At 51.5% G+C, this 136864-nt stretch overlaps 4 protein-coding genes across 6 annotated transcripts; 2 read left to right on the forward strand and 2 right to left on the reverse strand.

Annotated features, from left to right (window-relative positions):
• The first annotated feature begins 2487 nt into the window (after nucleotides 1-2487).
• BCAS4 (breast carcinoma amplified sequence 4) lies at nucleotides 2488-51021 on the forward strand. Of its 2 annotated transcripts, XM_036009966.1 has the most exons (6): nucleotides 2488-2756; nucleotides 16063-16134; nucleotides 23851-23952; nucleotides 27493-27633; nucleotides 50520-50638; nucleotides 50767-51021. In XM_036009966.1, exons 1-6 carry the CDS (start codon nucleotides 2577-2579, stop codon nucleotides 50843-50845), a joined length of 693 nt encoding a protein of 230 aa, XP_035865859.1. In that variant the 5' UTR covers nucleotides 2488-2576; the 3' UTR covers nucleotides 50846-51021. The 2 variants fall into 2 exon arrangements, with proteins under 2 accessions (XP_035865859.1, XP_028380848.1); XM_028525047.2 differs by having other exon boundaries at nucleotides 2490-2756; nucleotides 50520-51021.
• A 9005-nt stretch (nucleotides 51022-60026) lies between these two features.
• Nucleotides 60027-93771, reverse strand: LOC114506966 (activity dependent neuroprotector homeobox). Of its 2 annotated transcripts, XM_028524930.2 has the most exons (5): nucleotides 93645-93714; nucleotides 91458-91548; nucleotides 72154-72266; nucleotides 70259-70351; nucleotides 60027-65387 (listed from the first exon to the last, which is right to left on the reverse strand). In XM_028524930.2, exons 3-5 carry the CDS (start codon nucleotides 72259-72261, stop codon nucleotides 62277-62279), a joined length of 3312 nt encoding a protein of 1103 aa, XP_028380731.1. In that variant the 5' UTR covers nucleotides 72262-72266; nucleotides 91458-91548; nucleotides 93645-93714; the 3' UTR covers nucleotides 60027-62276. The 2 variants fall into 2 exon arrangements, with proteins under 2 accessions (XP_028380731.1, XP_028380730.1); XM_028524929.2 differs by lacking the exon at nucleotides 91458-91548 and having other exon boundaries at nucleotides 93645-93771.
• Nucleotides 93772-96970: 3199 nt separating this feature from the next.
• DPM1 (dolichyl-phosphate mannosyltransferase subunit 1, catalytic) lies at nucleotides 96971-115704 on the reverse strand. Its single transcript, XM_028524025.2, has 9 exons — nucleotides 115443-115704; nucleotides 112616-112715; nucleotides 109137-109170; nucleotides 107632-107708; nucleotides 107522-107547; nucleotides 104927-105022; nucleotides 102152-102220; nucleotides 99086-99200; nucleotides 96971-98010 (listed from the first exon to the last, which is right to left on the reverse strand). The coding sequence occupies exons 1-9, from the start codon at nucleotides 115601-115603 to the stop codon at nucleotides 97906-97908; spliced, it is 783 nt and encodes a 260-aa protein (XP_028379826.1). The 5' UTR covers nucleotides 115604-115704; the 3' UTR covers nucleotides 96971-97905.
• A 101-nt stretch (nucleotides 115705-115805) lies between these two features.
• Nucleotides 115806-118293, forward strand: MOCS3 (molybdenum cofactor synthesis 3). The gene has a single exon (XM_028524067.2). It carries the CDS (start codon nucleotides 115911-115913, stop codon nucleotides 117285-117287), a length of 1377 nt encoding a protein of 458 aa, XP_028379868.1. The 5' UTR covers nucleotides 115806-115910; the 3' UTR covers nucleotides 117288-118293.
• The last annotated feature ends 18571 nt before the right edge of the window (nucleotides 118294-136864 follow it).

Consider the following 136864-nt stretch of genomic DNA (forward strand, 5'->3'; position numbering starts at 1 on the left):
GGTCACTGGCACCCCCACCCCAGGCTGGGATGGAGGCCGCCGCCCCGCAGTCATCATCACTCGGGCGACTCCAGGAGCAGGAGGCCAGAGCAGCAGCTCTGAGCTGGGCTTGGGCGCCAGGGGGAGCTCGCGGGGACCGCCACGGCTCCATCCCCGCAGCTGGTTCAAACTGGTTTGGGCAGGGTGCGGCCTAGGCTGGCTGCATTCCGGGCCTCGGGCTTGCTGCCTGCCCCACGGTCTCCCCAGGATCTGGGGACCCAAGGCAGGGCGCTGGGGCATGGGCCAACATGCTGAGGGACCGGGAGATTAAAAAAAAAAATTCACCCCTGTGTTTCAAATCATTCATTTCGCCTCCCACGGGGGGTCCCTGGTTAATGGCGGCAGCAGGAGGGAGCCCCCCAGGTGGGGGTCCCTCTCGACCTTGGTGGGCATGGGACTCAGCTGCGGACCTTTAAAAACGCGAGTGCCCAGCTCCCCAAAGATGCTGGTGCAGACAAAGTTGGGGCAGGGCTCTGGGCATCTGTATTCTTAGCAAACTCTTCCTAAGGCATTTGGGGCGGGGAGGAAGACTAGAAAGAAAATGACTGTTCGCTGGCCAACTTGGCCCAGGGAGGGCATCACTGAGATGCTTGGGAAGAGCCCAGATCCGTTCCCCAGACGCCCCTTCTCCAGGGCCAGGGGGTCTGGGCAGTCTGCGCCTCCAGTTCACATCCCAGGCTTTTTGTTTTATTTTTTAATGAGTCGTTTTGGGCATTTAAAAAGTTTCAATAGTATAACCAGTATCAGCAGAAGAAATAAAACACTGCAATTATAATTGAGCCCCCCTCTCATACCCTACCCCAACCCCCGCTCCCACCACCGGTACCCGCTTTCCTAACTGTGGCACAGCTTTACGCTCACTCCATATGTCTGTGTCCATAAACAATGTACAGTGTGCTTTCGCATGTTTTTCAAACTTTATGTTAATGGCAGCGCGCCCTACGGAGCCTTCTGTAACTTCGCCTCGTTTTTGAGCTTCATCCATCGGGGGACATTTGCTGTGCTCAAGGCTGATGGGAGGCCACCGCTGGGCTCTTCCGAGGGAGGGCCCCCGCCAGCCTGCAGGGCTGAGCTCCACCCCCGGGCGTGTGTGATGATGCGTGGAAGGGCTTCGCATCGGGAAGGTCAGGACGGTAATGAACGGCCAAGTGCAGGTTCAGTGAGTTCCTATCAAATCCTTTGCCCGAGCACCTGAGGCCCAAGTCTTTGCCAAGAATTTTCTGGAAAATGACTCTGGCCTGAAGGCCTGAGTGAATGTTCAGGGGGAGAAGTGGAGAAATGAGCAGTGGGCAGCTGTGCAAGTGGAAATTGTGCAGTGAGGGATTACCCACAAGGCAGACCAAGCCTGGGCCGACGCCCCCTCCCTAGGGTCATGAGATAAAATATAAATTCAGATTTAACTTGAGGGGGTAAGCCACGTCCCATATTTTAAAAATTTTTTTTCTGTTTGCAACCGCTAAGCCCAGCCCAATTTTTAAAAACGAATTTAATATTTTAAGAGAAAAGTCATCATAGAAAAAAACGAGAACTCTAGACTCCCCACCTTTTTACCTTATTCAGTATGCTTCATTAGCATTGCTTTGGGGGGGTGCACCCCACTCTGCAGCCTCTAAAGGGTTGGGACAAGCCTCCTATGGGAGGTGAAGGGGTCCAATTTAGTGAGCTTAAGAATTCTCTGCGGAGCTTATTTTGAAAGCTGCCCCAGCGAGAAGAGGAGCGCCACACCCGCATTCCCGAATTTCCAGGACTCCCCGCCTGGCGCCAACCAGAGGCTGGAGGGAGGAGGGCCTCGGGGCGGGGACTTCGGTCCTTAAACGAAAGGATCCTTTCGGAGAGCGGCTCTCTATCCTGAGGACTCGCTGGATCACCCGCGGAGCTTTAAAAACAACCCGCGCCCAAGCCCCACCCCCAAGGATCCTCGCTGCAGAGGTCTGGGAGCCGGCCTGGCCTCCAGACTTCTAAGAGCTCCCCCGGACGTTAGAGTGTTGCGGGGGCTGGGAACCATTGCTCCGCTGGATTCCAGCAAAAAGGGGCTGTTTGCACGCATCAAATTCAGATGTACAGGGTTTGGCAGAAGTAAGGCTTGCTTGAGTGTGGTTGGTAGGGCAATAATATGGGTGTAATAATTTATAGTTTTAATTCGAACATTTCGCCCAAAATGTCACAGGGCGTGCTTGAGTGTGATGTTGTGTTCCAGATTGCATGCTTATGATTTTGTAATAAAAAAAAAGAGGCGTTATTTGTGCCAGACCCTGTATGTTGAAATCACCTGGCGAACTTCAAAAATACCTACGCCCAGGTTTCCACCCGAGACTGTGTGTGGCCCGAATTTTTTGGAAATTTTATAAGAGCCCCAGGAGGTTGCGATCCGCGGGCGAGTTTGAGGATCTCTTGTTTACCAGGTGGTGCGAGGGCCGGGCGCAGTGAGCAACGCACGCCACTGGGTGGCGCTGCCCACTCGGCCGGCGCTTGGGAAGGCGTGGGCCGCAACCTCCGCAGGCGCACCTGACCTGCCTCCGCCAGGCGGGCCACGGGGCATGCAGTCGGCCGGGGGCGGGGCTCTGAGGCCGGGGTACGCTGACAGGCTCCCCGACAGCCTCCGCCAGCTTGACCCCACCGCGCTCCTGATGCTGCTTTTGGACGGCGACCGGCCGGAGCCTGTGCGCAGCGGGGCGCACGAGCTCGCGCTCTTCCTGACCCCCGAGCCTGGGGCCGAGGTAGAGGACAGGGGCCGGGAAGGGCGGGAGGCGTGTCTCGGGGGTTGAGGGGTTCGGGGCCCACGCGTCCTGGGCGAGAAGTGGATGGGTGCAGGCCCCCAGCGCGCTGGTACCCCGACCCAAACCGTCAGCTTCCCGGTAGCATCCTCTCGCACCCCGGAGGAAGCGCTCTGGGCCGAGAGAAGGGGCGCGAGGGTCCCCCTTTTCGAGGATCAGTGACTCCTTGGCGCTACCCAAATAGGCGCGTCAGGTCGCGCCGGCTTCCCCTTCCAGCTGACACCGCCCCCGGGGACCCAGACTGGGCTCCCATCCCCACCCGAGGCCCGCCAGCTTCGGCCCGGAGCTGCTGCCCTTTGCCTGGCTGGGCCCGGAGCTGCCCTTTGCCCTTTGCCCGGAGCTGCTGCCCTTTGCCCGGCTGGGGCAGGCCGACCCCCTGCCGGGTGCACGGAGCCGTTCGGCTCGGAGCTGTTTGTCGGGCGCCTGCGAGGCGGCGGACGGGCTGTGTCTGTGCAGGGACTCGCCCGGCCTCGGTCCCGTCTGTTGCTAGGAGGGAAAATACCTCGTCTCTGTCCTATTTTAAACGCACAGAATAAAAAGTAGATCTAAAACTAGACCCTTCTTCCAGCGGAAGCCAATCTGTTGACAGTGCCGTGAAAAAGTTACCCAAGTCCACAAGGAGTTATTTAGGTAGAACTAGAAATTCAGCTCATCCTCTTTTTAAGTCTCAAAAGCAGTGCAGAAGTATAGAAAATAAAGGATGAGCGCCCACTCCCTTTTGACTCCCGCCTGGACCCTAGTTCCCTGAGATAACTAACCATCAGGAAGAGTTTGCAAACATGTTTTAAAAAATGCATTTACAAAGGTGGGCATGCATATTAATAATAGTAAATGATTACTTTTTATAAAACCCCACCTGATACTGTAATACCGCTCTACAGCTTGCTTTTCTTTACTCAAAACAGTGCGGACAAATGGAGGGTGACCGCTAAGGATAAGGAACGGAAAGCTTCTTTGCAGGGTGATGGAAATATCCTGGAATTAGGGGTTATGGTTACACAACTTTGCGAATGTACCGAAAACCACTGAATTGCACATTCTTAAAAGGGTGAATTTTATGGTATCTGAATGCTATCTCAGGTTTTTAGAATAGCACGTCCAGCCCTGGTTGGCTTAGCTCAGTGGATTGAGCGCGGGCTGCAAACCAAAGTGTCACAGGTTCGATTCCCAGTCAGGGTACATGCCTGGGTTGCAGGCCACGACCCCCAGCAACCGCACATTGATGTTTCTCTCTCTCTCTTTCTCCCTCCCTTCCTTCTCTAAAAATAAATAAATAAAATCTTTTAAAAAATCCTTTTAGAATAGCATGTCCAATGGAAGTCTAGTCTGAGCCACAAATACACAAATATGAACCATCCACGTAATTTTCAATGTTCTAAGAGCCACATAATAAAGGAAAAAGAAACAGGTGCCATTACTTTTAATCATGTAAAATAACAGTATCATGCATCCAGTATATCATTTCAGCATGCCATCGATGTAAAAAACATTGAATGAGGTTGTTACATTCATTGTACTAAGTTTTTGAAACCAGGCTTTTAATCTAGAACTTACAACACATCTCAGTTGGGACCGGCCACATTGTAAGTGGTTCATAGTCATCTGCGGCCGGTGGCTTCCCCGGGAGCATGTGGGTCTGCGTCATTCTTCGGCTTCCTAGTATCCCGTGGTTAAATAACAGTCACTCCTGTTCCGTGGGCACGTGCCGTGCAGTGCTGTGCTGAACTCTGTTCGTGGCCCATGCGCTGCATGCTGGCCGGGACCCAGTGGCGAGCAGGTGGTTATGGTGATCACGGAATAAGGGACATCCTATGGGTGTACTGTGACTGATGATGACCCTTGCCCCCAGGGATGGGCATTTAGGGTGCCTACAGATTTTTACTGGTTTAAGTAACCTGAGTGTCTTTTCTGTCCCTTTTCTCCCTTGCTCTCAGCAGCAAGAGGTGCCCAGTGGCCAAACCCAAGCTCCATTTAGTTTCTAGTAGGGACAGCCTTCCAGAGGAACTATAAGAACTAACTGCATTTTCTCACGCAGGGCTCTCTCTGATGCCGACGCGGGCTGGCTCGCGCTCACTGGTGAGGGCCGTGACGGAGAGCCCAGCTCCCCGTAGCTCCGTGCAGCAGTAAACCCGCTTCCAGCGCCTGCTAAAGTTTATTTACCCCAAGCAGCAGACACTGTCGGAGGCATCGTGTGCAGCCTCTACTTAAAGCTGAATTCACGGGCAGGGCGCTGAGCTGAGGCTGTGTGCAGGTGGGCAGATGGGTGGGGCGAGGGAGGCCTGGTTTCGGAACAGGCCTGGGCAGCAGGTCCTCCCTGCCGCCTTCCCTCCGGCCCTTCTCCTGAGACTGCTCCTGGCTGTACATGGAGCTGCAGCAGTCTCAGAGCAGCCTGCTCCAGGCCTTGGGGTGTCCTGCAGTCCCTGGCGGTTCCTGGTGAACACCTTGAACCCCTCCCATGTGGCAGGCGCTGGGGATAGCACAGCAGTGAAACGCACAAGGGCCCTGCCCTTGTGGGACAGTAGAAACCTCTACATGTGACAGATGCCGTGGAGCATGTGACATGGGTGGTGGGGTAGTGGGTATCCGTGTTTCTGGGAGACAGGGGGTGGGGTCGGCCTCTCCGAGAAGGGCAGGACCTAGTGGTGACCGTGGAGGAAGGTGCAGGCAAGAGGAAGACCGGAGTTCCAGGACCCAGGAGAGTGAGGAGCAGAGGGACCCCGACGTTGACTGGGTGAGGTCAGGGAGGGCTCCCCGGAGGAAGCGTCATTTTAGGCTGAGCCCTGAAGCATGAATAGGAGTTGGCGGTGAGGGACTAGAACTTGTAGAGGCCCTGGGTGGGACAGAGCAGTGTCCGCTGGGACAGAGGGCAGCAGCTGGAAGGGAGCAGAGGGAGGTATGGCTACACAGAGGGAGGAGGGCAGGAGCAGGGCCTGGGACTCTGTCCTCTCTCACGGGACAGGACGCAGAGGCTTAGGGGGGACAGTGGGCTGAGACTGGTTGGCAGGGGAGCATTTTACTATTTCTGGGGTCCTGGGGCTTTTCTGTCCAACCAGCTCTTTTGTGTTGGACTTTGTCTCTTTTTCTGGTTTGAACTTCCTCTTTTGCGGGGAGTTTCGGGGGGTAGTGTCTTCGGAAAGCTGCTTCAAGGTGACCGGGAGAGATGTTCACCTCTTGGATGCCCTGTGACTTACAACAATGGATGGGGAGCTCAGGCTGCCCTCCCCCCGCAAATGGCCGAGTATGGACACCCCCACCCACGGGTGCATTTCTGAGCAGGCTCGTGCAGAATTCTGTTTGGCCCTCTGCTGGGACACAGGGCAGGCGTGGCCCCCAGGTGCGGTGAACGGCCCAGATGGAAGGTGGCGGAGGAAGCCAGTGCTTCCCCCCACGAGGGGGGCTTTACTCGGGTGAGCAGAGGATGAGGGCGGAGAGGCACCTGGGACCTTGGACCACATCTGGATTAGGTCAGGGACGGCAACTGGGGGCCCAGAGGCTGGGACTCCAGCACCTGCGTGTGATTGGTTCAGCCCAGAGAGGGTGTTTTCAACGGGGAATTTTCATTCAAACTGAAAAAAAAAATCAGAGTTTCAGGTTTATTTAACATCATGAACACTCTGATAATCCCAGGTCCATGTGTCCTCGTTGCAGCCCCCTGTGTGTTTGCCACAGTCCCCACTTTTCCCTATTGTCTCTCCCGTGCACCAAAGCTGGTATCAGTCACCATTTGGCCCTTACGCTTGAACTGTTGAATTTTTTTTGTTGTTGTCCTAAGAAGAAAGGGAACTATTTTACCAAAACATGTGTCTGGACTAAAGTAGGAAGACATGAACTAGCCAAAGATGCCCTTGAGTTTTAAGAAAAGTGTAGAAGAAGCTGCTTCTCTGTGGAAGCAAAGAATATTCTATTGAGTCCAACCTGCAAATGCCCATGGGACCCCCCCCCCCACACACACACACACGTGTCCTGTCCTGGTGACTTGCAGGTCCTCTCCGGGCATGCACACTTCACATGTTCAGATGAGAAAAGCCTGCGGGTAGAGCCGGACACAGTCACCTCCGTCTCAAGCTGTGGTTCTGTGCTAACGTGTTCCTGGGACCTTGATGGCAGAGGTGCTGTGTGCCAGGTGCACTCTGGGTACTCGGAGAGGCCGGTGAGACAGGTGCGGCGCCTGCTCGCAGATGGGCAGACTCGTGGTGATCAGAGCGACTACATGGTGGTAAATGCCACGAAGGAGACAGGTGAGGGCTGGGATGGAGATGCAGCGAGGACGGGAAGGGACTCCAGGGCAAAGGTCCGGCAGCATGTGCATGACCCGCAGCGGGGAGAAATGAGGAGGTGCTGAGCGGGGGGACCTCCGTGCTCCAGGGGAAGAGGGGGCAGGGCCGAGCCAGGGGCCACGGGTGTGGAGACTGGACCTGATTCTGGAGTCAAGGGCGGAGGCCCTGGTCGGGTGGGGCAGGGCGGCGGGAGGACAGGAGCCCGGGTGCAGATCTGGGCCCTGCAGTCAGTGCGTCTGGGCGCCCTGTCCCGTCTGGCGCAGCCGTGGTCGGGCTGGGTGAGAGAATCCACGGGGAATGCTCAGCACGCGGTCTGGCCCTCAGTGAGCAGTCTGGGAGCACGGGCCACGCTTGTCCATGTGTTCACCCTGCGGATGTGCGTTGAGCAGGTGCAGACACAGTGCCAGGCGTGCGTGGGGGGCACTTTCATCCTTAGGGGCTCTCAGGTGGAGCAGGTGGGAGGGTGCGGGCGGGCGCCTGGCGCACGCTGACGGCTCTGTGCAGTGTTTGGCGGTGGGCCATGTCAGCCCGTCCCCGGCGCCCAGTGCCACACATTTGCACCCACGAGCACGCACCCCCTGCAGGCCTGGACGTCCAGCGGCGACTTTCTGACCCACGCATCCAGGGCCAGCCGTAGATCCCAGTGTTCGGTTCACAGCTGCCAGGCACACGGTCCACGTGGAGCCACTGGCTGCCTCCAGCTGCCCCGGGGTCTGCAGGCGGAACCTTGGCCTGAGGGGTTCTAAACAAACACGTAAATGGGAGTTGTTTTGCTTTTGAAATAAGTTTTGTTTTGCAAAGAAAGAATGTGTGCAGGTGCCACAACATCCCAAGGCCCCAGCAGCCAGAGGGTGATGAGTGAGCCCCCGCCAGCTGGGGTCCGCACCCCCCGGCTGCTCTCTGCAGGGGCCACGCTGCTGTTCGGGTCTGCGTCCCCTTCCAAGGGGGCACGGCAGGCTCTCCCCTCCCCACTTCCCTGCCCCCCCCCCCCCCCCCCCCCCGCCCCGCATGGTGCTTTCTCACTCGGTATGTCACGGAGATCTCCCCAGGTGAGCACACAGAGAGCGGCCGATCATTTCGGCTGCTACACGGGGTGTCTTGGCCTGTCCAAATTACGATTTCGGTAACCGTTCCTCTACTAACGGGCCTTTAGGTGACGTGGAGTCTTTTGCTGTCACGAAGTCCGTCACAGTGAGTATCTCCACATACATCATCTTGCATTTCTGCAAATAAGTCTGTAGGATGCACACCAACGGGGGGAGTGATGGGTCCCAGGACACGTGCATTTCAAATTTTGGCCACTGCTGCCAAAGTAACCTTCTTAAGAAGTCGGGGGTCAGGGCAAGTGTCTGGTAGAGCAGTCAGCCCTGTCTGGACTCTCAGCCCTCAAGGTCAAGGGCTCTTCTGGGGCCCGGGTGGGAACTCTAGGTTGCCCTGCTTTGGGGGCCAGGGAGGAGGGAGTTTCATGTCCCCCGGTTCTAACCCAGGGCCCTGTGGGGAATCCCTTCATTCTGGCTCACCCCAGCCCAGCCCCGGGGGTCTTTCTGCCGCCACTTCAGCCCTTCCATCCCGTGCGCAGGGATGAGGCGGCTCTTCCTGCCGCCCGTCAGGCCGGCGCAGGGCGGGTACTGACCTCTGACGAACGACCTTTACTTTTGCTGCCATCGGAAGGGGCCACCATGTGCGCTTTGGGGGAAGCAGGGGTGACACGCCTAATTACGTGCCCTGGGTGTGGGCAGGTGCCTCGGCCACGGGGCTTGGTTCGTCTCCACCCGTCGTGAACGCCTGGCCCGGCCTGGCTGGAGGAAGCCCGGGGTGGCTGCAGAGCTCGCTGCCGAGCAAAAGCCGAAAACCCACCTGGAACTCCACGTGGCTGCAAGTGGGAGCCCTTGGGGGCTGGTACAGTGATGTGATTTTAAAAATTCTAAGTAGGTGCCAACTTCCCCAAAGTGGGAGTTTCACATAGAAATCCAAGTGTCTGGCCTCCCCCAAACCATTGTAGCAGAAGGTGCAGGACTCCGGTTGCGTGGCGGTCCTGTGCCCGGTCGGGCTGAGTGGACCTTGTGGTTGCCAGGAGGGGCCTCGAGCGCATGTGTGTGTGTGTGTGTGTGTGTGTGTGTGAGAGATAGAGAGTGTGTGAGTGTTTACAGCATTCCTGCCGTATAATTCACATACCATACAGTCCACACGCTGGAGGTGTACAATTCAGCAGCTTTTCGTGTATTCCAAGAGTTGCACAACCATCGACCACAATCGATGGACATTTTCTTTTTTTTTTTAAAGATTTTATTTATTTATTTTTAGAGAGGGAAGGGAGAGAGAGAGAGAAACATCAATGTGCAGTTGCTGGGGGTCATGGCCTGCAACCCAGGCATGTGCCCTGACTGGGAATCGAACCTGCGACACTTTGGTTCACAGCCCGAGCTCAATCCACTGAGCTATGCCAGCCAGGGCTAGAACATTTTCATTACCCCCCAAAGAAACCCTCGTTCCCCCCAGCTCTCACTCCCCCCAGCTCCCAGCAATCCACTCTCTGTCTCTACAGATTTGTCTTTTCTGGACGTTTCTTACGTGACTGTGTTTTACAGACACCAGTAGACCAGGGGTTGGGAGGCCCCGTGTAGCCTGTAGACGGGTGGGTTTGGCCGTCGGTGTTTTCAGACGTTTAGGTTGGTTTTGAACATTGTTGAGTTGGGAGAGTTTGCATGAACGTCCGGGCCACCGTTGGTCTGGGACAGAACAGGTTCGGCACCTCCCCCCCTGGAGCAGTCTGCTGGGGCCAAGGAGTGGCCACCCTCTTTAGATGCCACCGTCCCCACCCCTCCCCGGTGTCCCCCTGCCTGGGGTGTCACCTGCCCCTTGTCCCGCTGGTGCTGCGGGGTTTCGCAGAGAAAAGTGGAATGTCCCTGTACAAAGCAGGACGTGGGAATCAAGCGGTGTGCTGACAATGATCCTCCAGCACAGCCCACTTGCCTTGCCTTCTTTCCTGCCCGGTTTCCAGGGCCCTCTGAGTTGGGGCACCCTCATCTCGTCCCAGTGCCCGTCATCTCTTCCATGGGAGAGCATCGCGCTGAGAGTGACCCGGAGAAAGGTGTTCGTTGACCCTCTTCAGCTTCCATGTCGAGACGATAGAGTCTGAGGGTGGTTTTCCTGCCATTTCCAGATGAGGAAACTGGGGGCATGGAGATAGTCAGAGATGATAAGACCAGGCAGCAGTCTCGGCTGCTGTCCTCGGGCGGGGACCCCACCAGCAGAATGCGCTCCTTCCCCCCGCCCTTGCTCATTTTTCCTCCCTCCTCCCTCCTCCCTTTCCTCCTGGCAGCGCCTACTCGTGGAGCCCTGTACGGGCGGCCAGCGCCAGGTAATGGTTCAGAAGAACCACCTGAGCGGTTCTGCTCCCGCAGTGTTGGCTGAGCCTGCTCACGGGGCCGCATCCAGTGGCAGCCTGGCCACACACCAGGAGGGCCAGCGGGGCCTCACTTCCATGTGAGCACGGGTGGTCTCAGCTGGGACATCCCAGTCCCCACCCCCCTGCCCCCCCCCATGTAGCCTCCCCAGCAGAGTGCCTGGGCTTCCTCATGGGGCCGTTGTCCTCCAAGAGGGAGACTCAGATACTGCAGAGTCCCCTGAGGCCCAGACCCAGAAGTCACAGAGCATCGCTTCTGCCACCTCCCACCCGTCCAAGCAAGCCGCGGGCCGGGCCAGCTGCAGGGCTGGGCAGGGGCTGATCCCGCCTCTTCCTGGGCGAAGTCGTCCTGCACGAAGGCACGTAGGGTGGGGGGCAGGTGGAGGGCCAGCTTTAGAAACGCAAGCACCTACTGTGTGCCAGGCATTGACCTAGGCTCTGGGAATACAAAGGGGAGTGAAAGAGACCAGCACGCTGCCCGCCAGGACCTTTCACTCCAGGGAGGGGAAATGGCGAGAAACCAGTGAAATCTAGAGCGCGGTGGTGGTAACACTGACGAGGAGGAGTCGGCTGCGGCAGGACAGGAAGTGGTCGGGAGTGGCAAGGTCAGAAGAGGCCTCACTGAGGGGCGACGTCTGAGCCGAGGAAGCTCGGAACGAGCTTTGCCAGTAAAGGGAACAGCAGGTGCAGAGGCCCTGGGGTGAGGACGTGGCCGGTGGGGTGGGCTTGGAGAGGAGGCAGAGGGAAAGGGGGCTGCTGTATCTGGCATGACTAAGTGAGGTGGAGAACAGGAGAGAATTTTAAAAAGTTAAAACATAATTCACATAACCTAAAATTGACCCTTGTAAAGTGCATAATTCAGTGTTTTTTAGCATTTTCACTATGTTGTACAAACACCAGCGGGACCTGATCCCAGAACATTTCTGTCCCCCAGAAAAAAAGCCCCAGAACCAGCAGCAGCCCTTCCCTGCACCCCCGCCCTCTCGTTTCCCCGGGGGCGGCCAGCGCCGCTGTCCTCACTGTCTCTGTGGGCCTGTCGCTGCTGGGCACTCCCATCGAAGGGGTCACGTACCACGTGACTTCGGGGTCCGGCTGCCTCCACTCAGCGCGTCTCCAGGGGCCACCCCCCCGGCGTGGCGTGGGTTGGAACATCACTCCTCTCTGTGGCTGGAGAGTGTTCCCCTGGGCAGACGGGCCACATTCTGTCCATTCCAGCACGGACGGGAGTCACTTCTGTCTCTTGGCCACGATGAACTGTGGACAGGTCTTTGTCACGGCGTACGTCTTGGATGCGTGTGCGTATCCTTCCGTGTGTGTTGCCGGGTACTCTACGTGTACCCGTTGGGAGAGCTGCCAGGCCGGTTTCCAAAGCCACTGCACAGTTTCACGTCCCCACCGGCCGTAGGTGACAGTTTCAGTTGCCCCACATCCTCACCAGCACTGTCACTTTCCATTCTCGTGGGTGTGGCCGTGCTGGTGGCTGCGAAGCGCCGCAGGGGGAGATCTGGAGCCGTGGAGGGCGTCGGTTTGAACAGGGTCTCGCAGGGGAGCGGACTGGGAGGGAGCAGAGGAGGAAGCGGGGGGTGGTGAGCAGGGTCCCGCACTCCTCCCAGCGAGAGAGGACAGTACCAGGTGCCGGGGCGGTGGTGCAGGAGCGGGGAGAAGTGGATGCATCTGGGGTGCATTTTTCAGGCAGAACCGAGAGGATGTGCGTGCAGGTTGGATGGGATGAGGGGTGAGAAGATGCCCCAGGTGTCCGGCTGGAGCAACTGGACAGTGGCCACGTGTTGGGTTGGAGAAGGCAGTGCGTTGAGGGTCTCTCCATGTTTTCTTGTGCCGCTCCCTTGGTGGGCAGCGGCAAACCCCCTTTCTTCCTTTTCTTTCTTCTTCTTTTTTTTTTTACCAGCTGGGAAGTTTTGATTGACACTTTGGTAGAGGAGAGGGATGTGGAAGAAGAAAGCACATGCCATAATTCACATGTGTTAAAAAAAAAAAAGTGTCCCTGGCCGTGCCCTGAGTGTTACTGGAAGCCAGCCATTTGCGCCCCTCCCCTCGGAGCGGGACGGCTCGTGCCCGGAGAGTTGCAGAGGACGGCGGGGGCATTTGTCCTGGTTGCGGGCTGGTTGGAAGGGTGTGTGGGCTGCAGCCTGCAGGGCTCTGGTGTCTGAGGAGACCGAGGGGATTGTCTGGAGAGAACATTGTCCCGTGAATGATTCGTGGGCATGGCGGGGTGGCCACGCCTGAGCCCCTTCGTGTGGGCTGGGGATGTCTTGGGGCTTGTCCCTCCCTCGGATCCCACCCTCTGGGCTCACTCCTACCGCAGGCATGGCCCTGAGACCACAGCTGATGGGGAGCAATGGGGGGTCGCACTTTCCCCTGCCCCGGGAGCACTTGGGTGGTTACAGACTTCAGCTCCGCCGTCAGAGCGCTCAGGGTCAGATCTGGCTGCCGTATGTAGGAGCTGTGTGACCTTGAGCTTTGGGGTCCTTTGTTTCTCAGTCTGTAGTGGCGTTTCCAGCACCTGCTGCATGGAGTCCTCCTGAGGCTCAGGTGCAGGCGTCCGTGTGGCCACTGGCTCTTGTGTTTGTGAGAGAGCTGCAGAAGGCACCTGCTGCTTGGCGGCACTCCCGTTAGAGGGTTTAGCCGCCTTTATTCTTGCAGGTGAACCTCCCAACAGCCCTGCCTGGTGGCAGTTCCTGTCCCTGGGGGAGCCACCAAAATGCAGACATTGTGCCCTTGGGGTAGGGTCACATGTCTGGCAAGAGAGGAGACAGGATTTGAACCCAGGACCCACTCACTTCCTTTCTGCACATGCGGGGATAGGTTGCAATGTGCTTCCTGTGAGCAAAGAGCCTCAGGCCGCTGGTCCAGCTGGGGCGGGTCCACGCCTGTGCTCCGAGGAGGGGGGGTCTCCCGCCCGGCCCCCATCTCATCCCATCTCGCTTGCCTCCCTCCCCATCAGAAGGAACCGTCAAACCCTCTCCCATCTGCTTTCTCCCTCCGTGCCTTAAAGCTTTATTTTTTTTAACCATGATTTTGGGGGAGAACTTCCTGTGTGTTTCCCCCCTCCGCCGAGGTTGCCTCCCCCCGTAGAGCCTCCTCCCCCGTTCAGGCACAGAAATAGTCCCAGCTGTGAGATGAAGGTTCCAGAGCTTAAAATTGCAACTGGGGGCTATTTATACTGCAGCCGGAAAGATGCCTCTTCGCACGGCCGTTGTACTTTGTTGTGGTGGCGACAGCCCCAGCCCTCGCTGCAAGCCGCTGGCTCTGGCACTGTGTAAACAGTTCTCCGGGGACAAGTGGGCGGTGAGGGAGCCTTCAGGTGGGGAGGGGGCGGGGGGGCGGAGCCAGGCCTGCCCAGAAACGCCTGGGGTCGCCTCCCAGGGGCAGAATGATGTGACCTGGGAAGCCAGAGAAAGAGGTTTGCATTCTAGGTGAAGGTTCTTTCTAGATGCCTGGTGATTAAAACAATGAACAAAGAAAAAAACCCCAGGTATTTTATAAGTCGTGAAGGTTGTACGTACTAAGTGGGGGAAGGTTCAAACGGATCCTTACACAGGTGGTGAAAGCAGGGGTTACGAACGCGCAGACCCTTTCCCCACTCGTGTTTGGGTTGGCACACGGAGCGTTAAAAAAATTATTTATTTTGAATTTGTGCCACTGTTTAAAAATTGGGACATGTACCATACAATGAGGATGGCTGGTCTCTTGGAAACTGGGGGGCTCTGGCACCCCCGGGCCTGTTTCCTGACGGCGGCTGGTGGCCGGCCGCTCGGGCACCTTGGAGTCACCACCACACCCAGCGGCCGCTCCTCGCTCTCGCGTCCTGATGGCTCGAGTCCGGGACCCTTCAAAAACCGTGAAACCTTCCCGTCGCCCTGGCAGCCCCTCCAGTCCCCACTCTGCAGGGACAAGGGAACACGATGAACAGGGCTTCCGAAGAAACGACAGGATTCCCAGAGAAATTTGGTTTTCTGGTCAACAATGAGTAGCACTTTAGTGCACGTGCATCCCCTGACTAGTCTCGGGTCAGCACGCACGGGTCAGCACGCACCGCAGGCCTCCGTCTGCTGGCCACACGCGTGTCTCGGTGCTCATACAGGGTTAGGCTCGCGTCCTGCGTCTTCTGCAACTCCTGTTTCCTCTCCGGGGTGTTTCCTTCTTGCCTTCTTTTTAAAATTTTATTTATTTTTAAAGATTTTACTTATTTATTTATTTTAGAGAGGGGGGAGGGAGGGAGAAAGAGAGGGAGAGAAACATCAATGTGTGCTTGCCTCTCCTGCACCTCCCACCAGGGACCTGGCCCACAACCCAGGCATGTGCCCTGACTGGGAATCGAACCAGCGACCCTTTAGTTCACAGGCCCATGCTCAATCCACTGAGCTGCACCAGCCAGGGCTCAAGTTTTACTTATTGATTTGAGAGAGACAGAGAAATGGGAAGGGAGAAAATGACAGAGACATATCAGTTTGTTGTTCCACTTATTTATGCACTCATTGGTTGCTTCTTGTATGCACCCTGACTGGGGATTGAACCCACAACCTTGGTGAATCAGAATGATGCTCTAATCTAACCAAATGAGCTACCCGGCCAGGGCTCTCCAGGGTGTTTCTCAGAGGGCCTTTCTTGAGGTTCATAAGAGCAGACTTTGAGGCTGTGGACTCAAACATCCGGGGGAATCCTGGCCCCACCACAGGCTAGCTGGGCAACCTCCAGCAGGCTGCCTCGCCTCTCTGAGCCTCGGTTTGCCCATCTGAACAATGGGGATGATAAGGGTAGAGTTGTTTCCTGTTGGTGTTCCCTCCCTCCCTCCCTCCCTCCCCCTTTTTTTTTTTTTTTGCCACTATACCCCATCATTAAAGTGTCTATAATGAAAAAGAAGGAAAATACCAAGTATTGCAAAGTCTCATCATTGCTCACAAGAGTCTAAACTGGTACCATCTCTTTGGAAAACTGATGGTACTAGTATGATCCAGCAATTCAGTCTCCAGGTATGTACGTCAAAATGTGTGTGCATTCACCAAAAGACATGCTTGAGAATATTTATAGTAATCCTTATTCATACTGACCCTAAAGAGGAAAATATCCAAATGTATCAAAAGTGGAACGGATAAAAAATGTGGGATGTTCATGACACGTGTAACTGTATTACAGTGACAATGAATAAGCAACTATATACAACACGGTGGGCGAATCTCACAAATCCGATTTTGAGCAGAACACATGAGGTGTCACTGTGATCTTATATAACGTGAAGTTCAAAAACAAGCAACAGTGACTTCTGGGATAGAACTGGTGGTCACCTGTTGGTGTTCCTGTCATGTCTTTGGAAAGCCGCATAGAGGGGCTGGTCGCGGGCTTGAACCGGTCCCCGGGTGTCAAGGTCGTTGCCCGCTTGTCGCCGTTTCAGAGCGAGGCTACGAGAGGCTTTGCAAAGGGAAGGGAGGCCTGGAGGGAACTCGGCAGATATTCTAAGATTTAGTTGCTTTTTTTATTTTTTTTAATTGAAGGGCGTTTGTCTCCCTGGAAACCACTCGCTAATCCCCAGGATATGGTCTCCTTGCAGGCGAAGGAGGTGGAGGAGTCCATCGAGGGGCTGCTCCTGAGGCTGGAGGAGTTCTGCGCTCTGGCCGACATGGTGAGCTTCTCCCCGGAGGGGTGGGTTGAGACCCAGGCCCAGCGCCCGCCCTTCCTGGGAAGGGGGGGCATGATCCGGGGAACCCTCTCTGGGTGGGGATCTAGCCACCCGAAGGAGAGGGATGGGGCGGCGGGAGCACTTCGCCTGCCACTGTCTCCCACTCCCAAGCCCAAGGCGTCCTCGGGCAGCCATCTTGGCCACAGCCTTCCCCCCAGATGGCTCTCACTCCACGGAGGAGCCAGGCGCGGGCCACCAGGTGGCACTCTCGGGCGCCGCTGCGGGGAGCCGTGCGGCGGGATGCTAGGACTATATTTAACTTCCCTCGGCTCTGCTCTGCGCAGTCGGCCTGGCCGGGCGAACATGGAGCCGGCCAGGAAATGGCTCCAGGCCTGGGAGGCCTGGGAGGCCTGGGAGGGGCCGGCTGCCCAGGCTGCAGCCTGTGGCGGGGTGGGCATCGTCGGGTTCTTCCCCGAATCCTGTTGCTCTCTCCACTGTAGCCTCCTACCCTGTTCTTGTTTTTGATTTTTGGTTACTTGGGTCTTTCTGGATCCAGTCCCCTTGGCTGGGTGGGGCAGAACACGGACGTGGTAACTCAGGCCCAGAGAAAAGCTTGCCCCTCCACGTGGTGTAGAAATCTCTAGATCCTAGTGTCCCCAGGGCTGTAGCTGCCGGCAGGGGGGAGGCCCCAAGCAGCAGTGATAGAACCTTCTGGAAGTTCCCAAGCTTATTAAAGGCAAAGCAGCACCCGGAGATGGAGGCTTCTGCCAGGAAGCTGAGAGGCTGGAGTTCTGAGTTCCCTGCCCGTCTCTGGAGCTGGGGCAACCCGCTGGGCCTGGTTGGGCCAATTTGTGCCCCCAAGAAGCCAGGTCTGTGGGAGCCCAAGGCAGCGACAGGGACAGCAGCCCTGACCTTGACTCAGCATGTACTTTGTGCCTGGCACCCGTGTCATCTCACATCCCCTAGAAGCAGCCCAGCGTGACGGGCGCCACGCCGTCCCCTTCACGCAACAGGCCCGCCTGGCGCCAGGCCGGGGGCACTGCAGCGAACGGACAGCGGAGTTCCCATAAGGACCTGTGTGTGCTTCTCCTGAGAGCCAATGTCTTAGTTCGGGCGGGGGCTCGGCTGGGGGCTGGGCAGCGAGACGGTCTGTGAACGGCCGGACAGTTCCTTCTTCCTCACCAGACACTGCACACCTTCTGGGCCTGGGTCCCGTGGGAGTCTGAGGGTGCAGAGTCCAGCCGGGTTGTGTCCCCCGTGAGCCCCCAGTCTATCCGTGGAGCCGAATTTCTGCTGAGGCCACTGCCACTGAGGACAGAAATGTTGTCACAGCAGCGTGCTCAGGGGCAGAGGGAGGCTGCAGAGGTTTTGAAAGGAGAAGGAGGGTCTAGGAGGAACTGGGCACGTAATCCTAAGACTTAGTTTGCTTTAAAAAAAAAAAAAAAGAAGAAGAGCAGAGGCGTTAATTCTGCCTGGGAAATTGGAAAGGCTTCGCAGGACAGGCGGTGACTAATTTGGGGGCTTGAAGGAGCAACAGAAGGAATTCGGCCACTGGGGACAGTGGGCGTCGGCAGAAGGACTGACCTGTGGGCGCTGTGTACGTGGGCAGGGAGGGGGCGAATTTGGAAGGTGCTGTGGGTGTGGACTGGTGACCCAGAGACATTTTTGTGGACAAGGCCTAGCCCATCCCCCTCCTGTGAAAGGGGGCCCGCTGACCATTCCAGAGGACAGTTGTGGGTGGGGGTCAGCTTGGGCAGGTGGGCAGGGACCCAGGCCACGCTTGCCTGGAAAACCGTGCAGGCTCCTTGTGCTGTGAAGTCCGTGTCTGGGGTGCAGGGCACCCCAAGACCGCAGGCTACCCGGGGGAGCTCCTCTCCAGACTCAGAGCCCGGAGACGCACGTACGCAGAGATTCTCAAACAAGGTCACCCAGGTGACCTCCAGGCCCCACCCTGCCTGTGGAGATATCAGAGATGTGTCTGGGTGGGGGGAAGGAACGCGCTGCTGACATTTATGGAATGTCATACAAAAAATCCGGATTTCTGGCTTTTCTTAGGAAAACGAAGGTTGGCTGCCCCTCCCACCTGGCCAGCATCAGCTAGAGCCACGTAGTGGCTCTCCCTGTGACAGCTCGCCGCTGTCCCCACCGCCCCCCGTGGGAGCCTCCCTGACTCCACAGCCCCCTGCCAGGCACGACCATCAGTTGCTGGTGTGTTTCAAGGTCAAGGACGTTTCTCTGCTTGGGCCCTACTGAAAGCGAGCGAATAAAACCTGGGCCAGCAGGGCCCCGTGTTTCAAGAAATGGGAGAGCATGCACTTCCCGTGGACGTGAAAATGATTTCAGTGTGTTTACGTGCAAACAAGCGTGTCTGCACTGATAGGATATGCCTAGCGTGCACGCCTGTGGCACCTGGAGGCGCTTGGAGTTCGTACCCCCACGTCAATGCTCTGTGCTGACGCGGTTTAGATCAGGGGTCCGCTGGGCCCCAGCAGCTGGTGCCTCGTGGGTCTCCATCCAGTGTCTTGAACTTCATGGCCCTGGGGGAGGTGTCCAGCTCTCAGCTCTGGCCCAGACCCCATTTCTCTCTTGATCTAAGCTACAGGTGAGTGGGGACTTCTGGGGGCAGGCGACGTCATCCCGTGGACCGCTGTCTGGATCCCCACCTTGGCGTTTGGAAACACTGATTGAGTTAGAGGCCTGAGAGACGCCAGGCTCCTGGGTACCTGGTCCAGAGAGCAGCCGCGCCATTTCTGATAAAAATCAGGCTTTTTGAAGTGAGAGGCCGGCTTCCTGTCTGACGCATTGACTCCTCTGCTGGCTTGTCCTTGGTCACTCGCTGAGACTGGACTTCGCCACCCTGTGCCCGTGACCCGTTTTGACCTTAGATATAGTGCCAGTTGCTGCCACTTCAAGCTCTGAGTCTTCTCACGGTGGGGCGTGGGGCACAGCGCGTCACCTCTCCGTACCTTTATTTCCTCCTCTGTAAAATCAAGATAATGGTCCTGATGATCTGTTGCTACGTTGAACTATCCCGGAACTTAGTGGTGTAAGGCAACAACCCGTTTAGGGTGTGGGTCTGAGCCCCGTGGCACCTGCTGGGCCGGGGATGCCCAAGGTGGCGCCTTCCCTCGCTGGTCAGATGTCGGGGCTGGGAGGGTGGCGTCGCTGGGGGCTGGGCGGCCCAGCTGTTCTCCGTCAGCCCTGCACGTGGCTCGCCTGGACGGCCTCCCCGCACGGCGGCCTGGCCCCCAGACCCCCAGAGCGGGCGTTCCGACCGACAGGAAGCAGAAGATGCCAGTCTCTGGAGGCCTGTGTGTGGAAATGGACACAGCGTCACTTCTGTTGTATTTCTTTCTTTCTTTTTTCTTTGGTCAAAGCAGCCACATACCTCACCCCTATCCAAGGGGAAAGGACGCAGGCCCGCCCCCTTCCTGGAGGGAATGTCAGGAACTCGTGGGCACCTTGAACCCTCTCCGAGTGGCGTCCGTGTCCAGAGGGTACCACGAGGAACACCCGAGGCGGGACGTACGCTCTCCCTCCACCCGAGCGGCCGGAGCGAGGAGCACAGGCAGCAGCGCGTGCAGACAGGGATGCGGTCCAGCGGGAGCTCTGGTTCGTCTGCTGGTGGAAACACAGACGGCTCAGCCCCCCTGGGAAATCGTCCGGGGGGTCTTACAGAGTCCAACATACACTCGCCCTGTATCCCAGCAGTTCTCACCCTAGACAGTCGCCCAAGAGAAGCAAAGACAGGTGTCCACAAAGACGCGAACACAAGGGTCCCTAGCAGCTTGGTCCGTGGCACCCTTCACCAGGAACAGCCCCCATGCGCCTCGGCGTAGCAGTGGGAGAGGCGGTGGTCATGCGTTCCCACGCAGCCACGGGAGGGAGTGAACGGCGGCGGGATGACTCTCAGACGCGGTGCCGAGCGAAGGAAGCCGCCCACGAGAACCCATTCTACAAGGTTCCTTTAACGTGAAGTTCAAAAACACGCAAGTCTGTCCTGGCCGGGTGGCTCAGTTAATTGGAGCGTCGTGCTGTACACCAGGAGGTCGCAGGTTCAATCCCCAGTCGGGGCATGTGGGAGAGGCAACTGATCGATGTTCCTCTCACTCTTGTCCTTCCTCTCCCTCTAAAATCAATAACCATTGCTCGGGTGAGGATTTAAACAATAAAAGGCAAAGCTCAGTAACAGTGACGGGAGTCAGAGAGTGGTGAGCGCTGGGAGGGTGCCATGCCCGGGGGGTGGCCCGGCGGAGCCTCCTGGGGTGACGGGGCGTGGCATGTGCGCTGCCGCAGGGGGAGGCCACACAGGCACACACACGCGTGTGCAGATCGATGGAGCTGTCCAGTCGGGCTTGGGCACGGTAGCGTGATTTGCACTCAGTTAAAAATAATTGCTTAGCACGCTGCCTGCCGTGTACTAAGTGACCCTGACCCGGCTGCTACCAAGGCTGTCGCCGCCCCTGTCAGAGCCCCAGAGGGCGGTGAGCACCGGGGAGGTTATATACAGACTGGGGTTGGTACGGTCTCCCGGCTCAGCGCCCGCGGGGGTGTGGGCGGCACGGCCAGGCCCCCTGAAACCGCGGCGGCCTCGGGCCCACCTCCTGGCAGGCAGCAGGCTCTTCCTTCGCTCGCATAAATGGAGAAAATTTCCTGTTGGCCTCCGCCCAGCAGTTGCATTTGGCATTGGTGTGTGTTCCTGGGTCAAGTGCATTTGGCTTTCCTTCCTGGGGGCCCTGAATCATCCAGGACAGCCGTCTCTGCTCTGTGATAACCCCACCTCCGCTGCCCAGACTTCGGGGCTCTGGGGGCCAGCCGTGGGGGAGGGGGGAACAGGCTGGGGAGGGGGCGGCGAGGGCCTGCCAGGCCCCCAGCCCAATAAACCTGGCTGGGGGGGCGGGGCTTGTCCTGGCAGGGGCTCCAAAAGTCTTGAGTTCTCACCGACACCTCTTCGCTCTTCGCAGCAACGTGCAAAACACGCAAACGCAGACATGTGTGACGACGTGATGATGTGCCAGGGGGTGGGCGTGCGACCAGAAATGGGTCTCTTTCCTTGGACTCCCCTGGAAGAAGAAAAGTGCACAGTGTGCCCATGGACACCATGCCAGGGAGACACTAGGGAGTGGTGGGGACTGCAGTTAACCAAAGGGGGCAGCTGCCACCCAGCTCTAGCTGCTTGTTGCCGTGTGGCACTTGGCCTCTGTGTGGCCTGGTGTTCGGCAGCCAGAAGTCTGGGTTTCTAGGGGAAAAGTCTTCATTGTACCTCTTGGCACCTAACTTGGTTGTGCTTTCCTTCTTGTTATTTGCTTTTTTGGAGGCATGATGCGGGCTGGCTCTGCAGGGATACTGTGTGGGTAGGACATGTGGGTGGGTCTCCTGTGTTGGGGGTGGCTGCAGACCTGCCGGGACTGGAGTCTCCCGTCGCCCACTTAGTAGCGCTGTGGCCCTGGGCCGGCTCCTTGAACTTCCCCTTTGTCTCAGCTCCATCCCCTATAAAGTAACATTGAAGGTCAAACAGTTCCCCTTCTGGAGGTCTGTTTCCCCTGAAGACCACCCTCTACTTTCCCCTGAGGACGCAGCCTGCCCCCGGGGCAGGTATGGATCTTCCCTATCACCTGCAGTTTCCTAGGGAAGTGCCCTCAGGGAGGGGCCTTGGGCGTGGCCACAGACCCCCCTGCTCCCTGGTTCCCCGGCATTCAGAGCAGGCAGGGGTGCTCCCTGACTCTCCATCCACAGTGGTCCCCTCGCCCCTGTAGGTTGCCGCGACCCATTCCTCCTGATTCTCACATGCGGCCCCAGTAAGTTTCTTTAGGAATAAATGAAAAGAGCAGGTTGCGTTCTGACCTTGCCGTGAGCTATGTGCTCTGGGCTTCCGTCTGCAGATCCGGCCTTGGGGAGAGAAGGGCGTATCTAGGACTTGCCCCCGTCTCGGCCTGCAGGAGCCAGGCCGCCTGTGGACTGGAGCGCAGGGGATGAGACAGGCATCAGGGAGGGCCGGCGACTGTGGCAGCCAGAGCTGATGGCCCGCCTCGGGGGAGCAGCCTCCCATGCCGGGGGGGGGGGGGGGGGGGGTGAGGTGACACATAGGCCCCGTGTGGCTACAGCTGCTGATTCTCAAGAGAGCGTGCGCATCCAAACTTAACCACTTCAGTAGTTTTTAAGTCGTCTGTATGTGCTTTGTTGTGGAATAGTTTCAGATTTACAGAGAAGTTGCAGAGGTAATACATAGAGTTCCCCCCCACCCTTTGTTAACATCTCCCATCACCACGTACCTTTGTTGAAACTAAAAAACCAACCCTTGTCCTGCCCTGACCAGTGTGGCTCCGTGGATGGGGCATCATCCTGCAAAGTGAAAGGTCGCTGGTTCGATTCCTGGTCAGGGCACATGCCTGGGTTGCAGGGTCTCTCCCTGGTCAGGGTGTGCAGGAGAGGCAACCGATGGACGTTTCTCCCTCACATCAGTGTTTCTCTCCCTGTCTCCACCTCTCTCTAAAAATAAATAAATCTTAAAAAAAAAGATGAAAAACCATTTAGTGATCTGTTGCTACCCACAAAACGCCACACTTGATTTCGATTTCACCAGTTTCCCTTGGCGTCCCACTCCTGTCCCAGGCCCTGTCCCCACCCCCCAGAGACCCCATCCCCTCCTGTTCTTGCGTCTCCTGAGTCCCCGGCTGGCTGTCTCTGAGGAGCGGGGACCCGCGAGGACCGTGTCAGAAGCTGCCTGCACACTCCATGCCAGACCCTCTGCTAAACGTGCTCACAGCACTCCAAGGAGCAAGGGCCGTCATCATCGCTGCAGGGAAGCAGAGGAGGGCTCAGAGAGGCACAGTGACTTCCCCAGGGTCACACAGCTCACGCTGGGTGGAGCTGAGTTTGAACTCCAATCCGAGTCCCCAGTCCAGCTCCCAGAGTGCCCGCCGGTGTTTCTCCGACTGTCCCCAGACACCCACTCCAGCAGAGCCTTGGAGCCTGGCCGAAAACACAGACGAACCAGACCAGACTCGGAGGGGCCTGGGAACCAGCATTTGGCCGGCTTCCCTCCGGGGATTTGGACGTCTCGTAGCACCCGAGAGCCAGGCACGTCCGGCCCGTCTGCGTGCCGAGGACACGGCGATGTGGACACGGGGTTTCTCTCTCACACACCGAAGGGCTGGGCTCGGTCCTCGCCTCCTGAGGAAGACGGGGGCCTGAGTGTGCAATGTCAGTGAGCGAGGGAGGGCAGGGGCTTCGTGAGGTTCACAGTCACCTTGGGGGTCCTTCTAAGCGAAGGAATCGAACATGAAATGAGGTGCATGGTGCACGGGAAACAGCACCGGCTCTGCCCATACGAGGCACCTGGCCTAAGCTGTGTGTTCCGTTAACATCATTACTGTTAATGATTAACTCGTTAGCGTTGTTAATTCCAGGGCAGTGAGAACTCAGCTCACCTCGACTGCAGTTTAGGGATCTGGTGATGGGTGAGGAAATGAAAGAATTTTGTTTGGGGCTGGTGGTGGTGGTGGTTTGGCGGGGAAAACGATTCATCTGCAGTCCGGTGAATAATCCCTGGCTGGGTCTGGGTCCCGGGAGGTGGCCGGGTTGGTCCCCACCCGGGACACTGGGCAGGTGCCACTCAGCGTCTCGGCCACCACCAGCTCGGGCCCAGCTGATCCCAGAGGCTGGCGGGAGGACGCAGTGACAGGGCGGGGGGCCTGAGGAGCTGTTTTGTCCTTGCAGATCAGGAGCGACACTTCACAGATCTTGGAGGAAGACATCCCTCTCCTGAAGGCCAAGGTGACGGAAGTCCGTGGCATCTACACCAAAGTGGACCGGCTGGAGGTGTGTCCAGGACAATGAGCTGCTCGGTGGGATCCGGGGGCTTGTTCTGGCTCTTCCGTCCTGTCTTCCGAGATACCGGCCTGGCCTCGAGGCAGGGCGTGGGGGCCTGCACTCACCTGGTGCTTAAAAAACGTGACACAGCCAATTTAGAGACAGTGTCCTAGTTAAAAAACGTGGGTACTTTATATAAAAATCTGCACATTAGGCTGTCAACTCCCACGTGATCCAAATTGAGAAATGGAACATTTCCAACGCCCGGGCTGTCTTGTAGAGCCAGTAGCAGCTACCCCCAAGACGAGGCACGTATTCGCTAGTTCACCGCAGTCCCCACCATGCCCTGTTGCCTCGCCGCTGCTGCTCTCCCCCGTCTGCTGTGCAGCATCTCATTTTCCTCCTCACTGCCCTGGCAAGTTGGTTCCCTCCCCGTCCCATCTCCCGGAGGAGGGGCCTACGCTCTGAGAGGTAAGCCACTGACCCCGAGTCACACGGCTAATTCTGTGAAGCTGGCACTCCACTTCTGTCCACTGGAGCCCAAGCTCTGCATTGCACTGCGGCCCCCAGCTCGGGCTCTTGGCTCCTCGCACAGAGAAGGACCGGGAGGCTGGGAAGGAGCGTGCAGGCGAGTAGTGGCCACCTGGGCGGAGGGGACGTGGGCCCCTCCGAGCTGCAGAGGGAGGGAGCGAGGCAGTCAGCACTGGAGCTGGTGGAGAATTAACATTCTTGTCAGCAGAGAAGGCAAGAATATAATTAAAACTTTGCCCTTGGAATAGCTGATTCATTTGAATTTTATTCCTCATGTTGGAGAAAGGGGGGGAAAAAAAACGAAGGTTTGCAGCCCCGGTTCTTGCCTTGCCCGGGTTGGCCCAGCTGTCAAGCCCGATTCTTCCCTTAGCATCTGGTTCACTGATGTTCCTTGCGGGCCTACTGTGCACCACTTGGAGGGAGAAAGGCAGGCATAGTAGTCCCGGCCATATTCTAGCAGGAGAGGCAGGGCGACATGGCGTTACCTTAGCAGTTTCCTGTTGCCACCACCACAAATTGGTGGCTTAAAATGTGGGTTCATTGTCTTATAACTCCAGGAGCCCAGCATGCATCTCACGGGCTACAGTGGGGGTGTCAACAGGCTTCCTTTGGAGGCCCCGGGGGCGAATCCACGTCGTCTTTGCCACGTTCAGCCTCTAGGAGCCGCCTGCATTTCTTGGCTCACGGCCCCGCCCTCGGTGTGCGGAGCCCACCGCCTAGCGTCTCCAGTCTCTGCCTTATTCAGGCCCCCCACTTCCCTCTCTGCAGGCCCCTGGGCTCACCCCAACCCACCTGGGTCAGCCAGATCATTGCCCCCGTGCGGGAGCCCTCGTCACACCTGCAAAGTCCCTTTTGTCATGTCAGGTAGCATGTTTCCAGGTCCAGGCATCAGGCCGTGGACATGTTTTGGGGGCCACGGTTCTGCTGACCCCAATTACCGAGGGTGACTCAGAGGTACCGCCTGGGCCGCAGCTCTCTCCTCCTCTGTGAATCGGGACTGTGCCATTTGTCCCTCCAGGGTCCTTGTCAGGCCAGCGCCTGGCACGTCTAGGTGCTCGGTGAGGACAAGCTGTCACGGTGGCCGTCACCCACAGGCTGAGAGAGGCCGAATCCGTGAGGGCTGCACACTCACCACTCTGCCCAGCCGGCCACGGGCCCCCGGGGCTGCCAGGAGCCCAAGACCACCCAGTTCTCAGATCAGTGTGACCCACCGGGCTGGGTCGGGGGGAGCTTGGGAAGCGTGAGGTGACCTCTCAGGCCAGAACTTGGCCCTTTAACAGTTTTAATCATAAAAACTAATGTTTATTGAGCCCCTGCTCTGAGCCAGGGACTCATGGCGCTTTCTCAGTAAGAACTCGGCAGCCCCGGGAGGAAGGTCCTGTTGTCAGTCCCGTTTTATAGAAAAGCAGCTGCGGCACAGAGAGGGGACGTGCTTTGGCCAAGGTCACACAGCTAGGGAGTGGTGGAGCTGGTACCGCAAAGGTCTGAGCTCCCGACTGCTGCTCGGGGCTGAGTGGTGGCACTTGTTGGGCAGGGACTTGCTCTGAAGCTGGGGCCTTTGCCAGAAACGCTGGAAGTCACAAGTATACTTTAAAACAATGGGGCTTTCTCTCCCCTCCCTTCCTCCCTCTCTCCTTCCCTTCCTCCCTCCCCCCCTTCTTCCCTTCCTTCCTTCCTTCCCTCCCTCCCTCCCTCCTTCTCTCTCTCTCTTTCCTTCCCTCCTTCCCTGCCTTCCTCCCTCCCTCTTGATAATAAAAGTTACACATTTTCAATGTATAGAAAAAAACACAGAGAAGTTGAGTCACCCATACTCCATAACCAGCCGCCAAGGTGGCTGTGATCAGCTGTCACGCTTTCTCTGTCCCCCAGCCCCCGACCACATGGGTGCTTGCGTGTCCCCCTCGGTCGGCTGCAGGCTGGGGTGGCCCAGGTTCGGCCTCTCCCTGGCAGGCGCTCGGGAGGCGGGTCCGACCTCACGAGCCCACATTCCTCGGCATGGCCTCCCTCCCCGCCAGCCTGGTATTAGGGCAAGGAGCGTAAAATTGGAATCGGCTGGAGGAAGGGCCCGCGGGACTTTCTTCTGTTTCACAACCAGATGTGCTGTCCAGGCGAGGCCTCCAAGCTCGAGGGCTGGAGCCCTGGCCGGGCAGCTTCCGGCCTGTGGCCCCTGGTCCCTCGCACTGCACCTGCACATACATGCACACGTATGCACGCACACGCACATCCCATGTGGCTTGTTCAGCTGTTCAGCGCTGCCCCTGCCAGAAGCCCAGGGCGGGCAGCAGCACCATCCTGGGCTCACCCCGTGTGTTTCTGCTGAGGACGCATCGGCGCATTCATTCACACACACGTGCCTCCATGCCTTTGCCATGCAGCGGAGCCCCTTCCGGCTGGCCAGGCGCGGCCTTGGCCTGTGCGCAACACCGACTCAGCACCTGCTCTTTCAGGACTCGCGTTCTGGAGGAAGCTGGTCTGTGAGTGGACAAGGAGTCCAGGGGGCGAGGCGGGCTCAGAACATGGGTGGCTCCCCAGTGGCTCGGGGGCTGTGTTACCGCAGGGACGGTCAGGGGAGGTCTCTCTGGGGAGGGGACAGTCGGTCCAGGGCTAGATAGATGAGCAGCACGTGTCCCACCCAGAACGGAGGGAAGGGTCCTGTGGCACGGAGGGAGCTGGTGCAAAGGCCCTGGGGAAGGAGAGTGAGGCCTGGGGACAGCTGTGTGACTCTGGGCAGGTGACCCAACCTCTCTGAGCCTTGGTGCCCCTCCCCGGTAAAACAGAGGCTAAAAACAGGGCCCCTGTGGGGAGAGCATGGGGGGACACACCGAGGGCTTGGCCACCCCTGGCTAGCAGTGGGAGCTGTCACTGTCCTCATCTGCGTCCCCAGCGGCGGGCCTGACCTCTCCAGGAGCCTGCCTGCTGGTGGCCGTGATCGAGGGTCCGGCCTCTCCGGGGCCCAGGGAGAGCCGTCAGGCATGGACCGGGCAGGTGTGGCATCCCCGCTCTCCCCTCCCCCCGCAGGCCTTTGTCAAGATGGTGGCACACCACGTCTCCTTCCTGGAAGACCACGTGCTCCGGGCCGAGCGGGACCACGGGGCCTTCCCCCAGGCCCTGCCGGGGTGGAGGTGGCTGGGCTCCAGGGGGCTCCCCTCCTTCAGGAACGTGAGTATCTCCCCACCGCCCTCCTCCTCCCAGACCCCGAAGTGGGAGAGGGGCTCAGGAAGTGGGAGGTCAGAGGGCATGTCTCATTTCTGCAGACAGGAAACCGTGTCTGGCTGGCCCCGGGGAGGGCCGGCCCAGGTGGCTGGGGGTCTCAGTTGCTCCCTGAGGTCCCTCTTCTTGCTCTGAGCTTGGAGCTTCGTTGCTGTGACCTCTTGCTTATTCATCCACCATTGATTGAGCGCCTGCTGTTTGCTGAGCAGGGTGGTCCTGTGGGTGGGGTGCTAATGGGTAGAACTCACGGATGCTATTAAATGCTCGGCTGCGCTCCGCACCGCGGAGGGTTCTCAATGCGCGCGGTGCCGAGAGTGAGAAGCCCCGCCCTTGGCTGGCTCTGATCGTTATAACCGCGGTCCCTGTTGGGTCTGTTCTGGGTGCTTCACGTGCTGTGCTGCATGGGGTCCAGTTCACACGCCAGTGGAAGGAGGTGCCTTTATCATCACCCCCCCTTTTGGACGAGGAGACTGAAGCTCAGGGACGTGGAGGGACTCCCCTGAGGCCACACGGCCTGGTGTGACAAGGACAAGGTGTCTAGCCAGCCAGCTGCCCCGCCCTGCCCCGGTGGTGGGGTCTCTCACTGTTCTTTGAGGCCCGTGTGGGTCTCCCTCCGCGCCTTGGTTCCCCCGTCCCACCTGCCTGACCCCGCATCTCTGCTGTGTGTTACCACGAAGGTTCGAGTGTTGAGTGTGTGCAGTGTCCCGGGCACGGCGTCGGGCACTTCATGTGCGTCACTCGTTTACCTTTGCGGGTCCTGGTGCGCGCTGGGCGTTACTGATTAACGCTACCCTCCTCTGACAGGTGAGGAAACTCGAGTGTGCAAAGTGTCAGGGGCTGCAGCCTTGCAGCCCGGGGACAGAGTTTGGCTCACGTGGACTCCTTCTGTCTGGCCAGGCAATGTTACCTAAACCACGTGACTTGGGACGCCTGATGAGGCATTCGCTCTCCAGTCCCTGGCAGGCCCCCACTGCCCCGTCTTGTCTCCCACCTGCCCGACACCCGGGCTGCTCACCTGCCCCCTCCAGGTGAATGACTTGCCCAAGGCCAGTGACAGCTAGGCATGGCCTCACAGATCTCCCAGTCAGGAACTCCTATTAATCCTTTAAAATCCAAGTTAATGCCACCTCTTCTGAGAAGCTCTTGGGGATTTCCCCCTCTCGAGACAGCCGCCGTCTTTTTCTGCCTTCCAGTGACAATGAACTCATAAGCTGCTCCGTTTTTCCCCTTCTGGAGTTACAGTAACTCCCTGGGTGACCAGGAATGCCCAGACACATAGTGCTTTGCCCCTCAGTGGCTCCAGTCCCTCGACTGCCCATGGCTCGCTGGGCCCTCAGTCTCTGCACTTCGCGTTCTGTTTCTGTCATCTGCACAGTTGTCCCTGAGTGGTTGGCACTGGTGACCCCATTTAGAGGCAGAGGCCAAAGCCTGGAGAAGGAAAGGCATGTGGTCTGTGGTGGGGTTTGAACTCAGGCCCCTGTGGCTCGGAAATGTGTGTGGGGGGGGAGGGGGGGTTTCCTCGCACGCTCCTGCAGCAGGATCCCACCGGGGTGTGGCTGAGCATGCTGGGACCTGCACCTCCTCATCTGTGCCAGACTCAGGGCCCCCCAGGCCTACCTGTGGTGACTTGTTCCAGGAAACTTGTCGCAGCCCGGGGGTGGTGAGTCATTCTGCACCCCCAGCATGTTGATCTTGGCCCCAGGAGGGCTGTGTCTGGGGCAGGCAGTGCCAGTGAGCAGCGCGCGGGCGCACACACACACACACACACACACACGTGCGGGCCCAAGGGTTTCTAGGGTGCAGGTTGAGGGGCCTTCTAGAATGATGGTCGTCACAACTTGTGTTGGGCGCCCGGACTCTGCAGGGACCTCACACCCCACCTCGGGAGGCGGGTCTGGTCATCGTCCCTAGTTCACAGATGGGAAAACCGAGGCACGAAGGGTCGGGTGGCTTGCGCACCCAGAAGTGGTGGAGCTGGGAGCCTGCGGGACCTGGACCCGGGCCAGCGCTCTGCACTGCTTGGCTCTGCCAGGCCTTTCTGGACCTGGTTCTGACCACCAGAACCAGTCAGGGGGGTGGCGTCCTCACAGGGTGCCCCCCGGATGACCTCCCTTTCTCCCATCGGGATCCCCTCAGGCCAGGACCCCACGCTGTCCGGAGTCAGGCCCCCCCAGTGTGTGCTCATGGTGTGCACTGCCCTTCCGTGACCGCTGCCGGCCCCCCGGAGCCCACACCGGCCCCTCACCCTGCGGTAGGTAGTGAGAGCTGCTCCTCGCAGCCCAGACTCCGCCTCCCGCCCCGTCCGCCCTCCAGGGTCCCGAGGAGCAGAGGCTGGTGAGGGGCAGGGACTCTTGAGCCTTGTCTGGACCGTGGGCATGCCGGCGAGGGGTCCTGTCCCCGTGGGGCGATACTCGTTGCTGTTTCCCATGGCCTTTCCCGTGGGGCCCAGGAGGGAGGGCGCTCAGCCTGGACCCTGGAGCTGGGCAGGGGTCTTTTGGAGGGGACAGGGAGAAAATGGTCCTCGCTTTTTCTAACTTTCCTGGCCCCACCTCCTCTCCTTGTCTCCTTCCTCCATCTTCTTCCTCACTCTGCAGAGAGGGTGCGGGGGCAGCTGGGCTGGGCAGCTGGGCTGGGCAGCTGTGTCCCTACCCCTCTGCCCCAGCCCCAGGGGCCCATGTGACTGGGTGCTGGCTGTAACCTGGGCTGGCCTGGCCCCAGGTACCTTGACGGGGGAGGCCCAGGAAGGCAGGAATACCACCTCCCAGCAAGCCCCCCTGAAGCCCAGGCCTTGGACCTTGAGTCGAGCTGCCCAAGAGGCTGCAGTCCGTCCACAGGCCTAGGGCCGGCCTGGCATCCCTGGACTTTGACATCCAGGCACAGAAATGCACGTGTTTTCCTGCTACAGTGTGTGTTCATGGTGTAAAAGTCCCAATTTCCATGCACTACAGAAAGCGAAAGGTTTTTTTTGTTTGTTTTTTTAAAGATTTTATTTTTAGAGAGGGAAGGAAGGAAGGGGGGGAGAGAGAGAGAGAGAGAGAGAGAGGGAGAGAAACATCAATGTGCAGTTGCTGGGGGCCGTGGCCTGCAACCCAGGCATGTGCCCTGACTGGGAATCGAACCTGTGATGCTTTGGTTCACAGCCCACACTCAATCCACTGAGCTACGCCAGCCAGGACACTCCAAGGTTTTCACTAAGAATTGTACCTCTCGTTCTCTGCGGCATTTTTTAGCTGTGTGGCCGGGGGCCGGGGGCAGAGCCACTGTCAGCCTCGCGGAGCTAACCTGTCGGTTAGCTGACAGGGACACCGCCCTGTGACGTGGTTTGGATTCAGCGCAAAGTGACAGACTCTGCCTCCAGCAAAGCAGCAGGAATAAGAAGGAAGAAGAGGACCCCAGGAGTCTCCAAGGAGGGCTCTGAGCGCTGGCAGGGCTGAAAAGCCAGCTGCGCTCAGAAATAAGGTCCCCGTGCCAGGCAGACCCCTTTGTCACCGGGCGGGAGCAGGGGTCATGGTGTGGGGACGCAGAGCCAGCCCTGCAGGGCCAGGCACCATTCTCAACTCAGCCCCCACTGGGCAGGGGCTGCTACGCTCCCCATTTTCCAGGCGAGGACAGGGAGGCTGCCCGAGGTCACGCAGCTGGGCCTGAGCTCATGAACCCCCATTCTTCACAGCACCCCAGACTTTCTGGGGCGTGAGCTGTGAACTCTGCCCTCAGGGAGCTTGTGTTTAGTGGGTGAATACAGACAAGGGCTGAGTCCTAAGCAAACTCAGAAGGTCATTGTTTCTAAAGGGGGCCGTGGCGTGCTGTGGAGGGGGGTGGTCAGTGGTGGCCTTGGAGGAAGGGCCCTGTCGGCTGAGACCTACATCATGAGAGAAGTCAGTCCGAGGCCGGAATAGAGGGCACTCCCAGCCGAGAGGACCCCAGCACAAGGCTCTAAAGTGGGACCCCCCCCAATGCATGCGGCTTGAGGAGGAGCAAGAAGTCGGGGTGCGTGGTGGAGTGAGCAGGGCCTCAGGCCACACAGAGGAGTTTAGAACTATTCTAAGGGCGATGGGAAGCCACGGAAGGGGTGGTAGGAGGGGAGTGACTCGGTCAAATTCGACTCGCCTGCAGAAATTTCCAGGCCGAGTTCTCTGCCCTGAGCTCTGGCATTCGGGGTCGCGATGTCTGGCTGAGACTGGAGCGCGGGTTGGAGCAGGGCCCGGGCACTCTCCAGGTTCCAGAGTTCAGCTCCTCAGCCGGGAAACGCACCCTGCACCCTGCGCCCTGAGCTCTCGGGGCCCTTGTCCGAGAGGAAGAGAGGAATGAGGCTCCAGGTGAGGGCCCCAGGTCTCCTGGACTTGGGGGGCTGGTGCTGGGTCCCGAGACCCTGTACGTAGAGGAGGCGCCTGCCCACAGAGGGCCCAGGGCGTCTGGAGGTCGTTTGCAGACGTGCAAGCGTGAGATGCAGCTACAGTCACGGGAGCCCGGACCTCGGAAAGGCAGGGGAGACCATGTCTGGTGTCACTGTGTCCTGTCCCCTGAGCCCAGGCCCAGTGCTGGCCCGTGGCCGCCACAGGTGTGCTGCTAACGGCGCCTGGCCTTCCCCTGGCCGCGCGTGCCCCCGGGGGCTCGGCGCAGCCTCCGTAATGTGTTGTAAAGCACTGTTTGTTTTCTGCTGAGCCAAAACATCTTGTTCACAAGAGGTGTCATTTTGATTAATTTTCCGATGGATGAGAGCGTGGTGCTTTCCAAGGAAGGCTCTTTGGGTAACAGCAAACCGCTCAGGGCCAGATCCCGACACCCTTGTGGGGCCAGGCTGCCTGGGGGCTGGTGGCCCACCCCGACTTGGGCCTGCCCAGGGCCCCCCCGATCCCCGCACAGGGAAACCCGATAACGAAAATGAGTGTGCCTGCCAGGTGTGAACAGTCAGGAGTGGTGGGGACTGGGGCGAATTGCAGAGCCCAGGCTTCCTCTAAAGGGCCGGACGTGGCCCCCAGCAGCCTTAGAGAAATGGGGGAAGAGCCACATTTTCCTCTTTGGGGGAAGAAGCTGTGCATCTGTTTTGCTTTGCCTGCATGTTGAACACGGGGAGACATCTGTTGCACCTGTGCGTCACCCCCAGCCCAGTGCCCTCCCCGGCTCTGGATTTTAGGCTAATGGTCCGCACCCCCTGGGCCCCCCACCCCCTTCAGGGGCATCTGGGGCCAGGCGAGGGCGGAGAGACATCCCCTTCCTCTCTCTGCACAGCATGACTGGCAGCCCGCAGGTTTATTGAGCATCTACTGTTGCCTGCGCCTGTGTCAGCTTCCCATGCCAACCCCGGAGAGAGGTGTGGTTCTTCCAGGCCCCCAGGAAGCCACCAGAGGCTCAGAGCCGGCTGGTCACTGGCCCAGGGTCACACAGCCTAAGTGGCGGATCCGGGCTTTGACCCAGCTGGGGCTGTCTTTGGAGTGTCTCTCCCCTCCCTCTGCCATCTTCTCAGAGGCAGGAGCGAGTCACCGACTGGAAATCCTTGAGCCCAGTCTGCCCCGTGAACATGTATCCGTGGGCCAGCTTGGAATATGTGTGCATTTAATTGGAATTCGTTTCCAGCGGCTAAAAGAAGTGTTTTGTAAGAATCCGTACATCTGGCATCTCCCGAAAAAGCAGAGGTCTGGGGCCCGAACAGCACCCCTTCCCAGCCGCCCGCCATCTGGCCCGAGTTACCCGCTCTCGGTTCCTCCCTGTGGGCATTTGTTTCCTGCCCAGGGTGAGCACATAGTAGGTGTGCAGTAGATCGGAATCGGGAGACGCTCTTACAGCTTCCCGGGCCCTGGATGGCCTCCCCAGATTTCTCCCCAGGCCACTTCCAGCCGGTGGAGGGCTGGGATGGAGTGTCCACGCCTTCCTCTCTCCCTGCGGCTTGGGGCTGCCTCTTGGGCTTAGAGGTAATGGAGGCTGTGGGCGGAGCTGCCATGCCCCGGGCGGCCTGCAGGAGTCCTCAGCGCCAGGTTTGGCGTCTCCTCCCCTCCCCCTCAGTGCCTCCCCCCAGCTCGCTCCCCCCCGGGAGGGGAGGGAAGGAGGCAGGCTCAGCCCCGCTGGGCCGCCGCCCCCTCCCTCTGCCCAGTCCCCCCTGGGGGGAGAGTCCCGGGAGGAGCCAGGCTCGGCCGGGGCTTTAGCTGGTGGTGGAGGCCTGCGAGGCACCAACGCGAAGAAGGCCGCCGAGGTTCCACGGCGCCTTCTCCCGGCCCCGAACCGGCCTCTCCTTCTCCTTCTGCCCCCGTCATCCCTTGCGGCAAAAATGCAACATAAGCAGATGGCAAATATTAAGGCGACAGCGGAGGGCCGAGAGTGGCGCTGGTGCCCAGCCCCTCCTCAGCAGCTCCCCACCCCCCAGCTGGCTCCCAGGGAGTCACTCCGCACTCACACCTGAACGGTGCTGTTCGGCTGGGCCTTCCATGTTCCCCGGGCAGGGAGGGACCGAGGGCTCCCCGGCCGGCCGGTTTGGGAACCAGATTTCCCTTTTCAAACATTGCATTCTTGTTGAGGGTTGGAGGGTGTGTGCAGAGGAAGCTCCTTTCGACAGGGGAGCATTTTTATTTGGGGGCGCTGTTTGTTGAGGCCCGCGTGGAAGCTTGCCAGCCTCTCCCTGGTTGGTGGGACACGGTCAATGGACCCTTTTCAAACACTGTCGCCATTGGGGGCGTCACTGTGACACCAGCGTCCTCAGTCCACGCTCTTGCCTTCCCTGGGGCTGGTGGACACTGTCTGTGGCCTTTGCATAGGCTGGTCCCCTGCCTAGAATACCCTTCCTGCTCCCTTCCTGGTAGAGTTTATTCATTGTTCAAGGCCAAGGCATGGTACCACCTCCAGGAAGGCACCTGGATTCACCAGGCACCCATCCCTCTGGCCTCCCAATGCCCGTTCATCCCCCTGTTGACACAGCACCCCTGGGAGCCACTTGTTTTCACCCATGTTTCCCCCAGAGGAGACTTTCTCAGGAGCAGGTACAGGGTTCTTTCATCTTTGACTCGCTGGTTATAGCGACACAGGCAGCCTGATTTTCTGGCACTTTCCCTGCCCTAGGTTGGTTTGTTTTCATGCCCACCAGTTACACAGATGCTCGCTGTCCCCTCCCCCCTCTGCAGATGGGAAACTGAGGCACACAGAAGTCAGACACTTTACCTGAGCCGGCCAGGCATTGCCATACCTGGTCCCACAGCCCCACATGCATCATGTCCCCGGGGTCAAAATCCAAGTGCTCACCACGGGTGCACAGGGCCCCAAGAGGCAGAGGGGCTGGGTGGGGACTGCGGCCAACGTAAGTGGCAGGTGCCCTCCACTCCAGCCAGGAATAAAGGTTCAGAAAGGCCTGTGCTTGCCTTTCTTTATAAAAGAGGTTGCGGGCGTAGATTTTTATGTGAAATCAGTAGATTTTGAAGACAAATCGGAGAGGCTCCTGGAGATCTCAGGGGGCCTCTTGGCTCACAGCATCCGTCTCTGTCTCAGCGAAGATCTGGGGTGAGTCAGTGCCTAGCGGGGTACCTGGCCTGGGCGTGGGCCCAGTGCCTATTTGCCGAGGGTGGGGGAGGAGGAGGGGAGGGAGGGAGCGGATCGCATAGCGGTGGGCACCGGCCTGTATGACTCAAGTGGGGGCCGTGCTGGGCAGGCAGGGCTGGACTCCGAACTGCGGACCTGGGCCGCCCAGGCCTGCTCGTGGCTGTGCGCCTGGGTACCTGTGCAGGCTGCACCCCGGCCCTCCGCATCCCCGCAGCTGCTCTGGGCACACTGGGGGAGTTGGGAAGCAGGGCCTCTGACCCCAAGTGGCTCAGTGAGCTCACTCTGGCCAGATGGGTCGCAGTGCAGGTGGGTCCCCGTGCAGGCCTGGTGGGCACGGGTGTGACCTCTGTCCTCACTGACTCAGCAGTGGGGTTCTGCCGTCCCTGCCCCCATCCTACACGGGCAACCTGAGGCAGACAGAGCGGGAGTCACTTGCCCGCAGTCGGGGGAGGGGGAAGAGGAGCAGCTCGATGCCCCGGCAGGTGCTCAGCGAGTATCGGCGGGCATCGCTCCGTAGAAAGCTCCCTTTGGAGAAGCTGGTGGTCCACCCCTGCCCCCGTGGGCTTGTGCGGCACTCCTGCCAGTGGGAGCCGGATGGGACAGGCAGCCTGCTCCTCCCTGAGCCTGCACTGCCGCTCACGCAGGACCGAGGCCAGCCTGGTGGAGGTGGTCGCTCATGGGGGACCCCTCGGCAGAGGCCCTGCCCGAGGACACATCCCGGGTGATGCCGGGCCTTCAGGGGCAGGTCCCAGGGGCACCGAGGTCCCTCTCCAAGTGTCCCTTTTCCACGTCCTCCCCATCACGTGGACCATGTGTCACCTGACACACTGGGGGCCACTCAGGGCTGCGGCCACTTCCCATCTCTGTCTGTGCCTCTCTGTCATGGTGTGTCTGTCTGGGTCCCCGTTCCTGAGTCCTTCGTCTGCCTGTCTCTGTTTCCGTCCCTGTGTCTCTGGGTCTCTCTCTGTGCCTCTCTGTGCCTCCCTGTGTCTCTCCTTGGGTCACACACCGTCACAAAGCCTCATGGTCCCCCTGCCCCGCACTCCCTCCTGTCCTTCCCCCTGTATCTCTTACATCCCCCTCAGGGGTCTCACCAGGCCTCTTCCCTCCTCAGGGGGGAAGAGAACGGCTGTGGGCCCAAGTGGGCCACCCACCTGTGTGACATGGCGGGATGATCCTGTCTGAGTCCGCTCTGTGTCCACTGGCCGGGGGCTCCATCCTTCTCAGTGCCCTGGTGTCCTTGATGGACATAGCGCGTCCGGAAGGGGGTCCCGCAGTGACACACCTAGTGCGCAGTGAGTGTTGATGTGTGGGAGCCGCGAATCCGCACCAAAGGATGAAGAAATGATGACGCCGGGCCCCTGCCTGTGGCTCGCAGGAGGTAACTCAGCAGGCAGGTGAGGTTGGCAGGTGTGCGCTGCCGACTCCTGCACGTGCCGGAACAGGAGAGAGGTCAGGGAAGTGGCGGACACAGGCGAGGAGCGGACTGTGGGAGGTCGCAGCGCGGCCCAATGTGCAGCACCCGCTGGACACGGGGTCACACGGCGGAGGACGGGCAGTCTCCATCCGCCACGCAGGCTCCGCGGCGACGCGATGCACTGCGAGGCGATGCACGGAGGCGGGCCCTTGGTTACTGCAGACGCCTGCGCGAGGCCTGCAGCTGCGCTGGGGGCGCCCGGAGCCGGTGGGATCCTCTTGATGCCCACGGAGCCCGGAGAGCCCTTGGTGCCATCCACGGTCAACCTTCTGCTGGGAAAATAAACCACGTCTCATTAAGCAGTAAATTCATCCAGGTGCCTTGTCACATCGCCAGACCTGAAGTCAGGGCCAAAGTTCCCGTTACTCGGAGAGTCCTAATAATTAACCCGGGAAGGCGGCCGCAGCGGGGCACTGCGGGGGCTCCTCCTCCGGGCAGTGAGGGGCGGGGGCGGGCCTCTTCGGGGCCGGACACCGCTGAGCGCCGGTCCACAGGCGCCCACGGTGGTCCGGGTGGGGGTGCCTCAGCACTGTGGCCCTGGGCCTGCCTCGTCCTTTCCCGAGTCCGGCAGCTCTTCCTTGGTCTGGGCCTGGCTCCAGAGGCCTCGGGCAGTGGCCCACCTGTGTGTGTGTGTGTGTGTGTGTGTGTGAGGGGGGGGGGTGTCCTCGAGGGGCCCAGGTGACCGCGGTCATCACGGGGAGGGAAAGGGGAGGCCACAGGCTGCCCGAGGGGCAGGCTGCCCAGGCCGGCTTGCTGCCCAGGCTGGCAGGCGCTTACTGAGCACCTACTGTGAGCCACGCACCCTCATTGGTAGAGGAGCTCCCCCCCCTCGGTGGCTGGGAAACGTCCTGGCACTTAATTTTTGAGGCTCCTTGTAATTAAAAATTAGAGCACTGTTTAGAATTGGCTCCCGCAATTGGGATTTGGTTTAAACGTTCCTGGTTTGGAACTGAATGCATTTAATACTAAATACGCAGTGTCATGAAATTGTACACTTGGGCTGTTTGCAGGCTAATGATGGCATTTAAAACGAATATGAATTCAGGGGGCTGTAATAATCATGAAATCAGCCAGCACTCCCTCGGCACTTACTGTGTTCTAAGCACGCTGCCACTCGCTCCGTGGGCTTAACACCCAGGCCTGCTCCCACATGGCAAAGTCAAGGCCCCGAGGGGTGAAGCTGGCCAAGGTCAAATGGCCAGAGCGGGGTTCTGCTGCCATCTGAGGGATTTGGAAATTGGACACAATTTACTGTGCGGGGTGAAGGGACCCTGCTCTCTGTGCTGGTAGCTCCATGTGGGCCCTTGAGCGGGGGGCGTCACAAGTTCAAATCTGAGGGCCTCTGCCACTCCCACTGCGACTCCTACCCTCATTCCCCGAAGCTGCGTGAGCCCCGTGTAGGGAGGGGTGTGTGGATGGGCAGATGCGGGGAAGCCCCTAAGGCTTGGCCCCTGGTCCCCGGGGAGACCCCAGGAGGTGAGCTCAGCCTCCATCCCACCCCATGTGCGTCCGGTTCTTTTGGGAGCATGGCAGGGGCAGGGGGCGGTGGGAAGCATGGCTTGGCCTGTAGGGCACCATCCTGGGCTTCTGCTTCCCCTTCGTGCCTTGGGGTTTTGCTCCTGGAAACCTTGGGGTCTTGAGTCTGCAGACAGCCCTGCCCATCCCCCTTGTGCACACCGCCTCCCTCATCTCCTCTTTCCCCACCGCCCCCCACACACACTCTCCTTCATGTTCTCCTTGGCTGTTCCAGGAGCTGCCACTTGTGTGACCCTGGCCCTTTACCTCTTTCTCCCCCCACCCCTGGGCTGGTTTAACTCCTGGGATGCCACAGAGCCATCCACCTGGCTTTTCCCGTTCATTCCTGCAAGCCTTCCCTCAGTCGGCACATAGCCCCTCCTGTGTGTGAGCCGGGAGCTGCTTATCTGGAAACCCAGGAAGGAAGGAGACCGTCCCTGCCCTCTGGCAGCAGAGACAGCCCGGCCCCGGGCCGGTGGAATTCGCAGTGTGCCCCGGGGAGGGAGACAAGCAAAGCCGGGCGGGGCGGGGCGGGGCGGGGAGAGCGGTTTAGGGAAGGCTGGAAGCTCCAGCACGTGGTGGCTGGCGCCAGGGAGGGAGGAAGGTATGCAGGTGCCTGGGGCCCTGACCAGGTGGTGGGAGGGAGGAAGGTATGCAGGTGCCTGGGGCCCTGACCAGGTGGTGTGCTGGGGCCTGAGGTCCGGGGCGGGCGGGGGAGCAAAGGGAGCTGGTGTGGGCCGGCGCCTGGATTTGGCCTTGGCAGGTGTGGAGAGAGGGGGGAGGTGCTGCGAGTGTGAGGGTGGAGGTTGGGAGGTTCGAACTGCTGGGATGGCCCGGGCCAGGGTGGCCAGGGTGGCCAGGGTGGCCAGGGTGGAGGTGGGGACGCATGGTCTGTTCTGTGTGTGTGTTCGCTCGAAATTCTTTACTGAGATCACTGTGGGTGCACATGCAGTTATAAGAAATAACACAAAGGGGTTCCTTGTGTACTTTGCCCAGTCGCTCCGGTGGTAACACCCTGCAAAGCTGTGGGACCATCTTATGGCCAGGGTGTGGACAGGGGTGCCATCCATTGTTCTCAGTCCAGGTCTCCCCACTTCCGCTGGCTCTCATTGGTGTGGGGCTTAAGTTCTGGTCAGTTGCATCGGTTCTCTACAGTTTCATTGTATTTAGGTGGCGTCTCCTCTTTGGCCCAACCTCTGGCAACCGCTCGTCTGCCCTCCATCTCCTAGAACCGGGCTGCCTCACAAATGCTCTGTAAATGGAATCACACAACAACGTGTAACCTTTCAGGACCGGCTTTCCTGACGCAGCATTATTCCCCGGAGATTCTCCCCAGCTGCTGTGTGGACGGAGAGAGTCCATGCGGGTGCATTTGCGGGTGGAGCCCCGGTTGGAGGTTTCAGGGTGGGGTTTGGGGGTGGGTGGGGGGCGTCCGGAGTGGAGCCAGTGGCTGTGGCCCTGAGGCTGAATGAGATCACCCCCCCCGGGGGGCAGGGGGCCCCAGGTCCATGACCTGGCGTGTGTTGATGAAACACCCCCGCATGGCAGCTGCTGTACGAGGCCTAGGGGGCACGGGTGTGTGTGTGACGTGGACGGGCCCTGCCGGTGGGGCGGGGCTGCCGTGGGGCCGTCTCCAGGGCCTTTTCTCTCTTTGCAGCCAGACAGGGGTCTCGGCGCCCGTGCAGGCAGCAGCTAGGCCCTGAGGGGAGGGCTAGGCCAGGGTTTCCAGGAGGCCCGAGTCACTGAGGACGGAGCGGAGGGCTGCCCCTAAGGCCAGATGGAGGCCATTCCACAAAGACCGACCTGGCTTCTTGGATGGCCTTTGTCCCTGGGGAGCAGCACTTCTTGACAAAGGGATGTGGTTGGCATATGGTGTTTCCCTCATGTCCTTGCCAGACACAGTGACTTGGCTGGGGTTCAGACAGGCCTCGAACCCGTGGGCCGACGCACCCCGGGCCCCCCAGTCCCCTCACCTCTGTGTCCTTGTCCCCAGCCTCCGCCGCACCGCCACCCCCCACCGCTCCCCAACACCCCAGTGCAGGCCCCTCCGCTCTTCCCTCGGGGCCCTCGGCCCCCCCCACCTCTCCTCTTGCTTCCCCGCTTCTTCTCCTTCCTTATCCCTCTGTGTCCACCGTCCCTCTCTCCTCCCCACCCTGGCCCTCGGTTCCCTGGGTTTCCTCTCTTTCTGAACCCACCCTTCTCAGCGTCTCTCCCTTCCTCTCCCACTTTTCTCTCCTGATTCTGCTTTCTCTCTCGCCGCCCCGGTCTCCTCTCCCATCTCCCCTTCTCTCCACAGCTCCGCCTGTCCCCACTGCGCTCTGTGCCCTCTGCCTCTCCTCCTTTCCCTCCCTCTCAGCCGACCTTGCTACTTCCCCAACCTTGAGAGCCACCCCTGCTCCCCGCCCAGGGCCTCAGGATAAACTGTCCCACTCACACTGGGCAGCACTGGAGCCTCATGGGCCAGGGCCCCCCCAATGTGCGCCGGGCCTTCGGTGAAGGACGAGGCCTCGGGGGTGGAATCATTGCAGTGAGGCTCACAGCTGGCCTGCCTGTGGTGTCACGTGGTGAAGCATAGACCTGGCAGGTCCGTGGGCCCGGATGGGAGCCCTGTGCTCACCTGAGTGAGGAAAGGGCCACTGGAGAAGAAGCTCCCAAGGCTGCCCAGATCCCCAGGGCAGGGCAGAAGGGGCTCAGGACATAGCTGGGCCTTGCCTCTGGAGCGGGTTCCTCCAGCTGCCCAGAGGCAGCTGCTCGGCCCTGGGGAAGAGCCCCCCCCGCCCACCACCGAGAGGCTGGGCAGGGACTGGGGCTGGGCCTGTGGGTGGCTCCTTCTGACCTGTGGGCTCTGGTGTGGGCCCCTGTTTTTGCCCCAATGGCTTCTGTATTTAGTGAAGAACAGCCTTGCAGTTTAGGGACCCTGACGACACGGCCAATGGCGTCCGTGTGCGCCCTCTGCTTCCCGGAGCTAACCGGTGCTGGTTCTGGCCTCCCGCCGTGGAGCCGGCCACGGCTCCGAGGGGTCCACGGGGAACCCGCTCGGGGGTGAGGAACGTGCAGCTCCGTGCCCGCCGCTGGTGCGGGCCTCGGCCTCATCTGGAAATGCACTCGGGCGGCCGGGGAGCTGGAGAATGTCGGTCTGACCAGGAGGTCTCCGAACGGAGCAGGCCGCTGGGGGGGGTGGCTGGTGTGCTGCCTCTGCTGGGAAGGGGTCGTCCCCTCCCTGCTCTGCGCCCAGAGGTCTGCTACAGCCACACCCACCCACTGATGTGCCCCCCCAAACTCCACCCCTGCCCCACCAGGAACGCTCACCCCGTACTGTCCATGGAGCTTCCACCAGCGACCTTTTGGAGGCACTGCATGGGGCACCCGCCCTGGGACCCGACAGGGCCCCCGTGGAGATGCGCTCGGTCACCAGACTGGCCACCAGACTGGCAGGGCCACATGCAACATGAAAACGTGAGGCCCCCCCCCAAAGCTCCTACAGAATTTCCAGATAGTGACGGCAGAGTTAGACCACACGTGGGGCCCATGTGCCACACAGGTCGCTTGCCCAGGGGCCAGCCCGTCTGTCACTCTCGAGGGTCGTGCTTTGTGTGAGTTCCCGCGCCTTCATGCCCGTGTCTGTGAAACGGGGCTCCCAGTCCTCTCTCCCACACGGGGTTGTCGTGAGTGCGATGGGCGGCACGAGAGAGGCCGCCGCTGTTGCCGTCAGTGGGGACGCCAGCGTTGTTCCTCAGTAGCTGCCTGGCCCCCTCGGGGCTTTGCATGTGCTGTGTGTGTACGTTTTATTCATTTTCAAATGACCTCTTCGTTTGGGGTCATTTTAGATTTGCAGGGCGTTTGTGAGGACAGGACAGAGTCCCCGTGTGCCCCTCACTCAGTGTCCCCCAGGGCTGTCCTCTTGCGTCACATGCTCAGTCATCGAAGCCCAGACGCCCGCATCGATCTGGTGGAGGCACCCGCCCCAGACGCTGTTTGGACTTGACTTCAGCAGGGTTCTCTTTCACGCCCGTGTGCTGTTCCAGGCTCCCGTCCAGGGCAGAGCGCTGCTTGGAGTGAGGGCTTTACTCTCCATGTGACCTCGTGTCTCCGGGAGTGCGTCACAGACCTGGCCAGGGCAGGGGCACCGGAACGGGGCCCCCGCCGGTGTCTGCGTCTGGAAGCACCATTATCTCGGCTTGTCCTGGATCCTGAGCCTCGCTTGGTCTGAGGCCAGCGCCCAGGCCCCTCCTGTCTGCCTCGGGGGTTGACAGAGTCTAGTCCATGGACTCTTGTGACCCGAGTGTGTCCTGTGTGTCAGGCTCGGGCTCCTGCTGTGGCCGCAGCCCGGCCCTGAAGGCTGATGTGGCCCCCGTCCCATCCCCGTGGGGCTCAGCCTGGTGGGGAGACGGTTAGGCAGCCGGGAGAAAGGTTAACAGGGTACACTGCACAGGGCTGCAGCGAAGAAGGGACCGTGTCCCGTGACTGGGGGACCCTTGGGAGCGTCTGAGGGAAGGAAGGAGCCAGCACAAGAAGACACAGCAGAAACACCTTGAGTGGGGACAGCAGATGCAAGGTCCTGAGTCAGGACAGACCCCATGAGGTCCAGGCCCCCCGCCGGAGGGCTGTGAGCGACCGGAGGTGAGGGACTGGGCGTAGAGGTCAGGTCGGATCACGTGCATCTGGGGCCGAAAACCCCCAACTCGGAGGGGCCAGGCGGAGGGGCAGAAATGGGTCACACGGCTAGGGGACCACGCAGGCGAGACCACACGTCCCCCGTGTAGGGACGCCCCCTTCTCAGCGGCAGCTCGCCACCTCCACCGACGCGCCAGGGCTCCCGACTCTGTCTTGATTGTTGTTCAGGGACAGCTGTCTTCCTCCCCCCCCCCCCCCCGCAGGGTTTTAAAGAGAAGCTTGAAATCTCTTTTTCATTAAAAAAAGTGACATTTCATTAACAAAATGTGAGAAGAGAAACAACCAAAAAAAAAAAAACCAAAAGCAACAAAACTAGCAGAGAAATTCAGGCCAGCGGAGGCCACGCCTGTGTTCTTCCCGGCTCCGCCTGCCCGTCGGTGGCTGTGGGGACAGGGTCCGACGGGCAGGACCGGGGTCTGCGACTTGTGGCAGTGAGGCGCTCAGCAGGGCATCAGTTTGGTTTTCAGGACGGTCCCCGTGGAGCTGAGTTGAGGGTGACCGCAGAGGCTGGGAGGGGGGCGGACAGGATGGGCGGCAGTGGCTGTGGGGGGAGGGGTTGGGGAGGGACTCCCACGGGGGACTGAGGATGGGATGGGGGCTGCAGTGGGAAGCCTGAGTTGGACTGCTGGGGTGGACGGAGGCTCGGGTGAGCGGGTGGGCTCGCCCGGGCCGCCGCACTCTCGAAAGCTTCAAGTTTCCTCCTGTGCAAAGGCACTTGCGACCCCTGTGCAAATGTGGGTCCCTGGAATATAGTAGGTGCTCGATAAACATATTATATATGTACGTTTATGTCTTGTCTGTAGTCAGACAGCTGCAACCATGGGCTGTGCACTGAGATGCAAAGCCAAGGCCTCGGTGGTCAAACAGGGGGCTCCGGTGCCAACTCCGGCTGGAGGCGGGGACTCAGATCCCCTCCAGGAGGCGGGCCGGGAGGGCAGCCGCTGCAGGCTGTGGGCCAGGGGCTGGGGCCCCAGGGAGGCCGAGTTGGGGGGTGGGGACTGGACCCCTCCCCACCTGGCAGCCCTGTGTCTCCTGCCCTGACGGCATGTCCGTTGGGATGTGGTAGCCAGTGTCCTGGCAGCACTTCTGAGGGCTCCTCCCCAGTGTGTGCCGTGTTAATGCTGCACTTCTGGCTGAGAACGAATCCATGAGGACCCAGGAACTTTCTAGAGCTGCTCCCAGGGGCAGCATCGCCTATAACGAGATTGCACCTATTTGCCCCTGCTGCTGGGGTCCTCTGGGCTGGGCAGCCCGCTCCTGGCAGCCCTGCTCCCTGGTCCCCAGCTGCTGTGGTCGCCAGGCCAGTGGAGGCTGGGCGGGGGGGGCCAGGCTGGGCAGGAGGGCTCCAGGCAAAGGGGATTCATCTGTGTGACTCGTGCAGGCGCCAGGAGGCTGGCCAGCCGGTCCTGCGGTCCTGCAGTCCTGTGGGCAGGACAGGACCTGCAGGGGCTGCTTCCAGAAATGGGAGGGGTTCTGCCCGCAGCTGTCAGAGCATTCTGGAAGACTGGCCCCACCCCCATCCTGGGCAGGAGCCAGCAGGACAGGCCCGCATGGCCCGAGGGGCTGAAAGCTCAGAGGCAGGGCTGAGAAGGGAGGTGGGGACACAGCGGGAAGGTCATGCGGGAGGCTCAGAATAGCCGATTGGACTCCCAGCCCTGACTTTTACCAGCCCGTGTGGCCCTGGGCACAACCCACCCTGGCCTCGCTGAGCCTGCTTTTTCCTCCACGAAACGGGCACTGACAGGGGACCTGCCCCTCAGGCTCTTGTGGGCACCAGAGGGGACCGTCTGTGGGTAAAAGGCAGCAGCCACTGGTCTTGGCAGTGACCCCAGTGCCTACCCCGTGAGGCCCAGGGCACGGGACGGGGCAAGGCCTCCTGTGTCTGGCTCCTCAGCAGCCCACGGGGGCGTGTCTGAGCCATGTGACGTGAGCCCGGAGCCGCTGCCAGCTCAGATGCCTGTGGGTCGTGTGGACGAGTGAGTCAGGCCGGGCAGGACGGTGGCAAACTGGACAGCACGTGCGCCGTCTGGAGGGGCCAGCGCCCTGCACCCCGCAGGAATGTGGGCCCAGTGTGGCCAGACAGTGCTGGTGTTCGGGAAAAATAGGAGCTCGATATGTATTTGAACCATCCTGGCTCTTCCATTCTGTCAACTAACTCATTTTTAAATTTCCATGAGCCGAAGCCCCAGGTCTGTGGGCCAGAGGCCAACCAGAGGCCACCGGTCTGTGATCTCTGGGGACGCTGGAAGCGGGGTCCTGGACAAGAGCTCAGCCCTGGGGACCACCTTGTCCCAGCTCAGTGCTGAGGCAGAGCCTGGAGCTGGGTGGGCCTGGGTTCGAATCCAGCTCTGCCAGTTACCAGCTGGGCGATCTTGGGCAAGTGCCTCTCTCAGCCTCAGCTTCCCCTTCTGCAAAATGGGCTCATGGCCACCCGCGTCTCTCCGTGGCTGTGAGGATGGGTCCGTCATGGGCTGGGTGCTCAGGAGGGGCTCACTACTCACTGTCCTGGGGGTGGGACTGAGAGAGGCCCGGGGCTCGGACTGTGCAGACAGCCGGAGCTGCTGCTTCCGTTTGCTCCCCTGACTGCCAAGCAAATGGTTTTATTTTAGAGTTAGAGACAGGTCGTTGTGACAATGCAGAGGGTCCCCACACACCCCTCACCCCGCTTCTCTGTCAGCACCTCCTTACACTGTGCGTTGTAAACACTATGCCCAGCTATCAGTGACCTCCACGGTTTATTCGCACTTTGCCAACATGGCCCTACTACCCTGTCCTGTTTCGGGATCACATCCGGGATACCAACCACACTGTGTGTTTGACCATCGGGTCTCCCAGCACCTCTGGTCTGTGGCAGCTTCTCCGCCCCCCTTGTCCTTGATGCTCTAGACAACTTTGAGGGGTGCCGGTCAGGCGTTTCATGCGGTAGCCCTAAGTGAGGGCCGGACTGATGTTTTTCTCCTGGTTAGCCCGGGGTTGTTGGGGGGAACGCTGCCGAGGTGGAGTGCCCCTCTCACTATACCACGTGCAGGGGATGTGCGTCACCAGGACAGTGCATGGGGGAAGCCCTGACCACCTGGCAGAGGGGGTGCCGGCCAGGGACTCCCCTGACCGCCCTGCTGTTCTCTGTGCTCCCAGGAAGATGGGGAGCGTGGGGAGACCCGGGAGCATGCCCCGCCCAGTGCCCGGGAGGTCTCTTGAGGAGGATGGCAGACGGGCTCTGAGCCTGGGGAGGCGGCTAAGAAGAACTGGGAGGCAGGGGGCGAGGCAGAGCCCTGGACCCGGGGGATGTCGGGATCCCAGGTTTCCGGGCTCCTCTCCGGTCCTGGGCTGGTGGGAGGCTCCTGCCTGCAGGCTCGGGCGCGTGCCCCGAGTCGGACACTGAGGCTTGCATGCTGGCCGCCCCTGGAGGGGACTCTCACGAGCAGCTGTGGGGTGAGTAGGGGGTGGGGAGGCGGAGGTCTCCGAAGTCCCCTGAGTGATTCCCAAGGGTCTGGGTTTGCTGCTCTGTCCTCAAGAAGTCGAGGCGGTGGCAGTGTTACAGGGTGCAGCCAAGAGGGGGGCCCCAAATAGGCATTTGAAATGGGGTCCAGAACTTAAGGTGTCCAGGAGATTTTAAGATGTCTCCATCCCCCACCCCAGGGTGTGGGTTGGGGGAAGGGACAAATGGAGCAGGGCCATTGAGAGCTGTTTTGCATAGCAACAGCCTTGCAGCTAACCTCTGGGTTGGTCATTTAGCATATCTATGGCCTTTGGCTGGTTGCATGGATATGTTAAGTAGCCGTGATCAGCTCTAAGCCAGGGGAACAGAAGCAACTTCCCCACCCAGACTGGGGAGGGCAGGTCCCCTGAGTTATAGCGCCTGCATGGGAGCTCAGAGAAGATTGGCTCCAGGACATGGGGCCACGCCTGCCCAGACTCATGACGGCAGCCCAGTAAAGCTAGAAGAACAAGAGTTCTGGCATGTAAAGCCGAGTGTGGGAGGAGTCGGAAATGGGGCTGCAGAGGAAGATTGGCCGCGGGGATTTAAAACCCAGATTTGGCGGCCATTGAGGGAAGAACCACACAGACTCGATGGAGTAGAGAGCCATGTACAGCCATTGAGGAGGAGAACCAGGCTGCTTTAAGAAGAAGAGCCATGTGCAGCCCAGAGGAGGAGAACCGTGCTGCTTTAGGGAGGAGAGCCATGCGCAGCCCTGAGGAGAGAAACCACGCGGCCTTGACGGAGTAGAGACTCCTGCAGCCCTGAGAGAGAGAGGACCACATGCCTGGCAGAGTGGGGACCCCCACAGCTTTAGAAGGGGGAACCACCACCTGGTTTTAGCAGAGATCCCGGCGACTCAGCCGAGGGTGCCGGGAACCCAGGGAGGTCTCCCAGTCGAGATCGAGTACTAACTGAGAAGAACCAGAGGACGATTAAGCCATGGACTTCGATTTCCTTTCCTGAGATACAGTACTCTGGACTGAGCAAAGGGGGAAGGAAGGAAGGACTGTCTGTTTGTGGGTGTTTTTAAGGGACTTTGGGATTTTGGTAAAGACATTAGGTCACTACTTTAAGTTAGTATAGCATCAAATAAACATTTTCTTTCCTTTTCACGAATCTCTGGCATTGAGAGACGTCTTTCCTAGGGCGGCGGACATAACAGACCGGGGCCTTCTTTTAGTAATAGTATATCATCCCAGGCCCCCCCCCCTTGTGTGTTCTGTAACAGCAGGAGCCCTCCGGGGTCATGAGTGGGGCCCGGGCTTGGAGCCGGATAGGCCTGGCGGGCCCCTGGTTCCTGTGCCCTCTGGGATGGGGACGGCCCCTTTCATCGCAGGTAGCCCCGAGAAGCCGAGAGAAAGTGGGTGTGGCGGGGCTGGTTTCCACAGCACCTGGGGCGCCTGCACTGGGGCCGGGCCTCGGGAGGGGGTGCTTCCATTCCCCCGACAGCATCTGGGGTGCCAGGCTATTACCAGCCGCCGCACAGATGGGCTCTCACCTGCTGATTCGAGAACTGGTTTCCAAGGGCTCACTGGCACCACCACGGGTTTGGTGTTGGTTTTAAGCAGGACTCTCGGGCCCATGAGACAGCCACCTAGGTCAGCTCGGCTTAAGCAGGGAGAGCCCCTCTGCTCCAGAACAGGAAAATGCTGGGGGATCACCAGCGTCAGGCACAACTGGGCCCAGGGGCTCCAAGGAAATGGTCAGGTCCCTGTCTCACTCTGTCTCCCAACTCTCCTTCTTGTGTTGGTGTCCTTCTCAGGCAGGCCCCCCGCTGTGGGGGCAGAAGTGGATCTCAGGCTTGTGACCCATCCTCACAGGAACCTGGGTGGGAGTGGGGACATCCCTGTCCCAATAGCAAAAGTCCCAAGGCTGCTTCTCATTGGCCCAGCTTGGGTCACCTGCTCACCCCTGGAGCAATCACTAGTGGGAGGGTCAGGCCTCCTCTTACCCGTCCTTCCAATGCAGGGGGGGTTGGGGGGGCTGGCACAAATGATCCTGCTGGAAGATCAAGATGCCCCTCCCAGAGTGGGAAGCGGAGGCTGGGCAGGCCACAGCGGCACACGCCCATCTGCTCTCTAGAGCGGCGCTGGGAGCCGAAGGGGCCACACTCCGAGCCCCCTGGCTCATCCCAGGCCTCCTGTTCCTGGTGGACCACAGTCCGGTCCTCCCGCCAGCTGTGGTCACTTTGCCGAGTTTCTCCACGCACCCCAAGGTGTGGTCAGGGGCTCGCTCCGGGGCCGAGATGGCGCTCAGCCTCTGCCACCTTTCTCCCCGCCATCCAGGCTGGGGGCCCTTGGCAAGAGGGTGGGGGTGAGCCTATTTGCAATGGCTTGTTCTCGAAGCCCCTGTGAATTCCTTGTGAGAATTTCCTTTTCTGAGCGCCCCCAGGGCTAACAGCTCCCAGCTTCTCGCCGGGCCCACCTCCCTGTGTCTCCTTCTCCTTCTTTCTGAGTGCAGGAGTGATACTTCTGCCCAGCACAAGCGAAGAGGTCACCATTTCTTGCATCCGATTTCGCTGGATCCGAAGACTCTATTATACCTAAAGCTGCTATAAGTCCCTTCTGACCCCTTCTTCCCGGTTCCTTCATCATTAGATTGGTTCCTTTTCTGGAAGTCTGTCCCCTTGAGGGAGGAGGCCAAAGCCCCATCTGTGTGGCCTGGCCTGGTCACTAGCCTTTGGGGACCCTCATGGGCCCCTCCCCTTGAAGCCTGTCTTTTCACAAAATGCTCCTTGGCCCCCAAGCCATGTGTCGGGAGGAGGGAGCTTGTCTTTGAACTGCCATTGTTCACTTGACTGTTGTGTTTCTAGCTGACACTGGCCCACAGGCCAGGTCTCAGGAGGTCGGGGTCACCCCAGTTGCATCCCCAGCGGCCAGATGTACCTCCCAGCTATTTCCTTGTTGCCTTCTGGCCGCAGGCTTCTGGCCGCAGGGCTCTTGGAAGACTCCCGTCCAGTCTGCGGGGGTGGCATGCAGCCCAGGAAGGTGCTGGGAGACAGGGGGCAGGCGGCCAAGGCCTGTGTCCCAGGTACCCTGCAAGTGGGCTGGGCCAAGGCGGGCTGACCCGGACTGAGTGGATGGAACGTTCTTTGTCCTTGTGTGAGGCTGGCCCTTGGCCAAGGTCAATAGCTGGTCCTGGCTTTCTAGATGTGGGCAACCACTTGTGCTCCCTAGACACCTGACTGCGTCCTGCCTTATTTGAAGTCCTCTGATGCTTTTCTTCTGCAGTTGAGAGGTCGCAGTGTGGGCAGAGTGCAGGGCCCTGGGGCTCAGACAGTAATTAGATTCCGCCTGCTCCCACCCTAAGCCCTGTCCGCCCTGCTGCCAGTCTGCCTAGTGGGAGGGGCATCTCCACAGCCTGGCAGAGCCTCTGTCCTTGCAGCTGTCCCAGCGGCTGGGATCAGCCCTGGCTCTTTATGGGAACCACCTGGGAGCTTTGAAGGTGCCCGGATGCCTAGGCTGCTCTGCTGGCCAGAGACATCAGACTCAGGGTGGGGCCTGAGTGTCGTTGTTCGGAAGTCTCCCAGGGGACCCCGTGCGGAGTCAGGTTTGAGGTGGTCCTCTGTAAAACCGGCTTTTCCTCAAGGCGCATATGTAGCCTAGAGGGTCCACCCATTAGATGGGATGCCCGATGGAGGATCCCCCCTTCCCAGGTTCCCTGCCACAGAATCCACACCAGAAGTAAGCAAGCACTTCTTAAAATGGTTCGACCCAAAAACAAAAACAAAAACAGAACTAACACATGCGTATGGCGCACACTGCAGGCAGCAGAGATGGCTCCTCGGGGAGAGAACAGTCAGCCAGTCCCCCGGTCCCCCAGCGGCAGGCAGGCCCTGTGCCCAGGCTCCTGGGGACCCTGCCCAGCCATCTGAGCCCTCGAGTGCCACCAGCTTTCTCAGCCAGGCCCTGCGAGAGCCGAGAGCCAGCTCTGCCTGTTCCTGCTGAGCCCCACCGCGCCCGGCAGAGGACAGGGACCCGCGCGACGGCCCAACTGCCCTATGTGCACGGGCTTCGCTCCGACAGGCACAGCCACCAAAGCGTCGCAGAGTCTCCGGGCACATGTACGACTCCCTGCAGGACGAGTCCCCCTCCAGCTGGCATTCTGGAGTCACCCAACAGGTGGGGTCACGTGGCTGATCGGGCGCCCCGTTTTCTGTCATTGCAGAAGCTGCCCACGCCCGCGCCCCCGACGTTCGAGCTGCCCACGTTGTACAGGACCGAGGACTACTTCCCGGTGGACGCCCGGGAGGCGGCGCCCCTGACCCCCAGCTGCCGTCACCGTCTGTGAGCGCCGCGGCCCTGCCCCGGGGGACGCTGGGAAGGCGAGCCCCTGTGCGGGCAGCTTGCGTTTCCTCTTCTGTTGTTATCGTTATTCATTTCTTTGCTGAGGTTCCTCCCTTGCTTCGGGGGAGGCCGCGGGGTTCGGAGAAATGTTGGAACCTGGGTGTGGCAGCCCCTCGAGGTCCACCAGCGTTGGGCGGGCGCGTCTGAGGAGCCACCGTGCCCGAGGGACAGTGGGGATTTTCTATTGGAAGGGCTTTGTGCGGGCGCCTCGGGGGACTCCCCCTCCCTCAGTGGCACCAGGTCCCCCACTGGTGGTTGCCTTTGTCACAAGCCCCGGCGGCCGCTGGCATGTGAATCACGCCAATAAAGGTGTCAAGAGCTCACGTGTGGTCTGGGTGTGGGGACAGGGTTACGGGGGTGACCCGTCCCTTTTTACTCTGCGTCAGTGTTTCCTCTGAGGCTGCTCCCGCCACCTGGGCACACCCGCCCCGAAATCCTCGATCCAGCTCCCGGCCCGCACCTGCCAGGGGGTGCACCTGCCACCTTTCAGGTCCCAGCCGGCGCGTGGAGGGCGGCCGGGACTTGCCCGGCTTCAAAGCTGCGCTTGCTTTCCTGTCTTCTTATGCGGATGACTCTCCTGCTATTACCCCGAGAGTCCAGATTCCACACGTTAGCAATGGATACTTCTAGTTTTTCCAGAATTCCCCATAGAGTCAAGAGAACACACACACACATGCACACGCAACTGCAGACCTGTACTAGAATCTCAAGGGAAACTAACTTAACGAATCCGGTCAGATAACAGGAAAGGAAAATCAGGTCTTGCCCAATTTTAGGGTCGTTTTTGGGATTAAAAGGTAGCTGTGGACCCCCGTGTTTCAAGAAAAGTCGATAATTTTCTAGGGCGATGACCTTTGTCAACTTTTATAATTTTTATGAAAGTGTTGTCGAAATTACTTTTTTAAATCACGGAAGCCTAGTTTCACGTACAGAAAGGAGCGCCTCGGTGTACGGTCCAATGAACGATCCGATGAGTTTTCATAGACCGATCACCTCTGTTGACCCCGCCCTCAGCCGAGAAACACATGAACCAATAAGGTCAGCGCCCGGAAGCCCCGCCCCGCTCCGCGGCCCAATCCTCCGACACCTAACCGTGCAGACCCCCCTCGCGGCCCCGGCACCCGATAGGCTGGCGGGTGGCGGAAAGACGCCCACACAGTACGCGGCGGTCTTTGCGTCTGGCTTCCCGACTGACGCCGCGCTGCTGTGATCGGTAGTGCTCATGGCCGCGTCGTATCGATCGGGACTGTCTTCGATGATGGCGCTTAGATACTCGCTGTGCCCCAATCTGCTCGGCGGGAGCACGGATTCGATGGCGAGTTAATTGTTCAGAGAAGTGGTGAAGACAGCAGTTTGCAGAAGGCCGAGGCCTCTGTCATTCCAGAACCTGAACCAGGTGCCGGGCGGGCCGGGGGTGGGGGTGGGGGGGAGTGTGTGGGGGGAGACAGTGTCATATGATCTAGCTGCAGCAACCTAAATGTCCTTAAATGGAGATCCACTGGGTAGAGGCTGTGAGCTTAAAGGCTCTGAGGTCAGCCCGTCTTGGGGGCTTCATCTCCTGTATGCCTCCGCTGTGTGACCCTCGACTAGTTGCTTGCCCTCTCTGAGTCCAGCCTCCTCCTCTGTAAAAATGCGGAGAATAATGGCACCTGGCCTGTTGGGTGTTGTGAGGATGAAGTCAGTGGGGTTGCATAAGAACATTTCTGGGGAAATGGCAGCTAGTGAACAGGACTGGCCACTCTGAGCTCCCTGGGGTCTGCAGTGCCCAATGGACTTTCAGGCACTCTTGGAGACACCTGAGGGAGGGAAGGCCCGACACAGAGCCTGCCAGGACTTCCCGACCTCTGTCCTTTGAGCTGCTGGCATTCTGGAAGTCCTGTCCTTGTTCCAGGTGACCTGATAGATGTCCCCTTTAAAGCAAGTGCCCGACTAGTTCCTGTCAAGTAAATAAAAACCTTGGCTACTGACTCGAGCAGGTCCCAAGCCCATGGCAAAGGTCACCTTGCAGCCCGGGGAAGGGTGGTCTTTTTCTTTCTTCCGTGGTGGGTGTTGGGCCCAGACACCAGCAGAAAGGCTGTTGCAAATTTCCATAAGCAAAGCGCTTCTGCCAGCCACCTCCCCGCTTCTCCAGTGGGTGTGAACTTCGTGTCTGTCAAAGCCAGAGGTTTCAGGATGGCGGCCCCTGGGCTGACAGTAATGTGTGGTTTGCCCTGGACCGTTTTTAAATTGTTTTCATGTTGAGACAACTGGGCAACCATCTGGGAAAAAAGTGAGTTCCATACCTCACTCTGTATACCAGGAACAGTTCCAAAATTCCAAATGGATTATAGAGGAGTTAAATGTATAAAAAATAATTTACGAGGAGGCAGAAACAGTACAGAATCATACAAAATCCAGATGCCATAGATCTAGATAAAATTGAATACACACACATATATATGTGTGTGTGTGTATATATACATATAAATTATATATATATATGTAGTTAATTCTCTGCATGGTGAAAGAGAGAAAGAAAGAAAGGGAAGGAAGGAAGGAAGGAAAGAAAAGAGAGAAATCCCCAAAACAAAACAAAATCCTAAGCAAATTCAAAAGACAAATGACCAACAAGGCAAATGACAGAGAGAATATATTTGCAGCCCCTATTACCGAGGGTAAAATATAAACAGCTCCTAGAAATAAATTAGAGAAAAAAAAATAGAAAAATGGACAAAGGATATAAACAGGCATTTCACAGGAAATGCAGATGGCTTTTAAACATTGGAAAAGCTAGCCGACCACAATCCATGCCATAAGTATGAGAGAAGATTGAAATTACTCGGTTTTCACGTACCAGGCTGGCAAAGATGCAATGTCTTTTGAAGACAGCACTGGTGAAGTTTTGAAGGAAGGTTCCTTCCCCTGCATTGTCGGGGGAACATTTCTCATGGCGGTACCTAGGAACATCAGAAGTGTGCATCCCCTGGAACCTAGAAACCCCACCCTTAGGGACCCAGCCTCCCCGTATACACGTAAAAGGAGCGATAAACGCAAAGGCTTATTCACTGCGTGTGGAAACAGGAAAAGATGGGAAAGAAGCCAAGCGTCCGCCACTGTGGGGTGGTTCAGTTATAGCACGTCCCTGCGTGGATGGGTAGACAGAGCCCTCTGAGGTTGTAAGAATAGATCAGGAATTCTTAACGAACCAGGATAGCAGTATCACCGAGATGAGAAAGCCAAAGTGCATGAAATTGTCCATGATATGCCATCGCCTGTGAGCGAAAGAAAGGCATGGACGTCCTCCGGGAGGATAAACAGAAATTTGAGCTTGGTGAATATTTGTTTGTTTTGGGTGAGAAGTGGACTTATCTCTTTCGTATACCTTTTGGCTAGTTTGGTGTTTACCTATTCCAAAAATTCAGTTAAAATCGGTTGCCAGCAATGAAAAACTTGGATGGTCCAGGCAAAGAACTGGATTTCCAGTTTCTTTTCAAAAACTGGAACTACCTGGTGATTCTGGGCTCATGTTCTTGCAAGGCAGCGAGGCGCTACAGCTGAGTTGCTTTGGAAGGTGCATGCGCTCAGGGTTCTCTTGTATCTAAATGATCCGCTAATTGATTTTACCTGCCTGGCATTTGGGAGCCTTAGAACCATGGAGAATTTACTTCTAGGATGCGGGGTGTGTTCAGGGTCACTGCAATTCAAGCAACTGGCAGGCTAGCGAGCATCTCTGTGCCCCATCTCAGATTCCATGGGGACAGAGGGGGGCGGGGGGGCGGGGGGGCGGGGGGGCGGGGGTCTCCTTATAGGAACGCACACTTCCCACAGTTCTTCTTTGGGGAGTAATGGATACCAAGTCAGACAAAGATGTCACAAGAGAACTGCAGGCAACCATACCACATGAATATGGATGCAAGAGCCCTCTACAAAATGTTAACAGGCTGAATCCAGCGACCTAGGAAAATGATTGTACACCGTGACCAAGTGGGATCTCAGAAATGCAAGGTTGGTTTAACAGCTGGCAATCAGTGTAGCCCACTGGATTAATATGTAGGTGAAAAACCGTGCGGTCACCTCAATAGACGCAGAAAAAGCTTTTGACAAAATCCAGCATCCTTTGTGGTGAAAGCCCTTCTTCCCGAGGTGGAAAGGGTGGTGGTCAGAGAGGAGCATCGGGTGGCTTGTTGGCCCAGGCAGCGGGCAGCGCCCTTCCTCCCCATCTTAAAGTGAAATTCCACTTTGTCTTGCAGTCAAGAGCAGAACCGTGTGGGGGTTTGGAAGGATTCAAAGCCCTCCTGACTCCGAGGCACTGTGGAGGGGTGGGGGGGCTGGACATTAGCTTCTGCCCCCTTTCCTGGGTCCCCTGGCCAGCCTGCTCTGCTGGCCACCCATGGAGCGAGTTGGAGGAAGGGGCTCAGAGCAGACTGCAGGCGGCAGATGTGCTGGGCCGGCATAAAGGCAGGGTTCCCTTGAAGAACCGAAGCAACACCCCAGCCTCAATGCTGGAGGCCTGCCCCTTCACCCGGAAGCACCTTTCTCATTGGGCTTACCAAGGTGCTGCTCCCTTACAAAGGGAACAGTTAGCGGTTCATCAGCATCACTCTTCTGGGCGAGCCAGGCCCGAGGTGCAGGTGCAGGTGCAGGCGCAGGAGGAGGCCTGGAGGGGCACCCCGAGACCCAGGTATGTGCTTCTCTCCTGTTGGCAGGCTGTGTGGCCTCATTGTCCCGGTGAACCGTGGAGACGTGAGGGCATTAACTTGCACAGGTGCCACTGTTGGCGTTGTGAGTGTGGAGATGGGTTTTTTGAAGGCTGTCTGACTGGTGTTTGTTGAGTAGGGGGAAACAGAAAAAAACGGGCTTACATGGGAGGAAGCCACTGGCAGCCAATCTACAATTTTAATCAGGGGAAGTCTCGTGCTGTAGCCCAGGTTCGCTTGCGTGTCTTTAAAACAGTGGCAGGCAGTCTGGGCTGCACATTGGAATCAGCTGGGCCGCCCCCGGGGCCAGCTACATCAGAGGCCCTGGGGAGAGGCCTCCGCACGGCCAGGCTTTGTGACGCCAGTGTGCGCCGGGGGCGGAGGCTCAGTGCGTTTAAAGAACAGCAGTCAAGAGATTTTAACTTTTTTAAAAATTGATTTTAGAGAGGAAAGGGAAGAGAGAGAGAGAAATACCAATTTGTTGTTCCATTTATCGATGCATTCATTGGTTGATTCTTGCTTGTGCCCTGACTGGGGATTGAACCCACAACCTTGGCAGGTCGAGATGATGATCTAATCAACTGGGCTACCCGGCCAGGGCAGTGAGATTTTTAAAGGAGGATTTGCTACCTCTTTTCCAGTCGTAACAACTGCGCTTTCCTTCTGTTTTCCATGCTTGATGAGGTTTCGTTCGAAAGGAGTAGTGTGGCCTCAACGTCTGTGTCACGCCTTCCTGAGTTTGGTTGGTGTAGGGCTGGGTTTGAGCTGGTTTGTCTCTCGGGTTGGATTGATTCTGTTAGGGCCGAGTCGCTCAAGAAGCCAGACGGACACAGCGAGCCAAGGAGCAGGGCTTGTTAGCGGGGAATAGGAGGGAAAGTGGGGCCAACCGAGGGAGGTTGGGGAGCCAACCAAAGGAGGTCATGACTCGCTCGGTTGTTCTTAGGGCAGCTTGGGGTGTCAGAGTCTGATTGGCTAGAGCTGGTTGCTGGGTGCCGTTTCTGCTGACCGTTGTTCTTGATACGTCTTGTCAGGCTCCAGTTAAAGCTGCATCCTGTGATGCCAACTGCAGACACCAGTCTCAGCCGGGCATCTGTTTGTCCTGGGCAGGGTGGGCGGGCATTTTCCTAGGCTAGTTTCCCACGGTACAGTTTTCCTGCCTGGGGATTTTCCATTCCTCCTGGGCCTGCCGCGGTCTGTCCGATTCGACCCCAGGTCCAGAGGTGTGTGCTGGCTGAGGTGAGCCAGTCGAGGTCATCCTAGCGCAGCAGCTCACCAAGGTAGCTCTGGCCTGAACCATCATCGCCCACGGAAATTCGTTCTGGAATGGTCCGCTTGGCTCTGCGTTTAAGAGTCTTTTTCAATAGCGAGGGATGGGAAACCCTCTCAGGGAAGGTGGATGGAGTGCCCAGTGAACACCAGGGTGCCTGCCCAGGATGCAGGTGACCGTGTGGGTGTCAGGAGGGAAGGACAGAGACCTGGGCCCTCGCTGGTGTCACTGAGCAGCCTGCCCCCAGTCAGCCACCGTGGGATACCTGCGTGCCCCTGTTATGAAGCCCAGTCTTAGTTGGAATTCCTGTTATCTGCCGGTGAGACTCTCACTTGATAAAAAAGGAGTCAGTCTAAAGCCAGGAGAATGAGGTAATCGCAGACTTCCCTGGGAAGCAGTCTGGGCCAGAGCCATCTCTTGACTTGGAGCAGGGGTGTCAGACTCATTTTCACTGGGGGCCACATCAGCCTCGCGATTGCCTTCAAAGGGCTGGACGTACTTTTAGGACTCTATAAACGGAACTACTCTTTGACAGTTCGGCGAGAGCCCATGGGCCTTGTGTTTGCCAGTTGTGACCGAGTTGGGTGCCACCGGCTTGCTTTAGGTAACACAAGCCACACTGAGACGGATCTGAGGCTCACGGGCCAAGGAGAGGTTCTCGTTTTGATGCAAGTGTGTCCTGAACCCCTCTGATTTTCCTTTAAAAAAATAGGAAACATGTTTAGAAACATTTCATGTATATATTTTAAAGATTTTATTTTTAGAGAGAGGGGAAGGGAGGGAGAAGGGGAGAGAAACATCGATCGGTTGCCTCTTTCATGTGCCCTGACCTGGGACTGAACCCGCAACCCTGGCATGTGTGGTGACCGGGCATCAGACTGGTGACCTTTTGCTTTTCGGGATAACGCCCAACTGAGCCACACTGGCCAGGGCTCATTTTCCTTTGTAATAAACAGAGCCAGTCTCAGGCTCACAGAGCTCAGCAAGCAATCACAGGTGGCAAAAATTTAGTGTCATGTTTGGTCTCTCTGGTATTTCTTTTTATGGACGAGAGCTTTTAATTTGGCTTTTACTAAATGCCAAATTATACTGGTTGTCCCCACTCTCCCCCCTTTTTTTTTGTAGAGACAGTTTCCTTTTCAAAAAGGTGAGTTGAACTGTACTAAGTACATAAAGCAGTTCTTAGATGGGGCAACAATGATGAAGACGACAGGGTGAACGAGTGTCGTTTGGAAACGCCGCGTCGGGGAAAGTATGTGTTGGTTTGGAGACGGGGGCTCATGTGTCTTTGCATTCCCAGCTGGCAGCCTCTTCCCAGGCTAGTCTTCAGCAGGGACCAGGGCTGCGTGGTGTGGTCGCATACCCGGGTGTCTGGACTCGGACAGCCTGGGTTCCAGTGAGCCTCTCTGAGCCTTCCTGTCCAGACACCTGGCGCTAATACTCCCTTTGCAGGACTTTTATTTGGGGTGGGGCTGGGCTGTTCTGAGGACTCAGATTATCTTGGAATCTAGTGCCCTGCGGTTAGTTCCGGAGCACTCCCGGGATGTCCAGGGAGGGCGTGAGCTCCAGGTGTCTTTAGGAACGGGGTCACATTCCTAGGGCAGTGTGGTCACGCCGCTGGCCTGGCTGTCCCATCCTTGGAGGACAGGGCTGCTGAGTTGGAGCCTCTGGGCTCTGTCTTCCCAGGGAAGCCCACACAGCTGTGCCGGCTGACGCAGCCACCAGCAGGTTATGCTGCTGGGGTCTCCAAGGCAGGGAGGGTCCTTGCATTCCTAGGCACCCAGATGGCTGCTTGCCCTACCCTGCGTCACACACCCTGCCTCAGGCTAGGTGGGGCTGAGACAGGCTGCCTTCAAAGGACATTAGAAAAGCTTTTTTCCTTCTAGGTGCTTGCTTGATCAATTTTGAAAAGGTGAACAATTTGCTTATTAGGATATCTGTTTTGCTTCATTTAGTAGTGCGACAATGACAACGAGCGTACAAGATTTGTATTGCAAAAACCAGTTTGGGCCAAAATGGCTGTACATCTGAGACCTGATGGTGTACTGGGGAGGTGGGGGAGGGGTCGGTCTGGCTCTCAGACGCACAGACGTTGTGTTCTGAAACACACACACTCCTGCCACAACTCATTTAACTGGAACCAAAGACTCTGCCCTGTTGTCTGTTCAGAGGGCAGCTGTCCTGGAAATGACTGTGAACCCCCCCCCCCCGCCCCCGCCCGGGTCCTCAGTTGGGGCACTTTGAAATCGCGCCTGAAGGATTCCCAGGACATGCAGTTCTCACCTCGTGTGTTGGCTTTTGCACCCAGTCCCCACTCGATTCAAGTCACAGTGAACTCAGTGCGAGTGGACTCAGTTGGTGGGAAGTGGCAGGATGGTTACCGAAGGGCCACCCTCCTTGGGTGCGAGTTTGGATGTGTTCTCAAGCTAACCAGCCTTCCAGTGGGAGCTGGTAGATGCCTTGTTTTTGCTTTCTAATTTGACTGCTGAGAGTTTCTCGCAGCTGCAACAGTCTTTTTCTAGAACACCGTATGGTGGCCAACCCATAGTTGGAACAGCATTTCACAGTAGCGGGAGCTGCTCTTCCTCTCACTGCCAGTCTTCTGGGGGTTTATGTTTTTACATGACACATTGGTGAAACATGCCTGCAGCTGGTGCCAGCCCGACGAGCAGCCGGGGTGGGCGAGGGATGCGGGTCACAATGGGTAGAGAAGCCCACTGCTGAGGGGAGGGGCAGGAGGCTCACCCGACACCTAGTGTTCGTCATGTCCCATTGCACTTTGTTAGTCAAGAACAGACTTCCCATCACTCAGCCTGAGTGGTTCTCAAGCTGCAGTGGCAGAGGCACCTAGAGGGGCCCCGCCTGGAGGGTCTGGCGCTGGCAGCCTACAGTGGGGGTGGGGAAACACCCACGTGGCAGTGCTCACTCGGCAAGAGCCATTTTAACGGCTGTAGTGAAGAAACACTTCACTACAGCCGGGGCACTCCCCTATGTTCGCTTGATCGTTCTCAGACCTGGCACTCGTGTTGCCTCCTGAAATGGTGCGGTTTTACGAATGGGCAGGCATCTGGACCACACGCGCGACGACAGGGCGGTAAGAGGCTCAGCTCTGCCGCAGCAGCCCAGATCTCAAAGAGGGGACAGAGGCAGTGCTCTGGAGTGCTGGAAAGGGGGAGAAACCAAGCGCGCCAGTCCGACTCTGGAATCACGGCCACAGGGAGGTTGGAGGGCAACCAGTTCCCTGGAATTGTTTCTTCCTTGTTAAAAGAAACATCTACAGAATTGCTCAAATTCCAGTTATATTCTCTCATTACCCAGCAGGTAGCAGCTTGCCACAGCTTTTATTTTCAGATCATTCCCAAAGCAAACAGTAGCAACAGCTTTCTTTTAATAAAAATGGCTTTTATTGAGACACTTTTAGGGCTTCTGCAACATTTCATTAGGTCCACTTCTCAGGTGGCTAGACTCTTTTCTGAATGCCGACCAGGTCCACTCCCACCACCCCAGCAAGGAAGCTTTCCCGCTGCTGCTCCCCCACCCGGGCTATTTTGCACACCCCTCATTAGTACTCCATGTAGGACTACAAAGCCCAGGACCAATTCTTCCCACCTGGCAATTAAGCAGAGCAATTTCAAAACAAATGTGAGATGGCTTCAATTCAGCTGATACCACCATCCTTCCCAATTCTATTTTTTTTTTTTTATTTGGTGTTTGGGGACAATCTGTCCTAAATATTAGCTGGTGTCCACAGAATTTATAACCTAGCAGTACGGAATTTAGCCTCATGCCAACCCCGAGTAGCCTAAAGATTCTCTTATGCTTTCTCCTATATCGAGTAGCATGACGTTTCAGGAGGAGGTTGCTTGAATTTCTACTCAGGCAACAAAAGCATTAATGAGATGAATCTTTTGGAGTCTTAGAAATTATGGACACCACCCACTTCAGAACTTAGTTTAGGCCAATATCCCTGCATGGATTGGAGGATCCCATCACTGTCATAATTGCTGAAAATGTTGGCTAGTACTACCTCCTTGTAACTTACTGTTCTTTAGTATTAGTCGCTCTTGGGAATCCTTGCATAGTAAATATACCAGCTCCTTCCATTGTGAAAGCCCTCCAAACATGTGATCTCCAAAGCCTTTTTCTTCATAGCAAGATGGTCAAAAGAGAGTTTGTATAACAGAGTAGTTTACCTGTTCAGTACAGTTGTTCCCATAAGGTGAAAAGTAACATTCATTTCATTTAAAAGAAAGGACACCAGGGCATTAAGATTCTGCTTGCAAATTAATGTCAATTTATGTTCTTATCCTTTTATCATCGCAACATTCACATATGTAAGCAGGTTCTTGCTCCCTAACAAACGGGTAACTAAAAAACACAAGGATGTTCATTTTAGCAGATAAAAAGGAAAAAGACAAAACCAAAAGAATGTTAACAGGTGCCACGAAACCGATCCTTCTGCCAGTGGCAGACCACGGTCTTCCACAGGCATCCTTGGTGGCTGTGGCTTCCGTGTTTGATGAAGGGGAGCCACGGCACCAACTGGCACAAGACAGACTCATGGACACGGAACTGTAATGTGTAATAAAGCAAGTATTTACATTAAGCACAATACAGCAATTTATTTAGATGCTTAAAATGAATACAAAGGGAAATAAAGATCACAAAATTATACATACTACAACAGTGTCATATATTAGATGGTATAAATGAATACACCAGGTGGTGTTTAACTAAAGAGAAAACTAAATATCCAAAATGCAGCACGCATTGGTTTGCTGCGCCAACACAACACTTTCATACAGATCTAAAAGGTGTCAAAATTAGTAGTTGCAAAGTCAATTCTTCCATGTGATTTTAGCTTAAAAGATTTCAGAAAACAGATCCTGAAATACCGGTTTTTGTTTGTCAGCAGTAATGTCAAGAATATTCAGAACAAGAAAAATTCTATAATACAAGAGAGTCCAGATATATATCTTACGTGGCTGGCCTCTGTTGCAAGATTGTACAAGGTTATGTGCAAAAACTAAGTCTGTTCAAAAGTCCATACTAGCGTCGTTTCAGGCTTTGCTAGGTAAACTAGATACAGCGTTTATTACACAGCAAGGGCAACACTAAAAAAAAACCTATGATGGGTACACAGTAACAATATCATAAGCATCACTTGAATAGGTCTAAAAGACTGTACAAATATACATTTCAACTATTCAGAATGAATACATGAAAAAAACCAAACTTCCCCGAAGTCTACTGTACACGTCAGACTGGTAGCTTGTATGTTGGCCCTACGCTACCATGTGAATCAGAACACTTCTTAAGGACATCCAACCAAACATTTTACAGAGGGAAAGAAATGTTGAGAAGGCAGATAAAATAAACCTTTGCTTTTTCTCATGTGCATATGTGAGCCACCAGCTTACTGGTTTTTCACATTGAGTCACTGTGTCACAGCCAAGTTCTGAAGCAAGATCACTGGGCACAGAAACCACCACTGGGGTCGCAGTGGCCACAGGTCCGCAAAGCCCGAGGACCCAGCACTCGGGAGGCCATACTAGTCAGAGCGGTTCTGCAGACACACTCGGAGGACAACCGAGGTCCAGGCCGCAGCGTGTCTTGACGCCAGAGGACCTGGCGCTCACGCCTGCTGGCTGCTCAGTTTAACCCCGGTTAAGCTGCCGTGCATCGGCTCAGCCACGCCGTCGGCCATGTTCTCAAACTGCTCCCCGTCCTCACTGTCAATTGTGCTATTCTGCCACTCAATCTGTGGGTTGGATAAGCGCTCATCATTTTCAGATGCATTCTTCCACTGTGACTGGTCCTTGGACCAAAACCCTTCAACTTTTCCATAGGAACTATTCTTCCATTTCAACTGCTCTCTGTCACCTTGCACAGTAGCCTTTTTTTTGGCAGCTGGCTTACTGCTCCTTGCGTCTTCGCTCTGGGAAGACTCATCGGACCAGGTTCCTGGTTTCACTTCACACGCGTTGTCTTCCAAGTCTGACACCTGCTGGGAGCCAGGGCCGCTCTCGCACGGAGAAGCGCCGTCTTTCCACTCCACGGCATCCTCCTGGTCAGCCTCACTGTCAGAAGCCTCGTGCGTTAGTTTGGCTGGTTCCTCAGTCAAGCGGAGCGTCTCAAACTTGGAACCATCTCCCCCTTTTTGGTCTAGCTTCTCCTCAGATTCGAAAGCATCCTCAGAAATGACCTTCGGTATGTGCTCCTCTGGATTATCATTAGACATTTTAGGCTCAGCTTCAAAAACAGGGTCAAAAGGGCTACCACTTCCGTTGGACTCTTCTTCCAAATTTTCAAAACTGTCTGAGGAACTGTCCTCTTCCTTCCCAAGGTTGAGCTTCTTGTCGGCAGTTTTACTAGCATTGACTCTGGAATCCTTCTCATCGTGATTTTCGAAGAGCCACTCAGCATCAAAATCCATCTCGTGCTTAACTTTGTTTAACTCTTTCATGTTGAAGCCCAGCAGCACGCCCGGCTTGTACTTCTCGCAGTCTCGGACACACTTCTTCCTCTTGTTACTGAAGTGGGAGGCGATGTCGCTCTTCCACAGCCACAGGCTGGCCGCCAGCTTCTCAATCTCTCTCCTGGTGGGGTAGGGCTGCTTGTTGAAATACTTCGTCAGGAAGCTCTTCCTGGCTTCGTAGGAATCATCTTCGTGACCCTTGGGGTCTAAAGCTAAAACAACAGGCTCCTCAGGCTTCTCTTCGAAGAAGCCAGGCGAGTCGCTATCTTCTTCTAGCTTTCGCTTTTTCAGCAAGGGAAATTCCATTTGCTCGTAAGTGCGCTTCACAGGTGCCAGTCCCGGCGACTGATTGAGCCGAGACGGTGCGTTCGTCTTGTCCTGGCCGTTCTGGGTCTTTCCCACGCCCCTGCAGTGAACCAGATGCAGAGTGATAGTTGAGGCGGTCATGTTGCTGGTATACACACCAAGGCAATGGATACATTTGTAGGTGAGCTTTTTCTCCACCGGATGAACTGTCTGAATGACTTGGTGCCTCTCTCGTAAGTGATGTGCAAGTGCATCAGATATGGGTCCTTTCAGGATTGAGAAGCAAAGAGGGCAAAGGGTTTTTCCGACATCCTTTTTATAGGGCACCGCAGCTTGAGGTGAACTTTTAACAGGGATATCTGCTTTTTCCTGAACTTTTGGCTGTGGCTTTGGAGGGATGGGAGGGTTGTTCTGGGCATGGTAAGCAACAGATTCGGCCGGGGCATCCCTCAGGTTGTACGTGGTCACAAGGAGATGAATGTTAGTGTGACTACCCTGCTGCAATGTCAAATCAAAGCTCAAGGTAGAATCTGTTTTAGGTCCCATCTCCTCATCAATGTGAACCATCCTCATGTGCGCTGCCATCTTCTCCACGTCATTGAATGTCGAGCGGCAGTACGGACAAGACAGACCATGAATTAACATATGGTTGAGAAGGGTATCTGTGGGCAAGTAGCGATTACAGTAGAGGCATTTGCTAGTAAAATTGTGTATTTTCATAATGTAGTTGGCCACTGCCGGGACTTTCTCAGCTTTATGTTCTTTTTCGAAGTGCACACTGTAGACGTTTTCAGGAAAAAGCTCGTTACAGATTGTACATATCTTCCACTTCTGGGTTGAGGAAGTGTTGGCAGGGGGAGGGCCCGTGGCGGCAGCAGCAGGTTTGGAAGTGGGCTGACCTAGCACCCGGGACGCCTGTGGCTGGGGGAGGGAGGGCGGCTTCAGCGGGCCCGACGAGAGAGAGGAGGCGTTGGCAGACTGCAGGGCGTATCGTGCCGGTGCCTGGGACCGCTGCTCGGACCCGAGCCCGTAAGCCCTTCCGTTCCCACTTGGAAGTAACTGCTTCACAGACTGAGACTGCTGAGGAACAGAAACGGGCGCGCTGCCACCGAGGCCCAGTCTCATTGACTGACCAACGCCATAGCCCTGGCCTACAGATTTGACGCCGTAATTGTTCTGCTGCAGGTGAACGTTAGACATCACGTTGACTCCTGTAGAATTTAAGTTAGGCTTTGGTATGGAGAGTCGATTCACCATCTGCTGTGAAGGCAAAGACCGGACATTTCCAGAAGCAAGGGGACCAATTCTTGACTGGAGTCCCACGCCCTTCTTATCTTGAGGTTTGGGAGCAATCAGCATCAGAGGTTTGGATCGGGGAACCACCACATTCGTGTGCCCAATCATGGCAGTGACCTGGTAGCCTATGCGTTCATGGTCTTCGATGACATGTTGTACCAAAGCTTCGTAGGACTTTGGCATGAAAAGGCATCGCTTGCAGTGAATACTACCCTCTTCCCGGGCATTCGAGCCTAGGGGGACAGCACCGTTGAGCGATTTTTCACCTGCCTTTGCTATGTAAGGTGCTGCCACATGCTGAAAATGTTCCCTGTAAATGTGCTTCCTAACTATTTCATAAAGAGGATCTCGGTAAGTGCACTTCTTACAGTAATAAACAGCTTGCTCTACACTGTCAGCCTGCTTAGGTTTAAGGCCATCATTTTTGCTTTTATCTTTGAAAGTGCTGAGGCTGCTACTTGGTGCGCTGACGTTTGGAGCGTGGAATATTTTGATGTGTGTTTCCAAAGTCTTTTTGTCTGCATTGAAGGTACAGTAGGGGCAATTAAGGAGAATCCTGTTTTCAAAGTCTTCACTGTGGACATTCCGAAAGTGACTTTTGTAGGCAGAGAAGAATTTCGAGGAGAACGGACACGCGCTGCAGCAGAAAGGTTTTGTCCGGTAGTCCTAAAGAGAAGACAAGAACAGGGTCAGAATGCCACCGGACAGGCAGTAGCAGGTTCTAGGTTTTTATTCAGGCATTCTGTTCTTAACAGACAACTTACTTTTAGAACTGAAGCTCTCTAAAGCATTTTTTTTCTTTTGCAAAATAAATTCATGAAATATACTCAAGTGAGAAAGATGTTTTAAACTAAATACTTTTGAGTCCCACAGTGTAAATAAAAAAAACCCAATTCTAAGTTCTTCCTCAGTGCTTAGAAAAGACCAGAGTCCCACTTGCTGACTGGTTTTAGACAAACCAAAGACAAATGGCTTCAAGATAAACATTCTACAGTTAGAAACGACGAGAACAAACTATGTTCAATCACTTTCACGCTGTGATTCAGCATGGCTTCAGATTTTATACAGTAAAATTCAGAGCCCAGTGTTGCGGGACAATTAGGCAATAAAATATAAAGATAGAGCTTTTATCCTTCCCATCATGGGCAAGTTTTCACACAAAAAGGCACATCTTCGAAAACCTCATTTTTCCCTCTGACAAAAGACCAGGATAGTATTCAGGTTCCAATGCTGACCCAAACACTGATTTGAAAAGCAGGCTTTCTTCTACAAGCCATGCTGTTCCTTCTTAGCCAAGAGCAGCTTTAACCTTTTCAAAGAAGTAATGAAGTTGACAGCTTCTTTGACTCAAATTTTAAGAATTTAAATAATAAATATCTTACAGACTGCAAGGAGCCCGTGGTGCTACAAAAAGCCAGAAGTGCCCCGCTCACTGTTACCACCCGTGCCTCGGGTCCTCGGATGAGGGCGGGCAAACACGAGGTTGGCCAGAGATGGGCTCTTCTCCCTGGGAAGCTGCTTGTAGATACTGGTTTCCGTCGAAATGAAATACTGTGCTCTTCCTTACATCTCCACCTTTCTTTAGTGTTAGAATATGAGGCTCTGGGATTCCTAAAACTTAGTCATGTGTCCTACTTGGAAACTTCTTTATACTAGGACTGTTGGTTAATACCTTTTTCTGGGGAATTAGTAAATTAGAACCAAATTTTAGAACCAAACTTCTGTTTGGTTCTATCAGATACTATAAAATTTCTGAGGAAAAATTTGAAAGTACTAATTCTCTGACAAGTATGTTCCAATAGATGAACAGATCAATAATCCAGAATTGTAATAGCTACTGAAATAGGTAATGGTAAAGTATGAATCGATAGTCACTTCTCCCTGTGGAACAGGAAATGCAACCCATTAACTTCCTTTCTGGGGGTCAGAGCTTCACCTAACAATACTTGTTGGTATTGCTAGTGCCTTGCACTCAGTTTTCAACTCCAATTCGTAAAACTTTAAGTCACACCTCTCTGTGACTGTTACCTTATCGAACCACCAACCCCACCTCCCACAGAGGTAGGTGGGGGGCATCAACATAAATAAGAAAACTTAAATGGAAGAATGAGCCTGGTTCTCCCCTCTGAAAAAACAAGGGTTGCAACACACAGAAAAATGATGGATAACCTAGATGAACAGAATGTTGGAAGGATTTCAGAAACAGAAGTAGTCCTTTTTGGGGAGCAGAGGAGTGCCAGCATACAATGGGCTTCAGAATTTTTAAGTAACAAAATTTCTAACTTTTAAACTTGAAGTTTTAGTCCAATGACAAAAAGACACAAAGTTCTTCTTAGTTTTCCCTACCACTAAGAAAATGTGAAATACAGTCAAGCGTCACTTTATGAACAGATACATATCCTGAGAAATACATCATTAAGTCATTTCATCATTGTGTGAACATCCCAGACCTAGATGGTACATACAGCCTACAATACACCTGAGCTATACGGTATATAGCCTGTTGCTCCTCAGCTACAAAAACCCGTACAGGTTACTGTAATGAATACTACAGACAATCATAACAGAATGGTTAAGTATTGTGTGTCTAAACCTACAAAAGGTACAGGAAAAAATATGGTATAAAAAATTAAAAACGGCACACCTATACACAGAGAGCACTTACCATGAGCGGAGGCTGCAGGACTGGAAGTTGCTCTGGGTAACTCAGTGAATGTGTGGTAAATGTGAAGGTCTAGAACACTCCTACCTACTGCTGTGGACCTTAAAAATACTATACATGTGGACTACACTAAATTCATGAAAACAAACAACAAAAAAAAGATTTCAATTCTTAGAGAGGCGAAAAGAGAGAGGGAGGGAGGGAGAGAGGGAGAGAAACATCAGTATGTGGTTGCCTCCCACACACTCCTTTACTGGGGGCTTGGCCCACAACCCAGGCGCGTGCCCTAGACTGCAAATCGAACCTGAGACCCTGTGATTTGCCGGCCAGCACTCAATCCACCAAGCCACACCAGCCAGGGCATCTTTTAATAAATTCTTCTTAGCTTACTATAACTTTTATACTTTATAAATTGTCTTTAAGATGTTTTGACTTTTTATAACCACCACTGAAAGCATAAACACGTTGTATAACTGTATTATTTTTTCTTTATATCCTTATTCTATAAGCTTTGCTATTAAAAAACACTTTTTTTTTTTGTTAAAAACTTAGACACATACAATTAGCCTAGACCTACACAGGGTTGGAATCATCAGTATCACTGCCTTTCACCTCCAAATCTTTCTGCACCGGAAGGTCTGGTCTTCCAGTGCCGGGGGCTGTCTTGTCAGCTCTGAGAGAACAACGGTTCCGTTTGGCCCACCTCCTGAAGGACCCGAGGCTCTTCTGGAGGAGGTTCCACTCTTTTCAGAAGTGTCCATGGTGGTTTTCCTTGGTTTGTTTTTTTCATTACAGACCTGCTTGTGGGCAGATATAGTGCACCATGAACATTCCTCTCTATTATGAGAACCTTTCTGTGTTGGGGTCCACATTTTCAAACTTTTAAAGGAGCTTATTGAAGTCTGCAAAAGCTTTTTTGCTAAACCCTTCACTGTGAGGTTTCCTGGGGGTTCTTTTTCTTCTGCAGTTTCATTTTCTCTCGCCTCTTCTTCAGCTGTGTGGTCCTGTTTCGGTCCCAGTGACTCCTCATTAGTCAGCTCCTCAGGAACCACCTGCAGGAGCTCCTCCACGTCACTCTTACCCAGACCCAGGTTCAAGTTGGCTGCCATCTTAACCAAAGCCTGATTGATTTTTGCAACCTCTTCATCCTTGGCAAATCCCATGGACAAACCTCTTGAGCATCTTCTTCCAGATGCCTAATGTGCATCCCTAGGTGACATCACCCTAAGCAAGATTCTATGCAGTCATAGATAATATGATCCTTCTAGAATTTCATTAGTGTCTTCTCAGAGTTGTTCTTGTTTCAACAGTAGCCCAGGCAAAGGTCATGGCTTTAAAAGCTGTTATACTCCTCGATTCACTGGCTGGATCAAAGAGGTGGTGTTTGGATGGAGAATTACTACTATGATATTGGGGTGAAGATCACCAATAAAAAAGGAGGATGTTCAGGAGCATTACCAACAATAACCAAAATGTTGAAAGACATGTCATTCTCCAAATAGTACTTCTCCAGTTTGCTGCTGTAGCAATTCAGGAGGGCATCTTAGAAGAGGAGGTCAGGCATCTGTGACTCCCATTTTCCTGCAGTGCGCTGGCACTGTGTGCTTGCTGACACGGGCGAAGGCCCTGGGGTTCTCACTGTGCCATCACAAAGGTTCCATTTGTAGCATGCAGCACGGCCCCCAAGCAGGACTCTCGTCCTGTCCTTAAAGCCCTGAAACCTGACACTGACTTGGCCTTCTTATGGATTAAAGTCCTTTCAGTCACCCTTTTCTAGAGTGAGGAGCTTTCATCCATACAGAATATTTGCTCTGGCAAGTAGTTTTCCTCTACAATGAGCTTACCTAGAGTCTCCAAAATTTCTTCAGCTGCCCTCACATCAGCACGAGCAGACTTACCCCTCACTTTCACATTCTGTAACGAATCCTTTAAACCACCTGGAGCTGGCAGTACATGCAACATCGTAGTTGGGTCTAGCGTTTTCTTTCAGCATCACAAATGTTTTGCTTTGGCCACGACCGTCAAGGTGCAGAGGGGTGTATGCTTCTGTGTGTGGTCTTCAGTCCAGGTCATTGAGTTTCTCCGTGCATGATATAGGCCCTTCGTGAAATCTGTTAATCTCATCGCCTCAATGAAGCAGTTTCGACAGCTTCTGTCACTTTGTTCTTATTCTTTAGACTGTAGCTATGGTGGAACGGGTTGTGCCTGACCGCCGAGCAATAACCACCACTGGTTTTCCACCTTTGTAGTCCTTAAATTACTCTTAATTTCATTTCCAGGTCAAAATCTTGACATGGCCTCTCACTGTCAACATTAGCAGTGGATTTGGTATGCTCAGGGGTCATGATGAACAAAACAAACAAGATTAAATCAAGCACAAGAATAATGATGCAATCAAGAGACGTGGGGTAAATAGATGCATGAAGCTGTTTCTGGAGTAACAAAACATATCGCTTTACAGCAAACTTAAAAAAAATGTTAAGTAGAAAGAGTACATTCTCAAACAACAATGAAAAAGTATAAGAGTAAACATAAACCAGGAACAGTTCATTACCATTAGCAAGTACTATGTACTGTACATAACAGTGTGTGCTCTACTTCCACATGACCAGCAGCCGTCTGTTTATACCAGCATCACCACGAACATGCGGGCAATGCGTCACACTATCTTACAACCTCAGCGTCACTAGGCAACAGGTCTTTTTCAGTTCTGTAATCATCTTACAGGATCTCTACTGTTCAGTCCATCACTGACAAAAACGTCATTATGTGGCGCATGACTGGACTCATTTTGACACCTCCCACTTTAGGTCCCCTACAAACAGTTCATCACTACGAAAGGTCTAAGTTGAAGATGTGTACCTGTGCCACTTACCTGATTTTTTGTAAGTGAAGGGTCCCACAGTCCTACATCCTCCCATGTAGTGTTTTTCAAATAAAAGTCATTAGGTTCAAACTGTTTAAAATCCTAGAAAACAGTGAAAGAAGTTTACAAAAACATAGTGGTATCAACTCTACCTCAATCTTACTTATACATCCTTTCTCTTAACTAGGGTTGGTGTGATGTACTGGAAAATTAACCCCATCGAGAATGAAATAAACCAGGAGTCACAAAGCTCTTAGGAAATACAAAAAGGCACGTGGAAGTTGTACTGAACATTTTATCACCTAAACATTCCCCTAATGGTCTGACAGGTTTCCAAGGAAAATGCTAAAATTCTAATTTAAGACAAATTCAGACACATTTTAATACCGAAGTACCCTTCATCAGAGTCCTGTAACTCCACAGTGGCAGTAAGTACCCTTCATCAGAGTCTTGCAACTCCACGGTGGCAGTATTAGAGCGGAGCGTGATGCCTGCTGTAGCGCTACAGATGTGATACTCTGATAATGGGGGCGGGAGAGGGGAGATTGGACGGGGAAGAAAACTCAAGATTTCTGAACCCCGAAAGGAAGGTTTTCAAAGGAAATAGTTAAATTTTATACTCTTATGCAAAAACTTAATGGCCTGCTTCCCCCAGGCTAGGAAGATAGAAAGTATTAGGGTATAATTCCCCTTGGCCCTAAGAGGTAGTAGGTTCACAATTCAGTGTGGGAAAATCAAGTACATATAAATTCCAGGATATGTAACTGGTGTTAATAATGGGAGGGGAAAAAAAACGCAGGATAGAAAATATACCTTATTATTTTCATTATTTATTCCTAGGAAGATGCCCCACTGAGTGTGATGTGAACACACTGTTCCATCAGGCAGCTCTACCTGAACTCGAGGGGTGGGAAGGGGGGTAGAGCGACCTTAGTGCTGGGGACAGCATAACTAGAGAAGCTTTAGTCTCCTTGGCAAATCCCTAGACTACTGCCGGGAATCAGGAAAAGAAAACCTGTTGAATAAAGGAAATTGCTTTTGTATTTTTAATTCCATCCAAACATTTATTGAGTGCTTATTCTGTGCTTAGCACTGTGCTAGGTGCTGGGGATACATGGATGGACAAGGTGGTCCTGGTCCCCGACCAGCTGGAACTTAAAGCCTAGGGGGAAAAATGTCTTTAAACATTTCTTTTGAATCAGAGGCTTTGTTGACCAACTAACTGTAAGACCTGGAGCAACGAGAACTGGAAAAGGAGGAACCAATGCACTGGCTACCCCACAGGGCTCTTACACATACATAAAGCTCACAGAATAAAATGCTAGAAAAACAGTTTGTAAAGTCCAAACTGCTACACAAGGGGAAGACAATAGTCTATGATGGGTCAAAAGGGCCAACAAATGCTCACATCCTATATAGAGAGACAACAAGCACCCAAACCACCAAGCCTCAACAATCGGAAGGTCAACCAGAACACTCAGGTGTATCAGAATGGGAGCAGGCTCTGGAGTCCCAAAGACAGACCCTGCCTGCCAGCAGGACTGACCGACTGTGAGGTGGACCTGTTTCCTTACAGCTTCTTCTTTTGTAAATTGGAGATAAGATTTCTACATCCTTCTAGGGGCTGTTTTAAGGATTTGAACTAGAGACAATTTTAAAGCACCTAGTGAAATGTCTGACGTGTATGTCCTCAATGGTAACTGCTTTTGCCTCAGGATGCAAAGACGAAGAGTCCATTTTAGCGAGAAGGGAGTAAGTTAGGCTAGCTGAGAAAGCTCTGGTGAAGCTCACGCTGAGGTTCAAAATCAGAATTGTACCTAAGAGTTCACCATCCTGGCTGCTGGCACAAAGTAATGGATCAGAAGCTGAGTCATGTTAAAATTAAAAAATGGCATGCTACTTACTTCTATGTGTTCTTTACAGTATTCCAACCCAATGTCACTAAGTATTTTTTTCACAGTTTTCCGGGCTTTTCTTAAACTGCCAAGATTGTTGACAGGAAGTTGGAACATAGTTTCTATTGGAAAAAAAAATTTAAGTCAAGTCAAAAACATGTACAACTTGTAATATTTACTAATTCCACTGACGGTAGGATCAAAAACCCTGGCCCAGTCTGACAAAAAAAGGTGAGTAGACAGCCTCATCCAGCATGTTCTGAACACTTAAAGCAGGCAGGTGAAGGAAGCACTCTGATTTTTCCTATTGTTAACAAGACATTCTTTGTTATAGATCGACTATGGGTCTAACCCGGCACAATTCTGATTAAACTTTTGGTGACGGACTTCCAAAGGTGAGAATTAGGTTAGCAATACCAATGGATTTTAAAATCAAGTGTGAGTGCCTTTTCCCCTTGTGATGTTGAACCTCTGAAAGTAGAAAATGCTCACCATTTAGCATCATTACCACATAATTTTGAGTGCTGGGGAAAAAAGCTTTTGTCTGGGAATTGTCCTGCACATTGCTATGGAATTCTTAAAGAAATATTCTTAAAAGTTTCTGTATACTACTTGAACAAAAGACACTAATAATTGCGTGTAACTTGCCCCTCAGCCAGCACCGTCCGTACCTGGACAGAAGCGCTCACTTCTGGTCATGGAGTGAAAGCCGAGATGGGGAAAGGCTGGGCACTCAGCACCAGAGCAAATAATGGTAACTGTTGGGTGACTTAGGGGACTCTTTTGAAAAATGAAAAGCCTATGTGTGTGAGGGGATTGAAAAATTATTTAAATGACGTAACATCAAAAGAAAATTTAGATCCACTTCCCCAAGTTCCCTAAAAACAAAGGTTAAGATAATAAAACCAATACAACTTGGGTGGTTGAGAATGTCTTCCAATGAGATCATAAATGTTTCTTTATAAAATACAGTAACAATTTATCAATTTAGTAATCCAAATCAATTTTGTAGGACAAAGTAGTTCTAAAAACCAAAAACAAAGGCAAAAAAACAAAAACATGAAAAATTAAAACATGCAAACCTGCTTTTCTAATTAATATAGGCTGTTATTCTATAATAACACTACCATTTGTAAACCACAATCATAAAGTCAACTAATCCAAATGTCATATCATGTTACCTCATTTATTAGACTATGAAAAATGGAACAAACAAAAAAAATGGTGAAGCCTACCAAAACAGCAACTCCTAGAAATTCTGAACCTTCTAAGTTACCAGAACTTAGAAGTCTCAAAATATTCTATATGAAGAACCAAAATTGAGGCCAAAAGAGAAATGTTATTTCACTAAGAAAAACTTATCAGCTGTCTCACTTTCAAGATGGAACTCCTACTACTTGTGAGCATGACTATGGTGTTCTCCGTACTCTCTACCATCCAATAATTTGTATAATATTTAGCTAAGAGCAGACTTAGAAGTCACTTCTGATACAATTTAATGCGCATTCAAGGCCAAACCTATACTTTATGGAAATCTGATTGCTAAAGAGACATCTTGTTTCCCTAGTCATTTCATAAACTCTGTGGGCCAAAAGCCAGCAGTTCTTTCTGAATTTCCCAAGTTAACTCTACTTCACTTCGGAGCAGAGACATGCCCAGCAGGCAGCCATGGCTGGTTTCCTCTGCTTCCTGGGTAAGCAGCTCAGTATCTCAGCAAAACAAATACACAAAGATTTGGAAATGTTGCCACCACTGGAGCCACAAGTCTATACAGAAAACATCCAAGGGATGTCAAACTGTAGCTCAGAATAAAGGAAAATCCACTCTCCAATGGGTAATACCAGGCATTCTGAGTGCCCACCCACAGCTAACAAAGAAGCCTGAAGACATCCAAAAGCAGCACCTCACTGCATGGTAGGTATACAACTTATCCAGCCACCTTTGTTATGAGAAAGTAGTATGTTCATAAGGATGCTTTATTACGAAAAACATAAAAAGTGACACATCTGCCATAGAGTAAGTCTCAAGTTTATTTACTTGGGCCAAATTAAACAGGCTTATAAATAAAATAGTGACACTATGTATTGGAAAATGCTGCACAAAAATGGTCCTTTGTTCTGTGATTAGTAACCAGGAGGAACCCAAGTTAAAAGTTTACACGGAAAGATGTAAAATACTCTGAGTTAAGATTACAGTTGTCTTCATGACATTTCTAATAATCTTGAGAATTCTATCATCTGCCCCTTTCCCCAGATGGACGTGTCCTCTATGTATTTGCTTACAGAGGCCATTTTCCAAGATTTTGTTCATTTGGAGGTAGAATAACACATCCATATGTTAGCATCCTCAAAAGCATTTACAAAGATTCTTCTGTTGTCCCTCCCCACCCTTTTTCTTTTTCCTTTAAATTAAACACTTTTTGCCCTGGCTGGTGTGACTCAGTTGACTGGGCATTGTCCTACAGACTGAAGGTCATGGGCCTGGTCCCCAGTCAGGGTGCATGCAGTAGACAACTGAGTGATGTTTCTCTCCCTCTCCCCTGGCCGCCCCCCACCCCCGCCTCCACCCCCCGAGTCAATAAAAGAAAAAAATTAAAAAAGTTGAACACCTTCTTCAGTATATAGAACAGGCACACAGTATAGGAATATAAGCAATTAGAAGGCTTTCCCCCACTCTTCTGGTCATGCAGCTCCCCTTCCCAGAAGGGGGCCACCATTACCATTACTTGTGTATACTCCCTGAGCTTTTCTATGTCTATATCAAGCCAAATGTTCCTTGAAAGCAAGCCTCCAACAAACTCTATCAGTTAATGTCAATTACTATGGGTTATAAGGACTTAAGGGCCTTATATATATATTTTCCCAGCCTCCTGCTTGCTGTTAAGAGACATCTTCAAATCAACAGCTGGCTTCCAAGTTTGTTAATGTCATCTATTTGATTTCTTGTTTAAATACTTTTATAAGAATCACCCCCTGCCTCCTCCCCACCCCTCAAAAGCCCTTTGAATTAGAAACCTAAACAAGGTGCTCATACCTTGATGATTGAAGGGTAGTAACAGAGTAAATAGGAAATCAATTGCCTGAGATTAAGGGCAGTTTCTTTTTTTTTTTGAATAGAAAGACAACTAAAAAGCAGTATTTACAGTCAGTACTCTTAGGGAGGAAGGCGTCTTACAATATTGTCACAAGTTTGTGCAGAGGTGGGCTTTGAGAGAAACAGAGAGATGGGCTTATATTCCCTCCAGACTCACTCCCAGTAGCTTGATCCTCCTTTCTCTTGAGCCACCTTGACTATCAGAATGGCCGTCTTCACAAGGTCAGCACCTCTATCCCAATACCAAGAAGTACTCCCTTTAGCCAAACCATAAACCTCTCAGCTCATGGCATAAAAAAGGAAAACTATCTAATTTAATGGAACGGTACCACTGTTCATCATTTTCGGAGCACCCACACTTTGCCAGTCAATGTACTTAGGAATAGACTAATAGGACACAGTTCTTACCCTCCAACAGTCCATTGATTCTAAGGGATGAATCAAGAGCACACAGTGGTCACAAGGTCACTGGAGTAAAGATACTTGTTCCACCTGCCCACCTGCCCCTTGGTACCGTTCCCGCCACTTCTGATATACAGTTACTTAGGAGGCCCTTTGTGGAGAGCAGATTGTACATGACTCAGGTCGACCAGTTAGGGCAGTCTCTCTCTGTAGACACTGATTAGTACAGAGCTGGACATGTGCCTCAAACAGGGCTGACAGTGATACTGAAAAGCAGAGTCAGGACCTGCCACTACACAAGAGAAGAAGAGGGAGGGAAAGATTCCTGCTGGCACCGCTTAAGGTCTTCAATCTACCTGGTGCCTGAAAGCCAGTCCCACCATCCCAACTTTTTGAAACAGGAACAAACACATTTTAATTTTTGCTTAAGCTTTGGTTCATATCATTTGTAACCAAAGCTCTTGGGAGCCCTAAAGTGGAACACAGAATAAAAAGTGAGCAAAAGAGGGAAGGTGGGGAATTTTGTGCAAAATAATTATACTTGTGAACTGGGTCTAAAAGCAGAATAGGAGTTTGCCAAGATGTAGTTATTCTGAAAGATGCTCTGACCCCTGGTTTCATTAATCAAAAACACTACTCAGGAAAACATTTCCTAAATTCTAATAATTTGGGGAAAGCTCAATGACCTATTGATAGCAGAAGGTAACATTTACAAGTGTTTCATTGACAACTGAAGGTAAGAAGCTTTTGGGTAAGCATGTAACACCTGATGAACAAGACTTAAATTTGTTTTCAGAATGATTTAAATTTATTGTTGAATGAATAACTGAGTCACATTCAAATAACCCTTTATTCCAACTACCAACAAGGTAAATAAAAGCAGACAGAGCCTGTCTCATGAGGAAATATTTACAGGCTGATTCTTTGCAGAAGGATGATGATGTATCAGTGATTGTGGACTTTACCGAAGCAAAGGTCATTAACTGGGGAAAATAATTATGATCACTTATGAAAACATAGCTCTGCCAAAAGGCTTGGATCTAGGCAGGTGGACTCAAGAGCTCCTGGGTCAGGAAGATGAAGGGAAACCCAACACGTGACCGTACACTAGTCTAGCAGGTTCAAGGGGAGCCTGAAGTACCCGACACAGGAAGAGTCAAAGGGGCTGCTCTCTGTGTGGTAGTTGCTCCGCAAAGCCACTGGATCAAAGATGGCAGGATTTAGTCTGTCTTAGGGGTGGTGGGGAGGAGAAAGCACGCATGACTGTGCCATTAGAAAGTAAGACAAAACAGAACAACCCCCCCCCCCCCAAACCTAACCATAAGCCTTTGACCAGGCACAGATAAACAATCAAGCCAGAAGGAAAAAAAGCCTCCAAATCAAACCTCTCCAGGCTGTATTTAAAGCTACTACTAGTGCGGATCTAGCATGGCATTTTCCAGTACATAATTCTTCATATTTTTAATTTATTCTTATGTGATGTTTCTCAAATCTCTAATAAGAATCCATGTTAATTTAACATGGCAGAAAATACAGAAGTATGATTGTGTGATTGTCCTAGTTTCCATCACCTGCTGGTACAACTCTACTTTGATGGGCAAGAGCACCATATTTTTAGGACTATAAGACATACCAGACCATAAGATGCACCTAGGTTTTAGAGGGAAATGGGGGGTGGTGGTGGTAAAATATTTAATAACCTGCGATCCCGCTCCACTGCCACCCCACAGCAAGCCAGGTAAGCTACATTTGTACTATAAGACACACCCCAATTTCTCCCCAAATTGGGGGGGGGGGGTGCATCTTACAGTCCAAAAATACGGTAGGTTCACAATAAGAGAATAAAGTTTGTTTCACATACTCACAGCTATAAACCTACTTTTCCCCATCCCTGTACCTGGGAAATGAAATCTGAACGTTTTACCTGAGGGACTAAAGTGTCAGTTATACTAGTAAACGCAACTCAAGAATTATCATAAGGAAAACAGTTCTAACACTGCACCGAGAGCCAGACAAGATGGTTACATTTCTTTCAGGTAACACCTAAACATAAGCTGCTTAGTATAAACCAGTGGTTTTTAACACTGCCCCACCCTCCAAAGGGATGAAACCCTTGTTTCTAAAGAAATCTTAGTTGAAACATAAAAAAGACAAAGAGTAGAGGGTCTGGGGTTGAAATAAAGAAAGGAAGACAGAGTTCTCTGTCTCCAAATAGCTCCTTGAAACAGTTACTTGTCTAAACTAAGCTCATAACACAAACATATGCCAAGGTGGGTGTCTACTGAAACATAAAATCTGGACCTAACCGGGCGATCAACCAAAGCAGGAAGTGTGATGGCTGTAACAGAACTCCTATAGTTAGGTAAAGATATCCGGTAAACAAAATTAGTCTGCTCAGAACATGGTTATAGGAAGCCCAGAGTAAGCCTAAGGATTAGAACATAGTTTATACTTTGATGTTGCCTTTTAAAACATTTTTTTACAGTAAAGCTGTAAAGACAAATACAATTTCTCTGGGAATATCTTTTACCTGGGGGGCAGGCAATGAAGACCAGGAATGATGTCTTTACTAGTAAAGAACTGCTGTATATTTGCTAAGTTAATAAAAATTAGGAAGACATTCAAGCTACTATAATATAAACAATTTCAGTTTTGGTAACATCATCAATCCAAACTGACATTTAAGAAATCCAGACCCTTGATACTTAGCTCAAAACCAAGTACAGTTAGTTGACCCTTGCACAACATGGGGGTTAGGGGCACTTGACCCCCTGTGCAGTTGAAAACCAGAGAATAACTTTCGACTCCCCCAAAACTTTACTTCTGTTGACTGGAAAGCTTACTGGTAACATAAATAGTTGATTAGCACATATTTTGTATGTTAGTATGTATTATATACTATATTCTTACAATAAAATAAGCTAAAGAAAAATATTAAAACAAAAGAAAATATATTTATAGTATTATACTTATTTATTGAAAAATATCTGCATATAAGTGTGGGCCCACACAGTTAGCTATACTCTGCATACAACCACCTGCTAACCCACACTGGGGCTTAAGATATTTGAAGTTTCTTTAAGCAGCTAACAATGGTTAAGTCATGCTATTTTCTAAGAAGCCAGGCATTTTAAGAAGATTCTCATGAAGAGAATCTAAGCATTAGTTACTTCACTGCTACCCGTGACACTTAAAACAAATTTTATAACATCTCTATGGAAACATTTAGGACCTCGTTAATATAAATACTATTTAGGCAGAAAGAAAAGATCATTCCCATATCCATACACCCTCTTTTCCTTCTTCCTCCCCCTCAGCAACATGTTAATATCTGTCAGCACTGTTCATTGAGTAAAACTGTGGCCATCATAAAACTTTCTTTTTCTAAACAATACTTGCTTTACCTTTCCTGACTATTCTGGGATCTGAAGGGAACAGACACCTCATTTGCTTTTAAGGGTGTCACTAAGTCCTAAATTTAAATTAAACCTGTTGTGAAAAGGTCTATATACTGGTATTTGTATTTAAAAAAATGAACCTTGTACAGCATGCTGGCACAACCCTCCAGCAAGTGAGCACACCCAGATCCCACGTTCAGTCTGGAAGCAATCACCTCTCAGGCTCTTTCTAAAACACGGTGCTGAACAGAAGCAGCCGATCTTTCAATTTCCTATAAACTCTGGCAAAAAACCTTCCAGATGCCAGAAGCTCTTCGTAGAAAGGCAGCTCTGTCTCCTCTCTTTCTCAAGTCCCAAATACCACAGAACAAGTGACCACCTGACCATCACCTGGTAGAATGCTTTTCTGGATTAGCAGATAAAACTGCACAGCATGACAGAGGTAAGAAAAGAAAGTCGTCTCCTCTCTCAATGTGCAGTAGTGCTGAAGCTAAACAAAGGGTTCTGAGAAGCCCAGGAGAATCAAAGAAAAACTACTTTGCAAATGAAGACACACTTGTACCAAAAACTAAATCTGAAGGAACATCACTTATGTTGCCCAGGATAACACTGGAACACTTAATAAAGACAAAAAGCAGGCAGGAAATGTAACCAAATAAAGACAAGAAGCAGATAGGGTATGTAACCAATTTGTTTTCTTTTATTCTTTTAAAAAAATTTTAATGGTTGTTTAAGTCCAGTTTTCTGCCTCCCCCCTCAGCCCCCCCACTCCCCGTTATTGTCCGTGTGTCCTTTATACTTGTTCCTGCAAACCCTTCACCTTTCCCCCTGAAATTCCTTCCCCTCTGGTCACTGTCAACCTGTTCTCAATTTCAGTGTCTTTGATTATATTTTGCTTGTTTTGTTGATCAGGTTCCTGTTAAAGGTGAGATCATATGGTATTTATCTTTGTTTTCTTTTATTCTTTACTTAACTGCATAAATGTTTACTAGTCTTTTTGATAATGAAACAAACAACCCCCCCATAACCCCCAATTGAGTAAAACGTCAAATACAAAACTGCCTCCACTCCAGGAAAAAAAACAAAACTTTGGTTTTAATTTTTAACCAAGTCAATTTTTAAACTCTGCATATTTGAGTTTTCCTAACTATTTCTTTGGTGGGTAGACTATATTTATTAAGGCAAAGTGAGTATGTTTACCTAAATATAGTATTTTGTACATCTGAAACCATTTGGTCATACAAATACTTTTGCCCACTTTTTGTTAACAGTGCGTGTGAATCCCTTCCACAACAGCCCTGCTCTAAGAGACTATTTTTCTACCTAATCACTTCCAATGAGGGGGGCACAAACCCACCAGGCAGCACATTTCACAGTGGACAGCTCTGCTCACAAGTTTACTTTCTACAAGATTTTGTGACCTGCCCACAACTCAGCTACAGAAGTCAAATTACTTGGTCACATAACAGTCTTTCAAGTTTTTAAGACACTTCCTCCTTCCCAAGTTTTGGCCCCTCTCCAAGTTAACCACTCTCATTTCTTTTAACATTCCTTCTGATATTGCATATAAGCCTACTACCAATAGATGGCCTCTAGCTTGTCAATCTCTTTGATGCCCTGAATAAACAGTTGTTATTATTCTAGATGTGACGTAATCAGGTCAAGTGGGACAACACTTCTCTAACTCTGGATATTATAATTATTTTTTAGGAGTTTTTCTTTTTAAACTTTTTTGCCTTTTATTGATTCTAGAGAAAGGGGAAGGGAGGGAGAAAGAGAGGGAGAGAAACATCAATTGGTGCCCCTTATACGTACCCCAACTGGTGGCCAAAAGTGCAACCCAGGCATGTGCCCTGATCGGGAATTGACCTGGAACCTTCCAGTTTGTGGGGTGATCCCAACCAACCAACGAGCCACACTGGCTAGAGCTGGCCATTACTTTTAAATTAATCTGAAAGGTGCATTTGTGTTGGTGGCAGCCACTTCACACATATGATCAACCCAAATCGTTTCCTTTTTTGCACATGTGCTGCCCTTTTCAGCATTAGCTGGTTCAGCTGGTGGAAAAAAGATTCTACACTGAATCTAGGTCTGGTTAGAAGGACAGTAACATTAGGTGTCTTTAAGTATCTTCTTAATTGAAGGGGCAGGAGGAGCATTCTGATCCCAAAATGAAAAGGAACAAATGTCCAGTACAGGCCTTAAGAAGGATGAAAGACCAAGATTCATATTCCAAATCACAACATGAACTGCAATGTTATAGAAAAGCAGCACTTTGAACCACCAAAAGTACCTATGGGTTGACTAATCTAAATTCTTCTCATTTTACAGATAAGCAACTAAGGTGAGGCAACTGATCTAAGGATGATCAGCTGGTTGGCGACAGAGCAGGCAGGGTCTCAAGGTTATTTCCAGATCTAGGATGAAGCACTCTCCCTTCCTCCCCACCACCCACACAGATGAAGCTCTGATATCTGACATTAATTAAAAGTAAACGACAGCCCTGGCTAGTGTGGCTCAGTGGACTGAGTGCTGGCCTGCAAACTGAAAGGTCAATGGTTTGATTCCCAGTCAGGGCACATTCCTGGGTTGTGGGCCAGGTCCCCAATCAATGCTTTTCTTCCTGTCTTTCTCTTTCCCTTCCCCTCTCTTGAAAAATAAATAAAATCTTAAGGGGGGGTGGGGAGTAAACAACAGCATGTTATATGCATACATCCAAAAGTACCAGAACTTCAATCCCCAGGATGAAACGACCTTGCGAAAGTTCAGCCACACTATAATATAGCTCAAGTGCTGAAAGAGATTAAGAACATACATTCCTCTCAGGTCAGACAGTCCCATCCCATCCCATCCACAGAAGAACTGAACCAAGAACTCAGCTTTGAGACCATTTGCCCTGAAGTGCTCTTTCCCATCACAGTGGAATCCAACAGTCACTAGTCAGTCGCAACTGAAAGATATTCCTACCCAATTTGTAATGGTAATACCTTGTAAAAGGAAAATTACAACCTTGATGTTCTTAGAGAAAACAGCTTTTCACAAAACACATAGCATGTCTTTCCTTCATCATTTTCCCATTATTAATGCTCAAGACATGTTCTCCCCAAAACTGCTTGGGAAAACAACAGAGGCCCTGGTGATCTTTTTTTCCTGGAGGGCAGGGGTGGGCAGGAGGCTAGTCAGTTCTTTAACTACCTCTTCGGCTCCTTTTCCCAAATCAAGCTCCATTAGTTTTTGTAACAAAAGCAACTGGGCAGTGAACACACACACACACACACACACAATACCTGCACACTAATGTTCTCAGCAGTATTCTTGATACCCAAGGGGAAACAACCCAAACCATCAGCTGATATATGAATAAACAAAATGTGGTATTATCCACACAATGGGATAATTCAGTCATAGAATGGAATGATGCACTGATACATGCGCTACATGGATGAACCCTGTAAACACTATGCTCATCACAAAAGTCTACTTTGTATGATTCCAGTTACATGCAGTGTCCAGAAAGGCCTGTCTACAGAGAGAGAAATGAGACGTAAGTTGCCGAGGGCTCGGGGAGTTAGAGGAGAAAAGAGAGGGTGACTGCTACTAGGTTCTTTGTGGGGCGATAAAAACTGTTCTGCAAGTGATTCTGGTGACAGTTGCGCAACTCTGAATATACTAAGAAACATTTAATTGTACATGTCAAATGGTGGAATTATTAAGGCATATGAACTGTTATCTCAAAATTGTAAAAAAGAAAAAGACAATTAGGCCCAGTATAAGATTACAAAATATGGAAACGGCAAAGAACACAAATAACTTCAAATTTTACATAAAGACAATAGTTAACACTGAGATATTTATCCTTGCAGATTTTTATGCATACAGAATGTTTTTCTTTTAAAAGAAACAAAATCTTTTTATTTCAGCATTTATACATGCAGCAAGAAAACTAATGTTGCTTAGAAATTTTGTCAATTTTACTTTAAGAACTTTTTTCCAACAAGGTAAATACACTAGCCTCAAATGGCTATTAAGCTTAAAATGTGGTTAGTCTGAAATGAACTGAGATGTGCTTTAAAATTATTGTTTATCTATATTGTGGTAAAACACACAACAAAAATGGTTAAGATAGTAAATTTTACAGTGTACACAGCTCAGTGGTATTAGTCACAATACTGTGCTATCATCACCACCACCCACTGCCAGAACTCTCTCCATCTTCTACACTGAAGCTCTACACCCATTCAGCAGGAACTCCGCATTTCTCCGCTGCCTCTACATCTGGCAACAACCACTCCCATTCCACTTTGTTTCTGATTTTGACTACTCTAAGTACATTTGTTTAAGTAGAATCATTAAGTATTTGTCTTTTTGTGACTGGCTTATTTTACTTGGCATAATATCCCCAAGTTTTATTCATATTATAGCATGTATCAGAGTTTCCTCCCTTTTTAAGGCTGAATAATATTTCCCACAACGCATACACATTTTGCTTATCCATTCACCTGTTAACGGATGCCTAGACTGCTTCCACCTTTAACCTATTGTGAATAATGCTACCATGGAACATGGCTGTACAAGTTAGTATCTCTTCCAGGTCCTGTTCCACCTCTTCCACCTCCAGTACACAAGGATCCCAATTTCTCTACATCCGCATCAACCCTTGTTATTTTTTTAATAGTGGCCATCTTAATGGGGGTGAGTAGTATTTCACTGTAGTTTTGATTTGTATTTCTTTTTTTTTAAACATTTTATTTATTTTTGGGGGGCGGGGGAGAGAGAGGGAGGGAGGGAGAGAGAGAGAAAGAAACATCAATGTGCGGTTGCTGGGGGTTATGACCTGCAACCCAGGAATGTACCCTAGCTGGGAATCGAACCTGGGACACTTTGGTTCCCAGCCCGTGCTCAATCCACTGAGCTACGCCAGCCAGGGATTTGTATTTCTTTAATGACCACTGACGTGGGATGTCTTTTCATACACTTTACTGGCCAGTTGTGTCTATTTTCTTTGCAGAGTATGTATTCGAGTCCTTTACCCATTTAAGATATACTTTTAAGTATGAAACATACTCAGGATTTCCAAGGTTTAGTATAAAAAGTACACCAAGTATCATAAATACCTCTACAAAAATACTGATATTAAAATGACAATATTTTGCATATACTGTGTTAAAATACTATTAACATTAATTTCACTTTTATATTTTTAAATGTGGCTACTGGCAATACAGATGAACCCCCAAAACATGCTAAATAAAAGCAGCTAGTCACAAAAGTACAAATACTGTATGATTCCACTCCCACGAGACATTAAAAATAGTGAAATTTATAAAGACAAAGTAGAAGGGTAGTTGCCAAAAGCTGGGGGAAGGGAGATAATAGGGATTGGTGTTTAATTGATATAGTTTCAAGTTTACAAGCACAAGAAGTTCTGGAGATAGATGATGGTAATGGCTGCACCACAACATGAGTGTACTTAATGTCACGGAACTACACACTTAAATTGTTTAAAATGATGTTATGTATATTTTATAATTAAAAATAGATAAACATTTAAAAAATGTAGCTACTGGAAAATTCAAGGCAACAGTAGTGATTTTGGAACCAGGTTAAGATTTGCTTGTAATTTTATCAGCAGGGTTGCCTGGGTCTCTTTGCCAAGACCACACATTTTAAGTATCTGTTTAGATTCCTCTGTACAGGAGAGATACTCAAGGGCAAGTCCTGAACGCAATACAGAAACTCTGAAGGCCTTTACAAATTTCCAGACCATGTTGGACAATATTAAATGAGAGACTGTATGGTAATATATTAATCATCCTCAAATTGTTAAGTACTTAAAAAAAAATCTTAGTAAAGTTCACATTCCCAGCAAATCTGCTCCACTCCAAGAGGCCAGGAACAGTGGAATGCAGTAAGTCCTCACTTAAAAGTTGTTCTTGATAGGTTCTTGGAACTGCAGTGACAGGACATGTAATAAAACCAATTTTACCAAAGGCTAACTGATATGGACAAGAGTTAAGTTCCTACAACGTTGACATCTCATCAGAAACCACGTTGAGCAAGATGACATTATTTGAGGACTTGCTATACATTACTTTGTCAATGTTAAAGACTTCAATTAATTTTGTCTTAACAGATTTAATCCAGCTGGGGTTACTTTAATGAGAAGCTCAACTATTTTTTAGTTTTGCAAAACTGAAATGATTCTAGAATATAAAGAAGTACAGAAAAAGACACTGAACTGAAAGGTCTGCAGAATCACAGAGCCTTAGGTATGAGACAGTAAGATGCTGATATGATAAACAAAAGGAAGGAGAAAAAAGGTTCAAGGGTAAAGCCTATAGTCTACACCAAAATGTGTGCATTCCAGTAAGACTATTATTTTCATGGACAAAAATTTAGCTAACCCATCGGCCACATGTGAAATTTACCTCAAAACGTCCAATTTCTGTAACAAGGTGACAAGCACAGTAAAGCTTTCCTCTTCCAGAAAAGATCGTAGTGACTAAGAATACAGCGCTAGAGTTGGACAGTATTAAATACCTACTTTGTCACTTACTATCTTTGTGACCCTAAAAATGTCATTTAACCCCTGGAGGTCTGTCTCTTTATGGTATAACTAGGACACTATTGTTTAAACATCAGGATTAAATGAGATGATGCCAGTTAATGCTTAAAAGGTTATTATTATTACTTAAACCAGATCAGATACTAGAATAGCACTTTGAATATTATGAGTCTACACCAGAGTATTCTCTTTTAAAAAGCATGAATTATTGTTATTCCTGGGAATCAGATGTTTGCCATACATCTGTTCCTGTACACATTATAATGTGTATCCAAACTTACACGTATACAGAGTCATATTTTTATACATGTGTGTGAACCACTCATGTCAGAGTGCGCATTTTTCTAAAACCCTCACCCAAGGACATTTCTTCATTGCTTTTAGAGAGAGAGAGAGAGGAAGGGAGAGAAACATTAATGTGAGAAACATTAATGTGAGAGAGAAACATCGTGCCCCCTGTACATCCCAGTGCAAGGATCGAACCCCCAATCTTTCGGTTATGGGACGACACTCCAACCAACTGAGCCACACCAACCTGGGCAGAGTAAGCATATTCTTAACTTTATAAGCTCTGTGGCACTTAAAATGCTTATGTAACTGAACATCTGCAAATACCCAAAATAAACCTATGTGACTTACAGCTGAGTAGAAACATAGAATGTAATTTAGATTTTTGTATATTTATTAAAAAATATGGGAGTCACTCCTTTTTTAAGACTTTCAGGCTAAAAGACTAGTGAAAATGCTATTATGTTACTGCTTATCCTGTTACTTTCGGATTTCAGACAAGAATCCTAGCTATGGCCACCAGAACTTCTAGAACACCAACGGAACCGACAGTTTGCAGGGTGTACTTCTAAGAGCGTGCTGAGACCACTTAAGGCGCGAATGCGGACAGAGGGGCAGACAAAGCCTCAGGTGCAAGATGCAAGTTGAGCAACAGCACCTGGAGGTGTGGCTCCCAAGCACAACTTTACATACTGCAGTCCACATAAAATTTGTTTGAAAGGGGGAAAGATGCCTCACTGCTTAATAAGGAAAAAGATTAAGAGTACTCTAACATCCCAATCCAGGTTTAGGGAGTAAGAGATGAGGAGCATTTCCCAATTTACTACTTCACATTGGGGGAAGCCATTCCAACACTCTGCTGTCTGCATAAGAATTCTACCGGCTTAGAGCTGCTTGCTGTCAATACAGGTGGAAAACATGGCCTAAGAGAAACGTGAAAAAAGGAAACCGATTCACAAGTGGGCCCAAGAGGACACTGAGATATGTCCTCTGGTATCATTCCAGAGGCATGTGGCTAGTCTTTGCATCTAAATGGCATGAGACAAAAGTAGGTTATTTTCAACCCCTTAAAAAATCTTCCACGCTCTATCAGAACTACTCAAATAATTTTCCCATAGTAACAGGAAATGCACTTTTCTCACCATTCTTGAAAAATAAAACAATACACTTAAATCATCTTACCAAGGTTTTATAATCCCTCTCCTAGAGTCAAGGCTTAGCCAAAACATTCTCATTCTCATAGCAGGTTTTGACACTTAATGGTCAATCCCGACATTATCTGCAGAGTTGTCTTATTTTTTTCCTTGTTTTTAAATCTAATTTGAAACAGGATTCTGAGCACTCACTACATTAGGACACTCCAAATTTTAATTCACCTTTCACAAGAGCAAGAAATCTAACTGTTGACTTACATAGATAATTCCAATTTAAAATCCTGATACATTTTGCTATATTTCCACTACACAGAAGTTTCTTCAGATATACCAGATTCCAAAGACACTACTCTTCAAGGTTCTGAATTGTTGGCAGCTATTGCTAGAAAAGGAAAGATTTATAGATTTTCGAGGGAAGCAGTTTCTGTGAGCTTTTAAACGGAGTGTAGTGGGTTCAGAAAAGGACAGAAATGGCAGTATGGCCAAAGCCAGCAATTACCTGTGTAAGCAAAAATAACTGCTCACAGGGGAGAAGGAACGAGACAGCCCTAAGCCAAAATATTGGGAAAAGCAACAGGGTCATAATCAAACTTTCTTTTGAGATCCTTATTCAGGTAAATTCAAACTAGACGCGTGCTACTTCAACTAACCATCTGATCATCACAGTTTTCATCTGTACCGTTCCTGATGTGGGTGTGGCTGATTTCCATTGTGGAGCCCATGTGGGATCCTTGGGTGTTAGCTGACACATAAGCACAGAACACCACTATGAAGTTATGAGGCATTCATTTGAGCCCTCATTAGCCAAACAGCTCACAGGAGCATTATAAAAGCCTGTGTTCCAAGCACAGGCCTGGGAACCGGCCCAGACATATTCTGGGGCCCACTTCATCACTGCACGTGGTAGTGCCTTAATTTCCCTACTTGTGAAACAAGGATGGTCCTGGGAGAATTGAGAATAATTTATAAAAGTACTTGGAAAATAAACAGGCAAGCCATCAATAGTATTTTATAATACAATATGGCCAGCAAGGGGGCCTTTACGCTTAAACAGCTCATCCTTATTAAAGGCATCAACCAAGTCATATGAGAAATGTCACATAAACAAAAACCACCTGAAGTTGGGCCACCCAACTACAAATCTACCTGTTTTCACTGAAAAGGGAACTAGGATGTATACGGATTTATTTTCGATTCTATGGGCCGATCAAACACTGCAAGAGACTCCTGTAGGTGACATGCACGTTTCTGAGTTAAATCTTCAACTGCAGCATATGTTCAGGGCAGTCTTCCCTTAGCAAACTCTTACCAAAAATCTTTTATTTCTGGAACACTGCTGAAATTCTTAAGGTTTTAGAATGTCTTTAGCTGCTGTCTTAGAACTATACTAGAAATCAATAAAACCAAAGCAGCTTGTGAGTGCACTTCAAAGAACTCCCGACGACAGGACAGTGAATACACATAAATGCAGATAAGGGAATCCAGAACAGAAACAGTGCTAAGAATTTGGTAGTTTACACTGATGAGAATAAAAATGTGTACTCTCAATTGATACTGGCACTTGAAATAGTTTGCTCCCATTTTACCTGTGACTTCATACACCTCCCCCAACATAACCAGTTGGATATATATGCACCCCATGTGAAAAGCCTGACTAGCATGTGAAGGACACTAACATGTGCCTCACTGGGAGGGGCAGAATGCGGATGCTCATTTAAGCTGACCCCTAACCTGACGGGTAGCAAAGGTAGAGCATGACCAACACACAGGATTAAGGGACACTAAGACACTAAGAGACTGAGGGAGCACAACCATCCTGCCTATCACTTTCTCATTCACAGGGTCAGGAACACAAACAATAAAAACCCACGAAATCATGATGGAACCGCGGCCATTCATGTTGGGCAAAACATGGATGACTTCTCTTACAAAGTGTCTCGACAATCAAGGTGGAAAATACCAATGTATAAACAAGAAACATCTCTTACATTCAAGATACCAATTCAGTTAGTGTGGGGCTTTGGTTCATCAGTTTCAAATGCCAAGTTTCCAAACGAACAACCTAAAAGGTGTTAACTGACAGTGGTGTACATCAGCAAAACACGGCCTTGACTCTAGATTTAACACAACCTCTTACCACACGAAAGGAGGAAAAACTAAGTTTACGTGATGCTAACAACTCATTATCTAACTGTAAATGAATTATTTACATAGGGGAGCAACATTTTTCCTAATCTTCATGCCTTTTTAGGCAAGTAAAGTTCAATTCTCATGGAAAGTATTTTACCTTCTGGAAGACCTAACAGGATTTATGACATCCTTTTAAAGTGAAAGTCCTTTGGAAGTTAAAGGTGAACAAGTAGCTTATTACAAAACAGTATTGGGCATCTTGACGTAGACTACAAATTAGCTTCTAATCTTATAAAAGAAATTTTTTGTACTTTCACATCATTTTTAAAAAGTTTATTTCACTAAGATTCTGCTAGGTTATTTAAAAATATCTACAGTGTTTCACTCTGACTTGTTTTTCTCTGCACTCACACCGCCAGCTCTAAACAGTGGACTGTATTTCATGTATGTGTGCACGCATGCAATAATGAAATCAAACTGCAACGGTCTACTACAATGTGTGCAATTTTGTTATTTATGTTTTTCAAAAGAAAAATAATACAAATTCTGAAAATTTTCTTTTATTTCCTCTATTGATTCCCTACTTGCTTTTGATAACAGCTCCACCTTCCTTACTAAACCGTAATTTTAATAACATGTGTAGCCAGGACATGTACATCTTAACAGTATCAACCAACAGCTTACTATTTAAATTTTCAAAATATTAGTAATTATTTTTAATATATTCCCCAAAATTCATAAGGAAAGCAACAACTCATAGTATACCTTCTGTAATTATGCTTTTAGTAATCAAATATAAATTAATACATGTATGCATGCATGTTATAATGAAAATCAAAAGCCATTTTACTTGATAAAATGCTATTTATTGGTTGGTTATTTGGTAGCAAGTACACATTCATGGAAAGGCCTATTGTAATCAGAGAATCTTTACAGTTGCTAGAGGCTCGGGAACTCTTGAGATTGGGTCATCAAATACAAGTAACTGAAAAATTACTTGACACAATCTGTTCAATATGGTGACATTTTATTTTAATATAAATAGTATTAGAACTCTTCCTGCACTTCAGCTTAAGGAAAAAATTAGAAATTTAAGCAAAACAATTTAACAGTGGGTATGTTTAAAACCAGTAACTCCCAGACAGGTAGGGCGGGAAGGGGTCTTTACAGATTCACAGCCCAATGAAGAAACCAAATCAGAGATTTAGTTCAGGATACCCATACCCTACCCTCCAGTTAATTAAGGCTTTTTACTACATACTTTAATGAACCCTCACAATTTACCTAAATCCCAGCCTTCAAGCCCAATTGTTTCACCTTTTTAATTTTTGAGTGTCAAAACCAGGAAACCTTTGAAACCACAGAACGCATGTTTTTCTAAGAGCTCACAGCAACTTTTCCTGTGAAGGGAAAATGGCTATTACCACTGAGGACACCGGTCACCACTATACCTTATGTATCATTTGCTAAATCAAACAAAAGAATCTTCAACAACTTCATCTCAAACATATCCTCAAATATGAAATTGTCTTCAAATTATTCATTCAAAACTCATGTAACTATGTATCAAAGATCAAATACAGGTCAAAATTCTATCTAACAAACACTAAACAGTATTTAAAACTTACAAATAATACCCATTTAGATTAAGTATCTCATCCTTGTAATTACTAAATAATTATAAAAGCAAGATAATTAAGTCTTTAATGGAATATCTCAACCCAACTGCCACCTCCTTACTCACAAAATTTTACTTGGCAGCAAATGTCCAATGAAAAGTCTCCCTTAAGCACCAAGTGTTGTTAACTATGTATCAAAGAACACACCCATTCATTTCCCCATAAGTTTACCTTGGTGTATCTATATAAAATACCTATAACAAAGTCTTAAAAGTACCCTTGGGTATCAACCACTGTTAATCTTTGGTAGCAAGTGAATATTCATGAAAAAGCCTGTTCTGATCAAAGAATCTTTTAAGGTTTTTAGAAGCTTAACAACTCTTGAGATTGGGTCACCAAAATATAATTGAGAACTTAACATATTTTATGTAAAAGAGTGCAGAATGCAAATGACTAAACAACACCAGCAACTTAAAATTTTTCTCTTAAGTTGTAAGTCATTTCTCTGTTCAGAACCCACGACTGCAACCAGCTCTAACTGGTTCCTTGAGGAATGTGGCTAGGCTGAAATTTTGGAAGTGTTGGCTTTGGTGGAGACCAATGAGGCAAAGTCTCTAGCTTCCCTGTTGCTGCAGTTCCCACCCACCAAAATGAATATACCCACCGGTGTGTATTGATAATGTGGTCCAAAGAGCAAAGCAGGAACGGAGTCCAGATCCTCAAAATGGCAGCACGGGGTATAACCACTAGGCAACCTATCAGTTCAGAACAAAAAGTATAACCCTGTGCATCATGGTGCAAAAGCTGGGGCCTAGGTTTCACACTGTGCATCTCACACCTAGGAAATAACAAGAGGAGTAAAATCTATAGAAATAACACACCCCAAGAAGATGGATGTTCACACAAGACTGGTGTCAACGCTCTTGCAAAGGTGGCTGGCTGCTAAGATAATGAATAGCAATCACAATTCTGAAGTTGGAAAGAAAATTGTACAATCAACTGTTGAGTTTGACAATGAAGAACTCAACAAGGGCTTGATGTTTACCAACAAGGCTTTGCAGATCATGACACCCAGCTACATGCTTATGAAAACTACTGCCCCACTAACATCTACCATCCCTCAAGAATGATTAACTCTCAAAGAGTTGGAAAGATCTGGGCCATGAAGAAGGGAGGTAATCAGCAATACCCCAAACCAGTTACTCTCAGGTTTCAAGCTTTTCCCTTTACCATCCGACCTTGGAAAGACATGGTGACACAGGCGAAGCTCAAGGCGGAAGAATTCCAGGATTCCAGAGAAGGGGAAATCTATGTACCAAGGATGTGTCAAGGTGATTCATCAAGAAAAGTAGACTGTGGGTCAACACTTTTGAAAAGTAAAAAGACAGAACTTCTAAAAGGCAAGGTGGATTCTTTAAAAGAGAAAATCACTGCTCTTGACTCAGTCCTTCGCCATGTTGCTGTCAGCTCACCAACTAGGAGTGCAGTGTGCCTCGCTGAGCCCATTTTCCCATGGTCTGTAGAAGGCGCTGTAAAGCACATCCTGTTCTAGCTCTGGGGCCCTTCCCCCCCTCTGCAGCCTTACCCAGTGCAGGGAATGCGCCCCCTACTGACTCCAACGCTCATTGCCTTTAGCCGACTTGGCTGCGGTGCATTTTGGGTGGGGGCTGGTATTTTCTTCATGGCCATAAACCAGAAGCAACAATGCAGATTTACAAAGAAACTGTATCAAGGTCCCCAGGAGATTCTTTTCTTTTTTCATTTTGAAGGTTCAAGGCATTTGGCAGGAGAGGCATCAGGAATAGGAACTGGGTGTGTGGGGATGGACAGCATTAAAATGGCAAACACGAGAAACAGTTTGGTTCTTTTTCCCTCCTAAGCCTTTGTCTGAGAAATGGGGTTATGGCAAGAACTGTCCAGAGGAATTGGTGAATGAAAGAACATCAAGAACACTTAATGTGGGTGTGTGTGGCTAAAAAGAATATTAGATCTTAGCGCCTGATATTGGGCAGAAGAGGAAGAGAAGAGGCAATCGCGCCTTTTCCAGCAGACAGGCATCCAGGTTGGGGGGGGGGGGAGGGGAAGTCAGGCAGGCAGGCAGCCCAGAGCAGAGGAAAGAAGAGGTGAATAAAAGGGTACTCAAAGAACTACTCCCATTCATTGCATTAAAAAAAAAATCTCTTCGCAGCTGTCTGGGTTTCCATTTTCTACCATCTCATTGCAAAGTTGGGGCTCACAATGCTCCTAAGAGGTCGTGCTAACCAGGCACTGCGACTGAGTAAAGAGGGTGGTGGTGGACTCCGTGGCCAGGATAGGAGGGGAGCTAGCATGTTGGGGAGGAAGGACTGCACGGGAGAGGCAGACTTGCACTCCGTGCTATGCATGCTCCCCGCCCCCCAATCTGTACCCCTTCCCCTAGCTAAGGATGGGTAGACCTGGCAGAAGGCTCGTCCCAGGCTTTGGGGGTGTGGGTGGGGGCTCGCTGGGAGTGGGGGGCGGGAGGAAGGGATGAGTTCCAGGGATGGGAGAAGCTAGGTTATTGCTGGGGGCGGGGTGGAGGGAGATGCCATTAGCGGCTAAAGCTCCGGGTCCAGGCTGGCTGCTGGCCTCCGCGGACTCACGAGGCTGGGAACCGCGGTCAGGCTGCAAGAGGAGGCGCCCAGCCCCCGGAGCAGAGCCGGGGAGCGGTCCGAACGGGGCGGGCGGCCCATCAGACCCGGAGTATGCAAAGGAGCGTGTGTGGTCGGAGGGCTGGCAATTTAAAAAATTCGCTCGCGGGGTCGGCTCGGCGGGAGCCCCGCGGACTGAGGGTCGGGAGCAGGGCCGGGCCGCGGGGCCGCGCGCGGCTTACCTTGACTCGGCCTCGAGGCGAGCGCGGGGCCGGCGTGCTCGGGGGCCGGGCGGTAGCAGCGGCGGGCGGGTGGCGGCGGCACGGCGGTGGCGGCGGCGAGGGCGCGCCCGGGGCCTCGTCGCGCTCTGGCTCGGTGGCCTCGGCGGGCTCCGGCTCGCGCCGCGGCCGCGGCTGCTGCCGGGGGGCGCGGCGGGCGCAACAGAGCGGCGGGCGGCGGCGGCGGCGCGAGCAGCTCCCTCCAGTACCCGCGCAGGCGGCGGCGGCAGCGTCGTCGAGCGGTGCAGACAAAGGAGGGGCGGAGGGAGGAGACGGAGGGTGTGGGAGAGGCCGCTTCACCGGCGCGGGCAGGCGGGCGGCGGCGGCCGCGCTCCTCTCGCTCTTCAGCTGCGGGGACCGAGAGAGGGAGCTGTGCCTGAGACGCCAAAATCCCCCTTAGCGCTGCCCGCGGGAGGGGGAGGGGGCACAAGATGGCGGCGGCCAGTGGGGGGCGGGAGTTCAGCTCATGGATCTCGGCGGGCGGCGGAGGGGAGACCGGGCCGGCGGAGGCTGCGGCGGCAACGGGCGGGGGAGGGGGCTGATCCCGCGTCTCCCCTCAGCAGACAATACAAGCGCCTTAGAGCGAGTCCCTGAACCTGCCCTAGCCAAAATGGCGGCTGAGAAAGAGCGGAAGTGACGTAAGTGCTCATTAGCATAAGAGGACTCATTGTCCAGCTAAGTGGAGGGGGGGGCTCAATACCCCTTCCCCATATGTCCCCCCAGGGACAACTCTGATATTCCCACTTGTGCTTGCACCTAACTTTTTCTTAGGGAGGGTGGCACCAGCATCCCCGACCCCGCCTAAGGAAAATTATATAATCCCCACTGAGGGGGAGCTCTCGCGAGAAGCAGGATTTGCCACTGACCCACTAGGAGGCGCCGCGAATAATGGCCGCAGTGCGCTTCCAGGGCCCGTGTGCGCGGAGGGCGCCTTCCACTGGCCGCAGCGCTGGCGGCGGAGGCACATGCAGAGGGCCGTAGCACTCGCTGCACTCAGGTGGCCGTGCTGGGGATCCCTGCGCGGGCCCAGCTGGGCCTGGACTACATCTGGCGGGAGGGGGCGTGTGGGCAGCCCTGCGGCTCCACGTGCTGAGAGGCCCGCGCGCTCACTGGCTGGGCAGCAGCCGGAAGGGCCGGGATACCTGGCCGGTCTTGCCTGACACCTTCGGTCTTAGGTGAGGTGTGAGGGCCTCGTGCTTCACACACCGACTTGAGATGAGACTCAACCCCGAGGGTGATAACTTCCTAGTGGGGCGGGTTATTCAGCAGACAGGGGCTGTGTTTTACAGAAGGCCGGTGGTTGCCCCTGGACTCGACACTCTTCCAAGGCAGCGATGGCCTCCTCTGTTCGGCCTGGAGAAAACAAGTGGGGTTTGGAAGCCACTGGACTGGTGAAGCCTAAGGATGAGAAGTGATGGTGCCAAAGGACCTCAAAATCCTTAAAAACTACACTCGAGTTGTAGTTCCAGGGGCACGTTGAGCGCTTCCACGATCTGATTGCGTAAGGCAGCACGCGGGCAGACCGCCTTGGTTAGGTTAGCTCAAGCCCAGCCAACATAGCTCAACATTTCAAAACCCCCCCTTAATAGCACACATCTGAGAGGATACCATTGGCTCAGCATACTGAAGAGTGGTACATGCCAATTGTGAACAATTAACCAAGCTTGTTTTCTTCAGATACATTCTGTAAATACACTATCTTTTGCTGTTACTGTAAATTTCAAGGTAACAGTTTCAAACTGTACTTAACATCCCCAAAGAATCTTACCTTAATTGAAAATTATACCAATTGTGGTTACATGTTGCTCAATGTAACCTTCAGTTGGTAGATTTAACAAGGTGTTTTATCCAACAGAGTATTTCTTTAATTTCAGAAACTGCCATCAAGTACACCCTCAAAAGCCAAATCGGTATTTCGAAGGAAAACAATAGTTGGAAAAAGTCGTAAAAGAAAACAAAAAGTGAGAGGATAAAGCATTTGGTGTAGACCAGCGATTTTCAACCAGTGCGGTGCAAGAATTTTAAAAACGTGCAATATCTAACTATTTAGTTAGGGGCATGCGTTCCCCTTAGATTGTAAAAAAAAAAAAAAAAATGACAACAGCCAAAACAACAACAGCCACCTGGTGTGAATGAATCAAAATTATACCTTTTTTTTTTGGTCAGAGCAGCAAAAAATATATTTTTTTGGTGTGCCACAGAAATTCAGTAATCAGTTTATGTATACCACGAGATGAAAAAAGGTTGAAAATCACTGGTTTAGAGAGACAAAGATGACTCAATTACATGTTGCAGAAGACAGGCGAAAGCTAATATGAAGTAAACAAAATAATTTTATCTTAAGTGTAGATTCCCTTAGATATACTTAGATTTCACGCAGTGATAATACAAAGGGAGAACATCTGGATTTCATCCTTGGCCTCATTTACAAAGTAAAAAGGGATGCTGGATTCACATGTAAATGATTTTAGTGTGTAAGTCACTGCATTTACTACAAAAATGCATCTAAATAGCTTGGATTCTTTTCTAAATAACTTCCAAATGGCGAAAGTCTTCGCTGCTTAAATACTTTCTTTACTGTAAACTCCAACAGTTTCAGTGTTGTAATGATTGTGGAAATAAAACCCAAGAAAATTAAAAAGGCAAAAGGTATCTGCTCCAGTCGAGGTCTGAGAAGGCAACACGAGTGGGTTCTGAGGTGGTCGCTTCGTCTCTGCATAGACTTGACGATGAAAACAATTCAGGTTTACATGAAAAAGAATATTCTAAACACTTTTTAAAAAGGGTGTTATATTTCTGTGATGTTAGCTTAAAACTAATTTCATACCCCACAGCGATGAATGTTGCAGCCACTGAGAGGACGGGAGAAGTCGCTTCCCGGAGGAAGGCGGGCCCCCGGTGGGCCGCCACACAGCCCTGTGTACAAGGGAGGCTCGTAGTGGAGGCCCGTTTAGTAACGTGTCCTGTGGACTCAGTTATGGGAATAGGCAATGTTCAAAATGCCATCCAAGGTTTAATACTCTGGTAACATTTCTGGGAGGATCTGCTAGAAGCAGAAATGGAAAGATCAGACTTGACGTCTTCCTGACTTGAGCAACCCAGTCAAGCCAGGAACACGTAACGATCAGGAATACTGTTCACTAAATGGTTAGTGAGTAACTTAGGGACGCCTCTTCCTTTTACTCGTGAAGGAAAGTTAACTTGATCTGAAGCTTATATATGCTCATATGTCTTACGCCACATTTTTAAAGATACATGATCCAAAAGCTTTGTTATAGTTAGAAATTGATTTTTTTTTAAATACCTACTTTAACAAAAGTAAACAATGTTTGCACTGGCTTGACCGAACAACTTGCATTTTAACTATCAAGAACACTTTTCTGGACAGAGAGAAAAGCTATAGGAAAGGAATTTTTATTTTATTTTATTAGTAAAGATATATGTGTTGTTCAGGATCCTGAAATAATACGAAAAGAAGTATTTTGAGAAAAAAGTATTTATGTCGTCTGTAAGGTGTTTAAGAACGGCTGTGACAGCCACATTGGCTTCCATGGCGGCACTTGTCCTGCTGACAGCAGTCGCTGTGCGGGAGGCGGGCAGCTGTGTGGCCACTGCTGTCCCGGTGCCCCCAAGTCAGGCAGCGTTTTAAGTAGACTCGTTTGGACAGAGGAACTGCTCCATCAGTTCAAGAGCTGCACAGCACCAAACTCTGAAATGGCGCTTTAAATGTATTGTTTTACCTGATTTAAGAATAGGAGATACCTTTTTAAACAAAGGGCAAAGGTATGTATTTCTTTTTCACTTCATATAGGAACAGTCATATGTATTTCATGATTATATTTAGCATTCCTCTTCTGACATCTATTAGGTACAAAGAGCTTTAAGTTCAGTTTTTACAGAGAGTATTTCACAGTTTTCCTCATGTGAGAAACTGCACTCAAACACTCTAATGGAAAAGCGGCAATGTTTTATGCAAAACCCCATGTGGGTTTATTTATAGGTCTTACTTAATACAGCAGAATGTTACAGAAAATTGAGAACACTGCTCATTTCTCTAATTTAATTTGACATACAAAATGGAATTTCTTCAGAAAAAAAGATTTGCGTGAAATTTACCTTACCTATGATTTATGCTCTAAGAGTACATTTCATAAAAATCAGCAACCAGGCTTCCTTTACTTTTAACTTGAAATGAACACGATAAATGTAAATGAATAACTTTCTTTTACGTAGTAGCAAAAAGAGTCAATAATCCTTTCAAGAAAGAGACTATTTCATTTCCTCCCAACTTGGATTCGCCGTAAACACGATCCACAAATGATATCGGAACCTATTAATAGTTAAAAAAATATACATTAAGTTAGTCTTCAAAAACATTAAAAAGGAAGCATAGCACGCATATAAAAATTACTAATACCATAGAAACGAGATTAGTTCTGTGACAGCAGTCCCTTCAGATGGAAGCAATTCCTTCATTCCTTACGGCGTGTGTGCACCTCCAAGTCTTTACAATTAAACAAGCAGTTTGTTGTTCAGAAGTGGGCTATCCATATAAACAAATCGACAACTGTTTGAAAAGCATTGATCCCGCATATTAAGTTGGTTTACTCGAGTTTCAGACTGCATTTCAAGGAAAAATTATACTCCAAAAGTAAAAAGGCCTTTCACTTAATTTTTTCACGGGTCTGTCAAATGTAGCTACTTCTTGTTCTGAGCAGGAGTCTCAGTGTTAAACAGGGAAGAGTCTCCCCAAGAGTTCACGAGCTGGCTGTGAACACTACAGACCGCACCCCACCCAGGATCCCTGGCTTTTCATCTACTCACAGGACATGGGCTACTCATTCATTTTCAAGTTTGGTGGCTGTGGGCTATGGCAAGAGGAAAAGCAGGAAACAGACTCATCCCCGAATGCTGAGTGGTCAGAAGGACAAGGATGGAGAACATACCAGTAACTCTTAAGTATTTTAAAGGGAATGCTGCCTTCAGTTAATGTTTGTGTGGTTTTTCTTTTTTAAGATTTTTATCTATTTTTAGAGAGAGGAGCAGGGAGGGAGAGAACCATCCATGTGTGGTTGCCCCTCGAGTGCCCCCTAGTGGGGACCTGGCCCGCAACCCAGGCATGTGCCCTAACTGGGAATTGAACTGACCCTTTGGTTTGCAGACTGGCCGCCCTCAGTCCACTGAGCCATCCAGCCAGGGCTAATGTTTTAAATCTTGGTGGGTCAAATGTATTAATGTGAAAGGGATGTGAATTTTCACCCGTTAGTGCATGGGCATTCTAAAAAGCTCAAAGCCTTTCCCATTTATTTGGTACTTATCAAAACTAAACCTTGTATTGTAAAAAACCTAAACCTTATTATTTCTTTACGAGGAATACACACACCATTACAACCTCAGCTGCATACCTCGCCAACAGAGTAATTCAGCTGTCTGGCCCGGACAATCATTTCCATCTGGAAGACGTAGCCTTTAGAAACGCATTTTTCTATCAATTTCTGTAGAACTTCTTTTCGGTATAACCTGTATAAAATTAAAAAATATATATAAACTCCTGGATAAATATACTTGTCTGCATGTATCCTGACCTTTCAAAAAGTTCACTGGTATTTCTAAAACCTAAAACTTTCGCTAGCCATCTGTATATAGAAAAGTTCTCACAGTTGATTTTACATTTGTCTTGAACCAGAAAGGTCATGAAGTATTTTATAAACAATTATAAAATGAATTCTTAGTATTTAAAAAGACATATATTTTATTTATTTATTTTTAGAGGGGGGAAAGGAGGGAGAGAGGGAGACATCCATGTGTGGCTGCCTCTCACACGCCCCCTACTGGGGGCATGGCCAGAGACCCAGCCGTGTGCCCTGACTGGCAACTGAAAGGCAACCCTTTTATTCACGGACTGGCACTCTCTGTCCACTGAGCCACACCAGTGGGGGCAAATTCTTAGTAATTTTTTACAGAACTATTTTCCTACCACACTACCAGAAATTATAAAAATATAATAACGTGAATCACTCAAAGCAGAAGCACTTACTGTTTTTACTTTTTAAATTTTCTTAAAATTTATTTCTAAAGTTGAAAGAGTAGAAATGGTTCCAAATATTGGAACAACAGAGTTGATAGGCAATGAAACAACAACATAAACTAGATGACAAGGCGAACCTAGTAATTAACAAGCACTTCCTCATAAATATGTATGACAGGCATCTTTTCCTGCAGATCCACTGAATAAATTCCCTGGGGCACACTAGCCCCCACAGGACGACCTTGGGTAAGCTAGGTTAAGAGGGGAACCAGGCATCACAGGATTCGGGCAGTCCTGGTGGGCACAGCTGTCGCCAACTGATGTCGCAGTTAGGCACTTACAGCGGGCGGATGAATGAATGAATGTGCAGGCTACCTCCAGGCAGGCTGCAGGCCAGCACAAAGCTCGTGGGATTTTCAAAAGAAGCCCGGGGCTGGTAAGTCCCATGAGCGAACCCAACGGCTTTCTGGAGGAGCTCCCTGTTTGCAGTCACTGGGGTGAATGAACACACCCTTCTCCCCACCCCCCAAACGGTCTCAGTGAGAAGGCAGGCAGCAATTTCTCTGGGTCTTTTTGGAGCAAGTCGGGAGAGGCAGTTTGGCCTATGTTCTCTCCTAGTTAAAGGCCACCTGGATTTGCAATGCCCAAGGCAGGGAGGGGCGCTTAACCTCGGGCTGCAGTCTTTCTGAGTTTCCACTCATTTTGTAAAAGGCACAGGGCCCCTAAATACTAGGAATCTAATGACAATGAACAAACTTTAATTGGAAGTTGAACTTTAATAAAGTCACTACTCTTACTTAGGAAGAGACAATGAACTATTTAAAAGCAGTGAATTGATGGGCTCACTTGTGCGTGTACACGTGTCTGCTCTGGCATTTGCAGAGAATACACCCCATCGCCGCTCTCCCTGAAAGGCCGCCGGAGCTCCAGGCCACCCCTTGTCCTCACCCCTGCCTCCGACCCCTCCGTGGGTCTGGGGGCAGTGCAGCCCCGCCCCCTTCCTCTCTGCTGTGCCCTTCCAAACAGCAGAGTCCCCATGTGCTGCCGCCGCACCTATTTCATGCAGCTGCATGTCTCATCTCCTCAGAACGTGTCAACTCTGTGAGGACAGTGACTTTGAAACGAATCACCCTTCAGCTTTTCGGAAGGCACCTGCAGAGCTTTCAACAGGGGAAGCAGGCCGAAAAACAAAGTCCCTGCAGCCACCACCCTCGCAGCCACCCCGGGTCTTCCTTCAGGGTCCCCACGCCTGTGGCCGCCCTGTCGGCACAGAGACTCCGTAAGTGCCGCCGCTCCTCACGGTCGCCGCACAGCCACCAGCGGCCTCCATTGGATGGCACACTCTCCTCTCCCTTGAGGTGTGGAACCAAAGGGACACACTCTCGGGCTCCACCTGTCTTTCGTAACCCAAGTTCTGCTCCCTAACCCCTGTACGTTTCAATCCTGGGCAGGCTTCGTTTTCGTTATTTACCCTCTCATCTGTGATGGCTCCTCTCTCCGTTTTGGGGGCGGGCGGTGGGGAATCGGGGGCAGTTGTCCTGGGCTCATAACCATTTTTATTTTACCAATTAAGGACACAAAAAAGAAGTGTTCACTTCTGACCCCCTCGGCCTCACTGTCCCTAGCTGACGCCCTAGACTCACAGCGATGCTGCGGGCGCCCGTTCCCTCCCACAGCCGGCTCCCAGCTGTCTGCATGCGTGCCAACGGAGGGTCGAAAATCAACATTGTTTAATGGAAAAAGTAAATATCAAGCAATATAAATTATTAACTAATGCATGGAGTTTGGGTCTTAAAAGAAAATAAACAGGCATCTTATAGTCTCAGAGATTTTTTAAAAATCTGGCAGGCTTTAATCTCCTGGCACAGTCACATAAAACAGTTCCTCTCCGGTAGTAAGCCTAGAATTAGACACATACATACCTGCTGCACCCAGCCCCCCCCCACCCATAAACAAGAACAACACACCCAAGGGACCCAGCAGGAGGCTTTGCGCCAATCACCTAAGAATTTCTACAGAACACACGTGGAGAACAAGGTGACCCAAAGGCTCCACAGAAACAGGATAGATTTCAAATTTCCCTGGGACCCATGCGGTAAATGTCCGTGGGACGGCAGAAGCCCCTGGAGGCGGCGGCGGCCTCCGGAGCGCAGCGCAGCGACAGAAGCGTCGGGAGGGAGCAGGGGGCTGAACATCAACACTGACGGATACAAGCACCCTGACCTGGGCCCCGCCTTTGCTGCTCTTTAAAATGAAAAAAAGCACAATTTTTTGGTGAAGATGCTTATTAGCAGCTTCTAAGGAACTTCAGCCTTTTTAGTGTTTCAGAACAAGAACAGGGTTGGAACGAAAAGCATTTCTTTAAAATAAGCCATCGTAAAGCAAGAAATTTAGGCAAGCAGTTATAAATAGTAGAAATATAAAATTACGGTTTTCACTGTACCTGAAACTTCCTGTTAAATCAGATGCTCCGGGTCTCAGCAAAATCTGAGTTATGAAATTGGCCCCGCGGCTGTCAAATAAAGCAATCAGATTTTCGTTACGAAATAGTCCCTAAGCAAGAGAAACACATCCAGGAGCAGAGTACTAAAAACGCTACACCAGTTTCATAAAGAAATGCAACACTGGTTCACACAAATATTAATCTTGCAGAACGAAGAAATCTTTGGTCAGTGAAGAGAGACCTGTCTTAGCCTGCTCGGGCTGCTCCAGCAGAACACCAGACGTGGTGGCTTAACCAGCAGACACGTATTTCTCCCCTTCCTGGAGGCCAGGAAGGCCAAGACACTGACAATCTTCCTCGCTCACTGATGGCTGCCTTCCAGCTGGGCGCCCCTGAGGGGAAGGGTGGGGGGCGAAGCGGGGACTCAAGCTCTGTCTCTTCTTCCAGGAGCACTAAGGCTGCCAGCCCTGCCCCACTCTCGGGACCTCACCCACACCTCACAGCCCCCAACGCCCCGCCTCCGGACACCACCACTCTCAGGGTAAGGTGCTGTAACGGGAACTTTTAGAGTCCCTAACAATGGCCTAGGGCTTGTAAACTCAGCTAAGTATCAGCCAATTACAAGCTACTACGGACTAACAGCCATTATTAACATTTCAAAAAGATGTGACCTGCTCTGGGAAAAGGGACTTTTGCATTGCAGCTGTTTTATTGTGCTCAGACTCAGAAAAGTTCCCTAGGGCAGCCTGGGGAGAAAGTTTCCAAAGTCAAGGTAACCACCAAGGCCCTATGTCTTTTTATATAAACAACATCATCAGGGATATAGTTGGGATAATGGCTAACAAAAACTTTTACCCCTTTAGTTTGCTCCTAAAAGCTACAAAAAAAAAAAATCCCAGGACATTGTTTAACCCCTAAAATGTGTGTAATCAAAGGAATGTGCGTGCACGTGTATGTGAGTGTGTGGGTGTGTGTATATGTGTGCATTTGTCCGTCTATTTCATGCATTTTTATTTTCTTAAAAAGATTTTATTTTCTTAAAAAGATTTTATTGATTTACTTCTAGAGAGAACAGAAGGGTGGGAGAAAGAGAGGGAGAGAAACATCAGTGTGTGACTGCCTCCCACAGGCCCCCAAGTGGGGGCCCGGCCCGCAACCCAGGCATGTGCCCTGGCTGGGAATCGAACTGGTGACTCTTTGGTTCTCAGGCCAGCATTCAATCCACTGAGCCACAACAGCTGGGGCCATTTAATGTATTTTTAAACCATGGTCTCTTAAATTAAATGAAGAGGCAGGCAGACTTGGGTTTGAATTCTGGTTCTGGGCCGCATGAATGAGACCTTGCACACGCGAGAACATAATCTTTCTCAGGGGCTTATGCAGCAAGCCAGCTCAGACACTAACAACGAATGACAGATACAACTGAGTGACCCACCTAGAAGCTGTCAACAGTCTCTGGCTGGAATGCCCTAATTTTCAATGACAGCTGTAATGCCCAGATGCAGACAGGCCTGAGAGACACCCTGGGTCTCAACCTTGTAGGAAGGAATGGCCCGGAAGCCTCGGCCCCGCCTCTGCAGAGCCACTCCAACCGTCCGCACTTCGAGTGTGCACTGCGAGTGTGCGAGTGTGCGTGGGAGACGGAGGGCGCACGGGGAGCAGTTACGTGCGATTTCCTCCCCACGGGACCCCAGTGTTCCGCAGGACTGAAAGCCACTGCTGTGCCCAGCCCCTTCATTCCTCTGAAGACCGAGGCACTTAGGTGTTTTTAGTGACTTGCCCGAGGTTCACGGTTAAGAGGAAAAACTGAGATCAACAGAATCTTCAACAGGAATGGAATGTGACAAAAATACTAATGGCTAAGACGTCACTGTGGGTCTTCTACTCTGTTTCTCCACCCCTGGCCGTGGACTTGCTTTGACTTAGAATTAGCACCGTCAGACCCGGAACCCAGGACTGTACGCTGCTGCCCTTACGGCGCCACCTGAAGAAGCTGGCCTCGCTTTGCAGAAGGCGAGGAGCCAAATGCAGAACCCGGATGCCCCAGCTGCCCAACCAGCACCGACTGCTGGACGAATGAGGACATCGTGGGCCTCCGGCACAGCTGGTTCTCCAGCTGAGGGAGCCCAGGGCGGGCCAGCAGAACCACCAGCCACCTCCCAGGGCCAGGGGCAATAGTGAGTAGTTTTACTTAAGTCACTAAGCCTTGGGGTGGTTTGTTACTCAGCAACAGAAAACTGAAACTGCAGATTTATTTCTATTTTTATGACGAGGAAAGGAAAGCTTAGAAAAGGTACAACGTGCAAAATGACACAGATAATCAAGTGAATCAATCAGGATTTTAACCCTCTGACCCCAAAGCCTCACTACTTTATGCTGCTTAGAAAACAGTTGAAATCATAAAGTGTCTTATTTACTTAAAAATAATTAAAAATGTACATGGGGAAAACTACCCATACAATGCCAAAATATAGATGAATAAATAGCTCACTTAAAATCAAAGCTGAAGGTCCAATACAATAAATTTGTGCTCAATCACACCATTTTTACCACAGGTTCAAAACTTTATGCTGATTTTTCCTTAATGAAATAAAATACCGTAATCATAGGAAAAATTGTAGGTAAGAAGCTGTGTGGAAATATTTACTGGATATTGTACTCTGATCCCACAAATCCCAAGGCAGCATGGTAATTGAACCTGAATACCCGTTTTAAACGTATTTACAGTATAGTAGTTACACTAAAAAAGAGAGAAGTCGTAGCACATGTATATACCTGATTAACTTTCTTTTCAAATCCCAGCCATAAACACCGCCATTTCCCTTGTAGCGAGTTCCAGAGACAATGTCAAAATTACCTTCCTTTTGCTTCCTGTAGAACAAATAAACGAGCTGTTAATCAGAGGCAGCTATTGAGCTTTCAATAGTTATTTTCAAGAGCCACACAAATGAGACTTCTAAGACTTATACCTAGAAAATAAAAATGCCAAGAAAACAGATGAACTATGCTACTGAAAGATCTTTCAAAGCAAAGCTCAAACCCAACTGTGTTTTTCTGTATTAGTATTTAGAATGGTACATCTGCTGGCCGCACCATGTGAAACCACCCTCAAACGTAGTGCTGCGATTCAATTCCCCTATCCCCATGCATTCTCTTCTGGCCCCTTGGAGTAAACAATGCCAAAACAGCCTGGTAACCTCCTAGACCTTTCTCGTTGTTTATTAAAAAATAACTAAAAAAATGAACACACCTCTAGGGTTTTAGGTTGGTTTTACAAAATTGGAATCCAAAAACAGTACATTTTTAGCTTGCTTTCTGTCAGTAAACAATACACATCATAGAATCATGGATATATATCCCTAGCAGGGGCATCAAATTCATTTTTACTGGGGGCCACATCAGCCTTGTGGTTGCCTTCAAAGGGCCAAAATAATAATGTAACTACTCCTTAACTGTTAAGGAGCTGAAATTACATTCAGCCCTTTGAAGGCAACCCATGAGGCTGATGTGGCCCCTGGTGAGAATGAGTTTGACACCCCTGTCCTACAGGACAACGGAGAATTTCCTTCCTCTTTTTCAAAAGCTGTGGAGATGTTCTGTAGAATACCAGACCCGTGTTCTCCCACGGCTGTTTCTGCGGTGGGCCCCCCACTTCCAGGAACACAGCCCCGGTGAATCGGGGGGCAGCACTCTTATAAATGTGCGTCCTGGTGCTCAGACCATCCATAGGAGAACACGACGGGACATAAAGTGGTCCTAACAGATCGCATCAGAAATTACTTTCTAAAAAGATTTTAGCAACTCACTTCCTCGCACTACTTAAGTGTGCTCATTTTGTACATTCTCGTTGGTGCTGGGTGTACTGCTGGATTTTTTTTTAATTCCTCACCTGAGGATAGGTTTGTTGATTTTCAGAGGGGGTGGGGGAGGTAGAGACAGCAATATGAGAAACATCCATCAGTTGCCTCCTGTGCATACGGGATGATATTAGAAATGATTCCTTTACAGGGGATCGAACCGCAACCTAGGTAAGTGCCCCGACAGGGAGCCAAACCCACAACCTTTTGGTGTACGGGACCATGTTCTAACCACTGAGAAACCTGGCCAGGGTGCTGGATGCTTTTAATTTTGATAAACTAATGGGCCATAATAACGTGCAATTATATTTAATTTGTATTGCTCTGACTACATCCCATGGTGACTATCTTCTCTTGGATTTATTAGCCATTTGGATTCCTTCTACAGATGGCCTGTTTGTATCTCTCCCATTTTCTACTCCACTGGTTCTACTTCCATATCAGGCCAAAGAGGCTTTGTGGACTGGAAATACAAGCAGAGGTGGGATCTCTGAGGTCACTTTATGCAGAGATCACAGACGAGAAATCCTCGGCGTCTAGGGAGCAGGCTGAGGGAACACGGCACGCTGCGTGAGCCGGAAAGCCTGCGCGGGGAGAGCGAGGGCAGAGGCGCCAGGCGAGCTCGGAAAGGGAGGCGGGTGCCCGACCGCACGGCAGTTGCAGGGGCAAAGACAAGCAGCGTGGGTTTTTTCCATGTGTGTTAATGAACTATTCTGAACGGCAGAGTGACGTAATTTGACTTGTTTTTGTATGTTTAGCTTATATTCAGATCAGTTCCCAAATTCTTACTCTGAGAGGTTTTGCGGCCTCTTGGTTTCCTAAGGATATAATTACAGCACCCGCAATACGGTTTTGTATCCTTATCAGTATTTATACTAGACTGTCTACAACACTACTTAAAATCACCATGTGTAATGGTAGCTGGTGTGCCTGTCTCGATGAATTTATTAGAAATGACTCCATGTTTCACCATTTAGCAAAATGTTTGTATTAGGACTGGGTTATCTTTATCATGTTCAAATGGTTTCCTCTATTTCTACTTTAACGTTTTTTTATTGGAAATGGCTAGTGAATTTGATCAAATACCTTTTGGCATCTACAGACCTGATCACACTGCTTTCTTTGTTAATGTGGTAAATTACGTTGATGAGTGCCTGAAGATAACAACTCTGGTGTTTCTGGAATAAACCCTGTTTGGTCATGGGGCTTCACCCTTATGATGCAGGACTTAATTCTGTTTAACGGGAAGTCACCTGCTATCTTTTTATGTCTGGAATAATCTAGATAACAAAGGAATTATCTGTCCCTCAGGGTTCCAAAAATACATCATTTAGTCCCACATCTTAAGTACTTGTGAGTTTGAGATTCAAAGTCTATGTCTTATTTTAGATAGCAAATAAAATAGCATGTTTGTTTTTAATTAGTGAAGAATAAAGAATGAAAATAAGTCCAAAATCAATATAAGATAAATGATTTGAATCAGATATTTTTTCCAAATATTAGAGTTACCTACCTAATGAATTCAGGAATAAATTTTGGCTGAAATTTAGAAAGAATAAACAGTAAGTCAGTAAAACGGACTAAGACAATGATAAATCGCTAATACAGAAACACACTACTCACATGGTGTGAGAGATCAGCATCCATGATGATTATGTAGTTTCCCGTGGCATGCTTCATCCCGTGAATATATGCAGTTCCTGAAAATGAAGATATTGATCTCCATTAGAGAAAATTACTGGAGAAGAAACTGGTAAGCACTGACAAGTATAGTTAGTCTTCTAAAGGTGATCCTGAACTGTAATGAAATGTTTTTTATTCTCAATCGAACACATCTCTTAACTCCATTCTCTGTCCCCCACCCCCCCTTTAGTCCCAGGCACCGTCTTCTGATGACCGCTCCCTACCAAGCGTCCCTCCTCCCGCTCTCCCCATCTCTCCTCCCCCACCCACTCCCACAGACACTACCCACCCTCTCAGTGTCTTCCACGCCGTGGGCAGCCTGGAGCTCGAGCACCCTGCTCTGGCACTGGGGGCCAAAGGCACAGCCATCAGTTATTCATCTCTGCACGCTCCGGCCCCAGCCCCTCAGTGTCGCATTAGCCAGACCGACCTCTTCTGCCTCAGTGTGTTCAGAAGCGACCGTAGCAGCTTTCTGGGAACACTGCAGGCCTATCAGCAATCCCTGGTCACGTCCATGGCCGTGCCCAGATTCCTTCAATCCCAAACCACCTTCTGGACTCGGGCACGCAGAACATCTGACGGGGCCAGCTGACTAAGTATCTGCCGGGGCGGCAGATACTCACATTTTCAGAACTGTGCTTCCCCCGTGCTCCCTGTTTTTCAGTCCAATTACACCAATTCTCAACACGAGCAACTAACAACAGAAATAAGGGCATTTAGATCGTCTCAGAATGGCTGAGCTCATTGGAGATTTTCTTTATGTTTAAAAGCTGGGAAGGCTTTCTTTTTTTAAAAAATAAAGAATACCCTCTTAAGACTTATAACTTGAAGAAATGCTCCGAGGCGGTATGCTGGTCCTGGACGGTTGCCCTCAGACCCCTTCCCTGGCATTTCCCCGCATCGCACGCCCGGCACTTCTTTCCCAGGCTCTCTCGTCAGCTGGCTCCCAAATCGCCACGGGAGGCGGAGGAGGGAGGAGGGGAACGTCTGGGCGGCCTCCCTCTCTTACTCTGCCTCCCCCAGCGCTGACTCAGTATCCTCAGTGGCTCCAGCTCCTGCCAGGTGGCCCAACGCCATCCATCTAGCTCCCTCTGGGCAGCCCGGGTTGGCTCCTTGACCCCAAACCCAACACCTCCCATTGCTGCTCCACCTTGGGGTAACCTCTGAGTAGCCACAGCGCTCCGTGTGGCTTCTCGGCAATCCCCTCACCTGCGTAACCAGAGTCCCTGTGTTAAGTTCTCTACCCTGCGAGGGTTACAGTGGCTTCTGTTTTCCCGAGTGGGCCTTGGCTGATGAGGGCAACTCAAGCTGCTGAGAGGTCATTAAGATCATTAAGAACCATCCCGGGAGGTTACTATTATTTCCGTCCCGCTGCAAACTACAAGAACACTGCACAATCTTACTGAGGCGAAAAGCAGGTGTAAGGGGCGAGAGGTTCTACTCACCTAGTCCCAACTTTTTCTCCCGTGGCCTTAGAAGCTGTAAGAATAAGAAAAAGAACACTTTGATACAAATAGTAAAAAAGTCTATTAAGAATTATTTTTTTATTCATATAAGTGCTGTTCATTTTAACAGAGATATAGCTGTATTTCTTAGACCTTAGAGCAGAGTACACTTAACATTTTTTTGCCAAACTAAAAAAAAAGCATTGAGTAATAAATCGAACAGTTTAACAGCTTTTAAGGGAAAGCAATTTTTTTTCATCCCAACCTCATAATAAAAGCCAAATTTACACACAGAAATTTTTTTGGTGATGTCCAGGAAACTCTGTAAACAATGTTTTTACACTGATTTATCATTTTGAACATTGATGAATGCCCTCCCAGGAAAACTGCGGTCTCACTTATTCTGTACGTTTTTGGAACATTCGGTGGCCCGGGTTGCTTTTCAGCTCCCTCTGTGACTTTAAACGCTGATGTCGCTCTTCCTCCAGCAACTCACCCCAACGCTGTGCTTAGTGACCCCGTCCCCTTCTCTGCCGGCCCAGTGGCGGGAAGGCTGTAAACTCTCTTTTCTTACAGTTTCGTCAACTGCCCAGTCAGTCTCCCTACATTTTTTACTTTATATTATAAACCCTAACTTAGTTGATTTTTCTTTTTATTTGACAACTTTTGAAAAAGTAGAATGCCAAGGCTTTGACTCCGTTGTAAGTTTCTGAGATACAGGGCTCAAGCCGACTCACCACTACCCGAGCGTATCTCGTCCGTCCCCCCGCCCCCCGCCGTGCTAGTGTCTGAGCTGGGTGCCTCAGGCTGCAAACCTCTAAATAAAGCCTTTTCAGTTCCAGTCGCCCAGGATAAGTTTTTTTACTACACGTATGCTGCGCTAGGCCTTGCAGGGAGCGGGGGAACAAATATAGATAAAACATATTCCTGCCGGAGAGCAAGACAGTCCATCGATCACCTGTAATCACAATCCACTGAACAGATCAAACCAGGTGTGTCAGATTTTGTTTGATGTTGTGACAGCTAGTGACAGAATACTGAGCCCATCCGATCTCTGCCCTGAAAAAGCCAATCTTTTAAAGTTCACCTTCCATTTCCCATAACCCTATGTTTCAGCTGGGAAAATTTGTGCTTCAGATAAAAAATACTTTTACTATTTATAAGGTTTAGTATATTCCAAAGTTTACAAACTATAAAGTGCATTGCATACGATAGAGTACTATGGAGCAGTTAAAAGAACGAGGCCGTTTGGAGACAAAAAGTCTCCAAGATATTAGAAAGTAACAGTGGTGCAGAAGGGAGCTCAGCGCTGCTGCCGGGTAGAAACAAGGTGGAGGGCTCGATTCGGCCTGCGGGCCTTGTGTTTGCCACCTGTGCCTTAGAGGTTAGGAGATGCCTGCCTGTGGGGGGAGAAGGAGGAAAATAAGATGGTGTGGGCTGCTCCCTTGAGGGAGAAGGCTTGCACTGGGCACTGAAAAAAAAATGTTTCTAGTTTAAGTGATTCAATGGTCAGCCCTGGCTGGTGTAGCTCAGTGGATTGAGTGCCGGCCTGCGAACCAAAGAGTCGCTGGTTTGATTCCCAGTCAGGGCACATACGTGGGTTGTGGTCCAGGTTCCCAGTAGGGGGCTCATGAGAGGCAACCACATGTTGATGTTTGTGCCTTCCCATCTCTAAAAATAAATAAATAAAAATCTTTAAAAAGATGATTCAAAAGTCATAGAATAATGAATGAATAGGGAATTTCCCTGGTACCACAGGGAAATCACCACAGTAAATGCTAATTTTTTTCTTATTCATTTGAATTTTATTGGGTTGATGGGAAAAATGATGGGGCAAATAAAACAAGTGTTGTTTTAGAATTTGTGAAGGTCAATTGAGGGTACAGTCCCTACCGATCCATCAATCAATTACACCTCAAGACTAAGCTCCTATGACATAAATACTCAAAATGTCGTCAGGCCGACACTCCCAGATGGAACGGCGGCCCCGGCTTCAGAGCACTCTGCAGGTGACCAGTGTGCACCACGGGCCGTGCCCGGAGGCTCTGAAGGAGAAGCCGGGGAACTGTGGCCAAAACCACGGACCATCGCTGGAGTCACGGCTGGAAGGCTGCAAATCCGCTGGCTTCTCACCCCCCCTGTCCTCCCACTCAGCAGGAGGGGCTGGAGAGGGTGGGGGAGTGACCGGTCCGTGAGTCGAGGCTCCGTGCGAGACCGAAGGAGTCCGCGCTGCAGGACAGGCTCACCACGCGGGTGCCAGTAACACAGCTCCTTAACTCTTCCCGCCCACCAAGATCTCCTCCCACAAAACAAATTAATTTACCAATCAAGAATACTGGGACCCACTGACTATTTTTTATGATGCCAAGTGCCATTTCTTGAGATGCAAATATCAACAGAGGTTCTCCAAGAGACTTCTTTATGTCTACGCCCATGGTTCTTTATTGGGAGGAGGGGACATCTGACAAAGTCCCGAGACATTTTTGGCTGCCACTCTGGGAAGGAGGGTAGTGCTGGTCTCTGGTGGCTAGAGACCAGGGCTGATGCCAGGTATCCTACGACACACAGAACAGCCCCTCAGAGCAAGGAACGCTGGGCCCCAAACGTCAGCGGTGCCAAGGCTGAGAACCTCTGGTCTACATGAGTTACAGTGCCCCGTGCCTCGAATGTGTTTTCTAATTAAACACGGACTTAATTGTATGCTTGGGCCCAAGAATTATCCAAAGTCAAGCTCACTAGTATTCTCAAACATATTAAAATCCAAGCTAGTGACTAAAAAGTATACACATACACGTGGTCATATATACAAGAAGCCATGCATATATGAAACCATATATATACGGTATAATGGCCCTCTGTGTGCATATATAGTTTCATATATATATATGAAGCCATTATAAAGTGAACACTACATCTGCCTAACTTACTTCCAAAGAAGAAGACGCTTCAAGGTGCAGTGGGAAAATCTAAAGTTTAAGACTCAGAAAGTCAACCTACTCCCACGAGACTATTCTGCGAGTAAAAATAAACATACAAATTTCCAAGTCCTCTGAAAAGCCATTCCTATTCCCCACGAGAACAGCCGCCTTCCTCAGTTACGAGCTTTCACCCGCGGGTGGTACTCGCTCCCGAAAGCACCAGGCCACCTGGAGAAAGGGAGCAGGAAAGGCCGGGACACATGCCACCAACCGTTCTGTTCCCTCCCTTGTCAGTTCAGGATCGTGCTTTAATTGTGTCCTTGCAGAGTCAGTCATAAAAACAGTCCGCCCCCAAACTATTTTGCTGTAGAACTACTGACCCAACATACTGGAAAGAGGTAAAACCTCAAGCATAGCGGAAATGCGTCTGAATCCCAAGTGTCTTAAGTTGCTCTTTGTCTTTGCAGTTTCTGGGCAGACTGGACTTAAGCACGGTTCATCTCTCATCCATCCCCTACAAAAACACAGCTGGCCAGACGGAGAAAGAGTCACGTGACTTACAATTCTGTCCGAACCGTAGATTTTCTCCAGCTGCTCGGCAACGTCCCTCGTTCCATCCGGGCTTCCGTCATCTATGATTATAATCTCATAGTTGATTTCACTACAATAAAAAACAAATGGAATCTGTATTGCTTGACTACAGTACTGTCAAATTAAAACATTAATTTTAAAACTACTAATTCTTAACCAGTAGTGGAAATGTATTTCCATATTAATCACTAAGGAAAACTTCAACTATCAAATACAATGTCAAATATTCAGTACTTCACCTCCAAACTTAGCGTGTTGCTGGAAATGCTATTATAAAGTCCTAAGATGATAAAATACTCTGACGGAAACCATACTTTTCAGTTAAAAAAAAAACAGTGATTTATATATGTAATATACATGATTGGATATCACATAAAGTTCTACTTACTTTGGAAATAGAACTGTGGAACCTTCATATTAATCTTAGTTATACCATTTCAAAAGCATATTTAAAAGACAACTCAAAATGACTGAGAAGCTCTGAGTGATTTATTCTTTTTAATCCCCACATAATTTAAAGAATGTAATCAGGAATAAATCCAACTTAATTTCACCCTTAAAAAACTCCACTGTAGGAGAGTACCATAACCTTTGACCCCACTCTTTCAAACAGTGTACCCAGTATCCCACACTCTCAGATAAAAAGAAACAGCACAGAATTACAAGAATTCAATATGCTTCCAAACTAGCATCTCTCTGCTGTTCTCCGTCTCTTTACGGGACAGTCTCTATTCTACAAACAAGCCAATACTCGGGTGTCCACGAGATCACGGGCATGTCTGCCCCTGCTCCCTGAAAAAAAAAAAACATTCTTTTTGTTAACTTTGCTGGGAAACTTAAGCGGAAAGAAAACGAGGCACAGCCAAACTCTCTCACACACCAACATTCTGTTTCTTCTGGGTCCTGCTTCGGGAAACGTGCAAGGAAGGTGCAACCAGAAAACACGCTCCATTGAAGGCTTAAGAAAGTCAGCCCCAGTCAGCTTGCCGGGAAGCAAAACTCAGCCTATCTGTCCTCTACCAGAAGATATGATGACTTCCGCTTCCCAACTGTGCCTTAAATTTGGGCATGTGCTTTACATGCCAGAGCATGTAAGATGTTGATTCTAGTTGATGTGCTGAAAGCTATACTTCGTAAGCAAGATCACTTCTCTCCCACTTCCAAGCACCCACACCACCTGAGGGTAAGGTGGCTTAAAGGAATCAAGCCGATCAGATATCAATAAGGTAATTTGACTGCATCTGACAAGCAAGTACTCGTTCCTTCATGAAATGTCATTTTGATTTAAAAAAATCCATCCAGACTATTGAAAAATAAACTGCACTACATAACATATATTAAAAATAAAGCAAAAATATTGTATAATCAGAAGATAAACAGGAATGAGGCCAGCTACATGACAATTTCTCTAAGTTGGAAAGAGCTTGTAGAAATCAAAATAAAAAGATAATGTAAAAAGAGATGAATAAAAAATGTGAAGAGCTGTGTATGTCAAGTAGTTACCTCATTAAAAAAAAACAAAACCCAAAACAGCAATGTTTATGATTGCGTAACCACTATGATATAAACCTGAAACTAATACAAAATAATACTGAGTATAAACTGTAAATGAAAAATAAAGTAAAATAATAAAATGATGCAGCTGAAAAAAACCCCAGCAATATTTTTCACCAACCAGCATTTCCAGTGGTGTAAGTTTTCGGATACTCAAGTTCACTGGCTGTGGGGACAGGTACTCTCTGAAGAGTGCTGGGGAGTCATAAGCCGGTACAACTGTTTTTGAGAACAATCTGGCAATAACTATCAACTTCTAGCACACCTCTGTCGATCCAGCAATACCACCGCCAAGACTTCATCCCGATGTGCCAGCAACAGTATGAGTGCTTGTTGCAACATTCACCTAATAGGGGAGCTCTCGCTATGTGTCCAGCACTTGTCAAAATGCTGGAGGCTGTGGTGTGAACAAAGTCCCCGTTCTCACTTGTGAAGCAAAAGTGAAAAAAAAAAAGTCTTTGAAAATAATCTGTGTTCGTTGATATGACCCAGTTAGATAAAATACAACATAGCCATATGGAATATTACTTAGCTTTCAAAATAATTTGCTAAGTTTGTAGGTGCTGATGACATGGAAAGATCTTCAAGATTTCTACAACACAGTCCCACCACTGTAATCATAAAAACAAGCTGCTTTGCACTGACACCAGAATTTACCGAAGTTGTTTTTTTTTTTTTAATCGTATAAACACTTTCAAATTCAAACTGCAAGCCCCAGGTTCTAACGACGACGACATCCCCAGTGATCAGCGAAGCTGCCCTTCCGTCAGCCCAGCAGCAGACACCCAACCTCACGCTTACATAAGCACTGGGCGCCGGGCGGGAGTGCGTGTGCTCGCTCAGACTCCCGGCTGCCGCCGCGGATCCCGACCACCTGGAAGGCAGAGTGAGGTCCGGCTTACAGCCTCGCCCCCGGTGAAAGGGACCAGCCCTTTTGAAAAAGAAAAAAAAAAAGAAAAGAAAAGAAAAAAAAAAAGGCGGTGACAGATGGGAGGGGCAGTGCACAGTAAAGATAAAGGACTGTCTCGCAAAACCCAAGGGCAGCGAGGAGAACCGTGACACGGACTGAATCCCCGAAGTATCCGCCTCGGCGTCCCCCGCAGGGTGGCCCCCTCCCCAAGACTTCCCCAGGCAGCCGCAGATGGGCACCGCAGGGCCGCCTGGCGCAGCCAACTGCCGGCAGGCCACCAGGCCGGGAGGCCAGCTCATCCCTTTCCCCGGGCAGGGCGGCCGGGCATGCTACCTCTCCGAGAAGCTTTTCACCAGCAGCCACACGATGAGCGGCAGGTTCTCGCGCTCGTTGTAGGTGGGCAATAGCACCGAGTACTTGTCCTGTCGCGGGTCGCGCCCCTCCGGCCGCCGCCGAGACTTCGGAGGGGTACGCCGGGCTTCCTTGGAGGCCATGGCGGAACTGCGCGACACGTCGGAAGCGGAATGACGCGACGAGTCGGACAGTGCCAAGTTGGGGACCAGGGGGCGGGCCCGTGTGGTGGAGAGTGCTCGCTCCCCTAAGGCCCTGTGTATAGTTCCGTTGGAGATATCAGATCTTGTGCATCTCTAAAGTTGAACCTACAGGTTGTTCCTGGAAATGGGTATCTATTTTATCACCTCTTCCAAAGCTCCGTAAAATTGTGTAGTTTACTGCGGTTGCTAGGAGACGGTAAACCGGAAGCGGAAATGCCGTTCAAGAGCTCTAGGGAAAGAGGACGTCATGGCTGCCAAGGCGGAGGTCCGGGCTTTGCAGGCTGAAGTTGCCCGGCGGGAGAAGGAACTGAGTTCCCTGAAGCAGAGACTGGCGGCGGCTCTTCTGGCGGAGGAAGAGCCAGAGCGGCCGGCTCCGGTGTCGCCCCTGCCGCCGAAGGCCGCCCTGACCCGAGAGGAGATTCTGCGCTATAGCCGGCAGCTCGTGCTGCCGGAGCTCGGCGTGCAGGGGCAGCTGCGCCTGACCGCCGCGTCCGTGCTAGTCGTGGGCTGCGGTGGGCTCGGCTGCCCGCTGGCGCAGTACCTGGCAGCGGCCGGCGTGGGCCGCCTGGGCCTTGTGGACTACGACGTGGTAGAAATGAGCAACCTGCCGCGCCAGGTGCTGCACGGGGAGGCACTGGCCGGCCAGGCCAAGGTCTTCTCGGCCGCCGCCTCGCTGCGCAGTCTTAATTCGGCCGTGGAGTGCGTGCCGTACGCTCAGGCTCTGACGCCAGCCACGGCTCTGGACCTGGTCCGCCGTTATGACGTGGTGGCTGACTGCTCCGACAACGCGCCCACTCGGTACCTCGTTAATGACGCCTGTGTACTGGCCGGCCGGCCTCTCGTATCCGCCAGCGCCCTGCGCTTCGAGGGCCAGATCACAGTCTATCACTACGACGGAGGGCCTTGCTATCGCTGCGTGTTCCCCCAGCCACCTCCAGCGGACACGGTGACCAACTGCGCAGATGGCGGGGTGCTCGGTGTCGTCACTGGGGTCCTGGGCTGCCTGCAGGCGCTGGAAGTGTTGAAGATCGCGGCGGGCCTGGGCCCCTCTTACAGTGGCCAACTGATGCTCTTCGATGCTCTCAGAGGACGTTTCCGCTGTATTCGGCTGCGGAGCCGCAGGCCCGACTGTGCGGCCTGCGGGGAGCAGCCCACTGTGACTGACCTGCAGGACTATGAAGCCTTCTGTGGCTCCTCGGCCACCGATAAGTGCCGCTCCCTGCAGTTGCTGAGCCCGGAGGAGCGGGTTTCTGTCACCGACTATAAGCGGCTTCTGGATTCTGGGTCACCCCACGTGTTGCTGGACGTCAGGCCTCAAGTGGAAGTGGACATCTGTCGTTTGCCTCATGCCCTGCACATCCCTTTGAAACAGTTGGAACGGAGGGATGCGGAGAGCCTGAGACTCTTAGGGGAAGCGATCCAGAAAGGGAAGCGAGGCACACAGGAAGGGGCAGCGCTCCCCATTTACGTGATTTGCAAACTGGGCAACGAATCCCAGAAGGCCGTGAAGATCCTGCAGACGTTGATGGCAGTCCAAGAGTTAGGCTCCCTGACAGTGCAGGATGTGGTGGGGGGGCTCATGGCCTGGGCCGCCAAAATCGACGGGACATTTCCCCAGTACTGAGGTGGCTGGTAGACTGGTTGGACCTGAGAAGAATGTGAGTTGTCACATTACTTGAAAGACCACGGCGATTTATTGGATGATGTAGTTGTGAACGGATTATAACTCTGTCTCTGCGAGTTGCCTTGTGTTTTCAGCACTTGGAGAGTGGCTTGAACTTGTGAGCTATATTGTAAGGGACAGGATTTTGTGTTTTAATCTGCCAGTCATTTGCCGGTCCTGCTTTTTTTCCACCTCCCCCCATGCAAAAGCTCTGTAAATGGTCTATTTTATGCCTGGGATTAAGTTGTTGTAAACTTAGTCTTACTGAAACGATCACAGATGATACACTTAAGATCAATTTATTGTTTACTAAAGATGTTCTTTGGATCTTATTTCCACTTCAGGTGTTAGAATATGTACTAGAGAAATAAGTGTTATGAGGTACATTGTTTTAATGATCTGGAAAGTAGTTTTATATTAAGTATTGTGAATTCATATCCCAAGTGAAGTACTTAAAGGTTAGCAAGATAAACAAAGCCACTTTCATAGTATGTCAGTTTCTCTTATAAACTGATTTTTTTTTCCTAAAGTTGGCTTCAGGGACCACCTTATGTTGTAGTCATGACATTTTCTAAACTGTGTATTATGGTTTGGCTTGCTTTGGAATCTTCAAGTCCAAGTTCCAACCTTCTGCCCTCCTCCTTCCCTTCCCTATCCAGTCTGTTACAAACAACATTTCCATGAAATGGCAGGTACCCTGCCCAATTTCCAATATCTACAGCAAAATCAAAAGTAAAAATTTGGTATGTATGTAGCAGTGGTTAATTGAAGGGGAAACGCCTTGTCAAAGGGCGCCTCCACTCTGCAGCTGACTTCTGCACTCGGGCTCACCTGCAGCCAGAAACGGCAGACATAAATGTGCAGTCTTTGTATCTGTGGCTACAGATGTGTAAAGAGAGTTAAAAAGCATTGTGGGCCAGACAGAACCTGTACTTACCAGTTTGCAAACACTTTTTCCTCTCCACTATTCACTCTGAAGTTTGGGTCTCCATTTAATTTTTTAATTTTTATTTAAGAGCGTATTTATTTTTAGAGAGAGAAGGGAGGGAGAAAGGGAGAGAAACACGGATCAGTTTCCTTTTGTACCTTCTCCTATGGGCCCCCAACTTAGGCATGTGCCTTGACTGGGAATCGAACTGGCAACCTTAGCCAGTTCTTTGCAGGAGGACACCCAACTAACAGAGCCACCCTGTCCATTTTAAGTAGAGTCACCATGAACAGCCTTTTCCTAGTGCTCGTTGTACTTGCCTAGCTAGGGCCCGCGGTCCTCGGCTCATCTGGCTCTAAGGATTGCAGCCTGGTGGACTCAGGCTTTTGGATGGGAGCATGAGCTAAACTGGCCAGAATTAATGCCAAGTGAAAGCCTGCACTGAATGCACAGAGCTCAGAAATTAAGCGTTAAAACTCTCCCCCTGGGGCCTTATCCTCTTACATCTGGGGATTAAGGCTCAGTCCAGCTGACACGGCATATGGAGAGCCATGTAAAAGACACACAGACCACACAGGGCGCACTTGCCCCTCCGTGCGCTTGAGGCCTGGGGAAGAATGTTCGGCAGCCTCAGGAAGGAAGGCTATTGAATAGCGGCTCACACAGGTCAGCAGAGGTTATGCTTCTCTCCTGTTCTCAGCTTGGGTAGCTGCAGGGCTCCAGCCTCCCCCTCCTTCCTTCCTGTTATCTGCAAATATTTTTTTTGTACTTTGTCATCCCTGGGGGGTGCAGCAGTGAGTAGGGGAGGCACTCTCTTTGCTCCCAAAGCCCTTGTATGCAGTGGGAAAGAACCATTCAGAGAAGGAGATACACTTCCTGGCTGAGTGGTTCAGTGGGTTGGAGCACCCTCCTGTGCACTGAAAGCGGCGGGTTCAATCCCCAGTGAGGACACATACCTAGGTTGTGGGTTGGATCCCCGATTGGGGCACATATGTCAATGTGTTCTGTTTCATGTCGATATCAACCAGAATCAGCCGCGTAATTTGCACCACCCCTTGTACCGTGTGGGGCCCTGAACACCGACCCTGTGTGGGGTATTTGATGATGTCTGAGACCTTGTGGTTGCCATAGCTGGGATGGGCAGGGGATCATGGTACTGCATCTTGTGGGTAGAGAGACCAGGATCCGAATTTCAGGGGCCAGGCCTTGATTGTTTTATTTTGTTCGTTTTTTTTTTTAAAGCTCCTCCCTCCCAGGGTTTTCAGATAAATTACAAAAGTGTCCAGTTAACTTTGTATTTCGGAAAAACAAATCATGCTGAACATCCTGCAATGCACAGGACGGACTCACAGCAAAGATTTATCTGACCCTAAGTTTCAGTGGTGTCGAGGTTGCAAAATCCTGTTTCAGTCAATGACAATTTTGACACAGACCAGAAAGGACAAAATCAGAGGGTGTTATGAAAACACACAGCCAGGGACCTGCCTTGGCTGGGGAAGGCTTCCTGGAGGAAAGGCCCTTTGAGCTGAGGCCTGACAAATGAGTACGAATAAGCCACGCTCAGGAGGAGGAGAGGAGGTGACAGACATTGGGGCCTTAGGGGGTCATTAACATCCCTTTGTTCTCTGCAGAGGTTCAAAACCAAGTGAGAAAGAGACCCAGGATTTAGCTAGACAAGTGAAAATTCCACCCTTGTAACTAAGGAAGCTACTTGGGGACTGTGCTTAGGGACGGCCAGCCTTGCTGATAACACGCCATCTCCACCTCCGTGAACTTACCACCCCAGCCCGCAGGGTCCAGCCTGCCATTCACCAGGGTCCGCCCCCACCAATCTCACAAAGAGGAGGCAGGAAGGGGTCCTAGTTTATATCCCAGTTCCCTCTCCCCACCTCAGTCATCCTCCCTGGAGAGGGTGAGGGGGCGAGGGTGGATCAGAGGACAAGCACTGTCACCCCAGCGCAGTGGCTGCTCAGGAAGTCACCTGGGGGACTCAGAAAAGCTCTGTCCCCAGGCAGCAGTCCCACCCCAGCGAAGCCCGAATTTCAGGGGCCAGGCCTTGATTGTTTTACTTTGTTCGTTTGTTTTTTAAAGCTCCTCCCTCCCAGGGTTTTCAGATAAATTACAAAGGTGTCCAGTTAACTTTGTATTTTGGAATAACAAATCCATTTCTCTGTCCAAGTATGTCCCAACCATTGCATGGGGCCTGCTTATATTCCGTTATTTACCTGAAATGCCCAACTAGTGGGCGTCTTGTATATTTAGTTGCTAAATCTGGCAACCCTGGGGTCCCAGGTGACCCGCACCTGCAGCCGAGGTTGAGAAGCACTGAACCAAGGAAACAGGAAGAGTGGGACATAGGTGTCCTCCTCCCACGTCCTCCCGCCTTTGGTCCCCTGACAACAGGGGTGGGCGGTCCCCACAGGGGACAGCCATCCTTCAGGCCAGTCCTGGGTCTGCCTTCTTGAACAAACCCCAGTATCAGCCAGGACTCCTTCTGGATCTTTCTAGACCGACTGGCTCAGCAGGGCTAGGAAAAACACATTCTCTAAATCAACAGAAAGCTTACCCAGTACTCCTCACTGAAAGAAATTCCCTGTTTCTTCTTCCATCTCCAATTAGGGCCAGCCCTGTTACCCAATATGGCACCACAGGGGTTCGGTGGTGAGATTACAGCCGCTCCCGGGATAAAAGGGACCCCAACTGCTTTGATCTTACAGCTCGTAAGGGCAAGTGGGTTTGAGCTCAGCCTTTAAGTCTTTTGGACTTTACAGGGACTCTGAGTGTATTTGTCCCAGAGAACATAATAAAGTCTTTATTATTCAAAAGTGGAGTCACCGTGCAGTGAACCCTGGGGAGCAGGGATGGGACACTCTGATTGGCCAGGTCCGGTCACATGCCCACCCCTGGACCAGGGCTGGGTGCAACTCCGTCCGATCCCACGGACTATAAGTGAGGGCCCGGCGGTTCTGGTTTTAAAGCAGGTTTTATTACTCAGGGATGGTGAGGCCAGGGGATCAGGAGATGACTGCTGTTGAAAAGATGGTTCTATACCACCGGGAGGCAGGGAAAGCAGGCTTAGGATAATGGGCTGGATAAATGACCTGAGGCTGACCCTAGGTGCCTGGTACCTGGCCCAGGGTGGTTAGGGCGTGTGGGTAGGGGCCCGGCTTACGAGAGCCAGAGAAGGAGGAGGCTGGGCCGTGGGCTCTGGATTGGCTGGTCTGCCCATGAAAAGTGCCTTCCGGAGTTTGCTGTTTACCGTCTCTAGGGACTGGCTAGTTCAGGGAGGGGCAGTCCCTCCACAGTCAGCAGGGCCCCCAGATGTCAAAGCATCGAAAATACGTAATAAAATGAGATGATGAATAGAGTTCTCCAAACGCAAATCCACTTTCTGTGGCCGGGAGTGGAGGCAGACGCCGGGCAGCCGGACACACAAGAGATGCGCTACCCGAACGTGAGCCCCGCCCCTCGGGGCCCCACAGTTGGACTCTGTCTGGTCAGTTGTCATCCTTCCCCTCCCGGGTGGACCATCTTTCTTTGTCACTGGGATGACTGCACCCACAGGCGGCCTGGCCAGTCCCATCCTGGGATCTGTGACTATACGTCCAGACACCTCGGTCCCCTGTCACTGGGTCCACGGGGCACATCTGCCACTGCCAGTCACTCTGATCACTGCGGGGAAAAGCTGACAGTTGACAGTGGCTGTGGTTCTCACTTCCCCTGGCACCAGGCCCACTCGTTTTATTAAAAACCACCCAGAAACCGTGCCTGCTGTCGCCAGGAGCGGCGGGGGGTGGGGGTGGGGGTGGGGGGGGGAGCAGCGTAATTGGAGCAGTTGAGTACCTTTGTCCCCAGGCACTGCTCAGAGACTTGGTAGTAGCCGCCTCCCAGGCACAGCGCTGGGCAAAGTGAGAGACGCCATCAGGACAGCTGCCATTGGGGCTGAGGGAAGACTGTCAGGCTTCGAGACGCTTCGGGCTGTTTAGGGACTTTGCCCTTTTTGTCCCCCACCCCCCATATTCACCGAGATCCTTCCCCAGGGAGCGGGACGTTCATTAGTAGCCATGGATTAGAAGGCGCCTGCCTCCTTTGTGGTTTTGTGGTCGAATCCTAGGAGGGAGGGGCTGATGAATTCAGGGGACCTGGAGCGTGGGTCCTGGATTCTGGGAGGGGAGAGAGGGCTGCCCCCCCCCCACCCCCCCCCCCCCCCCCCCCCCCCGCCTTCCTCGAGCTGGAGGCTTCTGTGCTGGGCCCTCAGCCTTCTCTTTTCTCCGGGACCTGCTGTTTCCTGTTGCCTTACTCCGGCGGGACTTCTGCACACCCTTTGAGCCGTTTTCTCTGCTGCTTGCGAAGTGCTTGAACAGAGCAGCGTCCCCTGGTTCTGGACCGAGTCCGGGTTTCGTCAGGGATTGTTTGGGGGTCATCTTGACCTAGACGAACCCAGAGAAGTTTGCTCTGTGACACCGATCCGTTCCCAAACCCTCCTTCCCAAACATGCCCTTCCTCCAGTAGTCCCGGGCTCTGAAATAGCACCCCCATCCTCCCCGGTGCTGAGGCCGCAACCGTGGAATCACCCTGGTTTCCTCCCTGCCTCCTGTTTCCACATCCCCTCTGGCACCAAACGCTGTGGGCCCTGCCTTCAGAATACACCCGAATCCGCCCGCCTCTCACCCCCTCCTCTGGGCCAAGCACAGAGGACCATGCTTCTAGAATGCGTCTTCACATCCTGCTCTCCCTGCTCCTCCCTGGCCCCCCTCAGTCTGTTATTCCACAGCACCCAGTGGGAACCTGTAAACACGTAGGCGGTGTTCCATGGCACCCACGCTCAAATCCCTCCCGGGCTCCCACATCTCATTCGGAGTAACGACCAAATTGACCAGGGGGCTGCTTTCTGCCCTCCGACTCCTATACCTGGTCTCCTACCCTCTCTCCTGCTCACTGGGCCCCAGCCACATGGCCTCACTGCCGAGCCTCCCGCACACACATGAGACATGTGCCCCAGGGCCTTTGCATACGCTATGCCTTCTGCTCTGGCCAAAGACCACTTTCTCAGGAAGGCCTTTCCTAAGTACTTGACTTAAACAATTAAAACATTTACAATGCAATCTAAAATGGCATCTCCTCCCAGGCTTCCGTGCTCTGTTTTTCTCCATGGGGTGTCCCTGTCTGGCCGACCGGTTTCCTTGTTTATTTGTTTACTGTCTGTCTGTGTCACTAGAACATCCACTCTGGGAGGGCGGGGCTTGCATCTGTTTGGCTCCCCGCTGTATCCTAGTGCCTAGAACACAGTGGATGCTCAATAAATATTTGTCAAATGATTGACCAAATCACTCTGGCAACCATCTGAATAAGGTCTGAATAAGGGTTTGGAATTGTCGATGACCGTTTTAAAAAAAAATCTGTGTGATGTGTCTGAGTTTTGAAGATGCATAAGGGTCCCCTTTTGTCCAGCTCTCTCCGGGGCAGTTCACTTGCTAATTTGGTGACCGAGGGCATGAGTAACCTATTACTCTCCCTTGTGAGTGAGAAGTTCCACTGATACTGTGTCTACACATTCTTTGCAAATGTCAGTGGGGGTGAGTCATGGGCCCAGGGATTGCACCACGGTGCTGGCGCGTGAGCCAACTGCATGACTAAATCTCCCCCATGTGACGTCACCAGAGTCCGAGATGACCCCCCCTCCGCACACACACAAGAGGAGAAGCAGCTTCCCAGAGAAGCCTGCACCACCATCCTGCTCTGTGGCCACACCGGACCTGAGCAGCGTGGTGCCGGGCAAAGGCGTGACCTTCAGGGCGACCTCTGACTGCCCGGCACGTCACGCCACCTCTCTGCGTTCCCCTGTGTGTCAAGTGGGGGTGAGGCTCATGTTCATGTCCGTTCGTTCACCCAACCAGTGCCCAGTGGACACCGAGGTGGGGCTGGAGCTGCTGAGTGAGCCAGGCAGACAGGCCCCCGTCTCCTCGGAGCTCACAGCTGGTGCAAAAACAGACGATACGCAGGGAAGAAAAGAAAGATGCTAATGGCACTATCGAGAACGTCAGGGAGGGAATAAAACAAAACAGTGGCACGAAGGGTTAAGGGCCAGCCGGCTGGGGGCCAATGTTAGCAGGGCCATCGGGATCGATGGCACCAGATCGACCGGCCGTGTGAAAATCTGGGTGGGGGGGCCAGCATGGGCAAAGGCTCTGAGGGGAGAGAAGCGCATTTGAGGACAGAGGTCAGGGTGGCTGGAGTCGGAGCAGGGGAGGTGACGGGACCCAATAAGGTCAGGGTAGAGGGCACAGCGAGTAATTTGACCTATGGATCCATTATGGACAAAATGTCATGGTGTACAAAGAGCGTGAGTGCAGTCAGGTGAGTCCGTCTTCTTGGTGTGTCTTGGCTGGAGGTGGGGGTGGGGCTAGACCTCCCACCGCTCCCCCGCAAGACCTCCTGGTGGGCTTTCTCGTGGGCTTCCTCAAGCCTGCAGACATTCCCAGGAGGAAACCAGGCTGTCCAGGCAGTGCCATACCCAGAAGCCAGAGCAGGATCCTGAGAAGGGGCAGGGCAGCTTGGCTGAGTCTGGGTCACCTTTCAACCTGGGCCACACTTGAGCCGTGAGTTGTCACGAACAACAGCGGCATGGCACGTGGGCTCATGGTAAGCCATTTCCATGCTGCGAGGCCACATTTCTCTGGGCTGGTCCTTGGAGCACCTTGTGTTCAGTCTCTGAAGAAAGCTGACCTCATCAGCTTTTCTGATTTTCAACTTCAGAAATCCAGGGTCAGCCCGACAGCTGCACTCTGCTCCCAGGAGGGGGCGCTACATCCCTTTAAAAAGCTTGTCGTCAGGTATGCTTGCATTTTTAAAAAAAGTAACATTCTGCGGTGGCTGATGTGGCTTAGCGGACTGAGTGCCGGCCTCGGAACTAAACAAATAACATTCTTTAAATCAGCTTTTTTAAAATGAAAAACACACTTTAGTCTCATTTTTAGCAATACTACCCATTAAACCATAGATTTTTTTTTTCTGGATTGGTTCATTCCCCGCCCCCCCCCCCCCGAATATACATGAAATAAATCCATCTCAATCATCAGCACAATAGCATTTTTTAAAATATAGCACTTCCTGTGAGCCAGGCATGGTCCTAACGGCTTTACGCGTACGGCCTCATTGAACTCACTCGCATTACGAGGTGAGCACATTTATCATCAGTCCTTCAAAGGTAACGAAGCCGAGGCAGACGTGGGCCGCCTTGCCCTGTGGCAGTGTTCGAGGTGTTGATCTGCGGTGTCTGGAGTGGTCAAAACCACAGAGACACAGGTTGAATGGGCGCGGCCAGGGACTGGTGGGGGTGGGGAGACGGGTGTAGCCATTCAGTTCTGCCAGGTGGAAAAGTTCCGGGAATCCGGCACAGTGATGGGAGTGCACTTAACATTAACTATACGCAGGAGAGTGGTTCGCACAGCAAACTTAATGTTACGTTTTTTTACTATGATTTATTTTTTAAAGGTAACATTTTTTATTTGTTTGAGGTTCTGCTATTTCCATATTCTCCAAGGCAAAATGAAGGTTCGAGGACGGTAGGGAGAAAGGCGTGTGCAGTGGGCCCCGCGGCGTGGTGTCGGAGGGTGAGTGCAGAGGCCGGGGGCCTCTCAGGCCGCCTTGTGACCACCTGTTCCCCCGGTGTGGGCCCTTGTCTGGGAGAGGGTTCTGAGCAGGGTGGACCTTGACCTTGACCTTGTATAGCTTTCATTTTTTTAAGTAAGCATGCAGTCACTTTATCACGTATTTACGTCTCTCTCCCCCAACGAATGCAACGAGACCCTACTAAAAGCTGTGGCTTTGAGGATTGTGCTTTAGAGTTATGCAATCTTTCCCACTTGAACTTAAACACAAGATGTTTGCACATGCTTTTTTTTTTTAAAGATTTTTATTTATTTATTTTTAGAGAGGGAAGGGAGGGAGAAAGAGAGAGAGAGAGCAACATCAATGTGCGGTTGCTGGGGGCCATGGCCTGCAACCCAGGCATGTACCCTGACTGGGAATTGAACCTGCAACACTTTGGTTCGAAGCCCGTGCTCAATCCACTGAGCTACGCCAGCCAGGGCTTGCACATGCTTTTAAAGTGTCTAAATAATCCCCCCCCCCAAAAAGAAGTAAGGATCTTCCCCACCTGACCTGAGCCCCCCAGTTCCCTGCCCCCCCTGCCCAGGGCAGCCCTGGTCATCCGCCGCGTGTGTCTCCTTCCTGAGAAGGGACGAGCAGCAGGAGTGAAGACACAGCAGCATCTCTTACATACACAACACGCGTGCTCTCCACACCATTCCATACCTGGGTTTTTCACTCAGCAGGGCACTCCTGAGACTGTTCCAGATCAGCACAAGAAATAAACCTAATCCTTACAGTTACAATGGCACTGTACACATGCACCACGATCCAATGAACTAGTTGCTTTTGATGAAGGAGTTCTTTTTGGTCCCATAGTTCTGTTTGGCAGTCTGCAGGGATCTATGGACTTCTGAGGGGGGGAAAAAAGGTTTTTATGTGCATAAAGTAACATACACATTTCCCTGTAAAGGAATACAGGGAAACGAATTAAATGAAAATACAGTTCTATCCACAGACGCTCTGGGAGTCTGCGGCTGCTGGGACAAGGACCCCTGTCTAGTCTCTAGTCTGTTTTCTGCTACAGTCAAGTCTCGGTTCCCATCTTGACAGGTCTCCTATCTTGAACAATCTGGTTCTAGACCAAATTGTTCATGGAAAAGATGTCTTGGTTGGCGAGCAGAACTTTGGTTTTCAATGCTGCAACCCTTTCAGGCTGATACCTGTCCAATCAGTCATGTGTCTCTGAGGCGACAAACAAAGGAAATTCGATTTTCAAATGAATTGCTTCTCAAACAGCCTCCTGGAATGAATGAAGCTGAAGAACCGAGGTTCCTCTGTATAGACATGAATTTGTAGATGCTATAATGAGTACCTGGGTACACATCCCCACTTATTCATGTAGGCTAGCTCTGCAGACATGGAGTTGTTGGGGAAAAGATCTTAATTTTATACGATGAGAAAGCACTGTCTTAACACAGAATTCACAGAAAAGGGTATTTATAACAATAATACTATTAGTCCTGAAGGGTGGTAGTGAGGGTCACATCCTACCCAAATAGAAGGACTCTTACCTTCCTCTATTGGAGTCAACAGGTGGCGAACAGGTAGAAAATACCTAAACGATAAATAATATTTATTAGCTGTGAAGGAAATCAGTCGGGTAGTGTGATAAGAGGGACGGGGTGGGGAGGTGGGGAGGATGGCAGGGGACATATTTAAATTTGAGGACTGAAGAATGACAAGTAGCCAGACGTGTGAACATCTGGGAGTGACTTATATTCTCCTCATGCTTACATTATCCAAACTTGGGACTGACTTCTAACCTGAGAGTAAAGCCGTAAGACAATTGTGAGGAGAACCCACAGAATCCGTACCCCTGACATAGAACAGATGCTAGAGGCAGCCGGTCATGGAAAGGTCCAGAAGAACATGGGGAACAGAGGGGATCCTTCGCGAGAATTCCTTCCAGATACATGGAGATGGTAGGGTTCTTACTTCCTTTAGGGAACTTTCCAGACCTGGATGTCTGCTAGCAGGGCAGTGGGGAGAGCTGACTTGGCTCCAGGGTGTAGTTCCTGGAAACACCAGTAGGTGGGGCTGGAGGACAGGGAACAGACCGCGGTTCGGGGCAGCCTCCGGACCCAGCAATTCAGGTTGAGCCCAGCACTCCCTGAATCTAGCTCAGACGTACTCGGAGTTTATGAACGCCAGCTTCCGGTGCGTTAGTCTGCCTGAGTACTTACGAGTTCCAAAGGAGGGACATCAGTGAACATTATGGGCAATAACATGTTTGCACGCAAACTTCTTCCTCCACCCCTTTCCTGCTTCTGTAAAAACCCGGGCTGTAAGGCGAACCTAAAGGAGTGGGGAAGGCAGGGGATGGGAGAAACACGTGCCCTTTCGCAGTGTTTCTCACTTCCCCAGTTTCGGTAAGCATCCTAAGTACAGAGAAATATTTTTCTATTATAAGCAGCATAGCAACGAACACTCTAGCCGGGGGTCAGGGGGTCAGGCAGCAACTGGTATGCCTGCTCCTGCTGGGGACTCTGGGCCGAGCACAGGAGGGCGCATGCACACCCAAAGGGGCTGGCTGTCTCAGCGGCTGCTCATTGGGAATACAGGCCCCAGGCTGCCAAGAAGCCAGAAGTCTAGATTTTTATGTAAAAGCTCCAGGTTTTAGAATGTTAGTGAATCACCCTACAACGTGTGGTTCCAATAAAACGCTTCTCTGAGCTGGATTCAGTGCCACGTGAAAGATGCCCTCCCTGTACCTGGAGGAAAAAGATGCCCTCCCTGTACCGGGAGGAAAGAAACATTCTTATCACCAGAGACGCGGGGTTGAGGTGAAGAAAAGTCTGTACTAACAGACTTGTGAAAATGACTCATCTTCCTTTAGTCCCCCCATATATTTTAGTTATTTTCCCATAATCGCTATTCTTTGTTCAACGTAGAATACAAGCACTTAAGGTAGAGTTTTTGCTTTGGGTCTTTCTCCCTGGGGGGTGGGGAGGGCTCGTAGGTCCCATAACACTTTTACTAAATAAGTTTTATGCTGTTCTCTTGTTACTCTGTCTTTTGTTAGACCCCAGCTGAGAGGTGAGGAGGGTGGGAGGAAAAAATGATTTTCCTCCCCTTCACTATCATTTATCACCAAAATAATCCCAGATATTTTCATGTTACATTGCTCTTATTGAATATATATGAAGATTTTTTAAATCCCCATTCGAGAATATGTTTTTCAGTTGATTTTTAGAGAGGAGAAAGAGAGAGAGAGAGAGAGACATTCATTGATCAGTTGCCTCTTGTACATGCCCCGACTTCTGACCAAACCTGCAATCTAGGTACGTGCCCTGATGGGGAATCGAACCCACAGCCTTTTGGTGTGAGGGATGACTCTAACCGCCGGAGCCACCCCACCAGAACTATGCATGAAGATACCTTAAAATATTGTTTATGTCCAATATCTCCTAATTATGGTAATTATTAGAACCACTGTTCTATCTTATTAATTAATGGGGTTTATAAAGAAGCTCGTTTATGATGAACCAGTTATTTGTTTTAAAAATATTTTGATAACTGTATTTCAGTATAGTAAGTTTCCATGGCAATTCCACACACAGAGGCTGCATTTCTAACGGGCTTCCATGGGGCGTGGGCACCACTGGTCCACGGACTGCGGCCTGAGTAGCCAGGGTGGGGAGTGCACTCAGGAGACTGTAAACCAGCGACTGGACCACTTAGCAGTACCAGGAGAGAGAGGCTACGGTCCCCCAGAAAGCACGTCTGCACTCCGGAGGCAAACACAGCCCAGGCCCCGCCCCCCGGGGCGGTGCAGGTTCTCGGTGCACATCAGCTGCTGAATATACATTTGTCTAAAACCGTGCACACCCTGGCAGACAGCACCCAACACAGGTGCTGTTTATTGGGTTTACTTTCCAACTCTTCAGTCTCTCTTGCTTGGGGGCAGTGCGACTGCCTTTTGCATTATTCTCTCCTCTTTCCTCCTCCCCCCCCCCCCACTTACTTTTCACCCACAGCAGCCTGCTTGGACGTGCAAATGAGAGACAGTCCCGAGAAAGATGGGAAGAACTCTTGCTGGTCTCCCGGTTGGAGAGAGATTGAAATGGTTATTTCTCTCTCTCTCTTTCCCTCTCTTGAGCAAGTAGAAGCAGGTTTTTGAAAATGCTAGAAGGGACAACATGGACACTTGAGCTTCTAGGAATCTAGGAATACTTTTTTTTTTAAGGAGTCTCTGTTCTAGCTAACACATCCCCCTCCGCCCCGCCCGCGCCCCCTTTGCCTCTGCTCCCTCTCACAGCTGCTTATGTAGACTAGCTCCAGGGCTGGTGGTTCAGTACAGTGGATCTGGGTCACGTGTGACACAGACAGCAACTGTGCCTACTGGGCTGAGCATCCCCTGTTTGTTCCCCGGACCCACCTCTGCCCAGGGAGGGCTGTTAGGGGGACTGCATCACCCGGGCATCCTGCCTCCTGGCTTCCGGTTGGGTTTGCAAAGCGGGCACCGGCAGGAGATGGGGTTGGGAAATGCATTAACCTGTTTCCTTCCTGCCCCAGGCTGTTTCTCTGCGTTTCTCTGACCACAGCTCTTGCCAGGAAGATGCCTCCATGGGTCCAGGCCTGGGGATGTATGCCAATTGCCAATTTACTGCCTCTCAGCTCCAAATTCACCCTCCGGTAACTGCTCTTGTATACTAGACAGAGTTCCGTATTAAGCATCTCTTCTTTGCCATGAGTGCAACGTTAAGCTTCCTCAGTAGAGGGCGCCAGAGGGACACTGCTGGCTCAGCCTGTTTCCATTCTTCTCTCTCAGACCACGTGGTAGAGCACGGCCCAGGGCCCAGCCAATCAGAGCATTGCCTCCTCGTAGCCTCACTTCTATAGCCTCAAGGATGGGCACGCGGTCTAAGTTACTCCAGCCAGAATGAATCGCAGAACTTCTGGCAGGAGCTAATCAAAAGCTATCTCGCGCTTTCCTGTTGAACTTGAACTTGAGACCATGAGAAGCTGGGCTGCTGAAGCCATGTGGTTGCCATGAGCTGCCAGGTGGAACGCGAGAGAGAAAGGTGGAGAAAGGTGGAGAAAGGAAGAAAGAGGGAAGCGGACTCCCCTTGACACTGAGCTGCACCTGACCTTGGAGCTTGTCAGTTACGCGAGCCTATGTATGAACGTCCGTCCTCTCTCCACACTCCCCCAACCCCCAGCCCAAGACAGTTGCACTTGGGTTTTCTGCTATTCGGAGACATCATAATCCTGCCTGACACAAATTCCATTTTGGTTTTTACAAAGTGGCTTTAGGAGGAAACTATTACTAAATGTCTTCCTCTTTGCCAGGCACTTTACCGCCTTATCTCATTTAATCCTCTTCCCGTCCTCACTCAGCGCGTGGAGGAAGGCGTTATCATCACTCCCTTTCTTCCGGATGAGGAAAGCTCTGTTCAGCAGAGCCGAAGGCTGCCGTCCGCTTTCTTAAGTAGCCAGAGCCCCACCTCCCAGCAGAGGAGCACGTACTGGCCGCAGGGGAGGGCGGGGGCGCAATCCACACCCCAGAGTACCCGCACAGTGGTGCGGCTCCCCACATCCATCGTCCGACTGCTAATGAAAAAGATATGCAAATCGTGGTTCTGCCACGCCTGTTGTGAGGACGCGCGACAACGCACGTGTCGTCAGCAGCTGCCGCTGTGCAGACTCCGGGAAATGTGTGACCGCCCCTTGAAGTGCTGTACCAACCCAGGCTGAGGCCTGCCCACCCCCCCCATCCCACGTATGTGATCTATCAAACCCCCTTTATTTTTTCTTTTTGGTCAATAAAGTGATTTATTATTTTTACCTTAAATGTTAAACATCACACTCCTTTTTGCATGTAGATGTTTATATTGTGTAGTTTTTTTATGATTTTATTTTATTTTCATTGTTGTTTAAGTACAGCTTTCTGCCTTTTACCCCCATCCCAGCCCACCCCCCAGCCCTCCCCACCTCCCTCCTGTTTCCACACCCCCCCTTGTTTTTGTCTCTGTGCCCTTTATACTTGTTCCTGCAAACCCTATCAAACCCATTTTGTTGCTGCTGTTGAGTGTGTGTGTGTGTGTGTTGGGGGGGGGGGTGAACAATAGTAGTAATAGCCACTATTTATCGAGCACCTACTATGGGGCCAGTTCCTGGTGCTTTATATTCTTTATTTCATTTCACCTTCACGTCCCCCCAGTATGGAGGGTGTTAGTGTTCTTTTTTTTTTTTAAATAGAGGATGGATTTGGTAACTTGCCCAGGGACACCTGCCAAGGCAGTGGCTTGTCAGGGACTTGAACTTGAGATGCTTTGGCCCCACAGCCTGAGATCATTCTGTTCGTTGGAGACTTGCAACACTTTCTGCCACTCCAGGTCGTCACTTTCACAGAACAGTATGTGCCTATTTGGGGAGGTTCCAACGAAGAAAACCATGTGGGCTGACTCTTTGTAAGACCAGCTGTGCCTGGCTGGCAGGGTGCTAAGTTCAGCTCGCGGACACTTGCACTGTTGAAGGGGTGCTGACAGATGCTGAAGCTCGCAGGGCCGCTCCGGGACCTCTCATTCAGAGCCGGCCCAGCAGCCCCAGGTGGAATAAGATCCACCGGCAGGGGGCGGCAGAAGAAACGGGTTGCTGCTTCTAATCCACAGGCTCCCTCCCTTCCCCACAGACATCCCCCAGGTGCGGTTGACTGTCGCTCCCGAGTGTTATTTAACCCTGGGAGGGTCAGTCTCTTTGCGGTCTGCAGGGCCCCAGATGTCAAAGCATCAGAATACAGAAAATGAGAGAGCTGACTGATACATTGGGGTGATGCCGAGAGTATCTCTTTTATGCGGGGCTGCGGGGAGGAGGTGAGATAAACCATCTACCCGCGTAGCAGTGATCTTGGCCCCCTGGGGTGGTCCTGTGCTCGGTCTGTTCCCTGAATGGAGGGGTTGCTCTTGCTGAAAGGGGAGCTGAGGGGGAGGCAAGGAGACCATGTCAGGGAGGTGGGGCTGGAAGAGACTCTGGCTGTGACTGTGAATGGGATGGGATGTCATCAGTTTTTTGGGGGGTGGGGCGTGTGCTGTGAGCAGAGGATGAGCATGAACTGACTTGGGTTCTAACAGGGCCCCTCTGCTGCTGTGCAAGAATGGATGGAAAGGGACGCAGGAGCGCGGGAAACCCGGGAGGAGGCTCCCGCCACAACGCGGGTAGGAGAGGACGGAGCTGGGCCCGTGGGGGGGGGGGGGGCGAGGGCGCCCCCTGCCGTTTCACATGTGCAGAACTGTTTTACTCTGTGTCTTCTCCCTCACGTCACCAGCACCTCTGGGGCAGGGACTGAGTGCAGTTCCGTTGTGCCTGTTTTGTCCCCAGCTGCGTCGTTAGCACCAGTTTCAGGGTAAGGTGTCTGGAGATGTTTATTCAAAGCGTGTCTACGTGGCGATCTGGATTTTCTCCCTGGGGGGACGTGTTTCCGTGTGCATGTGCTCCCTCGGCAGCTGGAGAAACGTCTGGGTCTTCTCCCATCTCTGGGCCTTCTCCGTGGCTGTTCTCTCTGCTCGGGTCGCTGCCCCTCCCCCTCCTCCAGGTCCCCGTTCAATGCCACCTTCCTAGAAAGTCTCTCCCTGGCCCTCTTAAGTGGCTGCTCTCCACCTCCCCCTGGCCTGTCCGTCTCTGCCAGGTCACCCTGAGCTTGCTGTCAGAAATTACTTTCTTTAATTCCCTTGTTTCTCTCCCCATCGTGGTGTGGGCCCATGAGAACAGGGACATAGTTCTGAAAATGCCCCCTGGAGGAGGAGGAGCTGAGGGCACCAGTCCTGATCCCCTGCCGCGGATGGAGTGCCCCCGCCCAGCAGCGTGAGTGGCAGGTGCCAAGCCCCACCTGCGCTTCCTGGCAGGTGCCCTGTCTCAGCAGACGCCCGGGGCGTCAGGACAGGACCAGAACTAGGAAGTGGCAAGACAAAGGCAGATCCTGTCTTCACATAAAATTTCGATATTTTGTCCATTATGGATTTGGGGCACTAATTTCGATTTTAAAAAATACTGCTTGAAACTATGATTTATCTTGATCACTGAGATTTTTCTCCCCTCCACCTGAAATTCTGAGCTGAAGGCGAGAAGTCCCAGCCTGGCTCAGAGGTGGGGTGCAGGAATCTAATGCCCAAGCCCCTCTGTGAGTCTTACAGAGGTGATGGGATAAATCGGAGATGGAGGATAACCCTGTAACCTAAAGTACTGGGTTGGCCTAAGAGTCCGTTATGTTTTTCTGTAAAGTAAAAGACACATTTTTCATTTCACCAATGATTTCATTGATTTGGATAGCTTGAGTATGTCGGCTCTCTCCCGCTACTGGCTCCTGGTGGGGAGAGGCCAGAGGTGATGCCGAACATCTCCCAGCGCATGAGACAGCCCCACGGCAAAGAATGATTTGGCCAGAATGTCAATAGTAACCAAGAAACTTCGCAAACCACTTCTGACACATCCGATCGATCACAGCACCTTCTCCACACACCGCAGAGTGTGTTTTCTTTGTTTCAGTTGCGTTTTTACCTTTCTTGAAATATAAATCATAACACACCAAAAACGTTGTATATTTACTCTGCCTTCAGTATTAAAATGCTGCACAAAAATTCACCAGTTTTGATAATTTTTTTTTTTAATGCACTCCGGTAGGACAGCTGTCACAATACCATCGAACAAAACTGTTTCGAATGAGGTTCAAGACAACTAAGCGCTACAGGAGCCGTCGTATGGGAAAAAAGTAACAGATTTTTTGGCCAGCCCAGGAGAAAACAGGCTGGAGACGGCTGTTTCCCTCGGAGCGGTGATGTGCATGCACCGTCTCGGCGGTGTGGAGCTAGCCGCGTGTGCCAGGGCACGGAGAGAGGCAGGCCCAGGGCCTGTGGCCCACACGTCAAGCAGAACAGCCCTCGTTCTGTCTGACTTATATCTGGGCCTTCTGCCTCCCACTTCCCATTGTTGAAAAAAACATGGAAAAGCCATCCCCATCCAGCTGGCCATGATCCTGGAAGCGGCCAGTTAGGTGTCCTGAGGCCCCCTGATTCTTCAGCAGGGCCAAGGGCCCCTCAGCCCCCCTGTGGCTGTGCAAGTCAGGCCCCAGAGGCCCCTTGTCCCTCAAGGGGGGCCTTGAGAGGTGCCTGAGTCCGCGCCTCTGTCTCAGTCACCAGCTCCGATCAGAATCTTTGCAAGATGCCGGAAATCTCGACCTTCCGTGACCCCAGCTTCTCCCTGCACAGCCACGGCCTCTGTCCTTAGTGGGGGGGGGGTGCCCCCTCCTAGCGCTGCCCTACTTGCTCCATTTAAATCCCCTTCTTCACCCCAAACAGTCTTTGCTTCCCACTCCCTTGAATTTTAAAGGGCACCCTTTTATGCCTTTTTGCGCATCGTGTTTCTTTCCAGTTAGCATTTTCAATGGTCTCCTGCCTTTCACAGCCACGTTGCAGGGGACAGAAAGGTCACTCCGTAAATCTCAGGTACTGGTACCGTGACGGCAGTGCCGGTCGCTATGACGGCGCCCCCGGCTGGGAAGGCAGAGCTAATTAGTCGGGAAACTTACTTTTCAGGCGTGATTCACAGAAGCAGGTGTGTCAGGGGAGCTTTTAACGAGGCTCTTGTGACTCGAGTGATATTTCCACTCCGAGTCACCGCGTGTGTGTTGTGATGCCGTGCTGAGAGGCGCCCACCCTGCCCCCACGGAGAGAGAGGAGAGAGGTGCTGGGAGGCGCAGCATCCAAAGTCAAAAGCAGATGCCTTTCTACTCCCTGGCCCTCTTTCCTGTTCCCCTTCATTTTCCATTCATTCATTCATTCATTCATTCAACAAATGTGCACTGAGGACCTACCGGGTGCCAGGCCCCGTGTTGGGTGCTGGAGGCCAGCGGTGAGCCATGTGGCTGAGCCCCTGCCAGTGCAGCACTGGCCAGAACTGAGTGGCAGAGAAGGGAACGAGGTGACATCAGAGGCTGATGAGTGGCTAAAGAAGCTCAAGCAGGGTAGGAGAGAGTGTGGCGGCCTGGGGGGGCCGGAGTGGACTCTCTAGAGAGGTGGTCAGGGGGCGGTGGGAAGGAGCCAGCCATGCCGTGTTCTATGGGGAGGGCAGCCCCTGCGGAGGGATCGCAGGTGTGAAGGCCCTGAGATGGGAACGAGCTAGGTTCGTGGACGGAGCAGAACAAAGGCAGTGTGGCTGGATGGAGCGACCAAAATAGAGATGGGAGCTGGGGCTGGGGCTGGAGAGGGGGGCGGGGCCCACGCCACGCAGGGCCCTTGGGTTTTGTCCTCATCGTGGTGGACAGCCTCTGGCGGATTTAGGCAGGACAGCTGGTGGTCCGGTTTGGTTTGCAGCATGCTTGGTGCTGCCGGCCGAGGGGAGGGGCTGTGGCCAAGGATGAAGAAGAAAGGGGCGTGACCGTGTCTGTGAGGGTGAAGATGGGCTTGTGACCGTGACCTGGGGGCGAAGCCCCCTCGCTGTGTCTGACACTGAGGGGGGGCTAGGACCCCTGAGAGCTGAGTTCATCTGGCGGGCTGGCCTGGGGTTCCCTCTGCCACGGGGCACCCCGGGTACATCAGGTCAGGAGACACCTCCTGGCGGTGGGTGCCCTGTAGGTCTTTGGGGGACACGGGGAATCCGTTGGGGGCTTCAGACTACGCTTTTCAGACTGCCCAGGGAACCACGACCCACCTTCCTGAAGCTTGGGCCCCACTCTAGGTTTAGATTTAGATATGGGTTCAAAAACTTAAAGTTTTTTTTAAAAAATAGTCAAATGTGGAGCAGAACGAAACACACACAGTGTGTTATAAAGAGAACACGAAGCGATCTCACCCCTGCAGCCAGCAGTGCCGGCGGGCCCCTCGGCGTGTGCTCAGCTGCAAGGGGTTCCTGGGGGGAGAGTTTGAGGACACAGGCCTGACGGTGCCACGTGGGAGAGGAGACTATGCGGGGGAAGGACCAAGGGGGTGGGGGGAGAGGCACGGAGGTGGGAGGAGTCAAAGAG

Source organism: Phyllostomus discolor, chromosome 9, assembly GCF_004126475.2.
Source record: "Phyllostomus discolor isolate MPI-MPIP mPhyDis1 chromosome 9, mPhyDis1.pri.v3, whole genome shotgun sequence".
Lineage (NCBI taxonomy): Eukaryota > Metazoa > Chordata > Mammalia > Chiroptera > Phyllostomidae > Phyllostomus > Phyllostomus discolor.

Excerpts from the sequence above, each read along its gene's own strand:
- BCAS4 (XM_036009966.1), top strand. The coding sequence starts at position 2,577 with ATGCAGTCGGCCGGGGGCGGGGCTCTGAGGCCGGGGTACGCTGACAGG. Across the intron at positions 27,634-50,519 it reads GGCTCCCCTCCTTCAGGAAC|AAGCTGCCCACGCCCGCGCC; the intron begins GTGAGTATCTCC and ends CTGTCATTGCAG. Across the intron at positions 50,639-50,766 it reads CCCAGCTGCCGTCACCGTCT|GCCGCGGGGTTCGGAGAAAT; the intron begins GTGAGCGCCGCG and ends GCTTCGGGGGAG.
- LOC114506966 (XM_028524929.2), bottom strand. The coding sequence starts at position 72,261 with ATGTTCCAACTTCCTGTCAACAATCTTGGCAGTTTAAGAAAAGCCCGG. Across the intron at positions 70,352-72,153 it reads ACTGTAAAGAACACATAGAA|GATTTTAAACAGTTTGAACC; the intron begins GTAAGTAGCATG and ends ACTGTTTTCTAG. Across the intron at positions 65,388-70,258 it reads CTTCACTTACAAAAAATCAG|GACTACCGGACAAAACCTTT; the intron begins GTAAGTGGCACA and ends TCTTCTCTTTAG.
- DPM1 (XM_028524025.2), bottom strand. The coding sequence starts at position 115,603 with ATGGCCTCCAAGGAAGCCCGGCGTACCCCTCCGAAGTCTCGGCGGCGG. Across the intron at positions 112,716-115,442 it reads GTGAAAAGCTTCTCGGAGAG|TGAAATCAACTATGAGATTA; the intron begins GTAGCATGCCCG and ends TTTTTATTGTAG. Across the intron at positions 98,011-99,085 it reads TGAATTACTCTGTTGGCGAG|GTTCCGATATCATTTGTGGA; the intron begins GTATGCAGCTGA and ends AACTATTAATAG.
- MOCS3 (XM_028524067.2), top strand. The coding sequence starts at position 115,911 with ATGGCTGCCAAGGCGGAGGTCCGGGCTTTGCAGGCTGAAGTTGCCCGG.